Genomic DNA, 110,988 nt, shown 5'->3' on the forward strand with positions numbered 1-110,988 from the left:
TAAAGGGAAAGATTGTTCCAGGGTCAAAATGACAGAAATCCATCTAAGGGAAATTCATGGAAGTAATTTATAAAGAACCTAATATAAAAATCACCTTGCCAGGTGTGGTGGCGCATGCCTGTAATCCCAGCTGCTTGGGAGGCTGAGGCGGGAAGAAAGCAAGTTCAAAACCAGCCTCAGCAAAATCGAGGTGCTAAGCAACTCAGTGAGTGCCCCTGTATCTAAATAAAATACAAAATAAGGCTGGGTATGTGGCTTAGTACTCAAGTGCCCCTGAGTTCAATCCCCAGAAATACCCCCCACCCCCGGCAAAAAAAGATTTTAGCCTTGTTATGCTCGAATTCGGGACCCCCAAAGACCCAAGATCGATGTAAGCAGCAAAGAGGTGTTTATTGCGAGCTGGCTCGGTCCTCCGCGCACACACACAGCAACTGGTGACGCTGAGAGGCCCTGAGCCCAGGGTTTGCAGCAGTTTTATACATTCTTTGGAGAGGGCAGGGACTTCACATACATCATAGCATCCCTTAGCAAATCATCACACACCTCGGGAAAATCAAATAACAACTCTAAAACATGATTAGCACATTCACTGGCGGGAACAAGTTGGGTAGGGGTGATTGGTCAGTACAAAAGGGGTATTCATTTGAACTGATTGGTTTAAGCCAAGAGGGGTATACGTGCTGAACTTCATGGTTTCCCAATACCATAAACTACTGGGAGGGTCATTTGGCATCCCAGGTATTTCCCTGTCTCATGCTGATTGGTGGCTGCTAGGGGACTGCTATGGATCCCCACCTAGCCTGACTGAGTCAGGGACACCTGGCGCAGCAGATGTCTCCTGTTATTTGTAGATAAACAACTTAGCAGGGTGGGAATGTGCTTAGGAGTGCTCTGTGGGTCTTTCCAAGGACAAAAGCCATGTCCCTTCCTTGGACAGGTTTTGCTCTGAGATAGAGGCTGGTTTTTCAGCCTCATTAGACTTCAAAACTGGGATGAGGGGCTGGGGATGTGGCTCAAGCGGTAGCGCGCTCGCCTGGCATGCGTGTGGCCCCGGTTCCATCCTCAGCACCACATACAAAGATGTTGTGTCCGCCGAAAACTAAAAAATAAATAAAAAATTCTCTCTCTCTTTAAAAAAAAAAAACTGGGATGAGTCTGAAAGAAAGTATAGTCATTATGGGTGTCTCATGAATAATACTAGCATGAAATTACCTCCTCATCCTCTCAATCATCAGCCTGTGGTGTGTGTGTGTTAGATGGAAGCAATGCTCTATCGCATCATCTCCACACACTAATCACTACTTCATTCTCCTGGGAGGAATGGACACATTCCAGGAGGGTTTTCAGGTGTGGACATCACTATATACCTTCTCTCCCAGGGTAAATAGCCACCCCTGCGAGAACAATCCATGCATTTCACAATGTCTATTTTCATTATTACAAAATCTTAGGAAAACAGGGGAAAGAAAATCAAAGAGGGAAGGATCCAGAAGGAAGCAGACAGCACAGAAGGGGAGAATAATTTTTCTTAATAAAGGGAGGAAAACATCATAAAGGAGGGACAGGTAGTAATACTAATCCCTGAATTAGAAAGGATTAACGTTGAAAATAGGGAAATTTATGCCGCAGTCTGGCTGGGCACAAATAACCCGAATCGTCAGGAGGCACTTGTAGATTCAAACAGGAACTACTTTATTGCCCGAACTCTCACCAGCACTCCACATGCTGTCCCCGGGAACTCACTCTCTCTGCCCTCAACCGGACTCCGCAAGAACTCAACAGGGAATTCCTGGAGAACTCAAAAGTAGCGGGCACCCAAGGCAGCAGGAGCAGCCCTATTGCCGGACAGCAGGGGTCCATATACAACTGAATACACAGCCTGCCCCAATCCAGCATCATCCAGTCACAGCAATTATACACAGCTTAACTTAATTATCATCACCCCAATGGCTCCCTGGCGTCACCTCTCAACCACTCCCTCCAGCAAAATGCCAGGCACCACCCCTACTGGCTGTGGCTCTCAACAAATTTATTTGACAATTAGATAATCATTTGTGACCTTGAAGAAAGAATTTCTGCAGCCTAGGGCAGAAACTAGATTATGAATACTTAAGAAATGAGTCTCTGATGAAGAAGTAGAGGTAAATCACCAAATGGTAAATGAATAAATTGCTCAAGAGACTAAGAGTCTGCTTTAGACAGGGCACTACAAAGGAAACTGCTGCTGGCTCCATGGGCTTGTGACCTTTGTAGACACACAGGGCCTTGACTTCAGGAAGGGTCCTGGCTTAGCTTAATCCTCTGATATCAGTCTTGAAATTCTTAATTTTGAACAGGGGTCTTGAATTTTTTCTTTTGCACTATGCTTTACAAATTATGCAGTAGGTTCTCTAGGGCTCTGTAGGGGAAATGAAATTTTTCATTTAGCATTCATTCATTTAAATGAGCTTCACAACATAATAATTGCCTATTATATAGCCAGGCACTGTAGACATCTCTGGAAACAGGATTTTTTTTTTTTTTAAGTAGTAATCGAGACAGAGGCATGACAGAAAGTCTTTTAAGGAAAGGTTGTGACCAACCCTCAAGAATATTAAAATGACATATTTTAATTCAGTGCCTTAGTCATAGGACCTTTATGACCTTTGTCAATTTACTCAACTTTCCTAAGCTCTAGTTTTCTTAGCTAAATAATAATGAAGCCAGATTTAAAGTTAGGTAGTCAGTGTAGTTAGGTAAATCGGGTCTAATACCGAGTGAAATCTAAAATGGAGGCCATGCTGGGAATGACTCAGGGAAAACACAGGACAACTCATGGAATGTTGACAAAGTCCCAAAAAGGCCCTAGGCCAAAGTCCACCTCAAAGAAGTGTTAATAAACAACCCCCAGCAAACTTAAAGATAGCCCATCACAAAGAAGTGTCCCACCCCTCGGGCCTTTCAACCTACATTCCATCACCAAAACTATAAAAAGGGGAGACAACAGCCCTTCCTCGGATTCCACCTCTTGGGTCCCCTTCTTCCTCCGGGAGAAGTCTTTTCTGCTGTCCTTTAATAAACTTCTAATTTCTACTCTGACCTTACCTCGGCGTGCTTCTTTGGTGTTATTCTTCAACATCGGGGAAGCAAGGACTCGTCACCGGTCAACAGCGGTATCAATAATAGGTCCTACCTGTTTAAGTTGTTAGGGGAATTAAATGAAATCAGGAACATAAGATGGTCAGCACAGTACAGGGCACATGGTAGTATTCAAAATATGAGTAACTATCATGAATTTCCAGCACCTACCATCACTTAGGGTGGAGAAAGAAGGTAATTTTAGATGTGGATTTTTTCACTTTTGTGAAAATGAAACAAATGTGTTTCATACATACTTAACACATTGATTAGGCTGAAAATGTACTTCAGTTTTTGACAGAGGTCAAATCTTTGTAATAGGAAGTAAGGGGGAGAGATCTTTATTTTGTGTGCTTTGTTTGTTTGTTTTACTTTACATACTCCTTTTCAAAAACCAAGATTTTAGAAAATAAAGCAGTTAGCATATCTTGAATATAGAGGCAGAAAACAAAGTTTATGATTTATTACAATTCTTCCTTTCTGAGAATTACTCTCTTCCAGTCCAAAATAATTTCATTCAATTACCATTCTTTGTTCTGACTCTGCCATATCTTGGAAAAATCAACTCCTTCCTTTCTCCACATAACAGATTCATCATTCATAAAATGAGTCACACAAGCCAGACAATGTTTCTCAACCAGCAGACCTTGGCATGCTTATGTCCTGAATGGATATGAGAAATTGACCCTTCCTGCAATGGGGCAGTCAAAGGAGGTCAGAAGCAGCCAGGGCCCCTGGGGTTAGTACCTCTGGTCATGAAGTGCCTCATTTAGGACTCCCCAGGGTGGTCTGGGGTGTGTGCCAAGTAAGCAATAGCCACCATGGTCAATAATCAGCACTTGCAGTTCTGATTGTCTGTGAGCAGTGTCTGCCATGTGGGCAATTATATGCAAAGTACCCTACTGCCTATCATGGACCAGAAACTCTTATCCATGTATGAGTTTATAATCTAGTTGCCAAAGGTATATAACACACACAGCCCAGAGGGTAGTCTGTCAGGGTGTGAGAGAGGAGCTTGAGAAGAGAAAAGTTTCTGGTGGGTTCAGCTCTAGGTAATGCCTTTAATATTTGTCTTAACATACAGTGGTCATTTCTATACCGTTGCAGGCAGTGTCCTTTTTTTTTAAAGTATTTTCTTTTTTTTTAATTTTAATATTTATTTTCTTTTTTCTTTTTTTTTTTTTTTAGAGAGAGTGAGAGAGGAGAGAGAGAGAATTTTTAATATTTATTTTTTAGTTTTTGGTGGACACAACATCTTTGCTGGTATGTGGTGCTGAGGATCGAACCCGGGCCGCACGCATGCCAGGCGAGCGCGCTACCACTTGAGCCACATCCCCAGCCCTTAATATTTATTTTCTAGTTTTCGGCAGACACAACATCTTTATTTGTACGTGGTGCTGAGGATCGAACCCGGGCCACACGCATGCCAGGCGAGCGCGCTACCGCTTGAGCCACATCCCCAGCCCCGGCAGTGTCCTTTTAATGGCATTCAAGCTAGCTGTTTTCTATGTATACATTTCTGCAAGCTAAAGTTTCAATGTAGAAATCTTGATATAAAAATGTATTATTGGGTTTGAAATCCATTTGATTATCACATGAAATTACATTTGTCAATAAAAGAAGAGTTGCTACATCCTTTAAATATAATTATAATTGTAAATTTTGAATGGTTGTATAAAATGGTTTTAAATATTTTATTACGTACTTATGTGATCAGAGTCCCTCAATGATAATGACTATTCAGAATATGAGAAGTTCAGCATAAAAGTCTGGATCAAAAACTGCATAAAGCCATTTCAGCCATAAAACCTAATATCAAAATGTATTCACAGGAACAAGTTCAAATCCATCATTAAAAAACATGGAAATCCTTATTTTAAAGTATTATGCCAATTCCATATTTAATATCTCCCCTAATGCTATGTATTTCATTTTTTATCAAAATTATAAACTTTAAAGAAAATGTTATAAATTTAACCATCATTTAGGTGGCTCCAAATCTCTTTCAGTTTACCCTAGTGTGCTGTACAAAAATGATCATTTTCTGTGTCATATGAAAGAAGTTGAGAGGCCTTGATCTAGATTATAAGGCCCTCTGCCACCCATCCCACCCCAAGAACCTCATTCCCTGCTTTTGCTTACTCTGTCTCTCTCATTTCAAACACAGCTAGGGATACAAGGGTCCATAGCAGCCAAGGTTCAAGTTTGTATATTACAGCATCAAGAACTGGACTATGGATGGTTGTATGCCACATGATCTTAGAGCTAGAGGGCAAGCTTAAAGCATAAAAAATAGACAGTGCCTAAAAATCACCTACAGTTAATAATAATAATAAATCTGGCAGGGTGTGGTGGCGCAAGCCTGTAATCCCAGCAGTTAGGGAGGCTGAGACAAGAGCCAAAAATTCAGAGCCAGCCTCAGCAAAAGTAAGGCGCTAAGCAACTCACTGAAACTTGTCTCTAAATAAAATACAAAATAGGGCTGGGGATGTTTTTCAGTGGTCGACTGCCCCTGAGTTCAATCCACTCCCCAAAAAGAATAATAAATCAGGATGATTCCAAAGGAAAAAATTCACATTTATTAAAGGACAAACACCTGAATAAATGGACTAACATACAATATTCCCAGATGGAATGATTTACTAATCCTGTTTCTCAAGTTAACATACAACATACAAGTTATTGATTAGAAATAACTTAGAATATACAGACACCCATGCCCTACAGCAAAGCCAGGTAAATATTCTCCTTTATCACCCTTGTAATGTCTCATAGAATTGCTCAGTGTGGATAACATCTTCCATCATTTTATAATTTTTTTTTTTTTTTTTTTGTAGGTACTGGGGATTGAACCCAGAGGCACTCTACTGTAAGGGTCCGGCGAAGCGTCGGAGAAAGAGACCACACGAGACTAGCTTCATGCAATGGCAAGGGGGATTTATTAGGGATCCGTTCCAGCGCGCTGGGGCTCAGTGCTCACTCAAGAAGGGAGAGCAGCCCAGAGCCCAGAGCAGAGGTCAAGCAGAGCTTAAGTACACTTTTTGGAGGGGGGGGGGGGGCTTTGCATGCATCAGAACAAATCATCATGAGGCGCGGGAAAATTGAACAACAACTCTGAGAGGTGATTAGCACATTCATTGGCGGGAACAGAGCGGGCGGGGGTGATTGGTTACTCCTAAGCAGGGTACACATTTAAACTGATTGGTTCGGGCCCTGTGACAAACTGCACAGGGCCCTAGGCTAAATGGCCAGTAGGGCGTTGACTTAACTATCTCAGGAACTTCAGGTAGCAGAGGAACTTTGCGATGCCCGGGTCTTTTACATGTTAATTTTGCAGTTTAGAATCAGCTTAGAAATTTTACCCTTACACTACCACTGAGTTACATCCCCAGCCCCTTTTTATTTCAAGAATGGTCTTGCCAAGTTGCCCAGGCTGGCCTGGAACTTGTGATCCTCCTACTTCAGCTTTCCAACTAGCTTTCCACTGTGCCATTTCTTATGGTCTTTAACAGTGCATTTTTCTACATACCTGGAATTGATCAGGCTATCAAGATTATTTCATAGTAACGAAATTCACAAAATCTTGGAATTAACCAGACACTATAAATTTTTACAATGCATCAAGGCTGTTGTTGGCTACTGAGGTACCTGAGTACTTGTACTTAAACAAGTTTGTTTGTAATTCTGAAATCAGAGCAACAGGAGGAGGCCATTTGGGGTGTTATTTCATTCAAGTTACATTTAGGTCTGCTGACTGGTTTTTGCCCCACAACATAAACTTTGTTTCCCAAATTCGAGGCATGTCCTCCTTTGGCAATGCTAAATATCAATAAATTCTTCACTTTTCATGTCTCTTTTCCACACTCCAAGCTGACCACTCCCCATTTAACACAAATTTTGTTTTTCAAACAATTCACAATATAACTGATTAGACTTCTAATCTTTCAAGGGAGAGACAGATCAATTCTAAAGGAGTTGTTCATGTGGATTGCTGAATTAAAATATAAAGCATGTCCTAGCAGGGAAGGGAGGTTTGTCAATTGTAATTTTGTTTAAATATTATTATTTTTAATTTATGGCTGTCATGGATGTTGGGAGATCACCCAATCCTATCCCTATTTTCAGTCAAAAAACTAAAGCTAAGATCAGGAGCTGGGGTTATGGCTCAGCAGTAGAGCGGAGCTCCCCTAGCATGTGTGAGGCCCAGGGTTTGATTCTCAGCACCACATAAAAATAAATAAATAAAGTTTTGTGTTCAAATACAACTAAAAAATAAGTATTAAAAAAAGAAAACTAAAGCTAAGATCAAATGATTTAAAAATCCCTTGGCTAGGCAGAAAAAGGATTAGATCTCTGGTTTTCTAATTCATCTCATTCATTACACTGAATAACAGAATTGGTAACGTGACTACATGAAAGTAAAAAAATCACTCGCCAAGAGGTAGCACGTCTGGTGAATGTGCCCCTTTAGAAATTTTTAAGCCATTCACAAGCCCCTAAATTCTGTCCCTTAAAACACATGCTTCAGTTCTTTCCTGGGTAACTAGAAAAACATTAAAAAATAGGCCTGACAATTCTTGAGATCAGTGAGCACCTAATGAACTGACCTCCATTAGTCCTGACTCAGGTCGTTAAGCATAAAAATTCAGTAAATCAGCCGCATTTTGAGGCCCGTCCAAGGTGCCCCATGATTCATGCATGTCAATGTCGCATGGATTTTCAGTACAGGCCCTCTCATGTGGGCGTCGCCTGTCATATACATTGGTCCCTAGCATTTGGAAGCTGGAAAGATGATTTGAGGGGTCGAGCCTTTCTTGAAACCTTAAAATTGTAGGATAGAAACAAGTGGTTTTAGTTCAGGCACAGGACTGGAATGAATTCGGAAATGGAGACCGAGAAGCCTGCATGGGGGAGGGGAAAGAGGCGCAAGAAGAAAGGAAAAGGCCTTTCTCTCCGGTGACGCGCGGTCACGAGGCATTCTCCCGACGTGGGCGCTCGCCATTGGCCCAGCCCGAGCTGACGTACCGGCAATCGCCAGGGCGCGAACGGCGGCAAGGGCTGTGCTGCATTGGAAGTTAGCAAGGCGCGCGCGCTCCCGCGTTCCGCCGAGCCTCCGCCCCCCGCCCTCCTCCCGCCAACCCTCTGCTCCAGTCCCCCTTCTCTCCCGCTTGGCCCCGCCCCTTTCTACGCCGCCCCTCCCCCACCAAGCCGGCGGCGCGCGGAAAGGGCGTCACGTGACGGCTGGCCCCGCCTCTTCCTCTCGGTCCCATATTGAACTCGAGTTGGAAGAGGCGAGTCCGGTCTCAAAATGGAGGTAAAACCGCCGCCCGGTCGCCCCCAGCCCGACTCCGGCCGTCGCCGCCGCCGCCGGGGGGAGGAGGTATTAGGGGGAGAGTGGGGGGTTGACGGGTAGTGGCCGGCATGGGGGGGCCTGGCTCGATGGGAGCGGGGAGGCCGGGTGGACCAGGTTGGCCGTCCCGCGCTCTGCGTTGAGACGAGCGGTGGGAGGGGGAGGGGAGCGGGCCTGGGAGCCTCCTCGGGGCCCCTCGCCTGCCTCGCCCTCACTCGGCCGCACAAGTGGAGGCCCTCGGAGGCGAGGCGTGGCTGGGGGGACCTCGGGCGGGCGACCGGTCGGCCGGCTGCGCGGCCTCGGATTCGAGGCCGAGAGCGGCATGGCGGGCCTCAGCAGGAGCGGTTGGGAGGAGGCGGTGGGGGGAGGGGACGAGCCCGCACATCCGGGCGAGCGAGCGAGCGGGCGGGCGGCGTCCACATTGACATTGATCCGCTGCCGCGTTACGAAATGGCGCATTGGCCCGCAATGGCCGCCGCCTCGCTGCGCCGCTGAGAAGGCTCGCGGGATTGGAGGAGCAGTCAGGAGGCGGCCCGGTAGAAATGCCGCAGATGGCTTCGAGGTTCTGGGCGCAGTGCTTTCGCTGAAGTTCTGCCGGCAATTTTCTAGGCTTTTACAGGTCCTCTTCGGCGACGAGAGTATTAATTTTCTGGCCTGTTCTTCGCAGTATCAAATTGGAGATAACGAGATATCTGAAAAGTTCGCTGCTTTAAAATTCTTTTCAATCTGCTAGTTTTGCTAAACAAAGTATAACTACTTAAATCGCCATGTGGATGCAGTACTTTGGAGGATTTGAGAGTAGATGTTAAATAGGAATTTACATTTTTTGATATCCGTTTTTCTCTTTGGGTTTATTCTAGTTGTAGTTTTTCTGAGTTTTTGTTTTAGAGGACTGCAAGTGCAGTTAAGTTCATGTGTTTTCGGTTATTTGAGTTTTGATTTTTTGTGGACTTAATGTTATCAAATCAAATGTATTAAAGACTTGAGAAAATTGTCAGTAAATTAGTGCATTAGGCTATTAGTCACTTAACATTTTTTTTTTTAGCATGTGACAACCTCTTCACGTTAAAATACCTTGTCTTCTAGAAAACATTAGGATGTGATTGTGAGTGCATGCGTTAAATGACATTTCGTGTAATTCCTTAAGTCTTTAAAACAAAGTCGGGCCACATCTTAATTTTTTTTTTAAACCCTCAGTATGTTTTGTGCTCCAGTTTATATACTTACCGTAAGTCCCACTTGACAGTTGTCACACTAAAGATGTTTTTTTTTTCTTAAATCATTTATTGATGTGATGATGCAAATGCATAGTTTTTGCACTGTATAACAAACTGGTTGCAGAAAGATACGTGGTGGGTTTTTTTCTAAGGTTTTGGGAGGTGCCTGTTTTAATACCGATTTTCATGAAACAGATGACTTTCTCTAAATTGCCGTTTGCAACTTTCAAAGTTGTATTACACAGTTTTGTGGTTAAAAATAAAATGCTTCTTGTTGTGCTGACTGAATATTTGAAATGGCATGGATTTCTCCAACACTTCAGGTTTACAGAAAATGACTTCTCATTGGCAACTTCTAAATAACCTAACAGTTGTAGCTTAAAGTTAAGGAATTTTGGGTTCTGGATTTGTCGTCTTGGACTTCATGACTTAATTTAGTTGAAGTGATTTTGTATTTGAAAGGCTGATTTCCTTTCTATCATTTTAGTCAGACTTTTTAACTGAACCAAATATTACAGGTGTTTGTTTTTACTACTTTGTAGATTAAAAGATTTGAACTTTTAAAAAATTAGCTTTTTGCAAGAAATAATTAAAATATTGACTTTCTCAGGGCCACGATCCAAAGGAACCAGAGCAATTGAGGAAGCTGTTTATTGGTGGTCTGAGCTTTGAAACTACAGATGATAGTTTAAGAGAACATTTTGAGAAATGGGGCACACTCACAGATTGTGTGGTAAGTTACTAGGGAAACAAAGGTTTAAGAAAGGGAGGGTGGAGGGCCTGTGAAGGTATATTTCAGTGTTTTCAAATTTTTATTTTGTAGGTAATGAGAGACCCCCAAACAAAACGTTCCAGGGGCTTTGGTTTTGTGACTTACTCTTGTGTTGAAGAGGTGGATGCAGCAATGTGTGCTCGGCCACACAAGGTTGATGGGCGAGTAGTGGAACCAAAGAGAGCTGTTTCTAGAGAGGTATTTTAATAATAACATGTTTTGTAATATGTGAAGTTGTGAAAGTTTGGTTTTTTTGACTCAACCTATTATTTTATTTGTAGGATTCTGTAAAGCCTGGTGCCCATCTAACAGTGAAGAAAATTTTTGTTGGTGGTATTAAAGAAGATACAGAAGAATATAATTTGAGAGATTACTTTGAAAAGTATGGCAAGATTGAAACCATAGAAGTTATGGAAGACAGGCAGAGTGGAAAAAAGAGAGGATTTGCTTTTGTAACTTTTGATGATCATGATACAGTTGACAAAATTGTTGGTAAGTAACAATTTATTGGAATTTGAGGAAACGAATGGTTTCTTTTGTGAACTAACTTTGCAAAGTTGCTGTAATCTTGTGTTGAACAGCCTATGAGATGTACAGTTCACTTTTCATGAAGCACCTACACTTGTGTAACAAGCATGATAATCAAGAACTATTTTTACATCCCAGAATGCTCCCTCATCCCCACTCAGTCAACTACTTTCTTGGCAATGTTTTAATGAATTACAAAATGACACAGGATATCATTTACATATGATTTGCCAAACATAAAATAACTTTTTTTGTTTGTTTGATTAAAAAATTAGTTCAGAAATACCACACTATTAATGGGCATAATTGTGAAGTGAAAAAGGCCCTTTCTAAACAAGAGATGCAGTCTGCTGGATCACAAAGAGGTAAGTAGGATCATATATACATACTCAGTAAATGTGAGGGGTTTTTGTTAGGTTCTTAAAGAACTTCTTTGCCTGTGTTGAAGGTCGTGGAGGTGGATCTGGCAACTTTATGGGTCGTGGAGGAAACTTTGGAGGTGGTGGAGGTAACTTTGGCCGTGGTGGAAACTTTGGTGGAAGAGGTAAGGGTATACTTACTAACATTAATTACATGTGTATCTGAAATTTAATAGAAATTAAATATATAATTTAAGTCAAATCTTACATTTCTTCAGGAGGCTATGGTGGTGGAGGTGGTGGCAGCAGAGGTAGTTATGGAGGAGGTGATGGTGGATATAATGGATTTGGAGGTGATGGTAAGTTTTTATTTGTCTTTTAATGTCTAATATCTTGATTTTTGTTTCTCTACCTTCTTTAAAATGTATTTAAAATGTTATATTGTGTCATTTTAGTCATGACTTAAATGGATTGATTATTAAATTGTAATTTTAGACTAGTGCCATAGAAAAACATTTTTTCTTGGAGATTAAACATTATGTTCCGGGCTGGGGATGTGGCTCAAGCGGTAGCGCGCTTGCCTGGCACGCGTGCGGCCCGGGTTCGATCCTCAGCACCACATACCAACAAAGATGTTGTGTCTGCCGAGAACTAAAAAAATAAATATTAAAAATTCTCTCCCTCCCTCCCTCCCCTCTCTCACTCTCTTTAAAAAAAAAACAAACATTATGTTCCTTTTGGCCAGTAAGATGTATTGTACTTGACAGTTGAGATAGAATTTTAGTGAAACTTTTCCCTGAAATTTTTTAAGTGAAATTTTAAAAAATGAAAAGTTTTCATTTCAAGAAGTAATTAAGTATTCATCTTAATTCTTACTAGCCCAGCATGTTGCTGCACTATTAACCAGGTATTGCCAGGTTTAGTGTTTATTCATTGGTTTGTTGGCCAGTGACTTAACTGTAATGTAAAACCTGAATTCAATACCTTGACCATCAATTGTGATTATTTTGTGTGGCCTTATTTTATCTTTTTAGGTGGCAACTATGGTGGTGGTCCTGGTTATAGTAGTAGAGGAGGTTATGGTGGTGGTGGACCAGGATATGGAAACCAAGGTGGTGGATATGGTGGTGGAGGAGGATATGATGGTTACAATGAAGGAGGAAATTTTGGTGGTGGTAAGTTAACTTTTATATAAATACTCAATGTCAGTTACATAGTTTCATTACAGATGCTTCAAAAAAGTGATAAACACATTTGATTAACTGTAATATTGGAAAATAATCAATAGGTAGATAGTTTCCTTAACTTTGCTGGCTATTAGTATATTGGTAAAATGTATTCCATCCCATTTAACTCTCGGGCACTTTTGAATTGGTCAAATGGGATCTGCAAATTGAATAATCCCAGACTCAAGATGCCGTTTTGGGTATAGTTTAGCAAAAGTACTTTGAATTGTGATATGTTGTGAATGCATAATGTAATAAGTTTGAATCATCGTTCCATGGTAACTTTAGAAATGCAATGTTTTGGAATTTACTAGTGAAAGTGAGTTCTGATAGAAGGTATTTGTGTCATTTTAAAAGTTGTATACTTTATCAGAATCAGAGTTTTGAACAATGAAAGTTTTGATGGTGTTGAATATATGAATGAGAGAATATGTATAGAATCTAAGTAGATGTTCCAGTAATAGTCTGGCATTTGGCAGTTTATTTAGAAACATGCCCTGCTATCTAGATCTGAGGGTTTGCTAGGAGACTAGTAGAGATAGTCTGGTAGCTGTATAAAATCTCTTTGGATGTAAGAGTTGGATGTGAGTTGCAGAGAGGGCTACCATGATTGTCAAGATAAGTTACATAAATTAAAATGGGGAAATAATTATTGTATAGGTAAGCCACCAATAAAAATCTTTTGTGATTTCAGGTAACTATGGTGGTGGTGGGAACTATAATGACTTTGGAAATTACAGTGGACAACAGCAATCAAATTATGGACCCATGAAGGGGGGCAGTTTTGGTGGAAGAAGCTCTGGCAGTCCCTATGGTGGTAAATATACTTTATATAAAAACTCTTTTCAGAACTATTTTAATTTAAAATTTTACATATATTTGAAAACTACATGTGTATTTTCAGGTGGTTATGGATCTGGTGGTGGAAGTGGTGGATATGGTAGCAGAAGGTTTTAAAAACAGCAGAAAAGGGTAGGTATCTTTAAGTTTTTATCATGATGATAAAGAATATGTGGAACTGTTCACTGAGTGTAATAATTTTTTTATCCTGTATTATTCAACAGGCTACAGTTCTTAGCAGGAGAGAGAGCGAGGAGTTGTCAGGAAAGCTGCAGGTTACTTTGAGACAGTCGTCCCAAATGCATTAGAGGAACTGTAAAAATCTGCCACAGAAGGAACGATGATCCATAGTCAGAAAAGTTACTGCAGCTTAAACAGGAAACCCTTCTTGTTCAGGACTGTCATAGCCACAGTTTGCAAAAAGTGCAGCTATTGATTAATGCAATGTAGTGTCAATTAGATGTACATTCCTGAGGTCTTTTATCTGTTGTAGCTTTGTCTTTTTCTTTTCATTACATCAGGTATATTGCCCTGTAAATTGTGGTAGTGGTACCAGGAATAAAAAATTAAGGAATTTTTAACTTTTCAATATTTGTGTAGTTCAGTTTTTCTACATTTTAGTACAGAAACTTTAACAAAATGCAGTTTTGAAGGTGTTTCCTTGTGAGTTAACAGTAAAGAAGATCATTGTTAATTACTATTTTGTATGAATTTTGCTAAAGTTAACTGTAAAGAAACACCTGCTGACTTGCAGTTTAAGGGGAATCTATTCTCCCCATTTCCAAACCATGATATGAATGGGCGCTGACATGTGGAGAGAATAGATATTTGTATGTTTGAAATGTGTGTTTTAGATAAATAGGATTGGGTATTTAAATTAGCGTATTTGTGAATTTAATAGCACTAAGATTATCTTCAAATGAAATATCTCAAAATTCCTATTTGGTTTTTGTGCATTTTCTTTCACAATGTAATCATGATTTTAGTGTGTTAGATTTGCCGAGTCCTAGCTGTGTTTAGAACATCTCCGTTCTACATTTACCTTGGTCACATTTAAACTGCTGCCATAGTTTTTGGGTGTAAAGGATGTCTGCTGCCCTCTATTTAAATTCTGAAAAAGGGTAGTGGATGTTTTCCCCCTCCCAGCTTAAAAAAACATTGTTAACTTTTAAGATAAGGTCCACTAAGCCTGCTACATTGGAGCAAATAAGTGGGTATCTGTTTTGTTTTCTTTTTAAAGCACATGAGGCCCATATATCTTGATTTATTTTCCTTGGTTTAATTTTTCCCCCCTTGATAAAGCTTTCATAGCAAGAGAATAAAAATCATGCTACTGAACCCTCAACTGGCTGGCATGCTTTCCTGATTTTGCCCTATACATTTTGCTGAATAAAACCAAGGATAGTTTAGGTATAATTGTTGAAAATAACTCAATGCAGCAGAAATGTAGCACAGTTGCTTAGTACAAGCTTCTCACTTCCCAAAGACCTGAATTCCAAATTTGGATAGCCTGAGTTTATTCTTAAATTCCCAAAGAACACATTGTTATTCTTTATGTATATTTCAACCTAAATTATGTTGGTGTGAGTTATCAATTTGTTTGGAAGACCATGATTGAGAAGAGTTACAGATGATAACAAGGTCATATATACAAAAACCAATGTTTACTGTTTTGCGCCAGCTAGTGCTTAAAATTTCATTCAAGCCCTAAGTATGTGCCCTGCTGTTATTCTTTCTTTGGTAGTTGAACATTGAATTCAAGATTTTTACTTGGTTTTAAAAGTACTAAGCAAAACAAGCAATAAAAAGGGGAATGGGGCGTGCTAGTGTTTGAATATGCTCTCTTGTTGCTCTAATTCTGTGCCTCTGTGCATTATTAATATTTGGATGCATGCAATGCCAGCATGGAAATCGGTCTTCACAGATACTGCAGTTTTCCAGAAAACACTCACAAACCAATAAATGTAACAGACAACATTCCATTTGTTAATGGGCATATGTGAATAAGCAGTGTAGAAAATAGGCTAATATTAGAAAATGGTTAAGTCCTTAATAACTTCAAGTGTGGTTATATAAATGGACACTGTCAATGTTCATAACTTAAACCTTGGGTACCTGGTCAAACTAATGCTTGGGAAACATTTTATTAAAATTGAGCTAAATTGTCTCAAGTTTTTTTTATTCACATAATAAAGGTTGAAAGAATGGGGGAGATTAACATTTTCTGTTTTTATGTTTGTGAAAAATTGTTTGACACAACCTTGACAGTATCCTTTAATGGCATATGAGGTTAATTGTACTGTTAATGAACTTTGTATGTTCTGGAACTAGTTCAATAGTGAATACATTTTCAGTAAGTCAATGTTTGCAACCTATAAGCAGGTGAAATCTGTGTATGTGACCTGTTTATAAGTTGTATTAGCTTAGTTTTTGTGAACAGTGTGGAAAAGTAAGCCATGAGGAGAGCGATTTAACCAGCTTTAAAGGACCTAAGATGTGCTTTTTAAGCACAGTGTGGATCAAAGGAAACTGACTAAGACAGGACTTCAGCAGCCTTTTGAGTATGGACAAGTCAGCATAAATAAAGAATGACAAGGCAGCAGCAAGAGCTTCAACTACTGAGAAGTGAAGGCATAAGATACTATGATGATAGTAAGCAACTTTCCAAAAGCTAGTTAAATCTGCTTATTACAACTGAAATATCGAAGAAAGTAGCAGGAAGGAGTTCTTCGCCTTTTGGAACATCAATGAGAGATAGTTGCCACAGTCACTAGGTCTAGCATTTAGACCTGCAAGGAAGGGCAATAAGGATTAGGTAAGGCTTGAATTTGAATTTTTTCACTAATTAAAGAGTAATTTTTTGTAAAGCAAGGTAAGAGTAATCTTTTTGATTTGCAGGTTGAATGAGAACCCTACTTGCCTAAATGAGGAATGTCTTTCCTACCATCTTAAATACGAAGGTTTCTGGCTGGGTAAGGTTTGTAGCTCACAGTAAAAATTGATGACACCATTTATTTCCCTACAAATCTATATTACATATTTTGAAATTTCATCCCCTTTCTAGTAGTTACATTGGCAAAATTATAAAGCTGAAAACTTGGTACCACGTTCAACATGTGTTAAACCTAGGACAATTTTTGAAATTCTGAAATGGCCACAAGTGTTCATCTTGATGCAGATGTGGCCCCTTCATGTATACAATTCATTAATATCTTTAGGTTCAAGTCAGTTTTTGGTAAGGGAAAATACTACTGTGGAAACAGTTTTTGTAACATACATGAATGATGCGTTAAGTTGTCAATCCTCACGCCAGGAAAAATACCTTCAAATGAATTTACAGCATTACCAGGTGGTATGGTTTTCTTCATTCAGGTGGCCTCATGTATAAGTTCTCTTGCATATAAATTCAGGGAATTATTTGAACAAATAGGATAAGCTTGGTTTTGTTCATTCTTGTTACTCTTAGCTAGAAGCAGTGGAGGCCTAATTAAACAAATGAAATTACCTCTTTTCCCAAAGAATTATTTGGTTACTATTCAGATCAGTTGCTGATTGTACATAAGGGCTATTTTTGCTGCCACAATAGGGCTTGTTAAAACTTGAGGTTTAGTTTACTTTTTAAATAGAATAATAATTTCAGGGGGACAGTTGCTCAAAACACTAGTTTCTAAGATGTGAGTTGATTTTCTTCATGAATGGGAGTAGTGAGTTTGCCATAAGGTTTAAGAAAAAAGGTTGGCTCTTATCTAAATTAGGACAGAATAATTCATAGAATTGAGTTAAAGGTAACAGCCTCTTAATGGTAAAATTCCTTCACAACATGGTTTAGTAGAACAAATTTAATAAGATAGGAAACATTTTAAAAGCATTCTTTCCAGTTCATTTATGAAATAAAAGGACTTTTTAAAAAATGTAGTTCCACTGTCATTTCTGAAAATTCCATATTGTCTTTCTCTCTCTTTTTTTTTGGTGTTGCTGGGGTTGGAACCCAGGGCCTTTTTTTCTGCATGATAGGTAAGAGCTTTACCACTGAGCTACACCCCAGCCTCTCCATGTTGTCTTTAACTTGTAACACCAATAAACAAAGTAAGGAAATTGCTAACTAAATGGGAAATGGTTGAGGCAAACTTCACACTGATATTAAACTTGCAGATTATTCCTTTCTTAAAAGCTGAGGTTACTTAAACTTGTGTCCTATGGGAAAAGATATTTGGTAAAATCCATTAGTTCAGGGACTAAATAGAAATAAATTTGGTTTTAAGAGTTCTGGTAAAAGTCACAATTAGGAATATTTCTAATTAATGACAGTATCTCTTGCAGTTCCAGTAACTGATGTCACAAAGTAGTGAATAAGCATGATAATGTGCAGGGGTAATATAAGGATTGTTAGCTTATCTAACTATTCACAATTACTTTTGAAGCTTCAATGTTTTCTGATTTTTAAGACTTCAGAGGTGGTCTGTAATGGATTCAACTGTTTAATTTGTAGTATAATGAAATGTTTACAGAAAGAAATTTTTCATTAAAATATTTTTAGAAATGTGTGTGTTTCGTCACTTCATGATGTTCATGTAACATAAATGCTATAGGTGAATGTTATAACTTTAGTAATAAAACAGTAAACATGAAATGAGCCTTTTATATAAAGTTGTTTTAAAAAATGTGGGTTTTTTTTTGTTGGTGGTGTGTGTGTGTGTGTGTGGTGCTGGGGATTGATCATAGGGCTTTGTGCATGCAATAAGGTAAGCACTCTACCAACTGAGCCATATCCCCAGCCCCTAAGATGTGTATTTTTATTAAATGAAATATAACTGGGAAGTAGATATATAAGAAAGTATTCTTAAAACGTTAAAAATGTATTGCCACAATTCTTGTGCTTCACTTAGGTCACAGAGTGAGATACTTAAGTTGATAAGAGAAATCTGAATCTGGGGGGAGAAGAAAGGATTAATTAAGGAAGTAAATCAATGAACAAACTGGGAGAAAAGGGGGTTGGGTGCAGCAGAAATATTCCCAGATGTTAGAAGTGTCTGTTTCTTGAAGTTGGTAAGTTGAATATATCTGGTGAGGGCAAGTTGGGGAAAGAACCTTTCTTAAAATTGGTGTTGAACTACAGTGCTGCAGTTTTAACCCGAGTTAAAAGTGAAATGGATGTGGTTATGTATGGCTTGATAATATGGGATAGGGTTTTCATAATTTTTTTAGTAGCATTGCAAATTTGGTTTTCTAGCTTTAACAGCTGTTGATATTTTCTCAGTACATTTTTAAGTAAAATACCTTGTAAATAGAAGTCCGATGAGGATTTGTGGCCATTAGTAGCAGAATTATAACACATTTTGCTTGTGTTCACAATGGTTTCCTAGCATGTGCAATGGTTTAATATTCTCTGCAGTTAAGTAATTGAAAAAATTGTGTACCTTATTTCATGTTAATACTTGAGTCCCTAAATAACATTCAACAATGTATTTTCTCAATAAGATTAAATTTTATTAACTGCAAAACATTCAGGAGATAACATTTGGATTTTCTATCACTGTTATTTTCTGAAGACTGGTGTTTTGCAAAGAACGATTATAGCCATTACATTCATTTTAATTGTTAAAAGGACTTGTCAAAAAATTTTGTCAAATGTTAACTGGCTACCTGAAGGTTACAGCACAGGTAGTTTTTTTTTTTTTTAATTTGGTGATTTCAATCTTTAATGCATTGCATTTGTATAACCTTATATCCTTCAAATGTAAATGTTTGATGATGGGCTGCGTATTTGAAGTTAATCTGTCATTTAGTAGGTGTTGAAAGTGGGTTTTTGGTCTTGTTTTTTACATAAAGTTTTGCTTATCAGGTTTTTAAATAGTATCATGAGCTTAGAGAAATTATTTGGGTGTTCATATACTGCTGCGCTTTCTTAATGTAAAAGGAATATAACGCCGATCCTGAAGTATCATGACATGAAAATGATCTTAAAGAGCCTATCTTTTGGTTTGTAAGAATGTTGTGGTTTTGTCAATTCTAAGTGTTTTCTGTCCAGGTGTGGTGTTGTACACTTGGAGTCTCAGCAACAGAGGCTGAGGCAGGAGCATTTAAGTTCAAAGCCAGTCTTGGCCACTTGGCTTGACCCTGCCTAAACTATATATCTGTACTGAGCATGCCTGAAATTTTCATGGATGACTAGGTATGCCAGTGTCTAAGACATTTATTTTCATGTGAGATTGAAAAATTTTTTTTCCTCCTCAGTTCTTCAGTAGTACTAATTCATATCAACAAACTGATCTGACAGTATCTTCAAATAGGAAGAATTCCTATGTTCCAAGACCTCTGATTGCAAAAATAGGGGCATAGGAGATAAATTTGAACACACTCCCACTAGCACATCAGTGAAACAGGCTTCAGAAATCTCAATGAAAAGGACATTTACATGAAGTTAAGCAGCTAGTATGTCTAGAACAATGATTGGCATTAATGCCTCAGAAGGTATACATTCTCAAACTACAGAATGGAACTTAGGAATAGTTCAAGTAAGTTTTAGGATTTGTTCTAGAAATTTTAAATGAGAGTTGCAATTGAATTAGTACTTAAATAATTTTGGTACTGTAATATGGTTATATTGTATGAGCTGGGAAAGTATTTTGGAACTCAGTGGATGCAGCTAAATGGAAGAAGACAGTTAAAGTATCAACTAACTACAGGCATGAACCCCCACTTAATTTCATGTAAGAATGAATACTGTTCTGAGGTTGGAAAAGTCTCCTAGGCGTCCTCAGTCACCACTGCTATCACCACCAGAGGAAATTACTTGACAGCACAATATTCAGGACACAGTATTTGAATCCCAGATTTGTTCCTTGAAGTCATTCAGAAAAGTATTCAAAACACCAGCTATAATATGCTTAATGTGAGCTAAAACTGATAAAACAAGCCTGAGTGCTGAAGAAAGTTGGCTGGAGGTCATTACAGGAACTAATAGCAACTCGGATTATCTGGTTCCAGAGGTGGTGGAACACTAACTTGCTCCTGGTGGATTAATAGAACTCACACTTGTTTGGGTACTGGGGACCCGCTGAGCGACAGCCCCAGCCCTATTTTATATTTGGTTTAGAGATAGGGATCTCACCTGAGTTGCTCAATGTCTCTGGCTGACTTTGAACTTGCAATCACAGGTGTGCACCACCACATGTGACTGGATTAATAGAACTTTTAAATGTAATTGATATTTAATGCTTGCTTTGAGTCTCCTGAGTCAAAAATACTTAACATCACATACAGTTGCTTAGATGAACTGAATGGAAGCCATGAATGATTTGAAAATGCATTTTTAAAAGGACTTGGTAAGGTAAGGCCTCCATGTCTAATATTCAAAGGTGTCCAAATGGGAGCCAGTTCCCATTTACCTGTGTTCTAGTTTACTCCATTCCTGGGCAATACCATTTATAATAAAGTCCTTTCCTCTCTAGTTTTTTTGAGATGCAGAATCTAGTACTTAGTTGCTCTTAAGAGGATGTTGGCACAATCAGTGCTTGAATATATTCCTGCTTATTGTGGCCAATAAGCTCTTAGGTTGAAGTGAGGGCTTACAAGGCTTGTGTTCCATCCCTCATCCTCTGGCCACAATGCGTTCTCTCCCAAGTTCTTGACCTGTAGACTCCAAAAATTCTTGCTTTTCCACACCTTCAAATGTTGCAACCTCAAGGTAGTTTTAGGTTGCAACACAAGTGCTGACATTCCCAAGGTTTTTTCCCAGGTTGGCCTTGAATTTGTGATACTCCTGTCTCAGGCTATCACTGGACAGCAGGACCTGTATTTTACGTTACCTTTATTTTCTAACATAATAAATTGTTTGCTATCCTTTCTATACTAGAATGCAAATTCTAGGAGTACAGGAATTTTGACTTTAACATTTCCCTTGTTTGAGATACAGCTGCTGTTGAACTGCCACTATCTTGATAACCCTAGTACCACATTTTTTTAAAGTCATAGAAAAACATGAAAAAACAGAACATCCAAGTGTATCAGATGATTGTCTTATGGAAAATGTTGTGAATAAACTCAAATTATTTAACAGTCGTAATATTCCTTTATTAGTATCAGCTCTTAAAAGTTGCTTTTTGCCAGAGCTAAACAATTGAATATAAAAAATGCATTTTTTTCGTTCATACAGTATTTGTAAAAAAAAAAAAAAAAAAAAGTACATAGTGGTTAGTTTTGCAACGATTTACTTTTATCCAGATGTCATATCATCATATAAATCTATGAATGTAACAAATGAGATAATAACAGTATAAATAAGTTTTGTAGTATTTACACTTATGCAGAATCTAGCCCAAATGGTGTCCTAAGAAATTATACTTAAAAGTGAAATCACTGATTCAATGTACTGATATTTTAATGCTTTTAAATTTCATATTATCTTCTATACTAGCTTTGGCTATAATTTTGCATAGAATTATAAAGTATATTTCTGCATTTCACATCACAGTAGGAGCTTTTAGTATTACAAAAAAAAAAAAAAAAAAAAAAACTAGCTCAGAAAATGTCAAATTCTCCCAAACCTAGTTTTTCTTAACATCTGGCTTCTTACTTTTGGGAACAAGGAATACATTGCCATCTCTTGTTTGTTGCAGAGAGTATTCACTAGGAGAATAAGGTTTCCCATCTTCATCCCGTAACATGCTAAAGACTTCAAGATACAAAGTGCTGAGTTGTTTTTTCAGTAGATGGAGGCTTTTGTCATTTTCTCCTTTTTCTTTAAGTAATTTTTCTTTTTCATCTTTTAAATGACCTAAATCCTGCTCCAGTTCTACTATATTTTCCAGTTTTCTTTTTCTGCAATTTTGAGCAGCCACTTTATTTTTACCCCTCCTACGTATATCTCGAATTAATGCAAGTTGGGCTTCATTGAATTGTTCTTTGGACATCATTTCATTGAAGTCATCAACAGGAAGGTTAATGATTTTTTCCACAGGGAATGGGATATGGAGAGCTTTTGCCCTAAGCTCATCTCTGGTGAGATGAGCCTCCAAGCGACTTGAATGTTTGTCTTTTGTGAATGGGGTTTTTCTATGACCAGGACTTAAAGGCATTTCTTTCTTTGGTGTGTTTTCACTGTAGGCATCATGCACGGGTGCACTGTGCACTTGAGATGGTGACAGAGGTTGCACTGTATCCCCAGAATGTATTGGCTGTGTTTTGGGAGCATTCTGTTTAACACTTCCAGGGGCACTATCTAACTCTTCCATTTCAGAATCACTGAAGCCAGGTGGTGGGTCTCCATAGATGGAAGACTCCACTGAATGTTCTGGTGATGCCATGCTAGGACTTGTGTTCAGTGAAATGCCAGAGTCAGAATCATTGAATTCTGCTGTGCTTTCAGGATGATTTTGGTTGAAAGCTTTACAGAGTGATAGGTCAGAACCATCAATGGGCCCATACAGAAGTTCAGAGAGTGACTGACTGACAGTAGCAGAGGAGGGCATGCTATTGCTGGTACTAGGTTCTGCTATGAAAGCAGAATAAAATTCATCACCAAAATCTGTGTTTAATGTGGCATCTGAATTTAATGAATTCACTGTCAACTGATTGGGATCTTCTGTGGAGAGGATGCTGCTGAAGGAATCCTCAAAAGCATTCAGAAAATGTGGACTGCAGTTCCCTACTTCTTTCTCCAGTGAGGGGATGGATGGGTAGAAATAATTGTTGTCGATTTCTGTCAGCTTGGCTTCTGGGCTTGGAACGGTGGTAGCCTCAACCAGCTTATCATTTTCAATATTAAGACACTGCATGGAAAAGAAGTTTACGCTATATGAACCAGTATTAAGTTTTTTTCCAGTTTCACCCCAGGGCCTTGCACATGCTGTGTAAGCATGCTGTCACTGAGCTACATTCCAGCCCCTTTTAAAATCTGTTTTGAGACTGGATCTCTCCAAGTTGACCAAGTTGGCCTCAAACTTGTGATCCTCCAGACTCAGCTTCCTGAAATCACTGGAATTAAAGGCTTGCGCCACCATGCCCAGATTACCTCAACTTCCGTTCTATAATCCAGAGATTAATGTCCATTTTCAATAGATGTATACACCTAAGTGTATGTATTTTCAAGAGTTATAGATCTGATCTATAACAGCCCATTAACAAAGTGCATGTTAAGTGAACCTGGGAAGTTCTTATGACTAACTGAAAAGCATTTTCAAATCCTTCCTATGAATAGATGGCATATAAATAATAATCAGAATGACTAATTTAATGGTACATCTTCAGTACTGCATTGTATCTTAGTTACCTGTAATTCTGGAATGGAAAATAGCTCCTGCCAAACTTGCTCAATATCCTGTTGGATGTTGTTTAAATCAGCCATGGCTCCATCAAGAGAAGTTTCAGGTGACTGGGCCTGAGGAGGAGCATTGAAGACTGGGCTCCTGATGTGGCTGGGAATATCAGGAACAAGTGACTGAAATGTAGCTGAAGAAACCTAAAATTGACAAAGCATTTATTTATCTACATGAGTATGTCATCAACAGTGGATAAGAAGTCTCCAAGGCACTATCATACAAATAGAATGAGCTGAGCTGCAGTTCTGTACTTCTGTTTACCAACTTCTGACCCCAATTTTATTATTTCTTTTAAATGAATACACATTGAAAGGACTTATTTATGGAGTTTTGCTGTTAACCAAACGTTTTATACCTCATTGTCATCTACAAATGGGAATGTCTCTGCCAAAAGCTGCATACAGTCATCGAAGTACAGAGCATCTGGTTTGGGAATGTGGGCAACCTGGATTAAAAAGGGAAAGGCATAAAGGAAGAAAAAAACTGTTAAATGTTCCATTGTCAAGCTAAATATTCATGATTAATGTTCATAAAATGTTTACAGTCTAGTTAATTGCTTAGTTCAGAAATCAGTTTGATACACAGACTCAAACCAGACTACCTGGATTCAAATCCTAACTCCCTCATTTTTGTTTTGTTTTTGGTAGTGGTGATAGGGATTGAACCCAGGGCCTCCCAAATGCTAGACAGGCACCCTACCACTGATTACACCCTTAGCCTTCCCCTAATTTTTTAAGTGATCTAGGCAAATGTTTAACCTTTTTTGAGCTTCAGATAAAAATGTGAATATTCTTTACTTATATAGAACATTATTTGCCCTAATACTGTAAGCAATGACTATGGCTAGTTTTAGTACTGCCAGTACTTCCATTGTTAAAAGTTCTTTCATGTGATTTATGTCCTACTAATCTTACAACAGGTTAAGTATTGAATTTATCAGAAGCTGTGGTTTGAAAGTTAATATGACATGGTCACAAAAACATAAAGGCAGAGCTGGAACTCAAATCCAAATATTTTCATTCCTCGGTCATGTTTCTTCCCTTAAACCCTGCCATATACTTTCCCCCAAACTTGAGTACTCTGTACCTGGGAGTAGTTTGCAGATCCACTGGTTTCTGACTGGGTGTGCTGGGCTGGCTGAATTGGGAGAAATTCACCTGTCTCTTCATCTAGTTGTAACTGAGCAAAAAAGGCCTTCTCTTGCTCCTTTTGGAGTTGTTCTTGTCTTTCCTTTTCAAGTTTTTTCTGTTTTTCCAGCTCATACTCCTTCTGTCGCTGACTGAAGTCAAATACTTCTCGACTTACCCCAAGATCTATATCTTGCCTCCAAAGGATGTCAATCAAATCCATGTCCTATGTTTAAAGCAGAAAAGGAGAGATCATGGTTAAGATGGTCCACATAGGTTAATTCACAGTATGCCATGGTTGATGGTGGGGGAGATTACAAAACTCAAGTGAGAACACAAGATCCAGTGTTCTAGGAAAGCAGTTACTTTTGACTCGATGAACCTATTCACTAAAACAACCAACCCATGCCATCTAATGACAGGTTGAATCACTGGTAAGGTGTAGAGAGGACTAAAGGGGAAAGGGTTACCTTTTGCCTACAGAAAAGTTGGGAAAGGTGTATTGACTGCCTACTAGCCTCCTTCCTGAGAAATTCTAAATACTATGTGTGGTGGGGGTGGTGGCTAGGGAGTGAACCCTGGATCTTGTACATACTAATAAGCATATGTTCTACCACTCAGCCCCTAATTAACTTTTTAAGAATCAAAGCAAAAAAAAAAAAATACTGCTCTACAAGAAAGATTGATGGTACCTGTTTTCTCCCACATTTTTGTTATTGGTATATTATAGTTGTACACACTAGTGGGTTTTGTTGTTACAATGAATAAGTTTTAAGATTGGGAACAATCTTACAAATAGGATAGTTATTTTGAATTAGTAACACACTTTTTCCTAATGAAAAATGTATCAAAAGCAGTTTTTCTGATTTATAACTTTAGTTTGGGGAAAATGTCCAAACAGAAAATTCATAGCAGTTTCATTTAATGAATTACCTATATCAAAGTGAAACTGAGAATGGAAAAGTGAAGCCCTGAGCAATAGGAACTGGGGCCCTAAAGGCCTCAGTTCTGCTTAGGGCTGGCTGTGTCAGCTTGCCTGCCCAGTAGAGGTCTAGAGCTCTGCTCTACTTGAAAGGACAAAAATATAACATGGCTGCTTCCTCAGTGAACACTTGAGACTATTTTTACCCCACACAGCAGGATCAGGTCACCTGACCTGGAGACAGCACAGTGGCGATCACACCAAGAATTGATTTACCCCCCTATTATTTCTTTTGCCCACTTCACCCTTCTACCAGATGTCTACAAGTTTCAATTGGTTTTAGTTATGATTAATATTATTTTATCATGCATTAAAGTGTAAAATGTACAAATGTTGTTATATATGTTGATAGCAATGGGCTCTACTACTTTGGACTCCAGGTCAATAGATACTAATGAAGCTGGGGACCTATCTAATGGGAGCCTGGAATAACATTAGGGCTGTCTAAATGGACAAAATGAACAATTTAACTTTTCCCAAAACTATGTATAGTATCTTTGAAGCAGTGAAGCTGCTTGATCCTTCCTCAGGGCAGGTCTGAAATTGATTACTAAACATGTGCAACATGTAAGTAAATGATGGAGGCATCTTAATATGAAGCAAATTGGATGATGTTGTGTTGGTGAATGTTATTTTTGGTGACTCTGGTGTTGGGTAGTGGGGACCCCATGTACATTTATATATACCTTTTTCACAAACAATTCTGCCACTCAATTCCTGCTATGACTACCTTTCAGTGCACTCCAAATTTATTCAGTATGCTTTTATTTTTAATTTCCCATACACATTCAGAAAAGGACAACTTGATGGATGCTTATCAACAGGAAAAATACAACAGAAAGCATCATTTGGATCAGCTTTAGAACATCATGTCGCGGGCAATGATCTGAAACAGTGGTAGATCCTGGGAGGCTGAGCAGCTCTCATAGTCCTAGCTTTCCATCTCCACTATGAAGGCAACCAAAAGGTTTTCAAAGAACAAACATTATGTTCATTAGGGTAGGGATTATAATGGCACCCACACAGATGTCATCAAAATGTTCTAAGGTTTTCCTCTGTGTTTTTAACTTTATAGTTATGCTATGAGAGGTCTCTAGAAGAAGAAAAAAAAATTAAAGCTTAATTTTAAAGCAATTACTTTTGGTTTCCTAAAAACAGATGTTCTAACCAAGTTTAGAATGCAGCAACAGTGATTTTCTCCTCCCATCCTTAATACGTCATGCTGTTACTCTAATTTTCACACGTTTCAGAAGGAAAATGCTTGTAGATTTGCTATTGCATGAAACATTGAAAGTTTTACATTGAATAAAATAGGAGTTTATTAGCCCACACTGCTACTGGGAAGACCCACAGGCTCAGTGCTGTGCTCTGTGCTGACCAAACAGGCAGTGAGCATTTCCTGTGAGAAGCCTTGTGACCAGGCACATGACTAACTGCACAAACGACCCATCTCTGCAAAACTTGCACATCTTCTAAAAGGAAATAATTGTCAGGGTGGAGCCCGTAACAAACGAGGACTGAGGAAGAACTAAAATTGCTCTTCTGCACAGAAGCCTAAGATTGAAGAAGTACAAGTGCCTGACCTCCTAACAAGGCCCAGAGGAGGATAGCCACAGTGTTATTTCCTTAAAACTGATGAAAAAGCTTCCCAAGGGCCACAGAAGTGCTGGCTATGAGCCTTAATGTGGCATATGGAGCAAATCCTGTCTGCCACTTAAAGAGTCTGAATTTTTGTTGTTCTTTTGTGAATTTGAGTGTGTTGTAAATTATGTTGCAAGTGTGGCTTACATAAAAGAAGACAATAAGAAACACAATTGTTGGGGCTGGGGATGTGGCTCAAGCTGTAGCGCGCTCGCCTGGCATGCGTGTGGCCCGGGTTCGATCCTCAGCACCACATACCAACAAAGATGTTGTGTCTGCCGAGAACTAAAAAAAAAATAAATATTAAAAATTCTCTCTCTCTCTCTCTCCTCTCTCTTAAAAAAAAAAAAAAAAAAGAAACACAATTGTTGGATAATTTATGGTAAATCACCATCTGGCCTAATGGAAATATTCATGTTTAAAATGTATTCTTCATCATTTGCCATCTGTATAATCTTTCACAGGTTTTATGGGAAATTATTTTGTATTAGGATAAACAAATAAGAAAGGCCTTGAATACAGAATCCACATAAAATGTTTTCTGCAAGCCAATTTTAGTACTTTGAACAAATCAGCATTTATCATGTTCAGGTCATCCAAAATATCAGAAAAGATAAGGCACAAATAACATGATCACCATCCTTAAATAAAACTATTCAATAAACTGAAACTCTGGAATGGTATTTGAAAACTAAAATGGTATGTTTTACACATGTGTAAATGAAGCTCACATCCTATTTCCTTTGGAGAATTGACTGAAAGTGGTGGCACTCTTTTCTTCTAAAAATAAATGCATGTGATCTGTAATCCCAGCTACTCAGGAGGGTGAGGCAGGAGGGTTGTGATTCCAGTCTCAGCAACTTAGTGAGACCCTGTCTCAAATAACTAAAAGGGCTGGTGATGTTGCTCAGTGGTTAAGCACCACTATGTTCAACCTCTAGTACCAAAACAAAAAAATGAATTTCACTAATAAAGTGCTAAAAAAAGTACATATTATGTAGTAAACACAATGAAAACAGATCCTTGCTGCTAACTGTAAAAGCAGAATTTAGATAGCATCTTCAGTTACTCTTTGTTTTTCTTTCACACACTTCATTTTTTTATATTATGCCCATGTGAATATTCACCTAAAAGTTAAATCTGATTTAGTATTTTCTTCCCATAGACACTGCCCAAATTATTTTTTAAACAAAACTAGACAGAACATGGATCATACTCTATTGTATGAATGAATTACACAAAAACAATTGAGGGCCCCAGTGGCAGGGGGGACGGCTGAGACAAGAGGATCATGAGTTCAAAGCCTGCCTCAGCAAAAGCACTAAGCAACTGAGTGAGACCCTGTCTCTAAATAAAACACAAAATAGGGCTGGGTATATGGATCAGTGGGTGAGTGCCCCTGAGTTCAATCTCTGGTACCTGTCCCACCCCACCCAAAGAAAAGAAAATTTAGGGCAAGCCTGAATTTTGAGGAATTCATTAAACAACAAAAAAGATCCTAATTTACAAGGTTCTACTTTACAGTCCTAATGCTTATTAAAATGATACCAAGCAGAAGTGGTTTTAAAATGCTTCTTTTGAAGACTATTATATTTCACGAATATTTATGTACCTATACACTTTTCTAGGGCTTCTGTCCTTCATGGCATTACAAGATACACAGTGCAGTGCTAATTGTTTTCTTAGAATTCTAGATCATCCAAAATATAAAAAAAGATAAAGTACAGATGGCAGGTCATTCTTTGTAGTTTGTCCACATTCAAGTACTTTTGAGTTTTTACAAGACTGATTTGCTAATTCTTGCTTGTGTTGCTACAATAATTGTAGATAATTAAAATTATAAAATGATTATAAATATAGATTAAGAGAATGTTGGAGACAAAAAGCCATCTAAGCTAAGTAGAAATGTTGCTCTGTTTATTTCTAATTATAGCACAATTATAAAAAAATACTGATCTAGCAACCAGTTGTAATACATCAGCAGAATTCTTAATAGGTCTTAAGAGTTATCACTAAACCAAATTTTCCTTGTAAAGAAATCTTACTCAGGAATTCTTCCTCAGTCTTCAACAGCTAGCTAGGGATATTTTACCCACATAAAAATTCCCGAATTCACACCAAGAGATAGATTATTCAATAAGTTAAAAGGCAAGGTCACTGTGTGCCATTCCCTGGATTGTAGAGCCATTACTATCCTTCTCCTCTTGTGTCTTTCAACTAGAGTGGTCCAGTTTCCTCAGACTGGCAGGTTACTATACACGGACATTTTCATGTGCCTGCTTCCTGTTCACAAACAAGTTTCTCAGCAATGACTCAATCTAAGAAATATGATCCAAGCAGCTTACTGGAACTCTCACCCATTACCCTTGTCTATAAACTCTAAAGCATGATGCAAAGATAAAGCAAAACTGAAAAGTGGTTTTTCTCAAGAGGAACATATTAAGTTTAGTCAAAAAGAAATCAGAAGAGTTTTTTTTTTATTATTTTAGAGAGAGAGATTTTTTTTTTAAAGAGAGAGAGAATTTTTAATATTTATTTTTTAGTCTCGGCGAACACAACATCTTTGTTGGTATGTGGTGCTGAGGATCAAACCCGGGCCGCACGCATGCCAGGCGAGCGCGCTACCGCTTGAGCCACATCCCCAGCCCCAGAAGAGTTAATTTCCAAAATAGTAGGTGACCCCATCTGCTAAAAAATCTGCACAGCTCCAGCTTTTCTGTGAGAGGTTTCATAGCTGAGTTCCAACAGGGCTGGTTTTGGTTATTTGTATTGGAGCAAGATCCTGCTGCTAGGCTTCTTAGGGGTTATACAAAGATTGTCACTTCTTTGCCAAGAGAATGGCTTGAACTGACAAGAACTTTGAGGATATTTTGAGTGAGCTATACTGAGCATTCAGTTTTGGAAGTCTTTCCTCCATGTATGAAAGGAACACTTGGATAGATGTTCCACTACTATCTGAATGATCCTATAGGAAAACACACATGTATACCCCATGTTACCAACAACCTTGGAGAACATTACATCCAACGCCCTAACCTACTTCATCTAACCTACATGGAAATTAATTGGACATGGACCACCCAGGCAGCTCTAATGGAGGTCAAGCAGCTGTGTTGCTTGTCTCCTGGGTCCTCCTACAGGGGTGTCTCCATAAAGAAAAACTCAAACCAAAGGGGCTCTTTACAGAAACTTCCACCACTTCTAAATTTCCCAAAGTCACCCTTACCCTATTTTGAGGTCCTGCGTTTATAAAACAATAACAACAACAAAACCCCCACCCTTCAGGGTCTATCCTTTTCATATTTAACTACTTAATATTAGCTAAAAAGTAATAAACAGGACAGTTACTCAGGATTGGGGGCCAAGCACTCAATGTCATGCCAGTCAGAGACCTTGTTTGATGTGGCAGTGGTTAGGGAGTGATGAATTTTATTGATACACATATATATTTTTTTACCATATTATATGTTAATAATTATAGGCTAACACTTAGCTTTCATTTTAAAGATGTCATTAAAACACTTTACTTTTTTAATGTAAACTTTCCGAGTATAAAATATTTCTTAAAATAGTAATCAATGGTTAAAACCTCAGTTTTCCACAATGGTGGTAGTTACAAAAGGTGATGGTCAAGATCAACAAGATTACTGCACCTACCTTAATCCATCTACCCACCTCTCTTACACACTTACAGGCCACCTCTAAGGTGCCAGGAACCATGCTAGGTGCCAGGGATATAAAGATAAATAAGAGACAGTCTCTGACCTTATTATGAGACAACAGGATAAAATGCACGAGCAGCCCAGGTAGCAGAGAGGAAGTACCACTAACCCTGCACAGAAAGGCCTCACAGAGATGACAGCTGCCATAAAGTACACCAGTCCTGACTACAAGAACATTCCTACCCATTTGAAAGGAAAGGAGGCTACAGAGGTGATGAGAACACATAAAAATAAACACATCTCCACACTGTTTCTGTGTTCTTGTTTCTCTTGGTGGTGGTAATGTTTTCCCCCACTGACACCCCCACCCGAGGCTCAGATTCTCCAGCGCAAGGGAAATTCTCAGACTCAGAGACTTCCTCCATGCACTTGAACTTTTCTGTCAGTATGACTCATCTCAGCCGGCATGGGGCATGGGAATTACTGTCTATGCCACACAATCAAGGAACACTTCTGGAAGGGACCATAGGAATCATCCAAATAGCCCCTCTCATTTTGTGAACAGGGAAACAGGTTTAGAGGGTGAAATAACTTACACACAGTCCAACATCAAAGGATTTTTTCTCACACTATGCTTTTTCTGATTCTCTAATTTTACAACCACTACCAAATTATTTGTCAGAGAGAAAAAGATACACCTTTGCTTCACTTTTGCTTTTAAATGCACTTCATGGTTTACAGGAGTGTTAGTGTGAGGGAATGAGATCAATATCATAATCTTCATTTCTACATGAGCATGTTGAAGCTCTGGGGTTGGAGCTACTTGCCCCAAACACGTGTTCAGCAAGCAGCCACAGCTAGGACTCCAACCCCAAGCTTCAGATTCAGAGTCTGAGGGCGTTCTTCCCATACTCGGGCTCCAAGGCATTCACACCCCAGCAGAACAAGGTCTGGAAACTAGTTTTAGCCCCATACCTCCATCCCCCAGGCAGGAAATTAAGATGTGGAAGTCAGCCCTCTGAACCCCTGGACCTGACTGACCCGGGAGTCTTAGATCAGACCAACTCACAGGAAGTTCAGCACTGAAACGATCTTCTATAAAGCCAATATTTACCCTATACTATTTATATTTCTTATCAACAGTTTTATTACAATACTCTGATTAGACTAAATTCCTTTTGGGCATGACGATATATTTGAAAAGGAAAAATACATGTATAGGTATAACATTAGAGTTATCCCATTACTTATAATGGTCAGCATTTTGTCATATAATGTACCATAATAACAAATGACTCAATAGTGTAACAATCAGTTCCCCCATTCAACTTTTGTTTCTTTTCGGGGAGGGCAGGGCATGGTATTGGACATTGAACCCAGGGTACATGCTAGGCAAGTGCTCTACCACTGAGCCACATCCTTAGTCCTTTTTATTTTATTGTGAGACAGGGTCCCTGTAAGTTGTCCAGGCTGGCCTCAAACCTGCCATCCGCCTCCCTCAGCCTCCAGAGTTCCTAGGATTACAGATATCACAGATATGTGCCATTGTGCTCAGCTTTTAATCTTTTTGTTATTACAGATAATGCCACAATGAATATCCTTGTACAGAAATGACTTCATATGTGTTTGAGGATATCTGTGAGATAAATACAAGTGGAAATGCTAGGTCAAATAGTACATGCATTTTAAATTATGACAGAAGTATCTATCAAATACCAAACAGCTCTATACAAAAATTGTGCCTTTTACACTCCTACTGGTAATGTGGAGTGCCCATTTCCCTACCTTTTCCAATTCAAGTGCCCTTTACATCTTACATCATACTGGCCTGTGGTACCCACTCAATAAATACATATTTGGGCAGGGTACAACTCTGTGGTAGAGCACATGCTTAGCATGCACAAGGCCTTAGGTTCAATCCCCAGCATTAAAATAAAAAATAAAAAAAAAATAATGTACAGGTCTCCTGTGTTCCATAATCATTTCAAAACTGGACCATTCCCAGTATCTTTTAACAACAAAATGGAGGCCAAAGACAAGAATAAACTTCCCCTGCAGAAATGTCGGCTTGCAAACAGCACTTCTTTAACCACCAATCTATGCCTAGCCATAGTCCAGCCAGGTAACCTTGGTTTGTGCTTTCTGAGCTGGCAGCTTACTTACAAAAGTAAGAAACAAAGCCTATGACATATAGAGATAAGGCAGGTGGGACAAAGTCCCAACAGGTAGAACACTCAAGCACAACAGTCCAATCAGCAACCTCAGTCTTTCTAACATACAAGATAAACTTAAGGAAAAAAGAAGGCATTCTTTCTAAGGATATGTCTCAGAAACAGGTGTCTGTTGGCCATTAAATTACATTTAGAACACATAACTGATTATAAAAAGAGCCAACAGTGATTTTGGAGACTATAGTCCAGGTTTATAAAAATAGCCAGTTAAGTAGGCAACCAGCTAGAGGTCTCACCTGCCTGAACAGACCCCAGGAGGGTTCATCTAGCTATCTAATATAAGCCAGATTTCAATCTAGACTTTTTTAAATTATAATTTCTAGTACTTAAAAACTCATTTAACTATTAGGAATTATTCTAAAAACATACTTTTTAATTTTTTTAATAGTTCTTTTTACTTACATATAAAATTAGTTTACATTCTGACAAAATTACAAAAGCATGGAATATAAGTTACTCTAATTCAATCCCCAGTACTTTCCCTTGTCTACCTCTCCTCCCCTTCCTGTTTCCTTCCCTCTAATCCACTGATCTTTCTGAAAACAGACCTTAAAAATATTGTGTGGAATTTAACCTTAAGAGCCAAATTAATGGCCCATGAAACCCTGTTATCAGAAAACCACCCAATGTCTGATGTCTGACCTGCACTCTTCCAAACAAAACTATTCTTCCCCCATCCACAAGCTGTGAATACAGTTTGGTTTTCAAAGACTGTGGCTCTGCTTAACACAAAGGACTAAGAGACTCCCAAGTCCTAAACCCTGCAAGTCATCTCCACTGCTAAGCTGGCAGCTTTCCCTACCAAGAGCAAAGGTGGCCCCAAATGAGTGTAGACCCTTGAGAACCACCAGATAGGATCACATCCAAGGGCTCCCCAAGACTTGCTGTGAATCAAGCAACAGTTCTCAGCTTCTGTGAGAAACGCAGGAAGCCAAGATAAGGAAGGTAAAGTGTCAAAGGTTTCCTGGCTCATCAGCTGCCATTGCAGCAGTCACAGATCTTCTCCAAACTGAGGAACATACCCATGTAAATCATTTCACCATTCAGTGAATCCTAACACCTCCCTTTCCTCCCTGTGCCCCCCAAAATAATTAAATTCCAGTCTGCTCTAAAGTTTGTTCATTGTAGTTGTGGATGGACTATTTATTAAAACCAGTTTTGAAAACAATATCATAAAAACAGGCCCACCCTTTCAAATGATCTCAGACAGCCCTAAATAAAAAATAAACACATGAGCTGGGTGCAGTGGTGCACACCTGTAAACACCTGTAATCCTAGCAGCTCAGGAGGCTGAGGCAGGAGGATCGTGAGTTTAAAGTCAGCCTCAGCAACAGCGAAGCGCTAAGCAATCACTGAGACTCTGTCTCTAATAAAATATGAAAAAGGGCTAGGGATGTGGCTCAGTGGTTAAATGACCCCAAATTCAATCCCTGGTATCCCCAAATAAATAAGTAAATAAACAAACACATGAATTACAAATCTCAGTCTCTTTCCTTTAGGACAAAAGCCATGAGTCTAACTAAAAATCTATGACTTGGAAAAAGTTAAAGTATGAAAACAAGTTGTATGGAGTTTTCTCAAGTAAATGTTCAGACAAATGTGGGAATACTGAATTTATTTGCCATTCCTCATAAAAATGCCATTATACTATCCTTCAACTGCCCCCGAAAATATACATCAAACAGCTAACTCATCATATTGTCTATCCACTGTGAGATGTGGGATACCACCCAATAAATTTCTTACCACCTATGATTTCTTATTTTTTTGGTACTAGAAATTGAATGTAGAGGCGCTTTACCACTAAGCCACATCCCAGCCCTTTTTAAATTTTTTTTTTTAATTTTTAATTTTTTGTTTTTTAAATTTTGAGGCAGGGTCTCACCTAAGTTGCTTACGACCTTGCTAAGTTGCTGAGGCTGGCCTTGAACTGGTGATCTTCCTGTCTCAGTCTCCTGAGTTGCTGGGATTACAGTGGTGCACCACTACACCAAGCTCATCTAGGATAAATTTTATTCTAATTAGTTATATATGACAGTAGAATGCACTTTGATACATCATATATAGGTGGAGTATAATTTCTCATTCTTCTGCTTGTACATGATGTAGAATCCCACCGGTCATATAGTTATATATGTACATGGGGTAATAATGTCTGATTCATTTTACTATCCTTTCTTCCCATGTAGCCCCTCTCCTCCCTTCACTCCCCTCTACCTAAAATAACTTCATTCTTCCATTGGCCCACCCACACCCTAACTGTGAATTAGCATCTGCATATCAGAGAAAACATTCAGCCCTTAGTTTTTGGGGATTGGATTATTTTGCTTAGCATGATATTCTCCAGCTCCAGGACAATTTTCTTTTTAAAGGAACTTTCTTGGTCTGGGGATGTGGCTCAAGCGGTAGCGCGCTCGCCTGGCATGCTTGCGGCCGGGGTTCGATCCTCAGCACCACATACCAACAAAGATGTTGTGTCCGCCGAGAACTAAAAAATAAATATTAAAAATTCTCTCTCTCTCTCTCTCTCTCTCCTCTCTCTTAAAAAAAAAAAAAAAAAAGAACTTTCTTCAGCTTGGACCTAGTAGTAGTTTAAATTATTTGCAGTACTAGGATTCCAGTGTCAAGTAAATCCAGGATTCAAAGCAATAAGCTATCAAGAAAACCTACCTGAGACTAGGTCATATCATTTTATAAATAAACTTTGGCCTAGGTTTCCTCATCTCCAAAAGGTTGGGGCTAGATTCATTCAGTGATCCTTAAAGTGTTGCCTTCTAAATGCTTCTGATTCTATGATGCCCAAAATATAAATCTAAAACCTAACTTTGAATTTGTTTTTAAAAAAGGGCTAACTTGGGACTGGGAATGTGGTTCATGCGGTAGCGCGCTCGCCTGGCGTGCGTGCGGCCCGGGTTCCATCCTCAGCACTACATACAAAGATGTTGTGTCCGCCGAAAACTAAAAAATAAATATTAAAAAAAAAAGGGCTAACTTCAGCTACTTGTAAAATGCTCTAAAGCAGCACTGATAGAAATATAATGCAAACCACACACCTAATTTCACTCTTAATAGCCTAGCTAAAAAAAAAAATGAATTTAATTTTAATAACATATTTAACCCAATATATTCAAAAATTTATTTTAACATGTAACCAAAATTATAAAAATTATTGATACTATAAGTAACACACTCAACACATATAACAACAAATCTTACCTAATGTGACAGCATGAAATATAGTCCCACCAAAACAATAAAGGCATATTTAACAGAAAAAAAATTATACTAGCTAGATGTAGTGATACAAATTTTGTTATCCCAGCTCCTGGGGAGGCTGAGGCAGGAGATCACAAGTTTAAGGTCAGCCTGGGCATTAGAGAGACCCTGTTTCAAAATAAAGAATAAAAATTGCTGGGGATGCTCAGTGGTAGAGTACTCCTGCTCCTGGGCTCAATTCCCAGTACTGCAATAAATAAATAAATAAATAATAAAAATAGTAATTTAAATTTTAGCAAGGCTCATAGCAGTAACCTGTAACCTCAGCAGCTCAGTGGCTCGGGAGGCTAAGGCAGGAGGATCACAAGTTCAAAGACAGCCTCAGGATCTCAACTTAGTGAGATCTAGTCTCAAAATATAAACAAACAAATAAATAAATAAGGGGTGGGGATGTGACTCAATGGTAAAACTCCTCTGGGTTCAATCCCTGGTACCAAAAATTCAGTTCTTCAGTGGCACTGTCCACATAGCACTCCAAAGCAACACATGGCTAGTTGTGACTACATTGTTGGACAGTGCAATTCTGCAACACCCTACAAAGTGAGCCCTCCACACTCTATAGGAGTGAATTCTACTGAACCAAACTCTTTTGCTTGGCAAATTACTTCCTAAGGATACAATGAATATCCTAGAAACATTAGCCCTTCCAAACTACACTGGGTGGTATTTACACTGCTAACAGTTTGAAAAAAGCTACCTCCCTGACTTTAAAAGCTGGTATGAGGCTGGCTCATAATGATTAAGCAGAGTGTTTTTGTTATTCAGCAATGTTAGATCCAAATATCACACAATTAACAAGATTACAACAAAGGTTAGAGTCAGAGATGTAACTCAGTGATAGAGCCTCTGCCTGTGGGTTTGATCCCTAGAACCAGAATGGAATGGAAAGGAAAAGGAAGGAAAGATTACTACAAAGGTCATCTGAAGATGGATAGAAATAGAGCCTCAGGTACTTAGTATTTATTTCTGCTAGATATGTAAATTAACTTGAGTTTCAACTACTTTAAGATGTATACATTTGAAAATGCACAATACCTTATACTGTTATTGCTCATCACCAGAAGCAAAGTGTACCTCTTAAAAAGATTATCATTGATACACACACACACACACAGACACACACATATATATTATTCTATTAAAATTAATGTAGAAATCTTTTCCTTAATGGTAATCTTTTCAATTAACTCACTAATTATGTAGGGGACTTATCTACTAAGGTTTCACGTTGAGATATGAGAATAAAGGATCACAGTGTCAAAATTCTGAGTCCAGATAATAATGGTAATGACCACCCATTTATCACATACTTTGTATGTGCTCAACACTATTCCAAAACCCTTGTATATGCACACCAGTCCACCCAGGTGTGCAGCATTTCCATCACTGACATTCCAAAGAAAGGAAAGGGGTGTGGGGCTTGTGCCTGAAGACCTCCGTCTTAGTGACAGTGACATCCAATGCAGGCACTGTTATATTACAGAACCAGAGTTCTGATCCACTCCAGTAACACAGGCTTTGCTTTTCCTTCAGAATAGCTTAGGTCTCTAAGAAGGCTGCCAGAGAGATGAGTGCCACATGGGGCCTCTGCTGCTAACCAGCTGTACAAGGTGCCTATGGCTACCACCTAACCTCACTGTAGTCCCCACAGTGGAAGCCAAGACAATATCAGTCCTCACAGAATAGTTTTTCATTTGAAAAAGTATATGAATGCCTCTTAAAAACATAAAGGACAACCACAGGGTAAGGTAGTAATGCTATTAATAAATCCATCTCCCATTGCATCTCCCAAATGACCCTGAGAAACATCTACTTTTAAAGTTTCTGGGTCTAGCCACTACATAAAAAATAGAAGATGAGATCTTAATTTGTTTATGTACCAGAATTTGCAATGGTGACAAAGGGTTGTAAATGTAAAAACCTTCCAGCTATGTCATCTCCTCAAAGGTCTTAGGTTTTGTTTTCTCTTTCCCTTCACTGCTCTGCCTGTTTTTTAAGGTTAAAGCTATTCTGAGGTAGTTATCACAAAATATTTTAAAGCCTTTAAAGAATGGATGGATGGGTGGGAGAAGATAAGAAGACAGATTTGGATTTAGCCTTCTGCGAATGAACTGCCAGTTCCCGAACTCCTGTTCATATAACTTTAGTCCACATAAATTGCCTACGGACACTGGGTTTCTAGGCCCAGAACCCCAGAGAAAGAAATTTTGCCATAAGTAAAGAATGGGTCTGGGAAAGGGTTCTATGAGATGGTTTAACAATCCTCACAAAGACAGGGAATCCAGTGTATGGGCTTATATTGACCCTGGAAGAGCCTGGGCTGTGGGTAGGGCCTCTGCTCAGCTGGGGTATGTGTAAGGCCTGGCCAGGAGTTGGTTTTCTATTTCAGGAGGCCCAGTCTCCAGATATAGACCCTCTCATCAGGCCAGGATGTGTGTAGGGAAGACCACAGGAGAATGAGAAGCATATAACAAAGAGCAAAACAGGGCATGGATGTTTATGCCATTGTACAGCTGGAATTTGAGAAGGGATATTTTTCAAGTGGGCTGTGGAAAGCTCAAAAATCCCTGAAAAAGAAGGAATATAATAGTAAGAATAATCACAGCTACCATTTGCTGAATACTAGCACTAGTACCTTGTGCTAGATCCCATGCCAAGTTTTTATCTTTCTTAATTTGAAGAACACTGTGCATAGATATCCATAATCTAAAGGTGCTGACACTAAACACAACCCACAGTAATATCTACATAACCTCCCCAGGCCTCAGTTCTTCACCTAGAAAACAGGAAGATGCTCCTTACCTGCACAGGACAAAAATGGTTAAAGTACTTAGCATGCGGCTCCCATGGTCACCACTGGCAGACTCCATATCTGCCTGCTTGAGGCTCACAGACAGAACCCACAGGAGAAAGGACACTTGTCTGTTTTTTTTTCTTTCCTTGGGTGAACAGTGATAATTATTGGGACTGAAAACCAAGAAAAGACTGTTACAGTGGATTGAAGATAGTAATTTGATCTTAGAGAAGGGCAAAAAGAGTCCCTGTGCACTATCTTGGGGAAGAAAAGAATCTTCTGAAAGCAGAACAGCAACTTCAAGCTGGCTTTTTCTCTTCTTCCATCAATGGAATGAATGCATTGGCAGATAAGTTCCTGCTCAAATATAGCAACAGTGGAACATGCAAGGCTGAGCATAAGTGATTTTATGGTGGGACCAAAAGGAGAAAATACATTTCACTCCTTTAAAAGATCCCTTTTAATGGCCAGCAGAGGTGAAACTTATTTACAATGGCAGATTCTCAATACACACGCTGATGTCAAGCCCTCTAAGCCATAAGAATACTCACTTCTACATAGCAGGACCCCCCCCCCCCCCGCCACATTCATTTTCCTACTCACCATAAACTTTTCAAACCCTCTGATGGCTTCCAGACACCTTGTATAAATTTGAAACACTGCACATGCTCCCCAAAGGCCTTCCAGACACCCCTGAGCCATCCTTTTCAGCCTACCTTCTGGCTCATGCCTCTCCTATTCCTGGGGCTTCACTTAAATCTCTAAGTCTGAGCCAAAAGATATCTATTGGCTTAAAAATAAAGTCTAGTGAGGGCTGGGGCTGTAGCTCAGTAGTAGAGTGCCCGCCTCACATGTGTAAGGCACTGGGTTCCATCCTTGGCACCACATAAAAATATAAGAAAAATAAATAAATAATCACCTTTTAAAAAAAATAAAATCTAGTGAAAATGTGACCTCTAGGATGTCCTCTGTAAGTCAGGTGGAGGTGACATTTTCTCATATAGCACTGTCATGGCCCTGTCATATATCATATACTAGCTTGTATTTATTAAGTACCAACCTCCTAGTGGGCAGTTAGCAGACTCACTCTCATGCTTATTAAGTAACTATTAAGTAAACAGGCAAGGTACTAGATGTCAGAGTTACCAAAAATAGTAAAATATGGTCTCTACTCAGAAGAATTCATACCCTAGGCTGAGGAAATAGAGACATTAACTAATTTATACTATTTATGAAATAAAAAATACCCTATAATTCATGTGTGCAAAGAGTCAAAGGGATAGATTAATTAGGCAATCTGAAAAACAAATACACTTCCTTGATTGAAGAGTATCTGCTATTATCCTAGGAGGTTAAAATGACTTAATGCCATGTGTTGTGATGCACACTTGTAAAATCGGTGACTTAGGAGGCTGAGGAAGGAGGACTGCAAATTTGAAGCTGGCCTCTACAACCCGGTGAGACTGTCTCAAAAAAGGACTGGGGTTGTAGCTCAGTGGCAAAGTACTCTTGGGTTCAATCCATAGTACCGTTTTTTTTTTTTTTTTTAAATCCAACAATTTCATGCCCTAAAAGTTTCCTAAAATGTGCAGACATTTAATAAATATTTGTGGAATGAATAAGTGTACATTATTTTGGTTCTCAATTCAGTATTTTCATGTATACCTAAGGTGTCTCCAGTTAAAGACTTCAAATTACTTAAGAACTGAAGGTACCATGTTTTATATAATTTATGACCTAACTATTAGTTGTAGAAAATTATTTAACCTCACTCCCAGTGAGAGTACTTCAAAATTAGCCTGTAGGTACTCTACTCAAGTATTAGATCTTAAGAATTATTATCTCATACCCCTTCCACATATCCCTTTCAAGGTAACAATAAAATCGATGTTTTAAGAGAACAAATGTGTCTTGAAATGTCCATTAAAAGAATTATGCAGGAGCTGGGAGTTGGAGCTGAGTAGTAGAGTGCCTGCCTTGCAAGTGGGAGGCACTGGGTTCCATCCTCAGCACCACATAAAAATAAATAAAGATATTGTATCCATCTACAATTTAAATATATATTTAAAAAGAATTATGCAATCTAGGTAATATAATAAATCAATATAATTGCTGATTATGCATATATTCCTAGAAGATACTAGGTATTTTCCTTAGGCTAGTCGTCAGAAAAAGACAAGTAGGGAAACTCATTTTGCTCCTATATACTACTTTTTTCCTAAAGCATCAAGCTATTACCATGTCATCTCAGCCTACTCAGCTATTATACAGCTTCCCTTATTTTCTTACCTCCATACTCAGACTGCTTCAAAAAGTATCCAGTGAAAAGGTTGTTAAGACCCAGAGAAAATTCGGGCGCAGTGGTACACGCCTGTAATCCCAATGTCTCAGGAAGCTGAGACAGAAGAATCATGAGTTCAAAGCCAGCCTCAGCAATGGTGAGGTACTAAGCAACTCAGTGAGACATGTCTAATAAAATAGGGCTGGAGATGTGGCTCAGTGGTCAAGTGCCCCAGAATTCAATCCTCAGTACAGTACCAAAAAAAAAAAAAAAAAAAAAAAAAAAAACCAAACCCAAAAACAGAGAAATATAGCTTTTTTTGGGGGGGGGGCGGTATTGGGGATTGAACCCAGGAGCGCTTAACCACTGAGCCAAATCCCCAGTCCTTATTTTATATTTTTAGAGACGGGGTCTAGCTAAGTTGCTGAAGCTGGCTTTGAACTTGCAATCTCCCTGCCTCAGCCTCCCAAACTACTGGGATCAAAGGCACGTGACACTGCACCTGGCTATGATTTTTAACTTCATCTCCTTGAAAATTAAAATAGTTGTGTTTAATGTATCTTTTCAGGACTAATTCCTTATAGTTGTAGACCTGAGTTATCAGTGTCACAATGACCATATCAACTGATATTATTTTCTGTGTGGTATGGAGGGATCTGGGCAAGTCACTACCTGTATAAAAAAAAGGTAAGCAGTCCCTCTGGTGTCTAGAATTTTCTCTACTATCTATGATCTCTCTTCTATGATCTCCCCTCCCTGACAATGCAGTGAAACCCAGGCTTCAAAGGGTCTCTAGAAGTAGATACACCATGGGATTCTGCTAGGACAGAAACCACCACCTAGGAGTATCTTGAAATATATGGAGGCTGGATGGGATGCTTTCTGGTAGTGACAATGATGCTAAGTATCTTGTAATGTGGGACAGCCCTCCACTTCAACCCATAGCCCCCACTTTGGTAAACACAAACAGAGCGCTATCTTACTATTCTTTAAAAAGGAGCCCCTTTTCTTTAGCATCTAATAAACTGCCATAGTCTTTATTTTTTTTTTTTAAAGAGAGAGTGAGAGAGGAGAGAGAGTGAGAGAGAGAATTTTTAATATTTATTTTTTAGTTCTCGGCGGACACAACATCTTTGTTGGTATGTGGTGCTGAGGATCGAACCCGGGCCGCACGCATGCGAGGCGAGCGCTACCGCTTGAGCCACATCCCCAGCCTTGCCATAGTCTTTAGACAAGAACTTGAGGAGGAGCAGTAAAACAGGCAAGGCAGAGTAAAGATTGTGGACATTCAAAATTCCTGTTCTACCATCCCCAGTGGTGGCCTTGAACAAATGACTTAACCTCTTTGAATAGGTTTTGTCATCCATAAAATGGAGAAATTTCCATAAACTTATTGTCAAGATCAAGTAAGAGAACATGTCTAGGGCCTAATATACTATTAACAGGTTGTCAGTAAATGTTCATTTTTCTTTCCCATGAATTGCCAATTCTGCTGTATAGTCAGCCCTCCATATCCCTAGAATCTACATCTATGGACTCAAGCTGCCCAAATTGAATTTAAAAAACAAAAAACAAAAAAAAAAACTGCCTCTGTACTGAATACTTACTCTTCTTTTTCCTTGTTATTATTCCCTAAATATAGAACAACAACTGCTTACATAATATTTGCATTTGTTATATTAAGAATAATCTAGAGATGATTTAAAGTACAAAGGACTATGTAAATAGATTTTGTGCAAATATATGGTATCTTATACAACAGACTTGATTTCAGTGTCTGCAAGGGGGTCCTGGAACCCATGAGACAATGTCTGATAGCTTTTAACATGGAAAGCAGTTCTCTTCACAACATAGGCAGTGAGTTGGTAACATGAACCAAAATAAAATCATAATTGTTTCCTTAATCTCCATTATATTTTGTATCACGTACAATCACTGAGCTATAATTTATAGCACAATTATACCATTATTAAGTGAACTTTGGAAACATGAGGGACATAAAAGCCACGGGCAGCTGGATACCAGAGTCCTCTCTGGAGATCAGACTTTACTTGTCAGGGTCAATGAGAAGAGATATGAGGTTGGCCCACTTTCCTTAGGATGCCTCACCCCACCTGTGCAAGGGGCGGGGCAGTCCCTAGATCACAGCTGGGAAGCCACTACCTGAGAATTCCCCCAAACATAGAGCCTGGTAAAGAACTTTCTAGAGAGTACGAAACTCTTGTCTGAAGAATGATGACCCTGGACCCACAGGCCATTCTCAATCTGGGAATCAGCAAGAGAACAACATCATATGAATTGTCAGTGGGGCTTACCCAGCAGCAGAAACTAACTCATCCCATTCCAGGACTTTGAGATTGTATATCTTGTTATGTTTCATTGAGGACTACCAAGAACAAAAACACTTTCTTCCAAACTTGGTAATTTTTTCTATCACAAGTAAAATATAATAATTTTTATTCTTCATGATTTTCATTACCAGGATTTTAATGGTCAAAAAGGGCGGGGGGGGGTACTAGGTTAAAAAAAAAAAAATCCATAGTTCTTCAACACTCTCTAGTCACGGCAGCAAAGGTCCCTGGCTACAAAACAAACCAACAAAGAGTACAGCTCTTTGAAAACTCTTGAGAGCCCAAAGTAGCAGTCACACTCCTGTGCCTGTCCTACACAAAGGAAGCAACAAAGCACTGTATTCATTTCCCCTTCTGTTCTAAGCTCTTAGGCAAGTAATGGGTTGGATTCTGCATCCACGAGTAATAGTTTAATTCTATGCTTAAGCAGAGCAGAGAAAGAACTGTCAGATCTGAAACAAAGGACAATTCCATACAGCTTTATCAGTGGGCCAGCCCCCTTGTACACACAGTCAATACAGACCTCAAATTCAGGTCATTTCTCTCAGAGACATTGGAGGCACTAACCCACCTCTACTGCCAGTTATATTCCTGATAAGAAAGGAAAAGGCATTTAATGGGAAAAATTATTCAAGAAAATATAAGTCTGCACTGCATAAGAATAAATGTTAACAATGAAATCTTTCTGTCCTGAGGACCTTTAAACACCTACTACATAAATCATTTGATACAAAAGTCACAAGAACAAATAAAAGAATAACATAGTTTTGAAATATTAAAGAAACAAAAAGGTCATATTAAAAGAATTTCAAACTACTGCCAGTAGAATTTTTAAAAGCTCAGCAGCTTTCTGAGGTGACCACACACACCCCTCCAAAGGGTGATGGAGAAGATGACAGTTGGGCCTCAAAAGCTCTATCTGGCAACCTGGTGGTGGTGGTGGGGGGTTTACAAAGACAGTATACAGGGCAGGGGCTAAGTCAGCTTCAGAAGGTAACACACCACACCCAAGCAAAACTACTGTGCTGTACCAAGCCTCCAATACATACAATATGCACACAATTTGGAGGTTAACCCCCAGTTCCAAATATGTAAGCTCAACAACCATACAGGTAAGTACAAGTGATAGTTACTGTGATGAGGCTAAAAAGCTGGACTTTGTTTGGCAGATAAAACTCCAAAAACTGGAGTTGCTAAAAGTTGTCTAGGAGATTTACAGGTTTTGTCTGCAATAGAGGACGACAATAAGGAAGCCCAGGAATGCAGAGCCCTAGGGTAGGCAGTGCCCTGGCCTGGCCTCCAGACAACACCCAATCCCAGTCTCTGAGTATTCCATCCAATCTTTTCTATATGCTATCCCCAAGTAATCTACCCACAGGCCACATTCCCAAGAAAATAAGGAAAAATTCTACTGACTCACTTGGGGGAAAACCTTTTTATAATAAGATTATCACTGAAATCTTCCCGAGGAATTTAAAGAGCTCAAGTTATATCTACTGAATTTCAAACATTCACCAAGCACCTTGAAATACAGCTCCCAGATTTAGGCAGCAATCATAAAGTTGTGAAGGCCAATGACCAACTATAAAAATACTTATTTTCGTGATTTAAGTAAGGCATCAGCTTTGCTAAGTTACTATATAGATATTTTCAATGGGTACCAAGTCCTAAGCTAGGTCCTCTAAAGCACTGGCTTTAGAACCTGACTGCACCTTGGAATCCCATGGAAAACTTTAAAACAGCAATGCCCAAGTTAACCCCCAGGGAATCCAACAATGTGGTACAGTCTGGGCATCAGTACTTGAATACTAATGGTAAATCTAATATGGCAAAGCTTAAGAACCACTATTATAGTAAGCAAAAAGAAATACAAAAAAGTGGAAATCACTAAAACGTCCATCACCTAAAATGAGTAGATAACTAAAATATGGTTTATCCATACAATGAAATCTTCAACAATAAAAAGAAAGACTCACTGAGATATGTTACAACATGGCTAAACCTTGGAAACATTATGCTAAGTGAAGGAAGCCATACACAAAGGGCAGATATCACCAATGTTGTAAGTTTCCATTCATATGAAACATCTAGATTAGGCAATCCATAGAGAAAAAAATAATAATAAGTGAGTGGTTACCGGGGGCTAAGGAACTTTGGAGAAAATGGGAAGTGAATGCTGATGAGTATAGGGTTTTCTTTTGATGATAAAAATTATAGTGATGATTCCATAACTTTATGAATATACTAAACCACTGAATTAGCTTAAGTAGGTGAATCATAAGGCATGTGAATGATCCCTCACTTAAATTGTGTGTCCACCTCTCAAGGAGATTAAAATCCAGCTGTAGAGAAATAAAAAATCCTAGATACACAGGTAAGACAAGTATCAAGAAAGATTTTCAAAGGCCATTAAAAAGAACTGCCCAAATAATACGGAAAAAAAGAGCTACACTCATGAGGCATCAAAGTTAAAGCAATCTGATATTTTTCTTTTCCTACCCAATCATTTTTCTTTTATTCAAAGAGGTCAGATCTTTTTAGTGTACTAGGGATACCACAGGCCCAAAGTCTCACCAAACTTACGAAAAAGGAATGACCACTCAGCATTGCCAAGGAATTTTTTTTTTTTTTTTTTTTTTTTTACAAATTCTTCAGAATGCAAACTGTTGATGGACTATAAAAACATTCAAGAGTCAACAATCCACAGGTACTTTGAAAGACTTACTTGGTGATCCAAATCTGACTTATATCCTGGATATGTTTTCCACCATTACAATAGTCCCAGGCAAACTCACATGCTAAAGTACACAAAAATTTCCAAATATGAAGCTTTGTAACACCTAGATATTATGGTATACATGCTGTGAAAACAATGAACTGAAAGGGCTTCCTAACCTCAAGAGTTCTTAAAATTAATACAAATAGCGTAAAGGTGTTTATTGTGGCAGGGGCTCACTCAAACAGCAAAATCCAATTTTAGACAAGGCGGGATTTTGTTTAACAGTCTTATTTTGTTTTGTAGGGGTGTTATGTAAGAATATTATTTGTATTTCCCAACACTGTTTGGGAATATAAATATTATATACTGGAATATATTTTTGCTTTTATATCCAGAAAACATACCATTATCAACTGAAGAAGGCTTGGCCTATATCTCAGTCTTTTAAATAAATATTTGCTGATACTTATTTAAAAGTAAGTAGCAAAAAAATTTCAGTAATTTCTAGAAATCAGATCATCAAAACATAAACTATAGCCAGGTATATATAGTGGTGCACACTTGCAATCTCCGTGATCCAGGAGGCTGAGGCAGGAATACCACAAGTTTGAGGCCAGCCTGCAAAACTTAGTGAGACCTGTTTCAAAACTGTAAGGGCTGAGGATGTAGTTCAGTGGTAAAGTGCCTCTGGTTTAGTCCCCAGTATCAAAAAATAAACACACACACACACACACACACACACACACACACACACACACACCACACAACCTCTATTCCTCACTTTAGAGTAAACCTGAAATACAGATGCATTTTTACAGTCACAGACAAAGACAAGCTAATTACTGAATCTAATAAACCTGCTTCCTCTACCCTGATGTCCAACACATTTCAATCAACTTTCAGAAGTGGCTGGGCCAGGTAAACACCCTGGGGACTCACCCCCATCAACTTTTAGACAAATAAATCATCCATGGATCATAAGTTCTGCAGCATGCTTGATTCAGGCAAATCAAGTCATAATTCTGAAAACACTTTGCTTAACAATAAGGACTAGGAAATAAAGTGTTTAATTTTAAAATGTACTGTTCTCAAAGCTCTAAGTAAACTTCAACTAAACAGACTTGAGCCCTTATGCTTGCTTCAATTCAGAAGTGCCAAAACAGGGAATTAGTGTTTTGAGCCAGCAGGTTTCTGCTAGCTGTTTTCAACTCAAATTCCTACCCCCTGCCCCAATTCTACCCACTTTCCTTAAACCTGATTTAACTCTGTCAGTCACACTTTTCACCATCCTCACTACCAAACTTTAAAAAAAAAAAATTTGTTTATATATCGACGAACCTTTTATTTTATTCATTTATTTATATGCGGTGCTGAGAATTGAACCCAGTGCCTCACACATGTCAGGCATACGCTCTGCCACTGAGCCACAACCCCAGCCCCCCCAAAACTTATTTTTGATCACTATTTCAAAACAAAAGAGCCAATGGAATAGGAGAATATACCAACCAACAAAGGCAAAGGCTGAGATTAAGAAAAAAGGAAAACAGTCACTGAAAAACGTAAGGCAGAATCTCAAACACTGTTGAAACTGCCTTATAAAACCATTAGTATATTAAAACAGTCCTGCCTCTCTAATGAAATCTGCCTAGGTTTGTTTCTGAAAAAGACCACAGGCTGCAATTTCATTGATGGCTTATACTCACACTCACTGAAATTAACAAGATCCACCTCGCTCCATGGTAAGTGAGAAAGATGCAAATATGAATCTTTCATTCCAGGCTCTTCTGCTAGTTTTTCTTAATCTATCAATTTGTTAAAGGGTGGGCTTTTCCTCCTGCTTCAAGGTTAACTCCTCTTTGTCGAATTGAAAGTGGGGATTCTGAGCTCTGTGTCAGACTACATAGATTTGAATCCTCTCTGGGCCACTCAACAGTTGGGTCACTTTAGAATACTGGACCTTTCTCTGTGCCTCTTTCCTAACCTGGAAACTGGAGATAACAGTATTTCCCATGAAGTCACTGTGAAATTATTTATGAGTCAATTATCATATTGCCTAGCACACAGAGGTGTCCAATAACTGTTATCATCTTAGTGCCAAATTCTTTTTTTTTTCAAGTTGCTGCACTTTTCTCTGTTTTTATTTTTTTTTATTTCTTTTTTTTTTTTTTTATTGATTATTTAAAGCATAGTGCCAAATTCTTCCTAAACACGGAAAGGTTAACCTGGCTTAAAGAAAAAGTGAAAAAGAAATATATATATAAAACTCCCTATAATTGTTTTCAGTCAGAACGAAGGATATGCTTAAAAAAAAAAAGCATCTGTTCTGTAGTCACAGACTCCTTTCTCATGCAGCTTTGTTAAGTGTAAGTCATCTTGAATAAAAATAAATATTAAGAAAAATGATGCATTTGGCTTACAATGCTTCCATAGCCCTAAAAAAAGACTGGGAGTTCTCTTGTTGCTGTTGGTTTCCCAGCAATGTTTGGTTTTTTTTTTTTGGTACTGAAGATTAGAACCCAGGGCTTCGTGCATGCAAGGTAAGCACTCTACCAACTGATCTATATCCCCAGCCCTCCCAGCAATGTTTTTAAGGACCCAAGTTAATAAGTGATATTTTTAAATGGCCCTTATTATGTTTAATGCAGAGAGACTGATGTGAGTTGTGCAGTTATCCTTCTACCTGTGGGCTTCCACATGTCCCAAGAGATTTTCCACATATCTAAAGTCAGACTGTTCTTTGCTTAACATTCATTCAAGAGATGAGAAGCTTGTCCTGTTTTTATGCTTGACTTTTAAAAATAATCTTATCAGTCTAACCCAAGATCAACTTCATCCCTCATCTACAAAAGTGCTTTATCTTTCCAAGACACTCTTGAAAAATAACTGATGGTTCTCTCTACTTAATGAAGATATAGAATCAGTCTGGGGCTGGGGATGTGGCTCAAGCGGTAGCGCGCTCGCCTGGCATGCGTGCGGCCCGGGTTCGATCCTCAGCACCACATACAAACGAAGATGTTGTGTCCGCCAAATACTAAAAAATAAAAAAAAAAAAAAATTAAAAAAAAAAAAGAATCAGTCTGGCTCTTCTTACTATTTTGTTTCTCAACACATCCTTTGCAGAGTGAAAACCTGTAATACCATTAATACATAATACCCACTTCACACCTGGATAGTTTCTTTGACCTTTTGTTCAAATCTTTGACTCTTCAAACCTTTCTTACTGCAATGATTTTAATATGAATCACAATTATAAACATGAAACTGATTCTCAACTTTACTTCATTTTTTCACTGTTTTCAAATATGCAAAATAATGTGTTTGATAAAAATAACCAATTTTCCATCTTTGCAAACATAACTGAAAAATTTGTACTTATGAGAAAGGAGTACATATTTTATGCACTTCTGTATATGGAATGCAATACTACACAGTAAAGAAAAAATATTAAAAACCAAAGTTCATTTACATCATCTATCTTTTCCTCAAACATTCCTACTGATTACTAACGAACAACAAAAAATCATAAAGTACAATATACTTCTTCCTAATAACCAGAACCAGGAGCATACGATCGCAACCATTTCTGGGAGGAAAAGTTCAAGACAAATAATTTTAAAAGGAAAAAAATGTACAATTAATATGCTGTCAGTAACCTAAAAGCTTACATTACCTCTTCGGGATCAGTCTCAAACTCTACATTTAAGAGCATAAACATATTTACTGTCCTATAAATTTTTCCCCCTACAAACTCAATTATCCCCACCATTGACAAAAGAACAATCTTCTTTTAAAAGTTCCTACAAAGTATGAACAGAAACTTTTTTTACTTTTATAATAATGTACAAAACAATATCAAAATATTATGAAACACCAGTATCCCATCCTCTGCCCTTACAAAGAAAAGGTAACACGATAAGAAACTGAGGAGGCAAATTCTCAAATAAAAAATATAAAGGATTCATGGGATAAATAGCTGAAAGGAATAAAAATTTAGTAACAGGCTAAAAGCAATAGAAATTCTAATCTACACTCACAACTCTTACCCTTGACAGCACAGAACAGAATACCCTGCCTTACACATTTTGAAATTGCAATTTTAAAACGCTAAATCCAAAGACAAAGCCACCCAGGGGAAAATAACAATTGCGCAACAGATCAACAGCTCCAACTTGTCCCTTGGCCTCAGCGCGGCGAGGTTTGCACGCTATAAAGCAGGAAAGGGCCAACCGAGGGCCGCCGTGACAGCCAACCGGCCACTGTCACTGAGGCCAAGGCCACGAATGCTAGGATCCACAGAGAGGCACCGCGCCCCGAACAAGAAATCCCGGTCACTGCCCACTCAAACCTCACAGTCCGCGGACTAGCCCTCACGTTCTGCTGCGGTGCAAGGGGCCAACCCTGGGTTCCCAGGCCAAACCTCTCCCCTGACCCAAAAGAGCGCGCAGAAACGCGCGCGGCACCCTTCCCGGCCGCCGGCCGCACGTCGAGGGATTCCAGCGCGCAGGGCACTTCGTGACTCCCCCCCACCTCCGGGGATTGGGTTTTCTAGATCAAAGCTTCCAACGCGTGATCCCGTGGATCCACTGGTTAGGTTACTTGGCAAAGTAGCGCCCACAGACGGCCCAGCGGGGTGAGTGCGCGGTGCCACAGCCCGTACCCGCCTAAGTGGTGGGGCCCGGGGGTGGAGGGACGCGGCGGGAGAGGAGGGGCTCCAGGCCTAGGCCAGCAGGAGACCTCAGCTCCCCCGAGAGCGGCCCCGTGACTAGGCACATTTTTGCCGGCTCCGAGTCTGGGGAGCCGCGCAGCCCCGGAAAGGGCCGGGCCGCGCCGGCTCAGACTGCCAGCGTCCGCCCCCTCCTGCCCCGCAGCCTCTTGGGCCGCTCAAACTCGAGGACCAGGCCAGGGTTCGGGGTCCCAGCTTCGAGAGCCAGGGAGCGGACATAGACGCTTCCTCTCCCCACACACGCTGGCACAGCCCCCGAACCTCTCTCCACACTTCCACCCAGCCATCCTCAGGGGCCGCAGGTACGTTGACGGTCTGACCGTCCGGAGACGTCCCCACACCCTTCACTGCCTCAAGGGTCGCGCATCGGCTCCAGTGTCCGGCCGCTGCAGTCCAGGCTCTGGCTGTCCCCCCCAAGCCGTGGTTCCCTCGCGTCCCAACCCCAGTCCCGACACCAACGTGGAGCCCCGGGGCCAGGGAGCACCTGCTGGGACGGCAGTCCTGGCGGCGGCAACTCCATGTCCATCATGCTGAGCTGGAGACTGCGTTGGGGCTCCTCGACGGCGACCCTGTCCCGGCTGCCAAAGCGCGGCGCGGACAGGGCAGCACTGGCGGCAGCGGCAGCTCCTGGGGCCCCTGGCACTCCCCGTTCGGCTACTGGTCCCGAGTTGCCGGCCAGCCCTCTGGCCCGCTCCGCCTCCCGCCCCCTGAGGGCGGGGCAAGATCCCGGGCCCTTCCTTCCCCCGCGGCCGAAAATCCCCCAACCCCGCCCCGGCTGACGCAAGAAGCTCGGTGTCCGGGGGCGCGAAGGGGCGGCGGGCTGGGGTCCTTTGGAGCGGCCTGAGGAGAGGTAGTGTTCGACCCCGGGTCCCCGCGCTCAATTTGCCCTTCCCCGCATAGAAGGGCGGCCCTCTTGCCCGAGAGATTAAGAGTTGTTTGACCAAGGTGGCTTGGGCTCTGGCATGAAACAGTTTAAACAGTTGGAACAAACACTCCCGGAGCCCCTGTAAAGGCGCCGGTATCGGAGCTGCGCCTCTCTGATTTGGAGTTGCAGAACCTTGCCCGTTTTATCTCACCCCACCGCCCAAATGTGGCGCCAGCCCAGAGGCGGGGGCCGAGGATTTGGACCGCGGCGGTGCGTACCGCCAACTGCCCTCTGGCCCTCGGTCCCCTCCGGAGCTGGAGCCAGAGCCCTGCCCAGGGGAGGTGTGGGCCACGCTGCGAGCTCGTGCTCGCTGTCACCCTGAACGCCCTCGATTTACTCCCTAGTGCTCGCACTCTCTGAGCTCTGGTCGCCGAAGGCAAACGAAGGGTGTTTGGGTGGGTCAGGGTTGCCCACCACGAGCTGAGCGGGAACGCGAAGACCTTTCTCTTCCCTCCAAAGCACGCACAAACCACAGATGGCGTTCTTCAACAGGACAACACGCCAAAATTTTAGAAATTTTCAAGTACTCGCGATATAGTTAAAAAAATATAAAGTTGTAAAATGATTGAGGGGCTGGGGTTGTAGCTCAGTGGCAGAGTGCTTGCCTAGCATGGGTGAGGAACTGGGTGGAAGCTTTAACATCACATAAAATAAAGGCATGCTGTTCACCTACAACTACAATTTTTTTTAAATGATTGATATAGTATAGACCTGTTTTGTAAAAACCTGTGCCTAGGGATGAAGAATGGTAATTTATGTATAAATAGTTGTAAAATAATGAATTATTTTTCTTTCTCTTTGCTTTAAATGTGTTTTTCTACTGTGAATCTGTATTACGTCTTTACATTTAAAACATTTAAAAATTAATCATTGCCTATAGATAACAAAGTATTTGAAAACAAGAATAGTGTGAACTCCTACAAGTTTTAAAAGAGGCTAGATGGTTTGGGCTCTTTTCTCTTACACATCAACACACGAACTCTGGAGCAAGCCTACTTTGCAGTTTCTAGCTTCTCGGAATTATTTAAAACCAGGTGAAGCAGATAGTACCAACAGTGGTTTTACTATTTCATTCAAAAACCTGACTGTAGCAGATCAACGCCCGCCCTGCGCCCGCCCCGCCCCCTAGTCCCCCCCCCCCAAAAAAAAAGAACCCTGCAAGAGCTTACTTTCCCTTGGTTGCATAATTTGACACGCCCAGCAATTACATGTAGGTTTACATGTTCAAATATTCTTTTAGATAAGTGAAGTGTAATTACTTGTAATTGAAGCAGGCTTCTCCAACTTGAATTAAACCTCAGCTGTTGGGTTAAAAATCCTGCAAAATGATCCCCACACTGAAAACAAGTTTGGGAGAAATTATTTACAAAAACCTCATACGAAGATGGCAGACATCATAGTAAAATTTTGGGGTCAAAGGAAACAACAGTACATTGTTAACTATTCAGGTCACTTATTAAAACTACTACATCGGAGATGGTGGACAGCTAACCAGGAGGTAGGAGATGCTCAGTGGCTATCCTGAAGGCATTCATAAAGTCTTTGGTACTTCCTTGTTAAGCAACATTTCCACTGAGTTTAGACTGAATGAAATAACCATTACCTTTACAAAACTACAATTTGCTGGGAGTATGTTATTTCAGGCACCTGTAGAGTACATATTTTCAAAGGGAGGAGAGGAATATGATAAGTTTGAACATGCCAAAGAAAAAAATAAAACACGAAAATCTGTTTGACATTGAATGGTGGTTCAGCTCTAGAAAAGGAAATCTGAGTGTCAGACCACCCATGCCAAGGAGGTTCCCAGTCTTTGAAAATACTGAAATACACTTGTCCTCTTGTCTCCTCAAAGAGGGCCAAGGAGAACCCCGGCCCTCCTTGCACTCTGTGCTATGGGGGCACAGATAACTACATGTTGAGAAGCACCAGGGGAGCAAGAAAAAAGAGGTTCTTTTTTTTCTCTCCTTTTCTGGTATCCATGAGAGCCAATATACTGCCAAGCTCTTAATTACATGAGAGTGCGCATAGGTGTGTGTGTGTGTGTGTGTGTGTGTGTGGTGTTGGGATCCAACCCAGAACCTCTGCATGCTAAGCAAGCATTCTACCACTGAGCTACACCCCTAGTCCTACTATTTTTCCCCCAATTGGTATCACATTCTACTGATCCCTGTACATTTTCATTAATTCTTTACTGTCTTTGAAAAGACAGACAGCTCTCCACACATGCTTGAGAAGTGTCAAAACTGTGATACCTTGCCCCCAAATCTCACAAAAGGTAAGCATCAAGAAGGAAGCCTTCTGAGTGCACAAAGTTTGGATAATGGTGATGCAGTGACCCATTGTTCCACCTGCTTCTCTTGCTCTCCTCTGTCAAGTTCCGAGACCCAAGAAAGAACCAAGGCTGCTGCTTCTATCATTCCTCCTCAGTTATACCCCTTGTTGGAACCAAAAAATATTCATACTCTCTTGGAATTATAATTGAAATTTTACTTCATACAGCATATTGGGAAGTAAATTTCCAAAAATGATACCCAAAAAAACGACCCCTCCCAATACTGAAGCACATGAGTAGTACCCCTACGTTGAATCAAGGATGGCCCTGGGGTTTGCTTTAAGTTATTGGAGGCCAGGAGTGCCACTATGCCAGGTCCCAGCCTAAGCCTGAATAAAGCCTGATAGCTTTCAATTTTATACTCTTGGAATTTAGTCATCATGTTAGAAATCTGACTACCTTTATGAAGGAGAAGCCACACAGGATGAAACTCCCAGTGGAGAGAGAGGCTATGTGAACGCAAGGACCAGATATTTGAATGTCTTGGACTTTCTTTTTTTCATATATATATAGTAGTTGGACACCATACCTTTATTTTACTTATTTTTATGTGGTGCTGAGGATTGAACCCAACACCTTGCATGTGCTAGGTGAGTGCTCTACTGCCGACCCACAACCCCACACACACTCCCCACCCACCACCTGCATCTTGGACTTTCTAGCCCACCTAGTCGGGAAACAGAACTCCAGTCCAGCTAATGTCAGACTGCAACCACATATGAGAAACTGCAAGCAGTGGAAGACTGGCTGAGCCCAATCTACCCAAAGAACTGTGCAGGAGTATAATAAATTGTTTTGAGATGGCTTACTTCATAGCATTAGATAACAAAAGTAGTAAATATTGAATAGCAAAAGCAGGATGTCTCCAGCCTGCTTTATATTTGTTAAGCATTACTGTGAGCATGTTTAAAGATGATTTAATAACATCTCAGATCAGTAGAAAAGAATTGACTTCCCTTGCAATGAGGATGTTGTCTTTCCCATAATACATACTTTTTGCTACATACAAAGCAAATGATCTCATCACACCACACATCAGTTTTATACCATTAGATAGGTGATGGTGAGATATTCTCCTTATTAAAATACTCTTAAAGAATACAGACATTCCATCAATTAAGTAGATTTTTTATATAAATGCATATTAAGGTTCTGACCCTGATATGACTTCATTTACACCAGTTATATAACATTCTTGATGACTATCTGCTGAGGGAATTTGAACTTCAGGAGAAAACTGCCCATTGAATAAACTGAACTCCAGTATAGTAGAGTCCAAAGTAATTTATGTGTAAACTTTGCACACCTCACTATGCAAACTACAGCTATAAAGAGCTGCATATCTACAAAGCCAGTTTTAACTGGTGTAGTTTCCTGTTCATAATAGAAACAGTGCCCTTCAGGAACTGCAATGCAGTGAGTAAAGGAAAAAAGAAATGGAGGTTTAAAAGAGTTATTTTGAATTATGTGTGTTGATATAATATAAATATTTTTGCATAAGAAAAATGCTGTCTGTATCCCCAAGTGGTAATAAAAAAGTATAAATATTTTTGCATAAGAAAAATGCTGTCTGTACCACAAGTGGTAATTATTTATTAATCTAATTAGTTATAAATTGATAATTTTTTGCCTGTCTGTATTTTACTAAATAAACATGTATTATTTTAAACATCACCAGCAGCAGCAGCATCATGGAGATAAGGTGAAGGGGTGGGGAAGGAATACTTGTCTTTCCCCCCAAACCACTGGATCTATTTTTTTTCAAATTGAATTTCATTCACATGCTTTGCAGATCTTTCCATCTTATATTTATTAGAGTGGAGCCTAGAGATTTCATCCACACCTTTAATTTTAGTTATGTTAAGGGTATGAAAATTCTTTCCTCTTCCAATTTACTGCCATTATATGCAAAGTTTCACTCAGATTAGGAGTTCCCAGACAAAGAAGAAATTTTATGAGTAGAAACTAAGAACTGCAGCTTCATAATTATATGCAAAGTTTTCCATATATAACACTGCCATTATAGGGAGAATAAACAAAACATAGAAAAATGCTTAGGTATAGAACTATGTCTGATGATTTGTGAATATTAGTGTTGGGAGTAGAATATTAAATATTTTTCACTTTCATCTTTGTATTTTTCTTAATTGTTTAAATCTTTTACAGAAAGTACTTTTAAATTAGTGGGAAAAGGGACTGGAGTGTGGCTCAATTGTGAATCCACACACTTGTCTAGCATGTGTGAGGATCTACCTTCAATCCTCAGCACTCCCCCCTTCCGCGCACATAAAAGAATTAAGGGGAAGAAAAACTTCATTTGGAACAAACAAAAAGCAGAATGCAATGAATGGGATCCTAATTAGAATAAGATATATCCCATGCTTGTACAAATATATCAAAATAGATTCTACTGTCATGTAGAAAGAACCAACTAAATTTAATTGGTTCTAAAAAAACATTAAAAATAAATAAATTCTAAACAAAATTGCAATGAACAAAAGAGCAAAACAGGGCTGGGGTTGTGGCTCAGTGGTAGAGTGCTTGCTTTGCAGATGTGAGGCACTGGGTTTAACTCTCAGCACTGCATATAAATAAATGATTAAAATAAATGTCCATCAACAACTAAAAAAAGTTTAAAAAACAAAAAAAAGCAAAAACATCCTCATAAACCAGCCTTGCAGACAAAGTTTATAACATGCTTGAAGGCTGAGAAGTGAAAAGAGAAATAAGATTCACCAAGATATTTATCATCTACAATTAATTTTTTTATTTCCATGGACTTTTGATTTGCCTTTTGAATAATGTTAGAATCAAAAGGAAACTTAAGATTTCTGACCCAAATATGGCAAATAATTTTTGTTTGGATTGATAACTCTGATCTATAGGTAGTAGCTGCCTACGAGGCTTTGCTGAGAAGTATTCAGAAGCAGTTTCCCAATTTGGTAGAAAATGTCAATGTTTGAATAACAATGTCTACCATGGGCACAGAGTTACAGGATTGTACAGGATTGGTGGCACTTATCGGGTATTTTTCCTCCCTACTCTAATCTAAGCTACTATTTCTTAATTTGAGGGAACTGAGGGGTCAAGTGGTTACTAATGGTAACAGAACTAGCTATTGCTGGAACCAGAAGTAGAATAATGTTTCCTGACTCCTAGTTTTACATTCTTCTTACACAACAAATTGAATTGGACTTTTGCAGATAAATCTGATATCAAGACATACCTAAAGTGTAAATTGGCACATTGGTTTTGAAAGGGATTAATAATCCAATTTATTAACAATAATTATTATTTTTGTGTATATTTCATATTCCCTGCAAATCAAAGTGATGTAATTTGGTCCAATATTATAAATCAGATAGTGACAAAACAATAAAATGGCTTGCTTAAAGCTCAAGAAAATTATTATCTGAAAATCACTGGATCCAAAGCCCAGGTTAGTCCATTCCATGTCAGGTATCATTAGATAGTCTCTTGGCTTGTGCTGTATTTGCAGAGAGTACTTGTAGCAAAGCTCCCTAAAGATTACATTTTTCCACATTCTGTTTAATTAATTCCCTGTGGACAGAATGATAATGTATTTTTCACTAGAGAGAAAACTTGCAAACAAATACAAGAACAGGATTTCTGAATTTAAAAACTTCCAAATGAATGCTGGGAGGGTTGTTTGCAACCTGAGCCCCTTCACTTAATGGCAGGGATTCTATTTTTATCTTTTAATGAAAAGGTCTAATAATAAGGCATACAATATACTGACAAGACTATAAGCTATTGCAACCCTTGCAATTCTTCCAATAGATTAAATTCCTCTAGTTGTGTGCTTCTAAAAAGCCTAACCTACAGGTTAACTTTAATGTCAGTTTAGAGTTATCCCTCACTTCAGGGAGGACTCAGGCAACTATTCATCACATTTTCTTTCTCCTGATGAAAGATAGAATATTTCAATTTCAGGAGTTCATAAACTTTAAAAATTTGTATTGAATAATATATTGATTTACTTGCCTTTTTTTCTGCTAACACTTATTATATGCTTACTCTGTATCCCAACCTTAATTTTCAGATTTTTACTTCTCTATGACATATTAGGTCTTTGAATAGCAACAACAACCAAAACAAATACAACAAATATTTATTGATTGCTGGGACTTGTGTGTTTCGGATCATGTGTTTTGCATAAGTTTGTTCATTTAATTGTTTCAGAAAACCAAAGGTCCAGGTACATTATTACCCCCACCTTCGAAATGAGAAAACTGAGGTCCAAATATACTAGATAATTTATCTGTGGGCAAGCCAGTGATACGTAGCTGAACAGTCACTGACTTTAAAGTTCTTAAAAATGTGCCATGTCTAAGGTATGTTTCCAAAAAAATACAAGGTTAATTAGAATATTTGGGCAGAAGTATTTAAAATAGTGCCTCCCCTCCAAATCCAGACATTTTATTATTCATTTAAAAAAAACAATAGTTGAATACTTAGGGGTACTATGTTGGAGATTCAATGAAGACCAAGTTGAGCTAAATACACATTCTGTTTTCAAGGTCCTTACAGTCCAGTAATAAAACATCATAATGGACTATCTTAAGGAAGTAACAAAGATGAAGACAGTTGATCTATTCAGCATATTGGCAGAGGACTAGAGTTTTCTCTTTTTAAGCTTTTATGCAAAATTGACACAATTTTCTTTTTCTTTTATTACTTTTTCTTATATTTCTTTCTTTCTTTCTCTTTGGTGCTGGGGATTGAAACCAGTGCTTCACACTTACTAGGCAAATTTTCTTTAAGGAAACAGAAAAAAAATCCCAGATTTTTTGAGGTATAAGTGACATACAATAAATGACACATATTTAAAGTATAGAGTTTCATAAGTTCACATACACACATTCATGAAGCCATCACCAAAATCAAGATAATGCATAAATTCATCATGCTGGAAGTTTGCTTTTGCCTCAATTTTAATTCCGCTTCTAGGAAGAAGAACCTTGCTTCCTATCACCAGACAACTATTGATCTACTTTCTGTAACTACGAATTGTTTGATATTCTAATCATGAATGGAATCTTATAATAAAGACTCTTTTATCAGGCTTCTTTCATTCAGCATAATAGAGATTTATCTACTCTCTCTCTCTCTCTCTCTCTCTCTCTCTATATATATATATATATATATATATATATATATCAATATTTCATTCCTCTTCGTTAAATAGTATTACATTGTGTGAATGAATCAGAACTTGTTTATTCGTGCACTTGTTGATGGACACTTAATTGTTGCCATTTTCTAGCTATTACAAGTAATGCTTTCAACATTCATGTACAGGTCTCTTTTGCGCACGCTCTCTCTCTCTCTCTCCTTTCTCTCTCTGTGTTGAGGGCGGTAGTGGGGATTTAACCCAGGGATGCTGTATCCCCACTCCTTTTATATTTTTTTATTTTGAGTCAGGGTCTTATGGCTGGTCTCAAACTTGTGATCTTCCTGCATCAGCCTCTTGAGTAACTGGGATTACAGGCATGCACCACCCATGTACATATGAACAAACATTTCTTTTCTCTTTGAAGTAAATGGCTAGGTCATGTGATAAGCATATGTTTGACTGTATGAGAATTTGCCAGACCTTTTTCCTAAGTTGGTTATAACATTTAACATTCCCATCAACAGTCTATTGGAGTTCAAGATCCTCCCCAACATTTCTAAAACAAGCTGGCATAGTTGTTTCAATTATATATACATATACACGCACACACATATATCTCCAATATTATACAGATTCTAATTACATATATACATACATATACACATATACATAGATAATTGTGGCTTTAATTTGCATTTTCCTAATGACTAAGGATGCTGGTTATCTTTTTATGGCACCATGATTTTAATGTATAATGTAATATTTTCTATACATTGTCTGAGAGGAGAAGTTGTATCTCTACAATAAGCTTGACTGTTAACAACTTTGCTATTAGATAATCAAAGAGGAATTATGGTAAGAAAATATCATTAGCTAATGGTAAGATGACAAAATATTCAGAAAATATAAAATATGCAGCTTCATGAAAATTTGAGTTCTTAAAAACAGAAACTATAAAATACTAAGTTTTTGTTTTCAACTGGTACCTCAGAATTTCCTCTGCAGCTGGGGAGTGTAATTCAGTGGTATAGCATGTGCTAGCATGTTCTGAGTCTTAGGTTCAATCCTTAGCAAGAAAAAAATAAAAAGAATTTCCTCTGCTACCATGCACTGATCCCATTCATGTTTCCCGGACTGCACTGAGAAGCAAAAGCCATTACCTGTTTCTTTTTCTTCCTCAATTGTTCTTCCTTTGAAATCCTAGTTGTTACTATAAACATTTTAAATTAAATTGTCCAAAATCATCTATAAATACCCTGATGAGTTCATTGCAGTAGGTGTTTTGTGACAATACTGATTCATAAGGTGGAAGAAATTTGGTTTTGGTTTTTGTTTTGTTTCACTAAAGACTTTTCCATAAAGGAACATTATAGAAATAGTTCTTGCTGAAGCTTAAATCCTATAGCCTCCTGGAGTTAAGTACTGCATTGGCAGCAGCAGTAAATATGTCTTTTCAATTGCTTATTCCAATTGGAAGGTCAGATAATACCAACACTTGATCTTATTATCAATTCATTTAAAAAAAAATTATGTGTACTATGTGAAGTGTCTCTTGTGAAATGAGTTTATTGAGCACTGACTATATACAAAGCTCTACTTCCAGATACTTTATATATGTCATTACCAATCTTTACAATAACCATTTTATAGGTGATAAAGTCTAGTTCACTGACTCAGGAACTTGGCCAAAGTTACATAGCGCCATGTTTCAGTAACTTAGCTAAGGTTCCATGGCAGAACGCATGTGAAATCCTGGCTTTAGCTCATTGCAGAAACCTTTGCTCTTTTCACTGGACAAAACTAGGCCACAAAATACCTCCCAATGGTTTGTGAATAATTAAACATTGTAGGAATCATGATCTACACTATAATTTTTGTCACTGACCTCACTTAAGTATATGACATAATTTGAAGGGTGAAGCATAATTTTATGCTACTGGGATATAATAAAGCTATATAAACTATGCTATAATTTTCATATTTAATTGAAGATATCCATATGTTTATTTTTCTTTACCTTTTCTGCAAATGGCATCTTTGTATTTTTTGTGGTTGTAAGTGGTTCTAAGCATAGTAAGGGGAGACCTACCAGAGACCAGAGAAAATGATATTAGAAAAGCTTGAGGCAAATGCTTTCTTTTTTCCACCTTGCTGCTTACCATTAACCCTCTACCATTGACTGAATCTGTAAATGCATAAAGGAGAAATTATAAGGGCCCCAAGAAACATGTGACCTATATATTATTGCTAGTAGTTCATGGGTGAATTTAAAGAATATTACTCTTAAGGAACATGATTCAAATTTTATGGTCTGATTCCATGGTCCAAGGTTTTCATAGTTAACTGCCAATCAGTACTAGATTGAATCATGGGACCTTACTCAAATTATTATTATTATTATTATTTTACTATAGATCACCTTCATAATTTAAAAAAGTTGTACCCTTCTCTAAGAGAGTTATGCATTCTTCATTCACTGAAGAGTGAATACATTGCTTCCCAGAGGCTTAAATAGAAGAGAGTGTGTCATGAGGACAGCTACAATAATATGTCTGAAAGTAGAAAGGCAAGGTAACTTTTTAAAAAAATAATTAATGTAAAAATACTGCAATATCTTTAAAGATAAAAGACTTGAAATGGATAGTCAAAAGACATACAGCAAAGCAGTTCAAACAAAAGGTAAGCTTATAGGAAGGTTTGAAGATGAAAAACCAAAGAAATACAATGAGAAAAAACAGTAACTTCACCTATACATTGATCCTATTAAAGCAAGGAATAAAACTTAGTTACCATTGTCGTCTTGGTTTTCATGATCCTCAGAAAAACAGGTTGTGTTTGCAGAAATACATTGTTTACACTTAGTTTGATTATCTCCAAGAAATTTTCTGTGAAGTAATTGAGTTTGTTTTAATCAAATGACCATCACATACTCCTACCATATTAATACAAATTATAGTTTCTCTAGCCTACATTTTGACAAGTCCTGCTGTGTATTAGTGTATGGGGGTTGTAAGCCTTAGAGATGGGCAGATCTGGGTACAGTTATTTACTAGCTCCAAGTACATCACACAACCTAGGAAAGTTGTTTACCCTCATTCTTCCTAGTCCAAGGGTCATTGTGAGGCTAACTGGTATAGTGTATTTAAAGTTACTTATGAAGATGAGGAGTAATTAGAGCCTTTGAATCAATTATCTAAAAAACTGTGAATAATGCTGATATAATAATGGGCAATCTACGAATACAAAATATTTAGTTATTTTTATAAATCCATATTTGACATAATGAAAAGAAATACTGGTCTGAACTTGAGACACCGAGAGATTCTTCAAGATAAAAATAAAGGAGTTGGCTTAGACTTCAGCTCCTTAAGAGCTAGAGAGTGTATTTGTCTTCTCAGTCCTATTACTTTTAACTTTATCTATGCAGAGACACTCCATAAACAATAAAGTTTAATTAGTTGACAGAATGATTGCTTGAGTAAATGTGCTGATTTCTAAGGTTTCTTTTAACATCAACACTCTGCTATGAGATGATGGGTGATTGTTTTGTTGTGCTTCATTAAGACACATGTATGAAAATATCAAGTACTGGTTTAGCAAGAGACTTTGGTATTTATATTGAAAAGGGGAGGCTGAATATTTCTTCTTGTATATCTTTTTGTTGATAAATATTTTTAACGCTCATTTTCTACCTACTGAGGAATTTTCCAACTTGCAGGAACTTGACCAGAGGAAGATCTCTGTAATGTAACTCATGGAATATAAGGCTCCATTTAAAAAAATATTTTTAATAATGGCAGTGGAAAACAAGGAATAATTCTTTATGTTTGTAACTAAGGAGCCTTGCTGGCTGAATTCTGTGGTACTACTGCCAATAATTAGCAGACAGCATAAACATTTTCATTTGTTGGAATGCTAATGTCTTAATTTCAAATCTACAAAATACTTAACCCATTAGAGCTAATGACCTCTACAATTCACTTTCAAACTGCTACATAATTCAGAATTATTTTCCTATTCCAACTTTACATAAAATTAAACCCATTCAATATAGACATATAGACAATGTAGACAGGATATGTTATATAAGCTTAGTGACTCACTCTAAGCCTGAGGAAGATCATTTATCTCAGCTTCTTGTCTTTAAGTGTATTTGTCAATGCCAGAACATGATTTTAGGGACCCAGAAAACAGTACATTCTCTGCCTAATAATTTTAATGTTAAAGTTCTTATCTGCTTTTCAATGATTAAATCCCTTAAGGTATATAGCAGACTATTGGCATTGATTTTCTTGAGTGGTAGATTTAGGGTTATGGGACATTACTTCCTACCTTATATATTAGTGTATTACTTGATTATTTAATATGACTTTTTATACATTTAATATTTTAATAATAATACTTACTGTTATGGTTTGGATATGTGGTATCCCTCAAAAGCTCATGTGTGAGACAATGCAAGAAACTTCAGAGGTGAAATGATTAGGTTATAAGAGGTATAACCTAATCAATGGCCTAATCCACTGATTATCTGAAAATAACTGTAGGCAAGAAAGAATGTATCTGGAGGAGGTAGGTCATTGAGGCTGCCTTTGGGGTTTATACTTTGTCCCTGGTGAGTGAAGTGCCATCTCCACCCCCCGCCCCCCTTTCTCTCTCCTTCTTGGTACCAGGTCCTGAGCTGCTTTCCTTTGCCATACTATCTGCCATGATGTTCTGCCTCACTGTGGTCCCTGAGCTAATGGAGTTCACTGTCTATGGATTGAGACCACTGAAACTGTGAGCATCAAATAAATTTTTCCTTCTATAAAATTGTTCTTGTCAGATTTTTTTGTTCACAGTGGTGAAAAAGCTAAAATACATATTATTCAAACATTTTAAAAACATAAAAGGTAAAAAAAATTAAGAAAGTGGAGATGCTATCTGGATTTTACCATTACAAATTGTATACATGTATCAAATTATCAAACTGTACCAATAAATATATATAATTACAATAATAATTAATAAATTAAAAAGTCTCTCTCTACACTATTTTCCATTCATAGGTCTCCTCTGTTTTCTTCCCCTAATTCACTATTACTGAGTTCTTGGAGTCATTTCAGACAAATACATATAGAAAATACTAATATATATTCTATTTTTTCCTTTTACACATAAAAGGTACCACATAATATATATTTCTCTACACCTTGTATTTTTCATTAAAAATATCTTGGAGATTTTTCTATATCAATACGGTACATAGTATATTCTCATTCTCTTCCTATGCAAATTTTTTAAGGCCACATAATATTCTACTGCATGGATGAATCACTATTTATTTAACTCATTTCATATTAATAAACATTGGGTTGTTTCCACTCTTGCTATTGCAAGTAATGCTGCAATGAATAACCTTGTACCTAGGTCAGTTTTTAATTTTTAATTTTATTTATTTATTTATTTATTTTTCTTTCAAAGAGAGAGTGAGAGAGGGAAAGAGAGAAAGAGAGATAATTTTTAATATTTATTATTTTTTAGTTCTCGGCGGACACAACATCTTTGTTTGTATGTGGTGCTGAGAATCGAACCCGGGCCGCACGCATGCCAGGCGAGCGCGCTACCGCTTGAGCCACATCCCCAGCCCTTAATTTTATTTTTAACAGATAATAATCACATATATTTATGGGTATAATGTGATATCACAATACATGTATACATTGTGGAATTATTTAATCCAGCTGCTTACCAGGGTATTGTATGTGTCAAGTACATTCATTCGATATATTAATTTAAAAAGGGTTTGTGGGTCAAAGATAGGTACACTTATCAGATTGACAGATCTTGCCAAATTGTCCTGTTAAAGTTTTACCCATTTATAAATTTATAAGATAAACTATCAAACTTTTAAATTTTGGAAAATATAAATGACCACCTTCATATTCATTGTCTATTTTTCTTTTTGGTTTTTGGGTTTTTAAATCTTACATATTTCTGGTAATGCTTTGTATATAAAAGATATTAATATATGTGATATGAGTTGAAAGTACTTTTCCCAGTTTGTTATTTATCTTCTGATTTTTATTATGGTGAAGTTTCTTTTTTCTTTTTCTCTCTTTCTCCTTTGTTTTCCCCCACAAGAAATATTTTCGATTTTGAGTCACAATTATAAGAACTTTCCAGGTTATTAAGAAATTTTCTCATAGTTTTCTTCTACTAATTTTAGTTATTTAGTTTTTGTATTTAAAGGTATGATGTCTTCGTAATTTAGTATACAGTATAAAGCATACATCCAGTTTTATTCCAGATGGCTACCCAGTTACACCTGTACCAAGTCTTTAATAGTCCTCTGTTATACCTGGTAATTTACAATGTCACTTTTTTCAAATCCTGTATGCATCTGGGTCTACAATTTCATCTGTTTTGTTGATCTCTGTGGACATTTATGGGCCAGTTCTACATTGTTTTAATTACTGAGGCTTTTTTTTTTTTTTGTACTGGGGATTGAACCCAGGAATGCTTTACCATTGAGTCACATCTCAGCCATTTTTATATTTTATTTTGAGACAGAGTCTTGCAAAGTTGCTGAGGGCCTCACTAAATTGCTGAGTCTAGCCTCAAATTTGTGATCTTCCTACCTAAGCCTCTGGAGTTGCTGGAATTATAGGCATGTCCCCTCTTGAGACTTTTTATTGTGTTTTAATTTCTGATAGGACTAAGAAGTCCACTTTCTCCCACACAGACATATATATTTCTCTCCTTTTCAGACATTTCCTGGGTATTCTTCCTCTGACCTCAATATATATTTGAGAATTATCAAGTTTAAAAGGAAAATAAATTGATTTTTTAAAAAATTGGGATTGAGGGCTAGGATTGTGGCTCAGCGGTAGAGCACTCGCCTAGCACATGCGGGGCCCTGGGTTCGATCCTCAGCACCACATAAAAATAAATAAAACAAAGGTATTGTGTCTGACTACAACAAAAAAAAATATTAAAAAATTGAGATTGAGTAAAAATATTAAATCAACTTAAAGATGTGATTTTTAATAATTAAAAAATTTCAGACCTGGTATGTCTTTCTGCTCATTCAAAAATTATTTGAATTCTGGGGTGTTTGTTTTAAAGTTTTCTTTTCTTTCTTTCCTTTTTTTTTTAAATAAATGTCCTACCTCTTAAGTTTAGGTGGACACAATATCTTTATTTTACATTTATGTGGTGCTGAGGATTGAACCCAGTGCCTCATGTATGCTAGGCAAGCATTCTACCACTGAGCCACAACTCCAGCCCCAGTTTTAAAGTTTTCTACATACAGAGCTGGTACATATTTTGTTCAATTTATTTCTAAGTATTTTCCTTTTTTTTTTCTTGCTACATTAGATAAGGTCCTTCATCTTTTTATCTTCCAGGAGGTTATTGTTTGTATATATGAGATTTATCAGTTTCTCTATATTAATTTTGTATCTTTTTATTTTACTGAATTGTCTTATTATGATAATTTTCCAGTTGAGTCTTGGGTTGAAAAAACATAGTCATATCATCTGTAAATAACAGAAGTATTTTTCTTCCTTTCCCACTTTGTACTTAAAGTCTTTTTCTTCTCCTCCTTCTCCTCCTCCTTCTCCCTCCTCCTACTCTTCCTTCTTCTTCTCCTTCACATTGAACCCATGGATTTGTGCATGCTAAGTATGGCTCTACCGCTGAGCTCCACCCCCAGTTCCATTGAAGTTTTTATCGTGTCTTGTTATGATTTCTAGGACATTCAGTAAAATTTTACTAATAATAGTGACAGTGAGCACTCTTGTCTTATTTCCAACTTCAGTCTGTAGCATTTCTCCATCAAGCAGAACTCTGGCTAAGTGTGTTTTATCATGTTAAAGAAGTATTCATCTGTTCCTATTGAGTGCTTGCTATCAGGTCGTTGAAATTATGAACATTTTAAATAAATACGCTCAACAATATTCTATTATTTTGACCTTTCTGTCCTCTGGCCCTTCAATCCCTTGTTCATGTCTCCAACAGCTGGTCCTAACCAGAAACCAGAGGGAAAGGGAGTTCCTAATAGTCAGCTTCCTAGAGCCCAGGGTAGGATAGGGAAGGATAAAGGAGTAGATCTGGAGGCACAGACAGAATATATCCAGTATAGATGCCAGTAACAGAAAACAAGACAACCTCTCTCTTCATTAATTGAAAACAAAAAGATTGTTATGGGTGGCAAAAGTAATCTTCTTGAAGTTAATGGCATTACTTTTGTTTATTGGGGAAAAAATGAAAGAAAATTATATGATCTTGAACATTTTTGCATAGCAACTTGCCGGTATCAGCATTTTTCTGATCTGATGTCAGCAGGCCTAAATTGCATTTCCTGAGCCTGAACTCCCTTTTAGGATTGAGCGTCTTGAACATAATTTCTCCTCTATTTATTACCTTATTTTAAAAACCTTTTCACTCTTTCCTCAGACCTAAAAATTATGTTTTAGTGGGATGGATATCACATGGCTCAATTTTCAGCCCAGGAACCAGACACTATATCTTCTGGGAAGGATCCAGCAGAACACACCCACTTCCCTGGCACTTTGGCCAGTCTCCAAGAGTGATCCTTTCAGTCCTGCCTCAGATGCCCCCTTGCATCAACACACCTGGTTTTGGGGGTAGTGATTTCACCTGATGTTACCACTTGATGCTTTCCCTGATAGGCTCATTCTTTTTCTGCCAGAAGTTTGGAAACTGTTCCAAACTCCATAGCAATCCTGGCTCTCTATTCGTAGATTACATTTTTGGGAGATATCATGGATTACAGAGAGGTTAGCAGACAAAATACAGAACCCTCAGTTACATTTTAATTTCAGATAAACAACAATATGGTGTTTCCATGTGCCATATAAGTCAAATAAGATAAACAAACGGTTGTTTATCTGAAACTTGAAGTTGACGGGTCCTCTTGTATTTTTCTTTGCTAAATTTGTCAATCCCTGTCATAAAGCACTTCCCAAAATAATCCTCTACTATGCTCCTTGCAGCTACCTCCCTTTCCCCCAACTCCAAAATTTCTCCCCCAGAATTAATTTCAGAAAAGTTTAAAGTTTTTTTTTTTTTTTTTTTTTTTTTTTTTTTTTTTTAGAGAGAGAGAGAGAGAGAGAGAATTTTTCTAATATTTAATTTTTAGTTTTTGGCAGACACAACATCTTTGTATGTGGTGCTGAGGATCGAACCTGGGCCGCACGCATGCCAGGTGAGTGCGCTACCGCTTGAGCCACATCCCCAGCCCGCAGAAAAGTTTTAAGATAGCCCAGGAGGGGTGTTAATTCTACTGGTCACAGCTGAGATTCACTTCCAACTGAATTTTAATTTTAACCCCCATTTGCAGAGATTAATTAATCAGATCAGTAAATTTGTTACTTTAGCACTAAGGACATTTCAGTGGTGGCTGAAAACAAGGGTGAATTATTGAAAAAATTAAATGTTGTAAGGTATGTGTAAGGGTGGGGTGGAGGTGGGGATGTTCAGGGTAGCTTAAAGGAATGCATGCAGGAAAAAGAATACTGAAAAAAATATTAACATTTCTGACAGTTTTGCCTGGCTGGAGTCTTGGTATTCTTTGGTGTAGAGCATGACTTGGAGCCTGGATCCCACAGTACAGAAAGCAGAAGAGGCTGTGTGGAGGGAACAACTGCTAAGCAACCGAGTACTGGAGGCAAAGTAGCCCAGGAGGAGAAGTAAAACCAAGAAATTTTTAAAAATTAGGTGCTTGACGTTTAAGGAAAAAAGTCCAGAGTTAGTCAAGGATGATTGCTTATTGCAGGATTAATATGACAAAACTTCTGAAAAAGGAAGTAAGGGTAGCACGTGGTACCCTGCTGATATGTTTCCTTCCCAAGTACTTCTCCATTCCTAGCTTTTATGCCGCCATACATAGCAGAGACAGCAACAACGTTCTCCCTAAAGGCTTTATCTCCATGAAATGAATACACCAGACCACAGCCTTATTTTCTGAGATTGACTCTATGTAACTAGCTCTCCCAAATTCTGTGGCCTGAGAGGATGAGAGTTTGGTCTGTCTTAAGTCAGATCCAATACAATGTTTCTACGTGCCATATAAGTCTATGCCTTAAGACTGACTATTTAGGGGAACCAGCTTAGCAAAACCATTTTAATGGTCATTTTCCTATCCAGAATTTTTGTACCAAGCAGCTTGGGGACTTCAATGCAAGGGTCTGCTGAAACCTGACCTGTTCAGAGAGGCAAAAGAGTTTTTAGCTGCCAGTCCAACAGGGTGGTTAACTTGTTTTGGTTTATCAGGAACTTTCCTAGTTTGAACACTGAAATTCCCACACCCCAGAAAACCCCCTAGTCCCAGGCAAACTAGGATGGCCAGTCACCCTAAAAATCAAAGTACCTAGGCTTTGGCACCTGAATATCAGTTTTCTTTCTTTCTTTTTTTTTTTTTTTTTTAAGAGAGAGAGAGTTTTTTTTTTTTTTTTATTGTTTAGTTTTCGGCGGACACAACATCTTTGTCTGGATGTGGTGCTGAGGATCGAACCCGGGCCGCACGCCTGCCAGGCGAGCGTGCTACCACTTGAGCCACATCCCCAGCCCTTGAATATCAGTTTTCTAATCTATAAAATAAGATTGGCTGTATCTATTAGGATTGGCTGACATAGTTTCTAAGGTTACTATCATATCTGTGAGTCTGTGATTTGTTCTCAGGCTCCTGACCTTGCCCACCTACAGCCTATCTCCTGGAGAAAATTCATTTGCTCCAAGTCCTGAGTCCAAGTCCATATAACCTGATAAACTTAATGGGAGAGAGAGGTTGATAGGGTTTACAGATGCATTTCAACAATGGCTCAGGGAGGAAGGATGTGGCCATAGCCAAGTGGCTCTCCTGGTGAGAAGTTCTGCTGGGGAAGGGGTATGTGGCTCTGTGCCACCCCAAGAGGAAGATAGTCTTAGGCAGGCAGGTTTGGGGGCAGCCAGACCAGGAAATTTGGTTTGGTTTGATGGGCTGGTTTCAGCAGCAGGGAAGGAAAAGGCCACAGGCAGGGCGGTCTTATCTAACTTGAGCCAGCTTTCACACTCTGACCTGAATAAAGTCAGCAGTTGAAACCAGAGATTGCAGAAGAAAGGAAGTAGTCTATTGATAGCACTCTTTTTTTTTTTTTTTAAATACATTTGCTCCTAGCCTGTGTCTGTCATCTAAAAATACAAATAAGCAGCTATCATTCTGGTGAAGTTGAGAGTTCAACTCTGGAATCAACGCCTACTAACTTTATGACAGTGGGCAAGTAGTTGGTTAAATCATATGAATTTACTGATATTTGACCTTTTCAATCTGCAAAAATAGCAATTCTACATGGTTCAGCCTGATAACCAGCTTTCTTCTCTTGGTTTCTTCCTGTATGAAATGTAGATAGATACCAATCTTAGGAGGACTAAGTGAGAGAAGATATAGAAGGTGATCAGACAGTCCCTGGCACACAGTCCCTGCTCACTCATTGGCTATATGGACACCACCATCATTACTAGTGAAGAAGCATACAGGATCTTTAGACTTCATCAACTGAACCTAGGAGGGCCTAACTCTACTAGGATAGTAGACATGGACAAACCAACAAAATCTGGTTACCTTAGTAAACTTCATCCCAGGTGAAGAAAGAATAGGTTCATACCACAGATTTTTCAGGTAGTTTGAAGAACTGAAATTTCATCCCTTTTCCCAGTCCAGACAATCAGTTGCAAAGCACAAGAAAGGTCTTTTATCCTGCCATCTTGCTCTACTGTTGGGCCCCATCTTCAGTATTAGCATCTGTTTATAGCAACCGCATCTTATTCAACTTAACTGTATGCACATACAATGCATAAGCATTGTGAAGCTCACACAAATATGACAGGCTTGTCATTATCAGAGTACAAAAAAAGTTACAATGGATTTATCTCAATAACTAACAGGAAGCAATAAAAAAGAGTGGAAACAAAAGACTTGCTGTAGTATTTTCATCTAAGTAAATAAAATTTATTAACTTAAGCAAAGGCTCTTGGGCTTTTTATAGCTCAAGGATTCTAGGAAATAACTCTCTTACATATAATGAGGAAGTGCATTTTTAGGTCTCTATATTTTTGTTCCCTATAACGTTCCTATGTTTAATCTTTTCCAGTTTATACCCTTGATGATAAAATAATCTGTTCAACAGGGGACACTATAGTCCTTAAATCAAATGATGGCTAGGGGGATTCTGCTGACTCCAAGGCCAGTTCTTCCCACTGTGTGGATCCCAGATGTCATGTCAGAAATTTAAAAGAGAAAAGAGCTTTGAACTTGGCTTGGCTTAAACTCTCCCTCTCAAGCTAACCTCTTTCAAATGTGAGAAAGTTCAGTTCTCAACTTGCATTAACAAAAGGTGTTTACAACAGAATGCCTGGCTGTTCCTAATAATGGCTTTGCTTTTTGAATTAATTCCTCACTGATGACAAAGAATGAGCTTTTGAACTTCTGGGTATGGCTAGGCAGGGCATTTTTACTTGGCTTGGCTCTTTACATGGTAGAAAAGGCTTGGTTGGGCACCTGGCATTTGTGGCCAATAATTACATTACAATTGTTACTGTGCATTACCGAAACTTCAGTTTTGACTAAAAGCCAACTGTACTCTTTAAAACAAACATCTTTTGAAAGCCTAGTGTGCTTTTAAATGATCTTAAAAATCCAGGCTTGGTACAAACTAGATTTTTTTAAAGTCGGTTTTTGTTGTTTTTAAACAAGGTTTTGCTTTAAGGAAGTATCTCTTTGCCTATAAATTGGTGTAAGTTCCTTCAGCTTTAATAAGCAGTGTGACCTCTCATCTGAGGCATTAATGCCTCCTTGTCTCTTGTCCCTTCATCAGTGTGGATGTCTTTCCATGCCAACATGCTTACCCCATTGACTTTCTCCAGAGCATGTGCTCACAACTGAGTAAGGGGAGGTGATAAACAGCTAAATAGCCAGAGAAACAAATCATTGTTTTCACATTTAGAGGACTAATTAGGGCTGGGATATAGCTCAGTGGTAGAGCACTTTGTCTATCATGTGCATGGTGGCCCTGGGTTCAATTCCTAGCACTGCAAAAAAAAAAAAAAAAAAAAAAAAGGAGGAGAAAGAAGAGTCAGTTGTCCATGAACAGACTTTCATGGTTGTAAGTCTTCAGGTCCCAATTCTTAACTGAAAACTTGATCACCAAGGTGGTAGGATCAAGCCATAAAGGATGGAGCCATAGGGGTTTAGATTTGTGCACGGAGCTGGGCATTTAAAGACGCATCCAGCAGAAGAAGCCTAATCTGTTAGTTTCCAAATGGAATAACTCTCATTGGTGCTTCTCTTCATTGTTAGATTCAGAACAATGACACAGATATTTGCCTCACAAGGAGGACCTGGTGAAGTTACATGTGATACACATGTGACTGAGAAATGGTTTTTTTCCTGGTATTCCCCTGCCCCTCCTCCCTGCCTCCATACCTTGGACAGCAGGCCCTTGTTGCATTGCCTCAAGGTGGGGGAATGATATATTAGGATAAAAAGCAAAACAAGAACAACACAACTTTTGTGAGTTGTATGTTATGTTAAAAAACCTCTCTGAGGTCTAGACAGGATTTGAAGTACAGCCAAAGTATTCTGGGGGAAAAAGGTGTGAGGAGAGTAGTGTTTTCCTGAAAGATTAGAAACACTTTCCTCTGCTAATGGGAGGAAAGATGGATGAAAAGCCAGAGGATAAAAGCATGAGTAGGTCCTTCCCTACTACCTCACTTTAAGAGGAGGTAGCAAGCCTAGGGAGAAAAATGGCTGTGTGCTGATGGCCTACAGAATTTCCCAACACCTGGAGTGGGCCCCAAGGTAGCAGGGAGCTGTTGAACATTACTGTGAACTGAAAGGAGGCATAGACTTAACACTGTCAGTAAAGAAGGACTAGAAAAAACCATAGACATCTTGGTTGGTGCCTCCTCCAAAATCAGACTTGAAAAACAAATAGATCTCCTAGTACCTTGGCACTACCTAACCACCCAAACCACCCTTTCCACTCCCACCCTAGACTTAGATACCTTCGTAAAGACAGACAAATACTGAAATGATGGAAGTCATGAATGACACCTCCCAATATAGAGTGCAGACTTGAAACATACATTAGGTTGATTGACAAAGGAATAAGTAAATATTTCTTGCATACTTGAGTTTGTACACTGAAATCTTTGCATCTGGTTTGAACTTCTGGGGATGGCCTCATGGTGTAGTGGAAAGATTACTAATTGAGAATGATAGAAGAAAATTTCTGTCACATAGAGGGTGACTTTGGACAAGTCATGAAACTACCCTGAGTCTCAAGATCCTCACCCATAAAATGTGGATAATAAAACCTCTCCTGACAACTCAGTTGTGTAGTGAGGAAAGGGATGTCACAGAGTACTGTTTGAGGCAGCAAGGCAGCCTACATAATAGTACCAAATGCCAAACATAATTAGAAGAAAAATACTAGTTAATTCCAACCTGTAGGAACTTGTAGCAAAGGCTGACCAGATATTTTTCAGTTTCATTTACTCTTCCTGGCATACAAAAAGGACATTTTCCAGCCTTTGTTGCAAAGTTAGGATAGAGCCATATTATTGGATTCTGGCTGACAGGATATAGCAGAAGTAATAATGGGTGGTGCTTGCAGACTTAGCCACAGATCCTGCTGTGAGGTCTTATATATACACTCTATTCTTCCCCTGTGTCAGTGTTGAAGATGTTGGCCTTTTAAGATCAATGGGGCTTGAATTCCCAGGTCACCATTTGGAGGTGTCACCCGGGAAAGCTCCCAGTTTACACTAGATCGTGATGCATGAGAAACTTTCATCATGTCAAGTCAATAATATTTTGGGGGTTTTGTGTTGATGTAGCCTATCTACCCTATCCTAACACCATACTATAATAAATAATAATTATAGAACATATTGCTGTAATAGAAGTTATACGTATTATGTATGTATGCATATACATATAGATGAGATGTCTCAAAGCATGAAGGAGTGGCTCAGTCAATATCTTTCCTTCCGTATTACAAAGAACATAAAAGTTCTCCTCTTGGGCAAAGATGTCATAAGCACAAGTCACGATGACATTCAAGTCTGACTGACTTGCACAGAGGAAGCACATTCACCTAAAAAGCTGGAGGAATCTCTCACCTGGAGTTGATACCTGCATGGGTACTCTGCACTACTTCATCTCAGCTGCTGAGTCCTTTTCTTGCCTGATCTAGTTGGCCACTTGTACTAGTCCCTCTTTATCTCAAACTCTCTGTGGGCCCCGACACTCTAACAGGGAGAACTCAGGGGATGCTCTGGACCTAGGTAATAAGGAAAGTCTGTTCTGTAGGGAGCACACAGCTGTTACAAAACATCTCAAAGCAGTAGGTTTTGCCTGTTTGCTTATTGCTACACACATGCCCCAAATGGTTTCAGCATACATACACATTTGCTACTCAAACCACCAGAGCAGTTGGAACCATTGACTGTACCCAGAGACTGAAACCTCACTGCAACCCTGGAAGCTGCTCATGCAGACAGTAGTGGTACTTTCCCCAGAAACTACACTCTCTTTGTGCAGAGCTGGCTAGAGACACAGGCCTGGGGCTTCAAATTACCCTTACTACAAGCCTGGTCATCACTCTCCCTGGATAAGGCTTTATTCTAACACAGCCAGTGGGTAGGATCCCTAGGGAGAACCAGGCACTTCATTCCTCCATTAACAAAGACTCCCCTCTTTGGGACCAGTTAGCTGGCTTTTGACTCGTGGCAGAGAATCTTGCTCAGTGGTCATGCAGACTTGGGCCACTGGTCACAGAGGATGAATGAAGAGCCACGAATACAACAGGAAATCTGACATCATAACTGAATGAAATCTCAAAACTCCCATCCTGCTGAACTCTGGTAAGTGTTGTTGTTACATAACCTTCAGATAAATGTCACTACTCTTAAACTGCATGGAAATGAAGGGAGACCCTCATTGCTATACAAAATTACATATAAGAGGTTGTGAGGGGAATGGGAAAATAAACAAGGAGAGAAATGAATTACAGTAGATGGGGTAGAGAGAGAAGATGGGAGGGGAGGGGAGGGGGGATAGTAGGGGATAGGAAAGGTAGCAGAATACAACAATTACTAATAGGGCATTATGTAAAATTGTGGATGTGTAACCGACGTGATTCTGCAATCTGCATTTGGGGTAAAATTGGGGGTTCATAACCCACTTCAATCTAATGTATGAAATATGATATGTCAAGAGCTTTGTAATGTTGTGAACAACCAATAAAAAAAAAAAGAAAAAAAATGTCACTACTCTTCAGGAAAAGAAGGCATTAGTACACTTTCTATAAGTATTTTCATTATTGTGATGAAAATTGGTAACCTTAAGTACAAAGATACTTTAGCTGTATTTATTTGTTTGACAGTGCTGGGGCCTCATGCATGCTACTTCCACTGGACTGCATCCCCAGCCCTACTTTAGCTGTTTTTAACTGTTGCTTTCTAATATAAAGTTGGGTTTTTTTTTAATCATGAAATTATTTTGTGCTGATTATAGTAAATTTTAAAGTACAAAAAGGTATGTACAGTTTTTGCATAACACTAATCAGCTTTTGCCTTGTGATGTAGTTAACCATGTATGTCTTTCTCCCCTTCATATGTTCTTGATGGAAGAAATGATAGCAATATCTTTAGTTTTGTATAGCTCATAACACCCACCACAAACATTAAATGTTTGTGAATGAATGTCATGACCTTCCATCCTCCAGGTCTGCTCAACAGAAATAACCACTAGTTCCAGCTTCTTGTATATATATATCTACAACAAATATGTTGTAGGTAACAAACAACTGTGTATGCAAGTGCATATGTGATCCATTTCTTTCTAAAAATATTAATATAGCATGCCATATATATTAGTTTGCAATAGTTTTTTCAAATACTTTTTTTCTTGCGATGGACACAATACCTTTATTTTATTGATTTTTATGTGGTGCTGAGAATCAAACCCAGTACCTCATACCTGCAAGGCAAGCACTCTATCACTGAACTACAACACCAGAGGGCAATAGTTCCCCCAGCACCCCCCACCCTGGGGTGCCAGGGATCTAACCCAGAACTTTATGCATGCTAGGCAAGCAAGTACTTTATCACTAAGCTACACACCTCCAGCCCTAATTTGCTATCTGAAAACACACATACACACACACACACAATTTTACAATTTTTTTTTCTTTTTGCAGTTCTGGGGATCAAACCAAGGCCTCTATATCCTAGGCACTTTACCACTAAGCTAAATTTCCAGCTCCTGCAATCTGCTTTTTTCACTTAGGAATATATCTTGAAGATATACATTAATACATATAGATATGATTGCTCTTTTTTGTGTGTCTCACCCCAGTGCTGTGATATAGTATAAATCATTTAACCAGTTTCTATAAACAATTTGTGTGTGTGTGTGTGTGTGTGTGTGTGTGTGTGTGTGTGTATGTGTGTGTAAAGACTCCTCTGGGCTGTGCTGGCATGGGACTTCTCTCCAACATCCTTCCCAAGAATTCATCCACTTCTGAATCAGAGATCCAGATCACAGGTGGTGGACTGCTCTCTGAGTGAGAACTTCCAAGACCAAGGACCCTGGCTGACAAGTTGGTATGCTTGATTCTTAAGAAGGAAGGAACTGAGAGGGCTGGGGTTGTAGCTCTGTGTTAGAGTGTTTGCCTCGCAAGTGGAAGGTACTGGGTTTGATCCTCAGCAGCACATAAAAATAAAAAATAAAGGTATTGTTTCCATCTACAACTAATAAAATATATATATAAAAAGAAGGAACTGAGAGTCTTCTGCAACAATTGACATTCTAGATAGCCAAACAGATGGGCTTATGTCTTTTCTCTGCTCCTGGTAGATTCACAGTTTGTTTTTTAATTTTTTAAAAACTTTTTTAGTTGTAGATGGAAACAATACCTTTATTTTATTTCTTTATTTTTTATGTGGTGCCAGAGGGCAGGGTGATTGAACCCAGTGCCTCACGCATGCTAGGCAAGCGCTCTACCACTAAGCCACAACCCCAGCCCATAGATTCACAGTTTTAACCCATTCTGCGTACTTAAAATATTTTTTCTTCCTTTCCATTTTTTTTTTTTTGCAGTGGTAGGGATGGAACCCAGACCTCATTCATTACTAGACAAGTGCTCTACCACTGAGCTTCACCCCAGCCAAGTCCCCAGCCTTTAAAACTGTTTTTTAACTTCAAGTTTGGGAGATTGAATTAATTATACTCCTTATTCCAAAGTACCGCCTCCTCTTTAGTCTCTCCAAGGCCCCTCTCTTATTTTATCTATTATCTATCTACCTATCTATCTATCTATTTATCTATCTATCTAGTATTTGTCCCTCCTTCCAAATTACTTCCTCTTACCAGAAGCAACCATTCTTCTCTATTTAATTGAATGTGTATCTTTTTTTTTCTGGGGGGAGGGAGTACTGGGTTTTGAATCCAGGGGTGCTCTACCAATGAGCAATATCCATAACCCCCCCTTTTTTTAACCTGTACACAGATTTTTAAAAATTACTTGAATCTAATAGTAACTGGTCATAAAATGTGTAATTATCATTTTTTAAATTTTAAATTTATTCTAATTTGTTATACATGACCGTGGAATGCATTTCAATTCATAGTACACATATAGAGCACAATTTTTCATGTCTCTGGTTGTACACAAAGTAGAGTCACACCATCTCATTCCACCATCTTTCCAACCCCCATGCCCCTCACTTCCCCTCCCTCCCCTTTGCCCAATCAAAATTCCTTCATTCCTCCCATGCTTCTCCCCACTCCATCCCCATTACGGATCAGCATCCACATATCAGAGAAAACATTTAGCCTTTGGGTTTGGAGGATTGGCTTATTTCACCTAGCATGATATTCTCCAACTCCATCCATTTACCTGCAAATTCCATGATTTTATTCTCTTTTAATGCTGAATAATATTCCATTGTGTATCTATACCACAGTTTCTTTATCAACTCATCATTGAAGGGCATCTATATTGGTTCCACTATTTAGGTATTGTGAATTGTGCTGCTATAAACACTGATGTGTCTGCATCACTGTAGTATGCTGTTTTTAAGTCCTTTGGCATAAACTGAGGAATGGGATAGTTGGGTCAAATGGTGGTTCCATTCCAGGTTTTCCAAGGAATCTTCATACTGCTTTCCAGATTGGTTGCACCAATTTGCAGTCCCACCAGCAATGTATGAATGTGCCTTTTCCCCCACATCCTCACCAACACTTATTGTTGTTTGTATCCTTAATAGCTGCCATTCTTACTGGAGTGAGATGAAATCTTATAGTAATTTTGATTTGCATTTCTCTAATTGCTAGAGATGTTGAACATTTTTTCATACATTTGTCGATTGATTGTATATCATGTCTATTCAGTTCCTTGGCCCATTTGCTTTTTTTTTTTTTTTGGTGTTTAGTTTTTTGAGATTTTTATGTATACTAGACATTAGTGCTCCATCTGATGTGCATGTGGTAAAAACTTGCCCCCATTCTATAGGCTCTCTCTTCACCTCACTGATTGTTTCTTTTTCTGAGAAGAAGCTTTTTAGTTTGAATCCATCCAATTTATTGATTCTTGATTTTATTTCTTGCACTATAGGAGTCTTATTAAGGAAGTCAGGGCTTAATCTGACATGATGAAGATTTGGGCCTACTTTTTCTTCTATTAGGCACAGGGTTTCTGGCTTAATTCCTAGGTCCTTGATCCACTTTGAGTTGAGTTTTGTGTTGGTGACAGATAGGGGTTTAATTTCATTTTGCTGCATATGGTTTCCAGTTTTACCAGCACCATTTGTTGAAGAGACTATCTTTTCTCCAATATATGTTTTTGATGCCTTTGTCTAGTATGAGATAACTCTATTTATGTGGGTTTGTCTCTGTGTCCTCTATTCTGTACCATTGGTCTACAAGTCTGTTTTGGTGCCAGTATCATGCTGTTTTTGTTACTATTGCTCTGTAGTAGAGTTTGAGGTCTGGTATAGTGATGCCACCTACTTCACTCTTCTTGCCAAGGATTGCTTTGGTATTTTGGGTCTCTTAGTTTTCCAGATGAATTTCATGATTGCTTTTTCTATTTCTCTGAGGAATGTCATTGAGATTTTGATTGGAATTGTATTAAATCTGTATAGTGCTTTTGGTAGTATGGTCATTTTGACAGTATTAATTCTGTCTATCCAAGAACAAGGGAGATCTTTCTATCTTCTAAGGTCTTCTTTATTCTTTTTCTTTAGTGTTCTGTAATTTTCATTGTAGAGGTCTTTTTCACCTCTTTGAATCCCAAGTATTTTATTTTATTTTGAGGCTATTGTAATTGGGGTAGTTTTCCTAGTTTCTCTTTCAGAGGATTTGTTACTGATATACAGAAATACCTTTGATTTATGGGTGTTGATTTTGTATCCTGCTACTTTGCTGAATTAATGTATTAGAAGTTTTCTGGTGAGATTTTTTTGGATCCTCTAGGTATAGAATCATGGCTTCAGCAAATAGTGATAGTTTGAGTTCTTCTTTTCCTATCCATATCCCTTTAATTTCTTTCATCTGTCTAATTGTTCTGGCTAGAGTTTCAAGAACTATATTTAATAGAAGTAGTGAAAGAAGGCATTCCTGTCTTGTTCCAGTTTTTAGAGGAAATTCTTTCCATTTTTCTCCATTTAGAATGATGTTGGCTTTGGGCTTAGCATAGAAAACTTACAATGTTAAGGTATGTTCCTGTTATCCCGAGTTTTTATAGTGTTTTGAACATGAAGAGGTGCTGTATTTTGTCAAATGCCTTTTCTGCACCAATTGAGATGATCATATGATTTTTATCTTTAAGTCTATTGATGTGATGAATTACATTTATTGAAATCTGTATGTTGAACCAACCTTACATCCCTGGAATGAACCCCACTTGATTGTGGTGGACTATCTTTTTGATATGTTTTTGTATTTGATTTGTCAGAATTTTATTGAGAATTTTTGCATCTATGTTCATTTGAGATATTGGTCTAAAGTTTTCTTTCTTTGATGTGTCTGTGCCTGGTTTTGGAATCACAGTGATATTGCCTCATAGAATGAGTTTGGAAGTGTTTCCTCTTTTTCTATTTCATGAAATAATTTGAGGAGTATTGGTATTAGTTCTTCTTTGAAGGTCTTGTAGAGCTGTGTATTCATCTGGTCCTGGGCCTTTTCTTGGTTGGTAGGCTTCTGATGGAGTCTTCTATTTCATTGCTTGAAATTGATCTGTTTAACTTGTGTATACAATTCTGATTCAGTTTGGGCAAATCATAGGACTCTAGAAATTTGTCAATGCCTTTGATATTTTCTATTTATTGGAGTACAAATTTTCAAAATAATTTCTAATTATCTTCTGTATTTCTGTAGTGTCCATTGTGATATTTCCTTTTTTATCACAGATGTTAGTAATTTGAGTATTCTTTCTCTTTCTCTTTATGAGCATGGCTAAAGATTTATCAATTTTATTTATTTGTTCAAAGACTAATTTTTGGTTTTTATCAATTTTTTCAATTGTTTCTTTTGTTTCAATTTCATTGATTTCAGCTCTAATTTTAATAATGTCCTGTCTTCTACTGCTTTTGGTGTTGATTTGTTCTTATTTTTCTAGGGCTTTGAGATGTAATGTTAGGTCATTTATTTGTTGACTTTGTCTTCCTTTAAGGAATGAACTCCATTCAATGAACTTTCCTCTTAGAACTGCCTTCATGTGTCCCAGATATTTTTAATATGTTGTATCAGTGTTATCATTTACCTCTAAGAATTTTGTAATCTCCTCTTCGATCTCTTCTGCAACTCATTGTTCATTCAATAGCATATTATTTAGTCTCCAGGTGTTGGAGTAGCTTCTATTTTTTATTTTATCATTGATTCCTAATTTCATTCCATTATGACCTTTTAGATTACAGGGTAGTATCTCTACTTTTTTGTATTTGCCAGGAGTTGCTTTGTGGCATAATATATGGTCTATTTTAGAGAAGGACCATGTGCTGATGAAAATAAAGTGTATTCACTCATTGATAGATGAATATTTTATATATCTCTGTTGAGTTTAAGTTATTGATTGTATTATTGAGTTCTATAGTTTCTCTGTTTACCTTTTGTTTGGAAGATCTATCCAGTGGTGAGAGAAGTGTGTTAAAGTCACTGAAAATTACTGTGTTGTGGTCTATTTGCTCTTGAACTTGAGGAGAGTTTGTTTGATGAACGTAGATGCTTTGTTTGGGGCATACATATTTATAATTTTTATGTCTTGTTGATGTATGGGTTCCCTTAAGCAGTATGAAATATCCTTCTTTATCTTTTTTGATTAACTTTAGCTTGAAGTCTACTTTATTTGATATGAGGATGGAAACCCCTGCTTATTTCCACAGTCCATGAGAGTGGTATGTTTTTTCCCAACCTTCCACCTTTAGTCTGTGGGTGTCTTTTCCTATGAAACAAGTCTATTGGAGGCAGCATATTGTTGGTTCTTTTTTTTTTTTTAATCTAATCTTCCAGTCTATGTCTTTTGATGGTGAGTTTAGGCCATTAACATTTAGGGTTATTATTGAGACATGATTTGTATTCCCAGTCGTTTTTGTTTATTTTTGTTATTTAACTTGACTACATTTTTCCATTGATTGTTTTTTCCTTTAGTGTAATACCTCTCTTTGCTGATTTTAATTGTTGTTTTCATTTCCCCCTAGTGGAATATTTTGCCAAGGATGTTCTATAGTGCAGGCTTTCTAGTTTTAAATTCTTTTAGCTTTTGTTTTGACCGTCGAAGGTTTTTATTTCATCATCAAATCTAAATATTCATTTTGGTAGAGAAGATTCTTGATTGGCATCAGTTTTCTTTTAGAGCTTGGTATATGTTGTTTCAAGATCTTCTAGCTTTCAGGGTCTGGTTTGAAAAATCTGTAGCGATCCTAATTGTTTTCCCCCTATGTATAATCTGATTCCTTTCTCTTGTGGCTTTTCAAATTCTCTACTTATTCTCTATGCTAGGCATTTTCATTATAATATGCCTTGGTGTAGATCTGTTGTGATTTTATATATTTGGTGTCCTGTAAGCCTCATATATTTGATTTTCCAATTCATTCTTCATGTTTGGGAAATTTTCTGATATTATCTCATTGAATAGATTGTTCATTCCTTTGATTTGTAACTTTATGCCTCCCTCTATCCCAATAATTCTTAAATTTGGTCTTTTTATGTTATTCCATAATTCTTGAATGTTCTGCTCATGGTTTCTTACCATCTTCACTGTGGGGTCAACTTTATTTTCACGATTATAAATTTTGTCTTCATTGTCTGAGGTCCTGTCTTCCAAGTGATCTAATCTGTTGGTGGTGCTTTCTATTGAGTTTTTAATTTGGTTTATTATTTCTTTCATTTCAAGAATTTCTGTTTGGGTTTTTTTTTCAGAACCTCTATCTCCTTATTGAAGTATTCTTTTGCTTTCTGTATTTGCTTACATAGCTCTTTATTGAAATGATATTTTGATGCCTGTGTTTGCTTTCTTATATCATCTTTTAATTCACAGAACATTTTAATTATGTACATCCTATACTCCTTTTCTGTCGTTTCTTCTGTTGTGCTGGCCATGGATTCTAACAATGTAGTATTGTGGTTTGTTTGGGGCACTTTCCCTTGTTTTTTCATGTTGTTCATGTGTCTTTCCTTCTAGCACTGAGATCTGAGGTGTTACAGTTTTTACCCTATAGGGTTACAGTGTCTCTGCAGGGTTTCAATACCTCTCCTTTAATGGGGAGAACAATATTAACAGATCCCAATACAAACAATATACAGCCTTAAACCAAATAGTTGTAGATGTTTATGGTTTTCTCACAATATACAGTTCAATTATTATCTACAATATAAACAATAAGTTTGCAAAAGGATCTACAGTTTCTGCTGGTGGACAAAGAGAGAACAGGAGGTGGGGTGTAGGATGAGATGTAAAGGAAATAGAAGGTGAGGATATAGTTATTAGATCTTAGGAAGCATGAAAGAATAATCTAAAGAAGTTGCTAGTCACAGGAGGAAAGAGCGAAAGTGATTTGGGAGAGACAAGTAAGTGGGAAGACAATAGAGTACCAAAAAAACTCAAACATAAATGTTAAGAAAAATAAAAAATGTAAAAATAGGAGATAAAAAAATATACAGCACAACTGTAATATCCTCAGTAGCCTAATTCATGAAAAGTACTTGATTTCACAGATGTTGGAGATGTGAGGGTGGGAGAAGAGAGAGAAAAGAAAAATAAAATGGAGAAAAAAATTTTTGAAGGAAGATGCAAAGATGCTTCCCTTCTCATCCAATATGTGTGGTTGTCTGCTGTTTGCTGGTAACTCTACCCTCAGATGGTGAAGGTTATTAGGGTAGAAGGTTTGGTCTTCAGGGTCAGAGCTCCTAGAGGTGTGGATAGCACTTGCCCTTCCCTGATGGGAGACTGTACCCCAAGGATCTCTTCTGGGGTGCTCATGTGATGTGGGTGTCTGGTCTTATCTCCTTAAATCGCCTGTAGACTTCACAATTCCTGGTCTCTAATTTAGTCTCTAAACTATATCTCACTCACCCCTCTCTTTCTACTTCCCAATCAGGAAGCTTTCTCTCCGGAGGTCTTGTGGGCTCTGCTCTGGAGGCTGCGCACCCATAGTGGAGAGCTGTTTTGGCAGTTCAGGACCAGGCTTTGCAAGCTATGGACTGGCCAGTAGCGGCAAACACTGTGCCAGATTAGCAGCTGTGGGGGGAGAGTAGGGAGCTGGGGACTATAGGTACCTTGATATTGCTTCTAGGCCCCAGCCGGTGGGAGTTGGGAGTTGCCCCAACTAAAGATGGCAACAAAGGTGTCCCAAGATGGAGGTGGCTGCTTTCAGATATGGGGGGGGGGGTTATGTCTGTTAGGGCCCGGATGGTGGCATTGGGAGGCGTGTTCAGAGATGCAGCACTGTGACATGCAGTGTTGTGGCTTTTGGCTGTCTCCAGACCCTGTGTGTTGTCCCCAGGTGCAGGCTACTACATGTAGGGGACTATGGCAGTGGTTGCAGTGTTCCAAGATGGAGGCAAAGCGGGGAGCCCCATTTTGGTAGATGGGGGTCCACGCAGGAGTAGCGGCCAGAGGTCCTGCATGTGGGCAGCAGCCAGGTGTTCTGTGTAGGAGTGGCAGCTGGGATTCCTGCACGGGTGGGCAGCTAGGGGTCCTGGTGGGTGCTGATGCTGGTGGTCCTGCTTGGCACAGTGGCTGGGAATCCTGTGTGGGAGCAGCTGTCAGGAATCCTCTAATAACTCGCAGAGAAACAGTATTCCCACTATTTGAATCCCAGGTCACGGAGCCACACAGAATGCAGCCTCCCTCTAGTCTGCCATCTTCGATCTCCTATTCCCAGCCCTTTTAATTTTATTTGAGACAGGGTCTCACTAAGTTGCCAAGTTTCCCTTGAATTTGTAATCCTCCTGCCTCAGAACCCAGAGTACCTGGGATTATAGGCATGTTCCACCATGCCTGGTAATATGTATCTTTCTGTGTGTGTGAGTTGTATAAGCTGGTTGTAACACAGGTTGTGTTATTATATTGTGTGTAGCTTCTTATTCACTCTTCTAAGGACAGCAAAAGTATGTATGTGTATTTCACTTACACCAGACTGCTGCTGCTATTGGCTGCCCTCAAATGCTCGAACCACTATACTACAAAATATTCTGTTGGTGAGCATAGAGGCATAAAGTGAATCTGAGAGTCTGGAGATCATGTAGTCTTGGTTCAATTTCTAACTAACAGGTTTGAGTAAAATATTTATATATCTTAAGAGGCAGCATGATAAAAGGATAAGCTAGAAACTTGGAGGTTTTAGAGTTGGCTGGGAGTCAGGCTCCCCTAACTTCTATCAGCTTCCCAAACCCCAGGTCACCCCAAATAGTAACAAACCATGTAAACATGACAAGCTTTCCATAGCTCATAGCTTTAGGACAAGTACTTAGGCCTCTCACTTCTAATCAGTCCTCTACAGAGGACTGCATCCATCTACACTGACTGTTAGTGGAGTACCTATCTCACCAAGTCAATTCCCAAGATGGTCTCAAGTTAGAGGCATAATTTAATTTATGAACTAATATAGTCATCCCAAACTCAGATCCATCTGAGGTCAAAAGCAGTTTCCCTAGTGTTCAGAAATTCCTCTCTGAACTTCCTGCCACTTTCACCAGCCCCCATTCTTCCTCCTCTCCCTCTATTCTTTTCTATTATCAGGCCTGATATAGGTTGAATTGTGCTCCACCCCTGGAAAGAGATATGTTGAAGTCCTAGTCCTCAGGACCTTGGAATATGACTTTATTGTGAAATAATATTCACATGGATGTAATTAACTAAGATGAAGTCATACTGGAGTAGGATGGGCCAAACATGACTGTGTCCATATAAGAAGACCATGTGAAGACACAGAGACATAAGGAGAAAATGATGTGAAGAAGGATATGGAGATTGGAGTGATAAATCAATGAGCCAAGGAACATTAATGATAGCCACCTATCACTAGAAGCTAGGAAAGGGTGAGGCAACAGATTTACCCTCAGAGACTTCAGGAGGAAACAACCCTACCAACACCTTGATTTTAGACATCTAGCTTCCAGAACTATGAGAATACAAATTTCTGTTCTTTTAAGCCACCCAATTTGTAGTCCTATATGGCAGTCCGGGAAGTAAATACAAAACTACACAGTCCTTTCTGAGCCTAGACTCCATAGGGAGACTGATTAGTCCATTTTCTGTTACTATAAAGAAATACCTGAGACTGGGTGCTCATAAAGAGAAGAGGTTTATTTAGCTTATGTTTTGGAAGCTGAAAGTCCAAACAAAATGACACTGGTTCTGGCAAGGGCTCCCTTATTTGTATCACCTTATGGTTGTGGTTGTCACAATGGCAGGACCTCAAGCAAGAAGAAATCATACCATTAGAAAAAGGAGCCAGAGAGCAGGCTATGGCCCATAATGATCTCTTACTAAGCTCTACTTCTTAAAGGTTTACCACCTCAACACCCCCACCCCACACTGAGGACTAAGCTTCCAATACATGAACTCTTGGAGGATAAACCACATCCAAACCATAAATGAGTCATTGATCAAGGCTTTGACCAGTACCCCTGGTTCCAATGCCCCTGCCCTATACAGCCAGTCTTGCTAATCTCAATTCGGGATATAACACACCACCTAATTTCCGGCTGCAGACTGTGGCTTTCCAGATGATAGTGAAATTAGATGAATTGGTTATACTGCAATATCTCCAACTACAATTCACTGCTCTCTGAGCCTGAGCAATCTTCCATCACACTGAACTAAGTATCATAAAGATTCCTAACTAGTGGGGTGAGAAGGGCTTGCAGCTAAAAATAAAGGCCGGGCCTCATTGCTTTACTTCATTTAAAATTTGTTCTGAATTTCTAAAATCATTAGGGGGAGTTAGGGAATTCACATGTTTTGCAGAGGAGTGTAAAGGTAGGTGGTCACATTTCCCTTCATGCATATCTCTTGTCAGAGATTAATACACAGGCAAAGGAGTTTGAATTCAGGCTTGCCTGACTACTTACCTCTCTTTTTAGCTTGTTTCAACCAGTCTCTTGTTGCCTTGCTCCACTAAAATTGTTCTTTGAATGATCATCAATGGCCGTTTAGATACCAAATCTAATAATTCCCCCTCATTCTTTCTTCTCATCCTCTCATTTAAAATTGATGACTTTCTCTTATTTCTTGAAGTTGTCTCTTTGTCTTGCATTTCTCTTCCAAGTCTTCCCTCTAAATCCATTTCCTTCTCCTTTTCCCTAAAGTTGTATCCCAAGATCATCTTTGGTCATTTTTTTATAGTACTAGAGATTGAACCCATGGGCACTTTACCACTGAGCTACAGCCTCAGTCCTTTTTAAAATTTTATTTTGAGACAGAAAATCTAAGTTGCTGAGGCGGGACTTGAATTTGCGATCCTCCTGCCTCAACCTCCTCAGTCACTGCGATTATAGACCTGCATGCCTGCCCAACTTCCTTGGTCATCTTGTTGTCGTTTCTCTGCTCTTTCTTGGTCATTTCATCCAAACTCCTATTTTTCTATCTACTGGCATAATTTTGCAGGGCATCTGCAAATCATCTTGGCCTTGAGCTTTTCTTTCAAGGTCCCAATTTCTAGCTGCCTCTGGAATGTCACTATTGGTTGCCTCCCTACTTTAAACTCAACATGCCTACAAATGGACTCAAGTTTCTCCCCCTAGAGATTCTACATATTTTGTACATCCTGAGGAATGTAACACATGCAGTTCTGACAGTATGGTGGTGCTCAGGCCACTTCCCCGCTCAGAAAGCTCCAGTGGCTTCCTACTGCCCAAAGTAAAAAGTCCAACCCTATTGTCCAATAATGCCTTGCTCATAACCCCAAACCTTCTTTACAACTGAAATGTTCACTCTTTTCCTTCCATGTAGCCTTCATAGCAGTTAGGCTCAACTTCTTATTGAGCTCCAAACGCTCCACACCTTTTGGCTTCCTTCCTTGCCACTTAAGTTTAGAGTCCATCTTCCTGGAGTAGGCTCCTTTACTCTATTCCTGAATTTCCTAATCATTCTCATTCTTCAAATCTCAGTTCCAATGTCACTTTCATAAAGCCATGAATGACTGCTCTGTCCTGCCCACCTAACTAGAAGTTACTTCTCTAGTCTCTGAGTTCTCATAGCCCTTTATCAAACTTCCTTTTTATGAACCTAACATTCATCTATGTATGAGTGATAATAAATACCATTTTTTCCCTTTCTCTTTCTGATGGTGGGGATCAAATGCAGAGACTTGTGTGTGGCAGGCAAGAGCTCTACCACTGAGCTACACCTCCAGCTCTCCTTTGTTCAAATCTTAATGCAATCTTGTTTAATTCTCCTGTTGATTTTATGAGTTGTACTATTATCCTCAATTTGCAAGTTAGAAAACTGAGGCACGGAGAGTTCATCCTTATCCAAGGGTAAATAAGTGGGTTCAAATGATACAGATGCAGTCAGCCTCCAGAGTTCAGACTTCTAACTACTACTACATGAGACACTATTTTGGTTTATTAGACAGGAAGCTCCTGGATGGTAATAACCCTGATTCCTAATGCCATCCATTATACTTTAAAGAAGTTTTTGTTTGTAGGTTTTGTGGCACTGGGAACTGAACCCAGGTGCTTTTTATCATGGAATTACATCCCCAGTGTCCCTTCTTTTTATTTTGAGAGTCTTGCTCTGTTGCCAAGGCAGGCCTTCAACTTGTGATCCTGCTGCCTCGGTCTCCCCAGTTGTTGGGATTATAGATATGTGCCACCACACCCAGGTCACTTTAAAGTTCTGAGAAAAGGAAGAGAGTTCATTAAAAATTCTTTTTTTCTCCTTACTGAGTAAATTGGTGTCTTTTATATGGTATTTGATGCAAATACTATAGCTCCATTGCCCCAGCACTCTCCATCTCTTTTTGCCCTCATACTCTCAGCCTGTGGAAAAGGGTATGTTCTAAGGAAGGGCAAAGGGGACTCCCTCTTCCTAGTCTAAGAAATCTCAGGAGTTCTCTAGGGCAGTGTAGACTTCTTGAGTAATACTCAAGTGGCATCCCTCTTCAGCTAGCAAGTACTCTACTTTTGTAACCTCAGCTTGTTCCAGTGAATGAACTTCTTGAAATAAACACAGAGGAACAGGACTTTTTATTATCTCCAGATGGGATTGTACAGGCTTGGAAGCTGTTGAAATATTTCTGCTCTGCCTGGATCAAACTTCTGTTATCTTCCCAAAGGGAACTAAGTTTCTTTCATTGAGAAATAGTAAATTTTGTGTTAACTAATTTAAACCAACTTAGATTAAATTCCACCAATAGACCCTCTAAAATCCAGATTTTTATGATGTGCTTTTTATTTAATTTTGTATCCTCCCCACCTGATCCACCTTTCCCTCCCCCTAGTATTGGGGATTGGACTCAGGGGTATTCTACCACTAAGCTATATCCCCAACCCTTTTCATTTTATTTTGAGACAGAGTCTTTCTAAATTGTTGAGGCTAGCCTTGAACTTGTGATCCTCTTCTTCAGGCTCCTGAGTTGCTGGAATTATAGGCGTGTGCCATCACATTTCTCTCCCTTTTAAAATCAGATTTTAGGCTGCCTTGGCATGTGTGAGGACATATACACACAATTGTGAAATTGTTTTTGAATCATAAATCGAAGTTTAGTTGTTGTTTTTTAAAATAAGGATTAACCTGAAAGTGGAAATACAAGGCCTTTAAGATATTTTATTTTTATTACATTAGTGGCAGTCAGTTGAGCAACTTCCGCACAAAAGGAGTCCAATAAACATCTAATGAATGAACACCATAAATACTTATAATTTGGGGCCATAACAATATAAAATAAATTGAAAAATGATGGTGCCACCTATTGGTGATGATATAAAATGTAACCTTATCACAGACATGTCATTTCATGTTTTACAATCATTTGTTACTTATTCTCACAGAGATTCTAAGAGTAACTGAGGAGCTACAAGGAAGGCTTGAATCATGTGCATATGAGGGAGGCACCAATGTTTCAACTGGGTTGCTCTCTGTTGGGTGCCTATTAAGCACTCAGCGCATTGGAGGATGCCAGAGAATTGAAGACATATCTCCTGCCTTCAAGGATCATCTTATCTACTTGGAAAGAGACCTACCTACTAAGAACTGTCAACCAATACAACAAAATAATTAACAGCCTGACATTAAAATATATGATGTTCATTCCATGTGTACGGGTATATTTTATATACTGTATTATATGAAAACCATACTTTCTGAACCCACAGGACAGGAATAAGATTGTTTTGCGCACAATTTACCCCAGGCCTACTATACCACAGCACCTGGCACTTAGTAGGAAATTGATAAATACTATTGAATAACTGAATAAGTCAGCTAATATAGTAAAATATATGTGGCTTATAGAATACTTTAAATCAAGACTGGCAAAACAGATCAGAAAATATGTATAATCATAGGAAATCCTATAGAGGAAGTGAGTCTTGAGTTAGGTTCTGAAAAATTCCTTAAGGGACTTATAACCTAATAGATTGAAACCATCAGTGCAGAGAGACCTCTTATACCCTTGGATTTGGTTTGAATTTGAGATTTTTGTGGTTTGCTGTGCTAACCCACGCTTTTCCCTCACACATGGACTGGATTTTTTGCTCGAAGTCCAAAGCAAAAGAAGAGAAGAAGACAGATGGTGGGTAGTTGCAAGAATGTATACATTAATTCTACTTGCGGAAGTTTTATGGGTGGGAATAATTCCTGAAGAAAGCAAGCAGCTTGTTTTCCTTCCTCCTGCCCTCCAACCCAATTGTGTGCTCCAAAGTATTCCTAAAATATTTGGCAATAAGTACTACAAATCTTAAAAATGATTGTGTTTTGATTTAGTAATTTTCCTTCTAAAAGTATGTTGAGGAAATAACCAGAAATGTGAACAGAAACTTTTGAAACAAAGAAAATATCACTATTTAGCATAAAAGCAGTTAAATTTTTTTAAGTTTAATTAAATAAGTTTTGATTCAGATATAAGACAATTCTTACATAATATTTAAAAATATGCCACAAAATTGTGTATGTATAGGTATCCCTGAATAGAATTATAATTGTTTTAATTTTACTTATTGTATAAAATTTACGTCTTTGAGGGGTTGGGATTATAGCTGAGTAGTAGGGTTCTTGCAGGCATATGCCAGGTTAGGTTTCATTTCCAGCACTGAAAAAAAAAAGTTTTTGAAATTTAGTGCATGTTCTGACTAACATTCCTCTGGTTGTGCCCTGTTTTCGATGTCTTTAACTAGTCCTTGATTAGACTATGTTGCAACTTCATAGAGAAAAGGTTAATATATAGAAAATTGATAATAATGCAAATGCTTCCTGTCCATAGCTATGATTTCTGTTTCTGTGATGCCAACACAAATTAATTTTGTCTAGTAGATAATATAAATCTTCATAAATCAAATTCCCATTGATTTTAGCATATTAGTGATTCCCTCATTAATTAATGTCTTAAATAAAAAATTCGATGTATTCATTTTATATTTCTCTGTAGTAATAATTTTGCCTTATTTTGAGAATCATTCTTTAACACTAAGTATTTCTTATATTCTAGGAAATACCTATTGTTTTCTACAACAAATATGTTACTAATTTTAGTAAACTTTTTAAGTATAACATGCATGCAGAAAAGTATAGAAGTTTAAAGATTAATGCATTTCCACAAAATTAACATACCATGTACCTAAGACCCAAATCAAGGAATAGAACCTATCCCAAAGTGCTTTTGTGGCTCTTTCCTTGTCACTCTAACCACCTTCCTTTATTAAACACTATCCTGCCTTGTAGCATCATGGATTCATAGTGTGTTTTCTTTTGTGTCTGGCTATCATTAATGTATATGGTTACATAAAATTCTGTTCTTTCATTCCCTTTGCTTTGTAGTGTTCCATTATCTGAGTAGATCACATAATGTCTATTCTAATGCTGATAGACATTCAGATTTTTTCTGGTTTGGGGGCTATTGTTAGCTGATAAGCAAGGCAGGCACTTTTACACTTACAGAGGAGAAAACTGCTACTTCTTTAAAAGACTGTTAATGACCCTTCAAAGTTGTTTTTGTTGCAGCAAAAACTCTCTGGAAAAACTTAGGAAGAACCAGCCAAGGTCACCCAGTTACACTGACTCACTCTTTTAGGCAACCTATATTAAACTTGGCTCAGTCTATACTAAGCTAAGCATACTCAAAAACATTCCTGTCCAGTAATTTTTCCTTCTTAAACATGTGCTGTAGGACCTTGAACTGAGCATGCCCAGAACTGTTGTCCCCCACCACATGTACTTTCCTATATGAATATGTATAGATTCCCCAAACAAAATCCTCATGCTTCCTTTGTTTGGGGAGAGCACTGCTTTCAGATAACCCCAGTGCTTTTCTTACTTGATGCAGGCAATAAACTATCTCCACTCTCTTACCTCCTGGTGTGCTTTTTGGCTTTGCACTCACCAAAAGCAAACCCATCACATTTGGTTACACTATTATGAATAATGCACCTATGAACACTTTGTACATTTTGTATCATTTTTGCTGACTCTACTATATGTTCATTTAGACTATGAAAGATAAACCTGAAATTTAAAAAATCAATTTCCTTTTTCCCTCTATGCAACATTCCATCAACATAAAATCCTTTCAATTAACAAGTTTTGAAATTTATATTCCAGACAATCAATCCTCATTCACACATTATTGTGAATTTCTATGATCTGATAATGAGATTAACAGAAGTTTCCACCATAAGGAAATGTGGGGTAAGGAAGGGGAAGTAGATTTGGATTTGGTAGAAGGCAGTTAAGTGTCAGGCTTTAGGGGTAGGATGTAGGAGAAGCAGCAGGAAGTGTAGATTACAGACTTTTCCATTCATTGAAGTCTTGGCTACATCTCTTTGAAAAGAATCATTATAATGATTGTTAACATGATTGATTGCTTTAAAAATAGTTTAGAGTTGGCAAAGCGCTTTTTTATCCATGATTGCATTTGATCTCTCACGAAGAGATTGGTATTTTCATAACTGTCCTTATTTTCAATGCTTAACACATAAAATTGGACATCACAGCTAGACTGGTGGATTAGGACTCCAATTCTTCCCCACTGAGGCCAGGTTCCATAATCTAAGTACATCTAGTTCATTCTTTCCAGATCATTTGGTAATTCTCCAGTTAATACTTATCTCAGAAGTAGTGAAAGGGAAGGAATAAAGAAGCAGAAGGAGCATAAAATATGCCCTCAATTACCTCTTTTATCATTAAAAATATTGTAAACTCTAAGAGACATGTCAAAATTCTATAATATTTGATTAAAGACCAAAAAAGTGGTGTAGAATGGCAGTATTTATACTTTGGCTTTCTGCAAGTGAAGAAGACAGTGGGATAGAGTGGACTAGGTGAGGGTGGTTTGGAGATTCAGGATAGATCCAACCCAGCAGGCTTGGTAGGGGTAGGGCTGGCACTGGAATTGCCAAGCACAATCCAAGCTGGAAGGAAATTTTAGTGTACCTAAGAGTTTTGGATAAAATGGTGCAATGGACAGAAGAAAGTTGTAGAGAAGATGTGTTGAGTTTGAGAATGTGAATGTGATATCAGGGAAGGAGGTTGCTGTGGTGGCTTAGCAGCAAGTTTCAAATCTTGGAGGTGACAAAGAAAGAGGCCTAGGGAGGGGTGTTGTGAGGCATCTCAGTGAATCTGAAATATTTTCAGAGTTTTTATCTGGACCTGTGCTTTGGAATATTGTACAAATATTCCAAAGTTTGAGATCTTCTAAATTGTTTTTTCAGGGCCTACTACAAAACTCTTAGCAGTCCTAAGGGTGACAGATGAGAGGGGAAGTGGTTATGGTCTTCTATGGATGGTCAGGCAGAATGGAATTCACTTGGGAACCCCTGACAGGTACTCTCTTGTGTACTTTGCTTCAGTGCTCTGAGAAAGGATTAAGGCTGATCCATGCCAACTCTGCCAATGGACTCACTCCAGCTAGGCAAGCTTATTGTCTTTGACAGCTTCCAAGTGTGTGTTTTCTTAGAGATGGATTTCTTGAAAAAAAAAAAAAAAGCTATTCTTGTTGCCAAGGTATTAATTTAACAAGTTGCAAAATGCTAAAGGAGAACATGAAGATGTTTTTAGGCTTCATACTGGGCAAGTGGCAACTATTTGACACTACTCCTACACTAAAAGGACTAACAACTATGCTATGGATATGTTATGTTTTCTCCTTTCTTTCTTTTTTTTTTGTGGGGGGTGGGGTTGGGGAGGATGTGCTGGGGATTGAACCCAGGGGCGCTTGACCACTGAGCCACATCCCTAACCCTATTTTGTATTTTATTTAGAGACAGGGCCTCACCAAGTGCTAAGCGCCTCACCATTGCTGAGGCTGGCTTTGAATTTATGACCTCTTGCCTCAGTCTACCAAGTCACTAGGATTATAGGCATGTGACTCCGTGCCTGGGTTTTTTCTTTCTTAATACTGTTTTAAATCCTTTCTTACACATTAGAACCATAGCATACTCCTTATGTATGCCCAAAGGGAACCTCTCATTTAATTTGCAGAGTAACAGTATTATTTCCACTCTAAATATATACAATTAAAAGAACATATGAGATTAAACGTATTAAAACTGGGTCCCTTGCTTATAACTATGCATCTATCCAAGTGTCAATCTTCCACAGAGAACATACAGTCTTGCCCTTTTACTTAATACTGATTGGGACTATTAATCTCACAACCTGGTCAGGCTCCCAGGTTGGACAGATTTCTGCAGGGCTTGGTCCCCCTACAAGTGGGAAAGACTTAGCTGCTTCTTACCCCTTGTCTTCAAAAAGATCCAGAGGATCTGTTTTACCCACAGGCTTCTGAGAGAAATGACTGATTGTCTTTCAGGAATTCAGAGTTGTTGTTTGGGGGCAGCCCAACCCTGATTGCTCAATTTTGTAGGCAGAGTCACATATTAATCATCCATATGTGAGTTCTTCTTCTATACTATCTAAAGTTTCTTGGATGGTTTTTTAATTTATATGATAAAATTGTAGCCTATTTAACGTTTCTAATTCATGAAGCATTTATACAAGAAAAAAGAGAAAAACAATCGAGGGGCTAGTGACAAATACTATTTGGCACAGAGTGAGATTGAGTTTTGTATCTGGGTGAATAGTTGGTGCAAAATTGTGATGCTGTGGTGTTTTGTCACTAAAAAGTGCTCCATTTGGGACGGCAGAAGGAAACTGAGATTTGTTGGGTGCACACAGGCCAGAGGAAGGTACACTGAGAGCTACAGCTACTGTTTCAACATGTTGTCTTTTTACTTCTCCCTTTAATGCAGTTTGAACCCGACTAATCAAAAAATCTGAAATCTGAAATGCTCCAAAATCTAAATTCTGGATTTCAGATTTTTGATTTAGGGATGTTCAACTGGTGAAGTTTGTACAAATATTCCAAAGTCTGAAAAATTGTGAAATCTGAAATACTTGTGGTCTCAAGCATTTTAGATGAGGGATACTCAACATAGAGTTTTCTTGTTACAAAACGAACACTTCCTCATTATCCAAATAGAAAATTGATGACACAGAGAGAGTAAAAAACACCTCAATACTACCAAGGATTATTAATTTCTGCACTGGTTTTCCATCTCCATGGGACTTAATTTCTAAATTAAGAGGAGAATATAGGATGGGAATGTATTTTGGTGGTAGAGCTATGGTCTAAGATGTGCAAGGCCCTAGGTTCAAAAGAGGGCACTAAGAATCACCCTCTAAAATACCTCAAATCATCACTTAGTGTCAAAATAGAATGTTGTTTTGTGTGTTAAGCAATAAAGAAAAATTGTAATTATAATCCATTTTATTTAATTATTAACAAACATTTACAACAAACAAAAAAGATTCTGTTAAGACTAGAGTCACACTCAGCATGAGCAGATATTTGAAATATGAAAAGCACATGGGGCCAGAAATGGATCATATTTACATCATTCCTTTCAGATTTATTTTTGGCTAAGTTCATGTTAATTTACGGGGAGGTAAAACAGGACTCATCATACCATTTAAATGTCCTCTTTTGCTCTCCTGTTCTTTTTCTTTTTTTCCCTTCTTTTTCTCTTTCCCTTATTCATTCTCATTTGCCTTTTATCCTTTCCAAGTTAACACGAATCCTACTTAAGCTAAATGCAAAATAGTGTACTGCTACTGTATTCCTACTTTTGTATCTAGCCTTCAATACCTTTTCCCTCCATACTGGAGACTAAACCCAGGTGCACTTTTAACACTGAAATGCAGCCCCAGCCCATTTTAATTTTTAAAATTAAAATTTAATTTATATTTTAATTTAAATGTCTCACTAATAACTTTTAAAGTTTGAAAAATACATAGTCTGAATGAGAACATTCAAATACAGTAGTTGTCCCTTAACTGTGATTTTACTTCCTGAGGTTCCAGTTATCCATGGTAAAATGAGTTCTAAAAATATTAAATGGAAAGTTTCAAAAATAAAGAATTCACAAGTTTTTAGTAACTTTAGTATTATTATAATTGTTCTACTTTATAGTTATGTTGTTAACCTCTTACTGTGCCTAATTTATAAATTAAATTATCATAGTAGTTAATAATTTAATTTAAAAAGTTAATAATTTAAAAAATAATTTTAAAAAGGCACTAAATTTGTATATGCATGTGTATATAGGAATGAACATAGTATACAGTGTTTGGTACTATCTGAGTTTTGGGGCATTTACTAAGGGTCTTGGGGCATATCTTCTGCTGATAAGGGGGGAATATTATAGCACAAAAAGCTAAAATAAAAAGTAAAAATCTTTTTTCCCCATTCTTACTCCTCAGCATTCTTCCCACATCCAGAGATGAAGTCAAGACCCAGAGATAGGGTGGGGTGAACTTAGGGGAATTTCTTTTTGCACTTTTATAATTATGTTCTTTGTGACTGTCTATATGTGTGTTTTAAATCATTTTAGAGGGATTTGGAGAGTAAGCAGGGATTTTTTCCTTTCTTTTTTTTTTTTTTTGTGGTGCTGGCGATTGAACCCAGGGCCTTATGCATGTGAGGCATTCTACCAATTGAGCTACATCCCCAGCCCTTAAAGGGGGATTTAAAAGTATGAATTGAATTTATCATCTTGAGCCCAAAGCCCTTTAAGAGCTTTTAGAAGAGCATGCATACATGCACACATATTTACTTTACTAAAAGGGAATCATTGAGCACATATTGATTGGTCATCTGTTTGTCCTTAATACATTTTAGATATCCTATCACATTAATAAACATTTACATATATATTAAATACATACATACAATGATATGATATTTTATCATATCATTTATATTTTATATATGTTATATATATTTTATATGTACATTTTATATCATATATTATATTATATATCACTGTATGCATGTATTTAATTAAGCTCTTATTTTTCAACACTTAGGTTACTTTTATTGTTTCTGTATGATGAACACAGCTCAGATGATCTGCTTAGTAGTTCAATCTTTGTATACATGCCTAAATGCTTCCTAAGAATAGAGTTATAAAATTGAAATGATATAAATACTTTTCCCCTAGTGCTAGAGATCAAACCCAGTGCCTTGGGCATGCTATGCAGGTACTCTACCACTGAGCTACATTCCTGCTCAATATGTGCTTTTTATTTTATTTTTTTGTTTTTTGCAGTACTGGGGTTGAAATCCAGGGCCTCATGCATGCTAGGCAAGTGCTTTATCACTGAACCACACCACTTAGCTCCTGCTATACACGAATTGTTAAGGTCTTTGAAAATACTGGGCACTTGCTGTTTTTACACCTTATTTTATTATTATTTAATATTTTTATTAACATGTATGAATCATACATATTAAAAGAGCTTAGCCTCAACACATGTATACTGCATGAATTAATCAAATTCAGCTTTCCTTTATCCATTCTCCCCCAACCCCAAGCTGTAGTAATCACTATTCTACATTCAAGTCCACAATTTTTAGCTTCTACATTTGACAGAGAACATGGGGTACTTGTTTTTCTGTCTGACTTATTTCACTTAATTAATGCCCTTCAGTTCCATCCATTTGCTGAAAATGATGGGATATTTATTCTTCTTTATGGATGAATAATATTCCATTGTGTATATATGCCATATTTTCTTTATCCATTCATCCATTGATGGACATCTGGGTTGATTCCACATTTTAACCATTGTGAATAGTGCTGCAGTAAGCAAGTAAGCATGGGTGTGCATGTTCTTGCATTTTAACTATGCAATCTAGAAGCTAACAATGAATTTAGCTTCTTTTCTAGGTTGAGACACTGTAAACTGCTTTCATGTCAAGATCTGCCTCATCTTCTAAAGTGGGAGTTCCCAGCATCAGGCTTGTGGGGGTGTATGCTTAATCCTTCTACAAACTGGAGTGAGTCACTCTCCATTTCCTTTCTCCACCCTTCCTGAGTCCATACATATCCTGGCTTTTAAAAAAAAAATTCTTTTTTAAGAGGTGGAGTCTAGCCTAAAGATTCTATTGGAGTGAAAATGGAAAAGGGCATCTGTTCTAGGTCATTATTATTTCCAAATTGGAATTGACCTTGTCTCTTAAGATAAAGCTATCTCAAATTCTTGACTTAGCAGCTACCTTAAGAAATCTTAACTACTTTTACAGAAGAGAGAAAAAAATCTCTAAAACTCTTTGAAAAATGGGGCTGGGGTTGTGGCTCAGTGGTAGAGTGCTTGCCTCACATGTGTGAGATACTGGGTTCAATTCTCAGCACCACATATAAATAAATGAATAAAATAAAGGTCCATCAACAACTAAAAAAAATCTTTGAAAAGTATTAGCAATAAAAACTTGGTTTGCTTTGTTTTATTTTGGTGGTGCTGGGCTGTCTGGGGGTATAGCTTAGTAGTCCAGCACTTGTCTAACATTGCTTGAGGCTTTGGGTTCAATCCCTAGCACTGCAAAAAAAAAAAAAAAAAAAAAAAAAAGTGCTTAGGATCAAACCAGGGCCTCACACATGCTAAGCACATGATCTACCACTAAGCTATATGCCCAGCCAATGGTTATTTTTAAAGAAATAATGAAAATACTTGGTTGGGATGGACAGCTATTTTGGCAGTAAGATTAATATGGATTCTTTGACATTTGGGTAGATTCCCCAGCTGATCTGTGCTCCTTTCCTTCTGAACGCTGGGCAGCCTTCACAAACCCCTTAGGGCATATAGAAAAATTGGTATATGGCATGGGCACAAACACACCTCACTCCAACCTCCTGTTTTTTTTTTTTTCTTTTTCTATTGTGACTATTATATCACTACCACTGAGATTTAGTGATGGTTTTATTTTTTATTTTTAGGTACTAGTGATTGAATCCAGGGACTGTTTACCACTGAACTACATCCCAAGTCATTTTTATTTTTTAAAATTTTCAGACAGGGTCTTGCCATGTTGCTGAGGGCTAGCCTTGAATTTGCAATCATCTTGCTTCAGCCTCTAAGTGGCTGGGATTATAGATGTGGACCACCATGCCAGGCTAGTAATGGTTTTAAAATATAATGTAGTCATTATGGTTGGTCAGGTACATTCTAGGTTAAAAAGCAAAGGAAACATAAAAATAAATTTTCAAAAATCTGTAATGTTGTATAGCTTTAAAATTTATAAAGCACTTTCATATATCTCATGTGCTTTTACAACAGCCTTGTTAAATAGGTACTATGACCCCATTTACAGATAACAAAACCATGGTGGATGGAGGTTTTAAAATTGCTCAAGACAAAGTATACAGTTATCTTTCATTTCAATACTCTTCCTTTCCAACAGGTGAGGTGTACAGGAAACTCATCCTATTGAAATGACTCTTAACCTAGAAGGGAAGCAACAAGATGAACTTACCACTCTCTGGAGTTAGGAATTCAATGTTGTTTTTGTTTTTTCCTTTTCTTTTCTTTTGAAGCCTTGACATTCTGCTTTCCATCAGGATCATGAAGTGTTTGGCCAGACATACCCAAAAGAGTGGAGAAAATGGTTCTGGTTTTCCCTTCTTTAGGACTAAAGTCATAGTCATCGAAATCTAAGATAAATTTCAGGAAAACTAGCTCCCGTAATTGATCATCTTACCTTCAGCCAATTAGGGGTTAATTTTTAGGAGATTTCAGATTTTTTTTAAGGGTAGTTAGAACTTGATAAAACACTGCTATTGAAGTCTTTATCCCTACCAGAGACCTCTCTCTGCCCTGGACTGACTAGAAGCACATATTTGTTCAAATTAAGAACAGGTGTTAGGACAGAAACATCTGCTGCAGTCTGGAAGAGTAAAGACTATAGAAAATATAAATCAGAAGTTCTACTTTTAAGTGACCAGGTTAATAATGATTAAGACACAAGAAATGCAAGGAATTTGAAACATGTTTCTTAACTAAGTTTTGTATCCAGATTGAGTTCCATTTTTTTTTAGAAGTAGAAAAATTTTTCTACAAAAACTACATTTAGAAGCTAAGTACAGGGGTTCATAAACTCTTTAAGGCTGTATTTACTTTTAAATAGCATTTCCAAATTTCTCAAGATTTCATCTTGGAAGTAGAAGCCTTGAGTGTTTTAGCAAAAAGGAAAATTAAATCTTGAGACCTATTGAACACAAGTGGTAGCAGATGGGTCCTTTTTTGGATTTGGTAGCCTTTAGATGAGTGTAAAAGGAAACTTATGACACTTTAGGGGGTGACCCAAAAGAAAGGGCCATCAAAAACAAAAATAGGTTTTCATATATCCGAGCATCAAATCAATGGGTGAGTGACAGAAAGACTCAGCTTTCTATAATCAATTTAAATTCCATTAGAATAAGAGAGATAACTTAGAAAAATTAACTTTTGTGTTTCCTATGATTCTTGTACTTCTTTTTCTCCCTATCCCATTCCGCCATCAGAACTTGTATAGAATGTATACCCAGTGCCCAGAAATATTTGATTCATGGATTGAAAAAGATTAACTAAGATGACATGCCTTCGTGTAATGGATCTTTGAAAAGGTGAATTTTTTGAGATGATAATAAGAGGTTTGTATAAAATCTGAGAGGCAGAGCAAGGGTGGACGAATGGATTATTAATGAGCATTCACACAAAAGAGTTAAGAGAGTCAACCCACAGCGAAAGGTTCACTGCTAATGAGATACGAGGGCTTTGGTTATATTACCTAACCTAAATGTCCTCATCTATAAAATGTGAATAATAACAGCAACTATAATATAGGGTTATTATGTGGATTAAATAAGACAATGAACATAGAGTAATGATACACTGTCTGGCAAGTAGGAATTGGCAAGATGCTAAGAGCTGTGCAGATGGTTACACTTCTAGTAACCCCCAAACAATATAAGGCCCTGCCTACAAAAGGGCCATGGGAATTCTACAATGTATATCAGTTTTGGCCATATCATCATAAACCAATTAAGGACTAAGATGCCTGCCCCATTCCAGGTCCTTGGCAATAAAATCCTAAAACTATGTGATACAACTTATAAATATACCCTGAAATGACTTCCTAATGGCCCAGAGATATGGGGACATGAAATAGAAACTGAGTTGGATAATAAAAAAGTCATATTTCACAACCCACTTCAGCTATTATTATTAGTGAATCAAAGGATATATCTAAATGTCAAAGGAAAGAGCAGGGATTCAGGCGCAAGGTGGTTAATAACTTTACTCCAGATACATTTTATTGTCTTAGTAGGCTCCTCATAATTTCTAGAGGACCCTTTTGGGGAAAATCTGGTTGTAGGGAAGCTAGGAAGTTGTTTCAAAACCTCCTCCTTTGCATAGCTTCTCTTATAAGATTGAGAAGACATCAATTGTTTCGCAAGGGGGAAAAACCCCTACAGGGGGCGGTTATGCCTATAAGTGGTGATAAGCAGGATGATGAGCTTATTTCATTCATTTAGAAGAGCCAACTTTTTTTCAAACCTTTAAAAACAATGCCTTGTATTTACTTTCTTAGAGTAGGTAATAAAGTCTACATTTCTTTTGTTTTTGCGGTACTGGGTATTAAACTCAAAGCCTGGAGTATGCCAGGCAAGCACTGTGCTACTGAGCTATACCCTCTGCCCACAGCTACATTTCTTTAAAAGTATTCTGTCATTCACACTTTTCTTCCAACTCTAACCCTGCTCTTCCTTTAATTTATTTGAAAGTAGATCAATTCTTGCCGTAACTTCTAAAAAAGAACACAGTGCTCTGGGCAGCACTGATGACATTCTAAGAGGCTGGATAAGAAAGAAGAGGCAAAGCAGCTGCAGGAGGTGAACTGGTGCCAGTATGCAATGTGAGAATCACAGAAGAGAACAATTTTTATTTTTGATACAGAGGATTGAACCCCGTGGTGCTTATCACTGAGCTATGTCTCCAGCCCTTTTTTCTTTTCTATATTTTGAGGTAGGGTCTTGGTAAGTTGCTGAGGGTCTTAATAAATTGATGAGGCTGGCCTCAAACTTGTAATCCTTCTGCCTTAGCCTCCCAAATCATAGGGATTACAGGCATATACCATAGCACCTGGGTATTAGGAGATCACATTTGGAAAAAAGATAATAGGGTTGAGAGTATAGCTCAGTGGTAGAGTATTTGCCTTGCATGTACTAAGGCCCTGGTTTCTGTCCCCATACTGAAGGGGGAAAAAATTCACAAACTGGAGCTACTCCACACGCCCCCCCATGCCAGGGATCAAGCCCAGGGCCTCACACATTCTAAGCAAGGGCTTTATCCCTAAGTTACATCTGCAGACTGAAGCTATGTGTTTCATGGTGTAAAACAACACCTAACTCTGCTAGATATGCCTTTTAGCATTCATTTTCACCACTTTCTATATTCAACCCATCTCTAAATCACAGTGGTGCAGGAATTGGAAAACTCAAAATCCAATTTCTACTTTTCACCATACATGAAAGTCAACACCAAATGAATTGTAAATCTAAATGTAAACAGTAAAGCAATAAAATTTTCATAAGAAAACAGAATACCCTTATAACTTTGGAGTCAGCAAAATATGTTAAACTGAATACACACAAAATAAATGAACCATGAAGGAAAACATCTGATAAACAGAACTGCATAAAAAAGTGAAAAAACAAGCCATAGAGGGAAAAAGCCATTCTTAACATCTATACCCAACAATAGACTCATATTCAGTATAAAAAAAAAAACTACAGAGAACAACAAAAAAGACAGGTCAATAAAATAGAAATTTAGGCAAAAGATCTGAACTGGCATTTCAAGGAAGAGGGTATCCAAAAGGCCAACAAACATGAAAAATCATTTATTGTTAAACATCAGGAAAATAAAAACTAAAATGATGATGCAATTTCAATATATTGTATTAACCTTTCAAAAGAATGGCTAAAATCTGAAAATTGAAAAATACCAAGTTCTGATTAGGGATGTGGGACATCTACTAGTAGTAAGACTATAGTAAAACTACCATCTCCTTACCTGATGTTTCCCTTTCTTTGGTTTCAATGACTCATGGTCAATTGCAGTTCAAAAATTTTTAGTAGAAAATTTCAGAAACAATTAACACATTTAAAAATTGCATGCTGTTCCGAGTAGCATGATGAAAGCTCCCATTGTTCCATTTCATCCCACATGGAAAATGAATCATCCCTTTGTCCAGTGCATCTATACTGTATCCACTATTGACCCGTTAGGCAATTAATTGTCATCTTGGTTATCAGATTGACTGTCATGGTGCTGCAGTGCTTATGTTCATGTAACTCTTAGTTTACTTAATGATGTCCCAAAGCGAAAAGGTTTGGCTGGAAATTTGAAAATGACAGAGTAGCAGTGAACTGTTTTCTTTATGTGAAAAGATAAAAGTTGTTAACTTAGTTAAAAACAGCAAAAAAATCTTATGCTGAGGCTAAGATCCTACGGAAGAATGAATCTTGTGGTTGTTTTGTTGTGCTGGGGATCATTCTAAGAACTTTCTTGATCAGCATCTGGCTACATCCCCAGCCCCAGAATGAATCTTCTATCTGTGAATTATAAAGACAAAGAAGGACAAAGAAATTCATGGCAGTTTTGCCACTGCATATCAAACAGCAAAAGTTAAGGCTATAGTGTGATAAGATGAAAAAAGATATTACATTTATATATGTGTGTATAGGAAAGGACATAATATATTCAGAGTTTGGTACTATCTATGGTTTCCAGTATTACTGGGAGTCTTCTAACACATCATCCATAGTTAAGGGGGGACTCTGCACAGAGGTTTCTTGACTTATGATTAGGGTTACATCCTGATAAACTCATCATACGTTGGAAATACTATTCAGTTGAAACCTACTGAATGTCAATAGCTTAGCCTAGTCTACCTTATATGTGTTTAGAACACTATGTTAGCCTACAGTTGGGAAAAATCATCTAACATGCTGGATGTGGTAGTGTATGCCTGTAGTTCCAGTGACTTGGGAGACTGAGGCAGGAGAATCACAAGTTTGAGGCCAGCCTGGGCAAGTTCAAGGCCAGTCTTGGTAACTTAGCAAGACCTATCTCAAAATAAAAAAAATAAAACAGGTTGGGGATATGTAGTTCAGTGGTAGAGCACCCCTGGGTTGTGGTAAGGTACTCCAGGTTTATCCTTAGTACTGCCAAAAACAAAAAACAAAACAAAACAAAACAAAAACATCTAACCCATAGCCTTTGTAAAGCATTGAACATCTTGTGTAGTTTATTGAATACTGAAAGTGAAAACCAGAATGGTTATATGGGTATACTTTCATGCCAATATATTGTATTTCAATAAAATTTGATTTATAGTTAAAACAACTGTCATTCTTAGACTGCCCTGCTAACATGATTCTATAAACAACTGAGATTTTTGTTAACCATATGTAATGATGTAAGATTTTGAAGAGAAAGGAATATAGAAGCTATTTTCCCTGTTAGTTTTCATTGCAATTTTTGCTATATGTCCTACATTAAATGTGATTTTTTAGTAACCAGACTTTCTGTGCCTCTGTTTTCCCACCACTTCCACTGGTGAAAAGTAGCTGTTATGTCAGCAGTGGTCTCTACACTTCCTGACCTCTAGATTGTGAGGTCTGTGCAGAAAGCCTAAGGGCAGCCCTCTGATTTCTGTTCTTCCAGCTCTTCTAATGGTTTTATAAGCATATGATTCCTAATATTCAAAATCTGGAGTGGTGTCTTTACTGAATCCCAACAGATAGGTAATCCACTATAGCACAAATGAAAGGCAACCAAGTAGGGGGTTATGGCTGATTTTAATAATGTTTGAAAAATTACCATTGGTAATCCTACACCTAAGATCATGATTATCACGAGAAAGTTTTGCTTTAGAGTGAAGCTAAATCTAATCTGGCATACTATAAAGTTATTTACTTCAGAGGATGTGCTGGTTTCAATTGCCATTCATTTTTTTTTTTTTGTCTTCTCTTCACAAGTAAATAGTACCAATGCTTTTAATTTTTATTACATGGTGTGCGCTCTTCCAAGTTGTGGCTAATCTGAATAAGGTATTCATAGAAGGACTCCTTATTCTGGTAGGATTAGCTGTCCCTTTCTTTTGGTGATACTCCCAAGTTCACACTTGCTTATCTCACCAAAGACCTGCATTGCTGACTCAAGTACATAGCATATGCTCCCAGCCCATACCATGTTGTTATTTCCCATGGATTGAGGTAGATTTGTAGGAGATTGAAAAACAAAACATGTCAACTATGAGAATTTTTACATGCTTCCCTATAAAGAATAACACCTAAAATAACAGATTTAAATGAGAATCAGAAACCTAAAGAAAATTATTTAATAGGTAAAAAGGGATTATTGCATTGTGGAATTGTATTTATAATGGACCTTAGAAATACTCCAGGAACCTGATCTCAGATCCAGGCTCATAGTAGTGCTGAATAACTTTCAGTCTGCCCATGCTTGATACTCAAATTATGACCCAGACCAGCAGCACAAGCTACTTGGGACCTTGTTAGTATTACAGAATCTTTGGCCCCAAGAGCCACGGAGTCTGAATCTGCATTCTAATGAGACCCCTCCAGGTGATTATTATGCATGTTAAAAATTTGAGGACTAGAGGCAAATGCACCTCAGGTGTTTGTTTTACCACTTAAAGACTTGTCTAAATTACATTTCACAGAAAATCTGATCTCTTTTGTGTTATTACAGGTCCTGTAAGATGAATTGAAGAAAAAAAGAAAAACCCTCTCTAATGATCTCTGGAAAAAGAGGGCATCTATTTGAGCTGTGCTAGTTTTTAATGTACCTATTCAGATCTTAATCCACTAGAAAAATGAATAGCCTATTTGGTAGTGGCATGTCTTGCAAAAATAAGTGCAATAAAATTGAAAGTATTTAAATGGATATTTAAACTATGCAGTCCTCAGTGATTTAGTTTTCAATTACACTAGTTTTCAATTACACTAGAGTCCACCTCATTCACCCTTCCGTGGGAATATGCTGGAGTGTTGCAATAAGCTGGTGCTTTCAGGCAATGACTGATCTCCACTCCTTTTTGGCCAGGACCTGAATTCATTTGCTTTAAGCAGTTTAGGGAGTACGCCAGGAATATAAATGATGGAAACACCCTTCATGACCCTTTTCACAAATTAAGTCACATCGTTCTTCAGGGTGCTTGTGAGGCTCTCAGATTTGGGAGTACTCACACAGTATGAGGCTTTGGCCCTTAAGGGAAAGGTGGGAACTTGGGGAAGGAGAGTGTTACAACTGGGCTCTGACTAGAGCAGTAGTTCTTAGAGTTTGCACGCAAAGGAGGCTTCGAGGTGCTGGTAATATTTTGTTTATTGATCTGGGTGCTGCCTTGTGGTTAGTTGTCTTTAGCTTAGAAGTTTGAGGACTTTGAAAAGAGCAAAAATGGACTTTACAAAACGGAGACAGTATTACAAAGGTAACGTGATTCAAGGGCACCTTCTGCCACCCCCACTAACCTAATGGATTTATTCTAGATTTAAACTATGTCCTTGAACAACCTAGATGTTCACTTGACCCTGGTGTTAAAAGTACAGAGGTGATGTCATACAATCAGTAACTTCCCTATCTCATCTGTCAAGTAGAGTAAATAAGTTGATTAAGTGCTTTTTTTTTTATTGGAGTTAATAACTTACTTCAAAGTAGACTTTAACTACTGGACCTTGCTAACGACCAACATATGAATTAATCATCTCAAGTCACTGCCAAGTTCAATCCCTGTACAAGTTTGAAGGAGAACTTTTCACAGCACTCAAACCTAAAGGAAATATTAATGATATAAATGATGGAACACAATTAAGTTTATCATGCATCATTATAAATAGGAACAAAATACAGTGAATAATACTATAAGCCAGAATTGGAATCAATTGGGTTTTCCACAAACCATCTTAAGCAAAAACATGCTTCTATCTAGGCTGGAGATATAACCTAGTAGTGGAGTGCTTGCCCAGCACAATCAAGGGGGAAAAGAAGCAAAACAAAACAAAACAAAAACCTCAAAACTGTTCCCGTTCTAAGCTTTACCTCATTTGAGGAAAGAGTTCTTCTACCTTATTTGTGGAATTAGAGTCCTATGTTTCATTTCTTTCCACATATGGAAGTGCAGTTAAAAGATCTTTCAGTCAGGTAATATATTCTAGGCCCAAATACTAGAGAAATGATCAATCTCTACCAATTTTACAAAAAATTATGGTGGGGCCAGGCATAGTGATACAGGCCTGTATTCCTACCTACTGGAGGCTGACATAGGAGAATTGAAAGCTAGAAGCCAGCCAGGCAACTTAGTGGAAACTTATTTCAAAATAAAAATTTTAAAGGGTTGGAATGTAGCTCAGTGGTTGAGCACTTACCTGGCACGTGTGAGGGCCTGGGTTTCATCCTAGCGTGTGTGTGCACACGCGCATGCATGTGCAAGTGCTCGAATACACACACACACACACACACACATACACACAATTAATACTACTCTTCCAGATGAAAGGAAAAATGAGCACAAAAAGGGAAATTAGAATACATAACTAGAAATCAGAAGACCCTTTTTCTATACTCTTCCCCTAGTTTATTTAGATTTGTTTCATGTCTGGGTAAAATACCTCCAAAGGGAAAGATTGCTTCTTGCCGCAGATAGAATTTTCTGACTCTAAAGAAGTAAACAATTGTTAAAGTAGCTTGTATTCAAAACTTTTGTATTTAAAAGAGTCATAGTAATCTGGGATGTGATCTATAACATATTCCTTTAAATATATATCAGAGAAGTGCTCTACCATTTATTTATTTATTTATTTGGCACTGGGGATTGAACCCATGTACACTTAGCCACTGAGCCACATCCGCAGCCTTCTTTTATTTTTTATTTTGAGACAGGCTCTCACTAAGTTGCTTAGGACCTCACTAAGGTGCTGAGGCTTGGTTTAAACTTGAGATCCTCCTGCCTCAGCCTCTCTACCTTTGGGATTACAGGTGTATGCCAACACGTCCAGCCGAGAAGTGGCCTTCTAAACGCTCATACACATTCTCGTTGATTTTTTTAAATTTTTTTTAGTTGTAGGTGGACACAATGCCTTCATTTTGTTTACTAATTTTTATGTGGTGCTGAGCATCAAACCCAATGCCTCCTGTGTGCTAGGCAAGTCCTCTACCACTGAGCTACAACCCCAGCTTGTCACAATGATTTTTTATGGTCAGTTGATTTTTGACAAGAATCCCAGAATTGTTCAATGGGGAAAGAATAGACTTTTCAACAAAGGTTCTGGGACCACTGGATACTGCATTCAAAATAATAAAGTTTACCTCACACCAAATATAAAAATTAACACAAAATGAATCAAAAAACCTAAATATAGACACTTAAATGATGAAAATCTAGAAGAAAACATAGGCATAAGTCTTTGTTAATTGGGATTAGACAATGGTTTCTTAGGACAACACAAGAAAGCACAAGAAACAAAAGCAAGCATAGATAAATTTGACTTCATCAAAATTTAAAACTTCTACATTTCAAAGGATACCAACAAGAAACTATATAGAGTGGGAGAAAATATTTTTAAATAATATATTTGATATAGTATTTGAATCTTGATATACAGAACTCTTATGACTAAATGATAAAAAGACAAATAGCCCAATTTAAAAATGGGCAAAAGATCTGAATAGACATTTATGTAAAGAAGATATGCTGTAAACTTTAAGAACAGCTAGATCTCTAAGAAGGGTCCCAAGTGGCTAATTGGGCCTAAATTTAGAATGGAGGCTGATCACACTCTGTGTTTTCAGTACTGCAAACTAAACTTTGAGGCTCTTGCCCGGGCATGTTCTCGTTTGAATTGCCAAGATAAACAGCCTCCGTAAAGTCCTGTTTTGCTACTGGAACCTGACCAATGAACTATGACCAACTTATCAGGACCAAGTGCTTCCCTCATACTTGCATCCCTCATTTATACAACAGACTGCAGTAGGAACTGGGTAGGAACTTTATGTAGTCAACCCCTTTCTTTGTTCCTTGGAGCATGCTTTCATTTTGTACCAAAGTCTGGTTTGTAAACTGTTTATTATTTTTTGAAATAAAGCTTCCTTTTTTATGTTGAAAATTTCTTCTGGTAATTTTTTTTTTTATAAAACAAATAGTCCAGGAAATGATGCTTAACATCATCAGCCTTCAGGAAAATGCAAATCAAAACCATAAGGAGCTACCACTTCATACACTAGGATGGCTAGAATAAAAAAGGACAGATAATAAATAGTATGTGTTAGTGAGAGCGTGGAGACATGGAAATCTTCATACATCGATAGTTGTTGGGAATGTAAAATGGTGTAGTCGCATGAAAAACAGTCTGGCAGTTTTTCAGAAAGCTAAATGTGAAGTTACCATATGATCTAGAAATTCCTCTCTTAGATGTATAAGCTAAGAGAAATTAAAATATATGTCCACACAAAACTTGTATATAACTGTTCATAGCAGTGTTATTCTTGCTTTTCAACACCTAAAAAACAGAAATAGCCCAAACATCTATCAACTGATGAACAGATAAATAAAATGTGATATTCATACAATAGAATATTATTTAGCAATAAAAAGGAAATACTGACACAAACTTCAACATGGATGAACCTTGAAAACATTATGGTAAGTGAAGAAGCCAATGACGAAGGACCATATATGATTCCATTGACATATAAGGTCCAGGATAGGCAAATCTATAGAGATAGAAAATAGATTAATGGTTGCCTAGGGGGAAAACAGGGGTATTGGGTGAAAATTGGGAGACGTTGTTAATGGGTACAGAATTTCTTTTGGGTAATGAAAATGTTCTAACATTTCAGTTGTGGTGATAATTGCGCATATACACAAATATTTTAAAACTATTGAATTTTATGCTTTAAATGGGTGAATTATATGGTACATAAATTATAACTCAGTAAAATTGTTTATTTGAAGAAAAAAAGGGGGCTGG

The 110,988-nt window shown here is 38.1% G+C and overlaps 2 protein-coding genes and 1 long non-coding RNA gene across 15 annotated transcripts; 2 read left to right on the forward strand and 1 right to left on the reverse strand.

Annotated features, from left to right (window-relative positions):
* The first annotated feature begins 8,331 nt into the window (after positions 1-8,331).
* Positions 8,332-27,183, forward strand: HNRNPA3 (heterogeneous nuclear ribonucleoprotein A3). 5 transcript variants are annotated; one of them, XR_014017993.1, is made up of 12 exons: positions 8,340-8,497; positions 10,295-10,417; positions 10,508-10,654; positions 10,738-10,948; positions 11,260-11,349; positions 11,433-11,528; positions 11,622-11,702; positions 12,378-12,518; positions 13,264-13,386; positions 13,474-13,541; positions 16,308-16,381; positions 17,402-17,953. XR_014017993.1 is itself a non-coding variant. In XM_081261099.1 (11 exons), exons 1-10 carry the CDS (start codon positions 8,426-8,428, stop codon positions 13,524-13,526), a joined length of 1,071 nt encoding a protein of 356 aa, XP_081117225.1. In that variant the 5' UTR covers positions 8,332-8,425; the 3' UTR covers positions 13,527-13,541; positions 13,634-15,576. The 5 variants fall into 5 exon arrangements, 4 of the variants coding, with proteins under 4 accessions (XP_081117225.1, XP_081117224.1, XP_081117223.1 ...); XM_081261099.1 differs by lacking the exons at positions 16,308-16,381; positions 17,402-17,953 and adding an exon at positions 13,634-15,576 and having other exon boundaries at positions 8,332-8,431; XM_081261098.1 differs by lacking the exons at positions 16,308-16,381; positions 17,402-17,953 and adding an exon at positions 26,630-27,183.
* NFE2L2 (NFE2 like bZIP transcription factor 2) lies at positions 21,577-53,124 on the reverse strand. Of its 7 annotated transcripts, none has more exons than XM_081261090.1 (5): positions 52,000-53,124; positions 24,815-25,081; positions 24,084-24,173; positions 23,680-23,868; positions 21,577-23,179 (listed from the first exon to the last, which is right to left on the reverse strand). In XM_081261090.1, exons 1-5 carry the CDS (start codon positions 52,042-52,044, stop codon positions 21,956-21,958), a joined length of 1,815 nt encoding a protein of 604 aa, XP_081117216.1. In that variant the 5' UTR covers positions 52,045-53,124; the 3' UTR covers positions 21,577-21,955. The 7 variants fall into 7 exon arrangements, with proteins under 7 accessions (XP_081117216.1, XP_081117220.1, XP_081117219.1 ...); XM_081261094.1 differs by lacking the exon at positions 52,000-53,124 and adding an exon at positions 51,320-51,448; XM_081261093.1 differs by lacking the exon at positions 52,000-53,124 and adding an exon at positions 51,138-51,311.
* Positions 51,453-92,332, forward strand: LOC308630697. Of its 3 annotated transcripts, none has more exons than XR_014017994.1 (5): positions 51,453-51,817; positions 64,583-64,688; positions 69,055-69,120; positions 75,663-75,818; positions 90,454-92,332. It is a non-coding gene; the product is annotated as an uncharacterized lncRNA (long non-coding RNA). The 3 variants fall into 3 exon arrangements; XR_014017995.1 differs by having other exon boundaries at positions 75,667-75,818; XR_014017996.1 differs by lacking the exons at positions 69,055-69,120; positions 75,663-75,818.
* Positions 92,333-110,988: the final 18,656 nt, after the last annotated feature.

This window comes from Spermophilus citellus, assembly GCF_964194105.1.
Source record: "Spermophilus citellus genome assembly, chromosome: 11".
Lineage (NCBI taxonomy): Eukaryota > Metazoa > Chordata > Mammalia > Rodentia > Sciuridae > Spermophilus > Spermophilus citellus.

Excerpts from the sequence above, each read along its gene's own strand:
- NFE2L2 (XM_081261089.1), bottom strand. The coding sequence starts at position 31,426 with ATGTGTTCTCATCACCTCTGTAGCCTCCTTTCCTTTCAAATGGGTAGG. Across the intron at positions 25,082-31,243 it reads TCCTGTTGTCTCATAATAAG|GACATGGATTTGATTGACAT; the intron begins GTCAGAGACTGT and ends CTTTAAACATAG. Across the intron at positions 23,180-23,679 it reads TTTCCATTCCAGAATTACAG|TGTCTTAATATTGAAAATGA; the intron begins GTAACTAAGATA and ends TTTTCCATGCAG.
- HNRNPA3 (XM_081261098.1), top strand. The coding sequence starts at position 8,426 with ATGGAGGTAAAACCGCCGCCCGGTCGCCCCCAGCCCGACTCCGGCCGT. Across the intron at positions 11,350-11,432 it reads GTCTGCTGGATCACAAAGAG|GTCGTGGAGGTGGATCTGGC; the intron begins GTAAGTAGGATC and ends CCTGTGTTGAAG. Across the intron at positions 13,387-13,473 it reads CTCTGGCAGTCCCTATGGTG|GTGGTTATGGATCTGGTGGT; the intron begins GTAAATATACTT and ends GTGTATTTTCAG.